Source organism: Pangasianodon hypophthalmus, chromosome 7 (assembly GCF_027358585.1).
Source record: "Pangasianodon hypophthalmus isolate fPanHyp1 chromosome 7, fPanHyp1.pri, whole genome shotgun sequence".
NCBI lineage: Eukaryota > Metazoa > Chordata > Actinopteri > Siluriformes > Pangasiidae > Pangasianodon > Pangasianodon hypophthalmus.
In genome coordinates this window covers 21,370,110-21,511,619 of record NC_069716.1, presented here as the reverse complement: position 1 = coordinate 21,511,619, position 141,510 = coordinate 21,370,110, and the positions used below count along the sequence as shown (strand labels likewise).

The 141,510-nt window shown below is 37.6% G+C and overlaps 1 protein-coding gene across 6 annotated transcripts; it reads left to right on the top strand.

Annotated features, from left to right (window-relative positions):
- The first annotated feature begins 58,375 nt into the window (after positions 1-58,375).
- htr4 (5-hydroxytryptamine receptor 4) lies at positions 58,376-139,292 on the top strand. Of its 6 annotated transcripts, XM_053235519.1 has the most exons (9): positions 58,376-59,107; positions 60,090-60,209; positions 80,798-80,879; positions 85,531-87,162; positions 90,525-90,638; positions 94,742-94,942; positions 105,608-105,761; positions 107,548-108,107; positions 135,488-139,292. In XM_053235519.1, exons 5-9 carry the CDS (start codon positions 90,532-90,534, stop codon positions 135,573-135,575), a joined length of 1,110 nt encoding a protein of 369 aa, XP_053091494.1. In that variant the 5' UTR covers positions 58,376-59,107; positions 60,090-60,209; positions 80,798-80,879; positions 85,531-87,162; positions 90,525-90,531; the 3' UTR covers positions 135,576-139,292. The 6 variants fall into 6 exon arrangements, with proteins under 6 accessions (XP_053091494.1, XP_034161911.1, XP_026773704.1 ...); XM_034306020.2 differs by lacking the exon at positions 85,531-87,162 and having other exon boundaries at positions 135,488-139,290; XM_026917903.3 differs by lacking the exons at positions 60,090-60,209; positions 85,531-87,162 and adding an exon at positions 119,527-119,611 and having other exon boundaries at positions 58,377-59,107; positions 135,488-135,584.
- Positions 139,293-141,510: the final 2,218 nt, after the last annotated feature.

The following is a 141,510-nucleotide window of genomic DNA, read 5'->3' as shown; positions in this document are numbered from 1 at the left end:
AAAATACACTACCCTATTAACAATTTTTTTCTGTCTTCAAAGTACTGAGGTGAGCAAAGTACTGAGAAATTAGATTTAAGGGAAAGTATAGATCATGTTTCAAAATCTTAATCAATTAAAAGTGGATGTATTTGGCCAAAATATTTACTCAAGTGAATGTCAGAAAGTTGATATTTTTAAATGTGCTCATGTATTACAAATTTAAAAATTTTGTGTTTTTAACTGATGTTATATAAAAACATGACTTTAATTTCATTTTATCTCTGCAAGTTTACTGGTCATATGAATGAATGAATCAGAAGTAAAATATTTTTATAAATAATTAATATTTAGCATTAGTTGAAATTTGACTTGCTGTCTAGTCAGTGACATTATCTACTGGAATTGATGCTAGTCTAACCTGGTATTAGAAAACAGGCTAATGGGTAAATATAGCTTGTTAATGTTAGCAAACTAGCGAAACTTACCTCAACATGCTTATTTCAAATTAGATGGAGTTCATGCTTTTTTAGGGAGGCAAAAGAGACTCCAGTGTATTGGAACATTTTCCTGAGGTAGGGTCAGGGGCGCTCATCCTCAAGGTCAACACTTCAGTCTGATGGCTTATCCATATTCAGATGCACACGGATAGCTATAGCACTAACTTTCACTGTGTAGCATGAGAAGATCTTCAACTTTTGTAAAGGAGTACTTTGATGGTATAAATAAAAAATGTAAGTATTTTTTTCCCTTGAAAATGTAATTGAGTAAGAGTACAAGCATTCAATTTCAATAATACTCAGATCAAATAAATATGCCAAAATAATAGTCCAATTACCCAAATATTGTACACTCTTTTTTTCCCAATGCATTTTTTAGTTCTGGAGTCTTTACTCCTTAAATTTGAGATCCTTCCCACCTTTCCAATGCAAATGAAACAAAAGAAAACAATTTAGTTGTTTGAAAATTAAAATTCTTTGAATTGAAATTCTTCCCCTGTGCTGTATATATATATATATATATATATATATATATATATATATATATATATATATATATATATATATATATATATATATATAGTAATTAAATGTTAATGAAGCGGCCCTATATTACAGTGTAACTCAGCTCAGTGCCTGAATGAAGGTACATCACCCTGACATCACCACCAGAGTGCAGCATTGTCATAATTAGAACAAACATTCTTGCACGGCAACCAGATGTTTCCTCACTAATGGAACTAATAATATTTGTGGTAAAAATTGGTATGAGAACTGTCAAAACATCCTGCCGTTTTATGACCTTGCTGACAGGTAATTCCCTGTGGAAGCTCTGATGGAAAAAGTGTCTGTCATCTTGAAGTTTGGCTGCAGTTGAGCTGGTACTTTGGCTGGGCTTCATAATGCCATTAAACTGTCAGACCAAATTGTCTCCTGTCAGTGAACAGAAAAATGTATTCTGCCTCATTTGCAAGGCTGAGACACTGGATGTGTCCAAAGAGTTCATTGTCTAGATGACATTAGCAGGAGTTTGCTGATGTAAGCAGGCTCTTCTTGCGTCCTTCTTTCAACCCTTAAATTGAGTATGCAATTAATTCATTCAGTTTTTCTATCAAGGTGTCAGGATCATGCAGAAATGTTCCTGTTTAACTTGATCTATAGATAGTCAGGGACTAAACTACAGAATGTATTATCACTTTTCCTTTTATTATTTTATCTGAATGATTTTCTGATGACCAAGCTTCCAACCAGTCAAATCTGAAAACACTTGCAGTGATTAACAGAAACTCTGGTGTTAAATGTGTGTTACTCCCAGATAATGTGCAATGTGGCTAAATCAGGGGTTCTCAAACTTTTTTTAAATTTTATTTTATTTTATTTTATTTTATTTCATTTTATTTACTTATTTTGCAGCCAGAGATCCCTTTAATTCTAAAACTCTAAAATAAATTCCACAGTCTATCAGTACATATTTCTTTTACATAAACACATAATATTTAAATATTATGATCATTAGTAAATAATATTATTTTAATATTATATACTATTTAAATATTAGGATCATTAATAAAATGTGCACAGTAATATCCTGGTGTTTTAATGAAAGAATGAAAAAAAAAGAGCAATATGTTAGTGAGCTTTTTTTTTTTAATTATTATTATTCCTGGACTTTCCACCAACAGTTCACATTAGGCTCAAGTTGACATTATTTACAGGGCTACTTTATGTTGCATTATTGAGGTTTGGATTAAACCCATTCAATTCAAGTGACCGGTCAAGCAGGCTAATATAAGAACTCAATAATAAACATAAGAAGTTTGATAATGGTGGATTGCGATTTTCTGTAAAACAATATTTTAAAAATCATTCGTCCCAAATCCCACAGGCCTAAATAAATGAAAAATGAAATAGATAATATTGAATACACTGGAGCATAAACAATTTCCCAATAACATATTCTAAAGTACTCTATCTATCTATCTATCTATCCACAAGTGAGTGCTCGGGCAGCAGGTGAGACTACAACTTTAAGCATTTTTAACTGCTGAAGCACATTTTTTTCCATATAAAACAGAACAAATCACAGAGACAGCCTGACTGCAGAGACAGAAAAAGGCAATTTGCAAGAGGCCTCATCAACCCCCCTTGTTGACTGTAGCTTTTTAATTGTAATTGGATAATTTTATAATTAACTATATAATGGGTTAGCTAATTACCGGTCATCAGTTGTTAGCATCCATAAAAACCCACTCTCCTTTGTGAGTGAGAGCACTCATGACTTTATTCTCTTCTGCAGCACAATTCATTCTTATGTAAACTCCTCATTGCTTCCAATCAGTGTTCTGAAGAGAAGAGGAGACAAGAAACAGCCTATTTTCTGAGCGGTTCTAAGTCACAGTATGTGGCTGGCCTGAAAATAATGTTGTCTCACTGTTCCATGCACATTGGCTTTGCTTTACATTCAGGTCGGGTGTTTTGGTTGCATGAATATTGTCATGCTTTAGCTTTGTTTTGCGGGTTGAGCTGCAAAAGCAGGCTGTTGAGATAAGGGCAAGTTGCTGGCATCTCAATTTATCTTCTGCCACCGAGTTATACTGCACCTGCAAATGTAGGCAAATGTAGTGTCTGCCAAAGTTTCTCACTTTTATCCAAGGTCCTTTAAGCCATTTTATTTATGTACCCACAGTAATGTTTTATCTTACTTTTCCTCCACCATCTTCTAATTAGATCAAATCCCAAATGGCTTCCTATTCACTTTGCTACAAGTGCCCGACTCGACTGGTACATCCAGTATATAACATAATGGAGCTGAGCACCCTACCTTGCCCTAGAGTGGGTATTACCACTGGGAAGTGCTTGCTCATTGTGCTTGACTCATCTCTAAAGAAACACAAGCGTGGGTTTGTGCTGTGAACTGAGATCAAAGCAGAGAAACTATATGAGGACGAAACACATGCATTCGACGTACATCATATTCTTGCGTCTCTTGGCAGAAGTAAACGTGACTCAGGAAGCAGGATTTCAGCAAACGTTCCTTGTGCTTACTGTTTGGTAGTTCTGTTATATATAGGAAAGTTCATGTTGGCAGATGCCTTACCCTGTAGCTATGAGTACTGTCACGTTTATGCCATTTAGCTCATTGGCTAATGCCAGCTGGTTTGCCTGGCTAATGCAAGGACATTTCCTCTCCCTCTCTAGGGCAGGAATGCCACACTTAGTCTTAAATGGGCCAAGCAGTTACCCAGGCTCCTAAATTACTAGATTTAGAAGCTGTGTTAGAGCAAGAAAACCAGTCCAAGACCACAGGAGAACCACTGCAGCATCCTTGAGGAACCTGCAGTTGCTTAGCCCCCTTTGGATAAAAGCAAAATGAAAAATCACCAAACTATGCTGAACTCCCATTGGCACCTAAGAATTAATACTTGAACAAGGTGAAGTCATTGAAACTGATGAAAAATGAACCATTCTAGAGTAATTCTACAAAATATTTTTTGTATTAAGTGGTATCTTCTGAGTACTTCCATGTTTTGTTCCTGCTGAGATTTATGTGTGCTGCATGCAACCTGAATCCCATGCTACAAGTGTACAAGAGCCTGTGAAATATATATAAAAAATCTTAACCTACTTACTGTGGAAAATGTTAGAGTATGAGGATACCAAGGAGGTCAATTAGTGTCCTAGAGCCCTATCAGTTTGAACATTAATATACAGTCAATTGCAGTTAATTGAAAGAGAGCCAAAAGAGAGAGTGAGTCAGTGGGTGCAGAAACAGAACAGTCCAGGTACATAGAAATTGGTGTCCACTGAAACTGTATATCTCTGCTGCCATGGTTGACAAGTTACAATGCCACTTATTCGATGGCTCAATGTTTCTTGGTTGACAAGACGGTGACTGCACTATGTTCCACTGAGGAAAAAGACATTGGAGTCTTGGAAAGTCTTGAGTCTAATTTAGGCTTGATTTTTCCATTAGACTAGAATTAATTGGAAAGTCATGACCATGACCTGAAAGACCTCATGGCCAGATGTCAACAGAGTAAGCAAACTAATTGTTGATCATTTCTTTTTCCAGTGTTCAATATGCTGCATGTCTGATTTGATTGCTTGATGAGTGATTTAATTTGATTCCTTGTTAGTCTATAGGTCAACACCCTACCCCATGACCAATCACTAAGCGTACTCTGTAGCATAGTGTATGTTGTGTTATGTACAGTACAGTATGCGATTCACTGACACGATTCATTTATTTTCACATGAAGTTTTTACATGATTCACTTATTTTCACTGGTGTCTTTTTCACATGATTCTTCACATGCGATTCTTTGACATGATTCATTTATTTAACATACAACTTTTACACATGATTCATTTATTTTCACAGACAATTTTAACATTATTCACTATCCACTTGTTCTTACACATGATTTGTTTTCACATGACTCATTTATTTTCAGAGACATTTTTTCACATGATTTGTTTATTTTCATATGTGATTCTTTGACATGATTCTTTGATTTTCACTTGCATTTTTTCCCACATGAGCTGTATTTCACATTTTATTTCAAGATTCATTTTTTACAATATTCATTTAATTTCATGTTATTTTCCCCAAGATTCCTTTATTTCACATGTAGGTTTTTCCACGATTCATTTTTCACATTAGTTTTTCACATGATTCATTTATTTTTTACATTGCAGAGTATGCACTTGATGTGGCGTTTATTTGAGTGCACATGTGCAATTTCAGGACATAATATGCACTTTCACATTATTCCCTTATTAATCTCATGAGAAAAACATATGATCACATGTGAAATGTATGATTTTTCCTTAACGGGAAGCCACATGGCCCTGCACAATTTCAGGTTTTGCATTGTTTTAAGGACACCTGATCCAGCTGATGAGCTAATATGAAATACATCATACTGTGGACAGATGTGTTGGGAGAAAAAAAACACCTGAATCCTGAAGGAAAGTGAATGCTTAGAAATTAGGTTTTCATAAATTAATAGAATTCCCTTTAACCTTGATCTGTCTCTGTGTGCTCAGCTGAAGCCCAAGCCATCTCTCTTTCTCTCTCTCTCTCTCTCTCTCTCTCTCTCTCTCTGTGCCTCTTTTCTGTCCCTGAGTTCAGAAGCAACAGGCCAAATCCCTCAGGTCTCACAGGGCCAGTGGTTCTCGAAGCCAGCATGTAGAGCAGACTGAAACAGCTGTAGAGGAGTGAGTGATGGGGACAAACTGTAGAAATTTTAACCTGCTTCATTGGAGATGGAAAAGAAAAATTATGTGGAAAGGAAGTGCTTTTGCTGCATTTTACTAATGACATTATAAAATAGCCCTGCCTACAGATAAAACGTGTGAAAAAGAGTTGAATGGAACCATGCCAATTTGAGAGAATCATTCCTCATTCCATATTGGTGTTAGAATTACTTTACATTTGTAAGACGGCAAGAGATTACAAACAAAAAAAGACTTTGTTTTCTTTCTGATGTGAGAAAAGTGCATATCAGTTTCCTCTTGCATCAGATATTATATGATCTCATTGATTTTTATTCTTTTCAAATTCACTACCCAAAAGCAGCATTGTGTTTGTCTGATTCTCAGTGGCATTTATGGTTGTGTTTCTGTATGCTGTTGGTAAATTAGAGACAGATTTATGATAGTGGTGATGATGCAGCTGTTCAGCACATCACATATGTTCCAGGAAAAACCATCCATGCTTGATATGGCCAGTGAGTAAGAGGGTCTCAATGTTTTAGCTATCATCAGCTGTGGGAATTTGTTATTGTGCCTCACGCTTCACAGCAGTTATCAAGCAGTTTGTTCTAATCATGCTACTGAGCTTTTATGTGTACTTGTGGAATATAAGAAACACCAATGAACTATATATATATATATATATATATATATATATATATATATATATATATATATATATATATACACATAGAGAGAGAGAGAGAGAGAGAGAGATAGCAGTGCAGTCCACATTTTTTTGTGCATCAAACATCTTGTTTACTGTTCATCTGTGTACTTTCTATTTTCAAGAATTTCAGGATAATTTCAGCACTTTGTTTAATGACAGGTCTGTAAAGATCAGCTATATTTTTTATAAGAAATGACTATGTGCACTTTTATGGACCTATAGACAGGAAAATCAAGAGGTGATGTATTTAGTGCATGAGTCACAGATATTACTCTTCCCATAAACAAAATCTTCACCATGCATTGATTAAAATACTGGGCGAGTCATTGCATACTGCTTCTGGATTCCTGGTATTCAATAGGCTGATGGTGCTCTGGTGCAGAGTGGCGTTATTTAGACTTATGCAGTGACTCGCTGGTTCATCAATGTCACTTCCTTGGAGATGAATCAGTCACCTCAACAGGTGGGCTGTTGGAGTGAAATCAAGCCTCTAAAGGAGCCAAAAAAAAAGCAGGCAACCATCTCTGGCTTTGATCCACAAATAACTGTGAAGCGTGCTCTCTGCCTTACAGCTCCAAGGGGAAGAGAAAATAATAGGATGACAAATTTCACATTTCATTCCCACCAATAATTGTGTTTTGATCCAGAGAGGTGAAGCGTGATCTATCAAAGTGCCCTCAGTGCAACACTGTGATTTGTTGTGTACAATATATCTGGGTATGGTCATCCTTTTCCTAGGAAGTACTTTGCCCAGACATTTTTACTGTGATGACTCACTGGGAAACCTGCATCAATTAACTGTAAGGCATGAACATTTTAATAGTCTCACAACTAATAGATTAAATGATTTATTTATAGTAGTGTAGCAGTAGCTATTAGTAGTATGGCAGAGTTATTTTCAAAATAATGTAGCTTTTAATGTAGCTTAGTAACTAGCTACTTTTTTTTTCAGGTGACAGTATAGTGTGACATTTATTGTGATATAGTGTGAGATTTTTTTTACATTTTTAAAATTATATTTAATTATTTTTTCATCTTTTATTTTTAATCAAACAAACTGCAATGTGGAAATAGGTCCATGAGGAAACAGTATCCACCCAGGACTAAGTTCAATTCTTCTACAGTCTTTAGTATGTTCTCTTGCATGGAAGAGCATCTTTCTTTGCTATCAAACATAGTCTTGATAGCAAAATTATCAAACATTCAGAGCCATATTTATCAATGTTTATAATCGTAAAAGATTAGCACAATATCAAATTCACATTTGTCTGTAACCTCTGTGAGTCAGAAATGAATATACTGTCCACATGCAAACTTTTAATCACCAATTCAGGGACACACGAAGGTGGATAGCTTGTTAACTTTTTATGTTATGGTTGTTGATTACCTAACTCATTAAGTTTAGAGGGAAATCAGGCATGACCCCATTAGCTAGTGAGTATTTTCTGTTAACTAACTAATGGTTTTGAGGGAGCATGACAACTGACATTAGATATTTACTTGAAAAAACAAAAACTGATGTGTTTTCTGGTAAAGTGTATCCAATTGAGTCTTTAATTAATTGTAATTCTTCTTGTGTAGTTTATAAGTTGGAATGTGAATGTGGACATTTTTATATAGGTAAAACAAAAAGGAAGTTGAGATTGAGAGTGGCCGAACATAAATATGCTATTCGCACTAAAAATGTGGTGTTTCCAATGGCAATGCATTATAATGAGGTGGGTCATGGTAGTGATAGCTCCCTTAAAGTGATTGGAATTGAATCTATTCCATGTACTACACGAGGTGGGAATAGATTACAACGTCTTTTACAACGTGAGACTTTTTGGATTTATACACTTAAGGGTATGAAGTTACATTGTGTTAATGAGGAAATTGATTTTTTATCATTATTGTAGTAATTATCATTGTGTCTTTTTGTTACAGTGTTTCATTTGTGTGTGAGTTGGTTAGTTATAGCCACTCCCACTTGTTAACCAGCTGTGTAGATGTTCTACTGACTGCAAACAGTTGAAAGAGTGCTTTAGTGGACAATGAATGTGTATCCTGAAGAAGGCTGTGTTAAGCCGAAACGTGTTGATCAATGATTTTTTAATGGTTTTCGCCCAATTTCATAAAGGCCTTTTACACTTAACCACACGAGTGCTGTGGAATATTTTGTTTTTTCATCTGATATTTACCTCTCACATATCCAATGAGCACCAGTGGCCACACAGTTGTTTGCGACCCTATAGCACACCCAGTTGTCTTGTTTTAGATAGTTAGTTATTTAGTTAGAAATAACAAGCAATGATGACAAACACTGTTATTCATACTACAGCAAACACCCAAACACAGCACTGTTAGTATGGACTGCTGTATGCACATTAACTTTAGCTAGCTCGAAACAAACCAAACCAAGAGTGAAGTAAGCCCTGTCTGTATCTGTTGCTTTTTTTATAATGTTGTTTTACAGTTAACTTTAACTGCTTCTTACTAATAGTTTGCCAAATTAAAGCTGCAGAATAAAATGAAAATGTCACTGTTGATTTTCCAAAGAAGGTTCAGTGTGGTTAGTTCCTTTCTCTTAGTAGCTTGTAGTGTAGCTAGCTACTTTATCAAAATTGTAGTTTTTCCATAGCTTAGCTATTTTAAATCATGAGTAGCTTCACAAGATACAACTGCAAAGTTCCTGTCAAACTGCCTTTTTTGCTAGCTATACTAGCTATACTAGCTGCTAGCTATACTACAAGCTACTTTTTCTTAGTAGCTTGTAGCATATCTAGGTACTTTATTAACAGGATAGTGTGGCTGTAGCATAGCTATTTTTAATCATGAGTAGTTTGTAGCTTGACAAGTTACAACTGCAACAGTGTCCCCAAAACTGGCCATATCCTTTGGACAAGGCCTTAAACGTCACGCTAACTGTATCACTCTGCGGTTCTTTCAGAGAATGATGTTGTATGGACTCGATCATTTTACACTAATGACCTAGACTGGGCTGTTACAAGCATAGTGCAAGGCTTATCCTTTCATGTTATAAGGTCTTGCACTGGTACCAGATCATAATGTAGTCATCTCTAGGGGTCTTCAGCTAAATTGGTGTCAGACGGACTCCTTCTCCACAGGAATGAAAAAATTATTTCAAGAGCACTAAAGCAAGCTATTACCTGACCAGCAGCAGAGGGGAGGCAGGTTGTCGAAGATGGTGTATTGACAGAATTCTTTAGTGAACACTCATTTATTATAAATATAAACCTTAAAGACGTTCTTATTTTACAGCGTTTTAAAGTATGTTGGATGTTTGGGGACAAACTCAATTCCACTGCAATTTCTCCCCAGTGAAATGCCATATAGCATACAGTAATTGCCAATTATTTAGACATTAACTATAGCTGAATGAGTCTGATTATGTAGAAGTTGTTAATGTGACTTTGCACAGGCCAATTAAGGAAATTACACATGTATTTTATTTCAGTATGCCTTTTAAATCTGCTGGCCATGTGTGAAATTTCACTTTATTAACAGAAGCACTCTGTGTGTCTGCCTTGTGTTGGTGAGTAATAATAAAGTATTAACAAAAGCGTCATAGCCTGTAACTCTTCCAGAACAGGAGTCACACAGAATTTTGCATGGGGCCATTGATAAATATTACATTTTGCCTTTCATATTAGTAATATGACTAAGGTTACACACTACTGCAAACTACATACTTCCAATAACTATCATGATCTGCACTGTAAATAATTAAGAAAATGACAAGATTAGATATATATTAAATGGTATATTAAATCAACTCATGGTTCAGAGTTTTCTTGTAATAGTCGAATGTGGATTCTGATGGCCTTGGTACTTCTTGCAAAGACATCATTTGTGTGGCTTCAGTAAACAAAATGACGTAATTGTAGAGAATAAGTACAAAGGCCTCAGCATACATCTTGCGGAGACAGTATTTGGCTGGCTTCTACAAACAAAATGGAGAAATTGTGGAGCAAACAGACATTGTGCCAAGGCTTTGCTTGCTGTGATGTGCACATAGCAGCTAGGTGAATTCCACAGATGAATACGCTAAATGACAAAGCCTGTATTTCGAGTATTCATGTGAAATGAATGCATGTGAAATGAATCTGCAGAAAATATGCGAGCTTGTAAGCTTAAGAAGGGCTTCTCGTAACCCTCGCATATGTCACTTACCAGTATACCAAGGCTGTTTACAGTATGTGTTGACTTGCAAGTTCAAGAAATCTGGCTCGCTGTGTGGCTGGAAAAGTTCAGCAAAGAGCGAAAGCCACGCTGTGTTTAGTCATTCAAGTGATTGTTTCAAATAGAGAAGGCATCCAATTCACTGTAACCAAAACCATGCAAACATCAAACAAACGGTTGCAACAAAATGTCCAAGTGCATGCATCATATCGGGTCAGTGACTGACAACCTAATAGTTCTATCAGCTCTCCGCTTCAGTAGTGGTGCACCTGTGCTGGCCAACAAAATTCCCCAGACACGCCCCTGTCCATGGCAGCACTGTCAATCTTTTTTTGTTTCTAATGTATTCTCTATGTGAGTTACATGAAGGCAGAAAGCCTGAAAAGCACAAGTAATGAGCTTAGAAATCCAGATATTCACATTAAATTAGAAGCTAACCATGCATGTAGTCTGGGCTTCACTGCAGCTGAAAGTACAGCATGAATTAGAAAATTAGGCTGAGAGCTATAGTAGGTATCATTCAAAAGAAAGAGAGTATGGGAGAGGCTGTTATGACTTATGAGTTATCACTATTATATGGATCTATACATCATCTGCAGCCATGGTTGAGTGCTTGAGAACTTGACATGTGTTAGGCATGAGAATGAGCAAGAAGCAAGAAAAAAAAACTTGTTTTTGGTCTGCATTCAGCCTGCTCTGCACTTTGTACCATTCCTTCAGCAAGAGTATTCTGTAATTCTTGCACACTTTACTAAATTTAATACACAAAATTATTGTGCCTCTGCTCTTATTGGCCATTGTGGAAAGTTTTTCTTTCTTTCCATGCTGTTCTATTTATTTCTATTCTTTACCTGTGTAATAGCATGCCAAAAATGAAATGATAACCATAAGACATTTTTCTCTTACAGTTTTTCACCAAGACATTTGCCTATTCAATTCAATTCGATTTTATTTGTATAGTGCTTTTAACAATAGTGCAAATGTGCCACCAGTAAATTCATCACAGTTTTCACAAGAAATCCGGTTGGTTAAAATCTACTGTTCACTGATGGAGTCCTGAATATAAAGGTGCTTGTGGCAACTCCAGCCCCAAAGCCACTACAGAAATCGCATTCCCAAGCCATCACAGTACAGCTCCCCATATGTGATCCCCAAGCCATCTCCACAGCTCCCAGGTGGCATCATCCCCAGCAACCCAAACGGTTCTTCAGGCCATCCATATGGGGCCACCCCCAGCAGCAGCAGCAAGCGAACTCACCCGATGAGAACTCCAACCAGAAGTAGGGCATTAGGATGGGTCAGGCAGGTCAGGAGAGCAGAAGGGGTCAGGATCACTGGCATCTCAGGAGTAGCAAGTGTAGCTCGACAGAGAGAGGGAGAGATTGTTAGGTATGCTTTTGTCCACTAATGGTTAAGGACAATGCACTTTGCGTGCAGAGTGCAAGCAGAGACTCCGGCAAGTCTAGCTATGACAGCATAACTAAAAGGGAGAGTCAGAAGCTAACACAGACATGAGGGCACCCTGGGACATAAGGCAGCCAGCCACTCAACCGTCGACAAACCTAAATGAACGCGTGAGAGTGGGGGGGCGACAGCCTATATTGGCCTGAATATATATCTACTATGAAATAAAAAGTCAGGGTTTGTAAAAAAAAAAAAAAACTGGCAAGTCATTTGACTGTATGTGAGTAAACTGTGTCTTCTAACTTCTGCTAACTACTTTCTCTTGATCATCTCATGGATTTGCTAAAAGACTGCCTAGACTCTTGCCATCACTTTGCAGACCTAAACTTTTGGCACTCTGTGTAAATTGGCTGCTTTTGGCCATTAGTGTCTAGATAAAGCTGAAATGAAAAGTAAGGACTAATTAACGAATTGCTTTATGCAGACTCATTAGGACAGGTCAGCGGACACTCAAGGGAGAAGTGACTCTCCATTAGCGCTATCTCTCTTCTCCTCTTCTTCTGCTGTTCCAACAGGAAGTAAATGAACTTCGGTATGTCTCAGCATCATGACCATAGGATGTACTGTACCTTTGTGAGACCAAATCTACAATATCTACAAACATCCACTCTACCATGGTGGAACTATTTAAAAGGGTCTGTCTGCAGTTTGTAGACCACAGAACTTGTGTCTTTCAGTCCATATATGGAATTGAGAGCAATTCAGAGTGGGCATGTTGGCATGTCTTTGAGCAAATACTGTATGTGGAAATCCTCAAGTAGGAATCTTCAAGAAAGATGTCTTTTGGCTCCATCTATGCTCCTGTATTTTCATGGATTTTTATTAGCCATCTAGCTAATCTGAGCTAACCTGATAGGATTTCTGAGAGGAATTTTAAGTCATGTCCAAAAATGTCTGAAATTGTCACTGCTAAATCTATGCCACTAGCTAACATAAACTAATAAGAAATGACAGCAATTCTGACAGGATTTTTTTTTATCATAGATTTTAATCATTTCCACAGCTAATGTTAGCCAGCTAGTTAATTTGAGCCAACCTGACAGGATTTCTGTGAGGACTTTTAAGTTATAGCTGTTATAAATTAAAAGTTATAGATGTTTATAAATATTAAGTCACTGCCAGTGTTGGCCAGTAAGCTAACATAAACTAACTAGTCTCATAATGGAAAACAAAGTAGATAGAAACTATCCTTTGGGAACAGTTATAAAAACTATGCTTACACAAAACCTCAGAAGCATCTGTGCCACATGCAGCACTTGAGTCTCTATTACTGCCATGTTGTCTTTTATTGCCTGGGTACCTAGCAATCAATCTTGGATACACATGGGAAGGCAACTCTTCCTGAAAGGTTGCTAGATTGGTTGATCTCTGAAAGTGATCTACACCAAATTGCTTTATCCTCTGTAGTCAGCATCTCTGAAAGGCAACAAGGTTCAAAAGGAAATTTATATTTTTTCCTCAGGAAATTCCTCAGGAAATACCCACCATATACACTTGTTGTAATGTATTGCACTGACCTTTGATTCCTACAGCTCCTCTCTAACCTGAGCAGTAAACCTCCAATGGATTGTAGTTGGTTTAGGTAAAACTAAATCTAGTTACGGATAGCTGAAAGGATGTACAGTACATCCAGTGGAAATAAAAATCTATACACACCTGTTAAATTTGTAGGTTTTTCATGAAACCAGGATAAATCATGTGAGATCATTTTCCACTTTTAATGGGATATAGCAACCAGTAAAATTCAGGTAAAAAACAAACAGAAATGTTTTAGGAAAAAGAAGGAAAACGAAAAAATAACCTGTTTGCCTAAGCATGCACACCCTTTTGTTAATAATATACAATGGGGCATGTGATTGTGCTCAGAATTAACCAATCACATTCAAATTCATGTACAAAAGTAATTATCATATACCTTCCATTAATGGAGTGATTGTGATTAATCCCAAATAAAGAGCAGCTGTTTCTGTAGGATTTTCTTGACATCTTCTTGGTTTCATCCAACTGCTGAAGCCATGATCTGCAAAAAAGTTTACAAAGCATATACTGGATCTCATTTTTTGAAAAGTATCGAGCAGGAGAGGGGTACAAAAGAATTTCCAAAACATTAGATGTACCATGGAGCACTGTGAAGACCATCATCAACAAGTGGAAAAAATGGGGCATGACACTGATATTATGAAGAACAGGACATCCCTCCAAAATTAACGAAAGGACAAGACGAAAACTTATCTGGAAGGCTGCAGTATAATTAATATTAAATGAGCTGCAGGAATAACTGGCAAGTACTGGTCACTCCTGCATGTGACAATAATCTCCCATATTCTTCCCATGTCTGGGCTGTGGGGTAGGGCCCAAATAATTACCCCAAACCATGTTGCAAAATGTATTATGGTCTGATGAGACCAAGGTAGAACATGTTGTGCATAATTCTAAAAGATATGTCTGACACAAATTCAACACAGCTTATCACCCAAAGAACACCATACCCACAGCAAAGCATGGTGGTGGCAGCATCATGCTATGGGGCTGCTTCTCTTCACCTGGGACTGGGACTCTAGTCAAGATAGAGGGGATCCTGGATAGCTCCAAGTACCAATTTGGTACAAAACCTGTAGACTGACTGACAACTCCAGCAGAATAATGACCCAAAGCACAAATCCAAGTCAAAGGAGTGGCTTCAGAAGAAGATTAACATTTAGGAATGGCCCAGTCAGAGTCCAGACCTAATCTTTTCAAAAACCTGTGGAATGACTTGAAGAGGGCTGTGCACAGGAAAGCTCATTGCAGTTTGATAGATCTGGACCATTTTTACAAGAAAGAGTGAAATAAAATTGCACTGAAATGAATTTAAAAACATCAAGATATTCTAAGTCAGTAGACTCTTATCCAAAGGTGATATCCAAGAGTGAGATATTACAAGCAAAGATGCTTTAACAAAGCATTAGCTAAGGGGTCTGTATACTTATCCAACCAAGTTATTGTAATTTCTTTTTCTTTTATTTCTCCCTGAAATGATTCTGTTTTTCATTTGAATTTTGTTGTTTGCTATATCACATTAAAGGTGTAAAGTGATCTGACATGGTTTATTTTAGTTTCTTTTTTTTCATCACTAAAACCTTCAATTTTAACATGAGTGTGTAGACCTTTTATATCCACTGTATCATATTCCAGTGGACCATCTTGCTGCTTGTTGGACAGTGGTGGCAGGGATATGTGAAGAAAAGAATTTCACTGTGCTCTAATGTACACTATATTACCAAAAGTATTCGGTCACCCATCCAAATGATCAGAATCAGGTGTCCTAATCACTTGGCCTGGCCACAGGTGTATAAAATCAAGCACTTAGGCATGCAGACTGTTTTTACAAACATTTGTGAAAGAATGGGCCGCTCTCAGGAGCTCAGTGAATTCCAGCGTGGAACTGTCATAGGATGCCACCTGTGCAACAAATCCAGTCGTGAAATTTCCTCGCTCCTAAATATTCCACAGTCAACTGTCAGCTTTATCATAACAAAATGGAAGAGTTTGGGAACAACAGCAACTCAGCCACGAAGTGGTAGGCCACGTAAACTGACGGAGAGGGCTCAGCGGATGCTGAAGCGCATTGTGCAAAGAGGTCGTCGACTTTCTTCACAGTCAATTGCTACAGAGCTCCAAACTTCATGTGACCTTCAGATTAGCCCAAGTACAGTACGCAGAGAGCTTCATGGAATGGGTTTCCATGGCCGAGCAGCTGCATCCAAGCCACACATCACCAAGTGCAATGCAAAGCGGTGCAGTGGTGTAAAGCACGCTGCCACTGGACTCTAGAGCAGTGGAGACGTGTTCTCTGGAGTGATGAATCACGCTTTTCCATCTGGCAATCTGATGGACGAGTCTGGGTTTGGTGGTTGCCAGGAGAACGGTACATTTCGGACTGCATTGTGCCGAGTGTGAAATTTGGTGGAGGAGGAATTATGGTGTGGGGTTGTTTTTCAGGAGTTGGGCTTGGCCCCTTAGTTCCAGTGAAAGGAACTTTGAATGCTTCAGGATACCAAAACATTTTGGACAATTCCATGCTCCCAACCTTGTGGGAACAGTTTGGAGCGGGCCCCTTCCTCTTCCAACATGACTGTGCACCAGTGCACAAAGCAAGGTCCATAAAGACATGGATGACAGAGTCTGGTGTGGATGAACTTGACTGGCCTGCACAGAGTCCTGACCTGAACCCAATAGAACACCTTTGGGATGAATTAGAGCGGAGACTGAGAGCCACGCCTTCTCGACCAACATCAGTGTGTGACCTCACCAATGCGCTTTTGGAAGAATGGTCAAAAATTCCTATAAACACACTCCTCAACCTTGTGGACAGCCTTCCCAGAAGAGTTGAAGCTGTAATAGCTGCAAAAGGTGGACCGACATCATATTGAACCCTATGGGTTAGGAATGGGATGGCACTTAAGTTCATATGTGAGTCAAGGCAGGTGACCGAATACTTTTGGTAATATAGTGTATATGTGACAAATAAAGGCTTCTTCTGTCATCCATTCATGTCTGATCATCTCCTTTTTACCATCCTCTTGAGTGTTTCTGTTAAGAGCCATCACTATAGCAATAACAAGGCTCTTTGCAACCTGTTCCTCACTTAGCATAAGGACTCTAGCATAATTTAAGAACAGGGAAAGGTTGTTTTATCTCTATCCACTTATAAGAGGAAGGAACCACATTCAGAACAATCAGTGGAATGCGTTTGTGAGCATGTTGTATTCTAAAGTGATGACGGTTTTAATTTGTCTGAAGGATGCACAACACCAGGTATTACTGCTTGTCAGCCTGCCCTTGAAAATGTTCCTCATATGCAATAATAATGACAGCTTGGAGATCCTGGGAGGCACAGCTTTCCCTTGAATCTATCCCAGTGACAACTTGCAATGAATGCACTAAGCAGGTATTACACTGTTTTGTAGTCCTTGTGTGTACTTTCAAACTTAACATCCAAATCCACCCGTAATTCCTTACCATTTATGTCCTGTTCTTGATCTTCACTATTGTCAACTTCTGCATCATCCTGCACTTCTGTCACTTTGAATGTAAGCGTCTGTCATTAAAAGATATGTGCTGCTGCTGTCACGGCTCATTTTTTATCATTTCTTGACTTCATTAAGAAGCACAGGATTATAGTGTTCAGTTATTGCTCTTGGCAAGGCATTATAATGGATATATATAACTTTTAAAATGTGTCTAAACTCAGCTTTTAACAGTGATGGGGGAGACAGCAACCTACTGTCAAACAGGAAATGATTGCGCTGTTGATAAATTTCAGTGTCTTTCATGGACTCTAATGAACTTTAGATTGTGGCTTCACCTATTATTTAAGGATACAGAGATATGAGAGGAAACAGTGATTTTACCAGATTAATATTAAAAGATGCAAAAAGAAGTTTAAAGTTGGCTAAAACAAATTTTCAGTGGTTTTATTATAGTTTCAAAAATAAAGCTTCAGCTTTGCAATATGTTTATATTTAATTGTTTAGCTAATACATAGAAAAAAGAAATAGTGTTTTACTTTAATGGGAATAAGGTGGAAAAAAATGATTTAGGATGAGACTCAGGTGGTTGCTGTATAGACACTTGACTCTGACTTAGTCTTTGCAGGTGGTTTGGCTGTAAAGCGAGTGACTCATGCATCACTAACACACACACACAGATGATGGCACTTATTCACCAAGTTAGATAGAAATGTGAGATAAAAATGGCATACAAGGTGGGCACAAAATGAAAACTTGAAATCAACTGTTGATTTCAGCTAAACAAAAGATGGTCTAATAGGGTTGTCTTTTGCAATGCTGACTGCAATTCATATAAGCGTATATAGGATATATTATGCATTCAGGATCCTCATACATACAGTACATATAGGTAATTTAGTATCTTCATCAGCTCATTAGTCCTTCTGTACAAGACAGATGATCCACATGTCCAGGCTATTCAAAGGCACTTGCTTCATTGCAGGTGATGTGATTTTATTTTATATAACTCTAAAAGACACCAGAGGAAATTTTATTCATTTTTTGTCCATTTGATCAATTTTTTCAGTGTTTTGTTTATGTGAAATTTGTTTAGCTGTTTAGGATGGAAATGTAACTCTTCTGTATTTAAAAATACAGCTTTAGTGAAATACGACAAAAGCATCTCTAACACAACTTCGATAATTTTTTTCCCCCTTCCATATACTTCTTTCCTTGGATCTTTCTCAATATCTTAATGGCCAGCTGAATGCTTTTCTTTTATTGGCTCACTATTGTGACATGGCTATTCTGCAGGAAATAGGGCATGGTTTGTGTAAATTTGTAGGTAAGGGTAAAATGAGATGTGTTGTATGTATATAATATGCGTATACGGGACGAGTAGCTGGGAGCTTGAGTCCATGCAACTGAAGCTAATTTATTAACCGTATTCAAATCACAGCTTGGTTTGCTTTCTGATGACAGTTTCATCAATCAGATGCATATTTGTTCATACATAATACTGTGCATTCTATTACTGTGCCAATTTAATGAATAAGAAAGCCTTTAGATGCTGGATTTTTGATTGCTTAGCCATAGAATAGACATATTTATGTTTTTTACTTAGAATAATTAGAAAATTATTGATGGTTTACAAATCCAAATCATATAATACAGGCATACAGGCACTGAATTATCAGAGGGCAGGAACGAGCAGGAAAGCTGACTTCCAAAATCTCTGTCTTTTTTTTTTCAGAATTGTATTGCTAATAATAATGTCATGAGATGATATTAAACCTTAGTGTCCACGCTAATGGATAGTCAATTTAAAGTGGTTTTTAGGGAAAAAATAAGACATAAATCACCTCCAAATCACTTGAGACCACTACTGTAATTTAATATAAAACATTAACCTGATCTCTGATGCTCTCCAGACCACTCACGATTCTCAATGCAGCATGTCTCTGGTATATAAATTTTGTACTAAATTTCTACGCAAAAGCCCACATGAAAATAATATTTTGTGCCAGGCTCCAGTGAAAGCCATAGCTTTTTAACAATGATTTGTTTGTTTTACCTCCAAAATCAGCTGCATCATGCAACAGTCATAAACTGCATAACATTTTGTACATATCAAGAAATTGATATATGTTTTCTATAATTTTGGTCATCACCATTGAATAATTTAGACCTGAATGTTAACAGTTTTTGAACACATTAGATTTTTGTAAAATGCTTTTCCCTTTTTAACTCTTGGAATTCCTACTTAATATTTATTTATTTACTTTATAATATATCTGATATTTAGTAAAGGTCAAAATTCATATGACACACAATTTTAATAAAGAAATTTCTAAAGAATCTGGATGTGTTTCTAAATAAGTTATGCATGAAAAGGTTAAAATATACAATTGTATAGTACCATTTTGAATTAGATAAATATGAATTTAATTTAATAATTTAATATTATTTATGGTCAAGACCAAAATATGATCGAGATATAATGGGTCTAGTCTGGACCAAGATCAGGTGACAGTAATCCTGGGAAAAAGACTAGTTTTGAGAACTAGAGAACTCAGGCTTATAATGCCACGCGGTCGAGACTATGCATGTGTAATTTCCTGCCACTCCAGCATGGTGTCAGTTACTGTGTTCAGCTAGCTAGGTATGCATGCTGTTACACATTTGTACTTGAACAGAATTTTTTGTGAGACTGACAAGCTACAACTCTCACATACTGAATTATGAATTATATGTGAGCCTGCATAAAATGTCATTCTTAAGGAAAAAAGGAAGAGCAGATCATCAATCCACTGACATGCCTTTACTTAAACATTCTCATCTGCAGCAGCCTGAGATTTTATGTGTGCTGGCCTACAATTTACGAGTGCATCACTCTTTGTTTCAAGCAGTTGTGAGCTATCACTTCAGTGTGTCACTTTGTCATTGGCAAAGAAGAATTGGCTCTGCGTCATGCCACTTTGGGCAATGATAGGTTGGCATGGTTTCCGTGACAACCAGGACTTCAGACAGTATAATAGGAACAAAAAAGCCTTTCTGGGAGAGAAGTGGTGGTAAAGGAAGAGATAAGATCGGTTCACAGGTGCTCAGCAGGCATGATCAAGCATTCTTCTTCCTGATGGCCTTTAATGTATCTGGGCTTATCAGAATTCCCCACCACTCAATCACAGATCCCCAGCCATGCATGGCTGAAGGTATTATCCTGATATGAGTACGGCAACTACGTACTTCACCTGTGGTGATTAGTTTTGGCATTTAATTAGATGAATCATAGCCAAGGCTAATAACTGTTGATATTTGGCTCCTCTAGAAATGTGGTACAGATATGCAATCAGAACCCTATTGTGGTGTGTGAAGAGCAAAGCATTCAGGCCAGAAAATACACTAATTCAGTTTTAAAAAAAAGCCCACTGGGTCTGTGGCTCGAGAACACCAAGCATGCATCCTGACTCCTACACACTGATAGAGGGGCTGAATAGCAGCTAAATTTATCAGTGCTCTCTAAATTAATCAGTGCTTTCAGCTAAGAACATCAGCAGGTTTTAGTACTTACAGCACAAAGGAAATGACAGCTATGTTAAATAAATTGTTGTTGGCATTTTATTAAAAGCCAATAAGCAGTAGATAATTTGTGCCAGAAGAGGATTCTGTACCTCTGCATCTTTTTTTCCTTTTAATAATAATAATAATAATAATATTTTAATGAATGATCATTCAGGAACATAATCAGCTCGTTTCCATGGTGACCAATTGGCATCTGGGAAACATACCATACTCACGTGTGCTCAGGCATCATGAATATGGTCCAAAGAGGTAGCTGATGTTGTTTTCAAAGAAAGCAGCAAAAGTGACGGGGCAGAACAAGATGCTAAAAAAATCAAAGGAGGCATCATTTCTGTTTCTGAAACTTGTTGGCCTATCACACAAAATTCAACAATGCGTTTTTGGATTTTGAACGCCCACAGATGAGCAGAGCAAATCACGAGTTTGGGAGGAGGGTGTGATTTAGGATGACTGTGTTGTGGAGTATTTTGTATAATTAGGAAGCTAAGAAAGTCTTTTTTGTATTCATATATTCGTGTTATGTAATTCAAAGGTCATAATGTATATACTTTTCTAAGACTCATGGTTTATTTTTTGTTAGTCCTGCAGTTGTTTGCCGTACCTCAGAGATGGCCAGCAAATATGCTCCAAGCTGTTGAATTTATTTATTCATGAAGTTTGGCTCAGCATGAAACCAGGCAATCACCATCAAGTCCTTCTCCAGTTCTGGCAGATCTAATCCCTGTTCTTAGTTTTTCTCATTTCAAAAAAAATATGCAGATCAGACACCATGCATTGTACATAGTAAGAAAAACAACCCCAAACACTCATACTGTATATCACTGTCAAGAGTAAGAAAAAGGCCATTTTCATTCATATGCAGTAAATACACATCAATGAGAATGCCTCCCAACTTTCACTGCTTTCACATCCAGTGTTTTCCTGTTGTCAAACTTTTCAATATTTCTAAAACTTCTAGTATAAAAAGATTTATGCCATTACATAATTATCTACCTTGTCACGGTCTGCTGAATTAAGCTAACTACCCTATGGGCTTTTGGTCAGTAGAGAGGATTATTGCCGTGAGACAGATCATTCAAATGTATCAATACACACTCACACTTGTGACCATTTGTTCCATACAAGACAAGAAGGAATATATAATATATCATTAGGTACAGCTGTGTGTCAGGGGATGCTAATGAGAAATGCAATTTTGTGGTGACAGAGAACATCTGGGAAAAGGCACCTTCCCTTTGTCCTGTCATGCAGACAAGGTTAAGCAGAAGCCTGTTGGCTGAGTCCTCTTTCAGAGGACTGTGAGAGAACTTGTACATGGCTTTAAGCAGACTCTATTTACACTGAATCTAAAAATGGTTGTCAAGTTAAAGAAAAAAATGGTGGCTCTGGTAGGCTGTGGATGGTATGGTTTGGGTCCACTTGTTCCCTTGAAAGGGAAGCATCACTGCAATCAATGAAAGGTTATTCTGACTGATCATCTTCATCTTATTATGAAACATCTCTATCCTGATGGAAGTGGTTTCTTCCAGAGCGACCCCACCCCCATCCACAGGGCATGAGGGCTGACGGAATGGTTTGATGAGTATCAGAATGATGTAAATCAAATGCTATGGCCTTCACAGTTACCAGCTCTCATCCAATTGAACATCCATGGAAGATTTTAGACTGATATATTATACAGCATTCTCCATCGTCCTCCTCAAACCACCAGCTGAAGGAATATCTTTTGGAAGCGTTCATCTCCAAGATACTTGTAGAATTTCGCAAGGCACATTGAAGCTCTTGTGGTGGCTCAGCACCTACATTTTATGGTGTTTTTTTCCCTTTAATTTGTCACCTTTGAGCAATAGAAGTATGTTAGACATATTGCACTATTAGAGAAGAAGAGCTTTGATATATGAAGTATAGGATCTATGTGCCTGCTCTTTTATAACCAGTACATACATAGTGTCAATTTTATTGTCAATCTGCCTAGAGTAGCCATTTTATAGCATGTAGTTGTATGAATCCCATGTTTCATCAGAGACATGTCCTTGGTAACTGTTTCTACCCTGCTGCAAGTCAGCACATACTGGCCCTTATTTATCAAAGTTGCATAGAAGCAAGCACAGATTTGAGTGTACAGTATGCTGTATGAAATACTCTGCATCTGATTAATGAAAGTGTTGATTTTAGCACAAACCTATAAGTCATATATATATATATATATGGTACACCTCAAAATTACCCTCAAATTTACATGCAACAAATCCTAATTTATGCACTTGTCATGATAGTGATTCAATAAAAGAATAGCATTCAGCAAGCTATTGAGATCAGAGGAAGATCCAAGGAACGAAGTAAATGGGGTGAAAAATAAATTCCTTTTGTCTGTTTAAAACCATTACCATGCAGAAATTTGAACAATTTTCCAAACTCACCTGCAGGAATTAAGGTGAACTCTTTATATATTTATAGCTTATATGTCCAAGGGTCTTTGAACAGCCAGAGCATGTGATTCATCTGTCCAAGACTCCACATGCACGTCAGTGTTAGTGGTTCCTCTTTTACGCAAATGCACCTAAAGTAAAAGATTAATGAGGTAATGAAGATTCACATCTGTGTCTCTGATTCATATTTAGAAATGACGTTTTCACCTTAAACTCCATTACATATATTTTAATGTGAGGTTCCTGCATGTACAATTCTCATTATTAACATTATTTGCTCATTTTATTGTTATTACTTTTATTGTTATTCTGTGAATAAGGAAACTGGTGGTGAAATTTGCATACGCTTGTTTTATGATCACATTTGACAACTTTAATGACTAAAGGCCAAAGGTTTTGTTGACATGACTGTAAATTTTCTGCTCTTAACGCTTGATACTAAAGCCTATTAAAAGTGTTGCTCGGTTCATTCACAGTGATTCACCAGAATAAAAGGCTGATTAATATTATCAATTTGTCTGGTCAGCTTTGAAGATATACAGCTACAAACATGCCCCTTGTTCATTATACATATACTACTTTGTTGTACAGCTTCTTTTTTGCATTATTGCAGAAAAGGTCACATATAACCCAAAGCCCATAATCAGTGAAGGGCTTCCTAATCAATCTTCTAATCAATACTCAATTTCCCTTGCACTATTTCATTGCATATGGCTTTCTTGCTGTTACACCATGACCATATGGCCATTTAATCCTATCACCTACATGTGAATGACAACTGGAAATGGACATTAATCTCTCTGCTCACAACCTATTGATTCAATTTGGCATCTCCGGGAACTGTGAAAGGAGAAATAAGCATATTCTGTCTTTTACACTGATAATAACTATACCATAGTTCAAATTCAAGCACTTTGTTTCGCTTTAATATTTCATTCAGTGACACACATCTCACATTCTTGTATTCTATATGGCACTACAAACTGACTTATCTTAATTAACTAATGAGTATGTCGCATAAACCATCCCCCAGAAACCACATATCCTCTAACTAACCTTAACTAATTACCCATATAAGTAACAGGCTAAAGTATTGATTCCCTCTAAAGCACGTACTGGATTCACTCCACTGGTAAAAAAGCCCCAGAGTCACGAGAGCCAGAAATAGAATGATATTACATCGACCTAGTCGTCAGTCCCTTGAAGTGAAAGGCATTCATCTGAGATATTAGGAGGACTGTGTACCATGGCAAACAGGCGTTTAATAAAGCTGATGAAAATGTAATCAGAAATGTTCCCAAAAGAAAATGCTCATGCCCTATTTAGAGGGAGAAAAAAAAAATCAAATTATTATTATTATTTTTTGGCGGCATTTTACATTAAGGTTCCCTTAACGGATATTTAACACATTAATTAACCATGTACTTTGACAACACATTAACTAAAATTAATTTATGTTTGCATAAAGTCAAATAATCAACACCTGCATTAAACAATGTTCATATCTATATAAACCAAAACTACTTAACATGTTTGAGGTTGTTAGCTGACAAAATTCTGAACTTAGGCTGTTATTTAACCTGGACACTTGAGTTCAATTATCCACATTGAGAGACATTCTGCACTCAAAATAATAACTCCGTACCTGTATGTAAATGAATTGTGGTAAAGGATTTCCACACAATTAAATTCATTCTTTTAGCATTTTGCAATATTGACTGATCATAATTTCCATTGATAATATTAACCTAATTTAAATGGGTATACAAGATACACTTAATCTATTGGGTTTGTTTAACTTAAATAGACTTAATTTAACTCAATTTAGTGCCACTACACAATGATGAAAATAACTTGTTATCCGAACATACATTAATTGTGCAAAGGATTTCCATGCAATTAAATTGCTGATTCAGTTTTGTTAATCGATCATAATTTAGTAATATTGACTGAACTTAATTTCCATTGACAGCATTAACCTAATTTAAATAGATGGGCTGAACAAGATATGCTAGTGTTGGTATATTTCACTCATCATAGCAGAACTTCATTTATTCGAGTTTGTTTAACTTAAGTATATAGACATCATTTAACTTACTTTTGAATGGCACTACATGAATCCACACTTGTTCATGTAATGATTCATTTAAAAAATGATTTACAGTGGAATTTAAAAAAATCTATTTTTAACTGGATATAAAAATATTTATAAAACCATGAACATAAACTAAACTTCAGTCTATGTGTTTGGTGTGAAAAGGATTTGTTGCAAAAAAAGAGTGAACTTTTATTAAAATAGACAAGACCTTTAAGACTTTTAAATTTTAAATTTTAAAACTGCAAGGATTGCATACTGAGAAATTAAAAAAAGCAATCCTGTCTGAAGCCAATAACATAAAAAGCATAACATAAATCAAACAAAATAAACATAATTTTATATATATATATATATATATATATATATAAAATATGTATATGTGTGTGTGTGTGTGTGCATGTGTATTTAAAACAAGTACTTCAATGCCAAAGGACATCAGCGGGGATGCCTGCGCCACAAGTCTCCTCTTCTTGTTACTAATTTGTATGCCAGCAATACCCATAAATATAGGGTATCAAACAGATACACAGACTTCAGTCAAATCTACTGAGGACAGTCTATTTCAGAAACTTGACCTTGCTGTGACTGTGAGCCTGTTTGGTGCAATTCCAAAATCTAATCAGTTTATCTGCTGGTTAAAACGATAATTCCATATAAATCCTACAAACATTTAACCACTCGTTCAGATATAGTGCCAACGTGAATCTCGGCCAGCTGCATGGATGAACAGACAGTGAGACAACCTGAAAATGCTGAATTTTCTATAGTTTCTTTCCATCTAGCTCCATGATAATCTTCTGAAGAGCTTCAGAGCAGTTAAGTTCTAGCGGGTAGCTAAGGTTGAGCCATATATCAATCCCAGTAGTATTCACACTGCAAATGCCACACTACGGAGCACTCTCATCACTCCAACCCCCTCCAGGATGATTCCAGTGTCCTCCGGGTCATCTGTGGCCAGTGAATCTTCATGTTTTCAATCGTCATCTCTTCATGGAACATTTCTGTTTCCCGTGACAAAACAACACTGTGTAACTACTACATCTCAACACCTATTATCTCAGTGTTGAATATATAACAAATGAAGTCCAACAATTAATTATTAAACCATTCAGAAGAAAAACTAGAAATGCATTTCAAGTGCTTGTAAGGTGAGAAAGTGATTGCTTTAAAAGTTTTATGCAAAAAAAATGGATTGCAATTAACTGTGAAAGGTTAAAAGCCACAAAGGAAGAGAGAAAGAAAATCATGACAGCTGCATGGATGGAAGAATGATTGCACAGAGAGATCTTTATTTAGTTAGAGGGAAAGATGGACATGGGGGATTGGAAGGGTGGGTGGAAGGAAGGAAGGAAAGAAGGAAGGAAGGAAGGAAGGAAGGAAAGGTGGTACAGACAGGGATATAGAAGGGAAGGGAGGAGATAACAAATGAAACAATAGGTAGATAGGTAGATAGATAGATAGATAGATAGAGGAGAGGCAGAGGGTGAATGAGTATGTGTGCATGAGTGTGTTTGCGAAAACAAAAGAAAAAGCATCTGAATAGTATTTGGGTATACAGACCGCGTACTCCTTCACCAGTTTCCTGAATCTTCTTTCAGGTACACACAGAGAGCTTGGAAGCTCTTTCTCATGATATCAATACTGTCATTCTAGTGAAGAGCATATCAGACAGAATATAGATTTATCTCATTCTAACTACGCACAATTTGAAATCTTTCAGGGTGTGAGGGGTGTGTTTACTGCTCCTGTGAGTGCTGAATGTACAATATATATTTGTCTGAACTACAGAACTACAGCTCTCAAACATGCAATCTACAGTTTCATTACTTTTAAGGTGATTGCTAATGTGACTGAAATAATCCTTCTCTGTAGGCAAGTTGCTGCTAGGGCACAAATAACAGCAGAAGGCTGACAATTCCAGCAGCTCCTGAGAGCTTTGCTTAGCATGGACTCTACTTAAATGAATATGTAAGGCATTCCATGGCTTAAAAGTACATGGGCAGCTGAGCTATGTGCATGGATAGCGCTGATTGTGCCAATAATTATGGTGCTGCAGTCTGAAGTGCTTCAGCAGTTCGTGCCTACTAGACACTAGTATATCACGCTCCTTTCACTTCCACATCTACTACGGACACACTAATACGTTATTGTTTCTATAGTAACAGCTCAGACACAGGGAGTTGTACGGCGATGCTCCTAACGCAGACTAATAAAGAGATATTTAAAAATGTGTAAAATAAAAACAAAGTAAAATGTATAATCCTTGATGTCTTGATGTTTTTTAAGGAGACATTTATTTAACATTTATGGAAGGAGTCTTGGTTGCAAGTGCTTTGTAATAGTCAAAGTCTCCCATCTCAGGAAATCTTCAGGACAGAGGAGTTTGCAGTTTCTTGGTAAAATGACAGGCTGCTTTTGGTTGTTGTTGTTTTTTTTTTTTTTGTTTTTTTTGAGAGAGAGAGAACGAGAGAGAGAGAGGCAGCTATAATGTAGGTGAGAACAGGAACTAACTTGTCTCTCAGATGTTCCACAAAATTAAATCTAACTGTAAGTGGTTAAATGTGTGATGTATCATTCATTAATAAATTAAACATTATAATCTTTGGCAAATTGCTGTGGCATAAGTGGAATAACACACTCCAGACATGCTGCTATATGAAAATAATGCCCTCTGGGAGGGGTAGTGGCACTTGGCTGTGCATCTTGCTGCCTCACACCCCCCATGGTGTGCAGGGTATATATATGCATTATTTCCATATAACAGCATGGTCTGTTGTGTGTTGTTCCTTACATAACCTCCACTCACTACTGCTAGGCAACAAAGGTAGGCTAGCTTAAGTAAGGCAGATAGTGTTAATGCTTGCACTAGCACAGCAGTATGCACAAGGCTTATCATATTTGAACATTTCTGACATGCAGCACTATGCATCCAAGGAATGCCTTTGACACAGTTATTACCTAAATAACTGTTAGGGTTTGGTAGCTTAGCTTACTCCTATTAGCCCAGTTGTAAAACCTAGCTTACTAAGGCAACACACACACACAAACACACATGTATTTCATTAACGTTTAAACACTCACAATTGACGCTTAGTCCACAGTAACACAGGTAAATTTAAAAACGCTCCTTTTCATCCGTGCTAAAATGGCGTTTTCATATCTACTCGTGTTAGCGAGAGCTAGGTCACAGGAACGGTCTTATTTGTAGCCTACAAATAAATAAATAATTTCAACACCTGAAAAAGTAAGATACTCATCAACTGGGAGTTGTCACATTATGACAGATTTCTTACTATGACATTCATTCAAACGAACAAGCAAATCTTTTTTTAAAACATCTGTCAAGGCCATCTGGAGTGTGACATTCCTCTGCGACATTAACACAATCCAGCCATGTTCATTTTGCTTAAGTGGTATTGGTTGATTTAATGATTGGTATGTTTATGTTCTCTCGACAAAAATATTTTGCGTCACATGTAAAATTGTATGAATTCAGTTGTTGTGAGCTTTATGATTTTTCTTAACATGTACAGGGGATAATATTTCATTTTTTGAGTGTGTAATGTAATTTTTGCTCATTTATATAGGGGTGCAGCAGGTAGTGTTGCTGCCTCACAGCACCAGAGTCCCTGGTTTGATTCTGATTTCTGTGCATGTTGTTCCCATGTCTGCGTTCCTCTTACATCCCAAGACCATGCTGGTAGGTGGATTGGATTGCTAAATTGCCTCTAGGTGTGAATATGTGTGTGCATGATGTTGTGTGATGGACTGGTGTTCCATCCAGGGTCTATACCTCACACCCAGTGTTCCTGGAATAGAATCTGGATTCACTGTGACCCTGACCAGAATAAAGCAATCACCGAAGATGAATGAATGAATAATTTATGTGAACTTTATTCATGGATTAAATAAACATTATTCACTGCATATGTATTTCATTAACATTTAAACAATGTAACTTATTTAAACACGCAACCTGTGTGTTACTTTGTTAACATCAGTTTTGGTTTATTGATGCTGAAGTTCATGGTTTGTTAATGTACACAGTTGTATTAAATAACGTTGGTTAAGGGAATCTTAACGTAAAGTGTTACTTTTTTCATGGAGTTGTTATTCATTTTAGCTTTAAATCACTTCTTTTCATAATTCACAAACTAGTTCACCAGTTATTGTGAGTATGAGGGCAGTCCACAGAGATCGATTACTCGTATGCAATGTTCTGTCTGGAATCCATGTGATGATTTCTGGGAAAGTGTGCAATATCTCTTCCCCTCATAAAAATGATCCCAAAAGGGATATACACATGGATGGATTCACTTGATGAATGCAGATTTGGAAAGTAAGCCTATTGTTGAGTGTTGACATCTGTCAACACTTGATATGAGAACTTGTTTGCCTGGTGTCTTCTTCCAGGTTTGCCAACTGAAGAAAAATCGTAGGCTATTCTCAAGACAGAATGTTCACCAGTGAGGAATGCTTAAAATACATGCTTAGTGTAGTTTGGTCAAATGTCTTGGACTGATGAGGCCCACTTGAGGGGCACTAAAATAGCAGGGTCAGTGTTCTCAAGCATGGATAATGCATTCATCAACCCTGCCCATGGAACAACTCAGTAGGAAAAAAGCATATCCTTTTAAAGAGAGGTCATGGAATCACTGCATTCTCATTTCATTGCACTCCCTGGCGGGGTATCATGTGCCATTGTGGAAAACGGAGTGCGAAAGTTTAATCATGCAAAGCAGAGCAGAGAAAGATCAGAAAAACTTAGGGTCACAGGCCTCATAATGGCATGATCCCACAAGCATCAAGGAGCCTAATCTGCATTATGATATGAGCCTCTGTGGTGTAAATCAAGGCCCACAGGCAGGTCAGCGTGACCTTCCTCGTCCCTGTGGAGCTTGGAGACCTTTTAATAGGACACTGATCACTGTTAGGGCAACAGCAGGCATCTTGCCCACAGTACAGTCTCATGTCTTTCTAATCTTAAGTAGTTAAGTTTCTGTGATTTAAAAAATAACATTCTCTCTCAACCCTGGGTGAGATTCTGGTTGGCTGGTATAAATAGACCATCAGGGCCAAGTCCACTCTAGCTATCAGATTGTTTGCTGTTAACATATGTTGTTTAGATTTTTGTGGAACTAAGCACAACAGCACCACCAATGGCCACAAGAAAAATACACAGAATGGTACAAAGATGCAGCCTAGGGCTGATTTCTTTCTAGCCAAGACTGTAGATTCATGCAGCTGATCAGTGACAGTCATACCTAGATTTAATCTCCATTTAGGCTGATACATTTCAGCCCATGTGACTGACACATTTGTTACACGTCATCAGCAGTGATTGAGAAGGCATATGGACAAATACAGTTGCGGTTATAATGAATGTAAACAAGGTGGATTATTTACTCTATCATTCTTTTTTCCCCAAAAATGCCTTTGGAGGATAAACTAAAAGTAGATAAACACACATTGTCCAATCAAAGTAGAAATTAAACAAAAGGACAGACCACAGAACTATAAAGTGCAAGTACTTGCACTTTACTGCATCTGTCTTTATCACTATTAGTTATATTCAGACTGTTATTTGCACATTATTGCTATTTGCACATCTGCATTTTTTTAATCCACTGTATGTATCCACTGCATCATATTACATGCATCATGCTGCTTACCACTACCTGTATACTGTTTATCTCAACTAACTGCACCATAATTCTTATTTATTCCATCTAACTTAATTGCCATTTGCATTACTGGTATGCATCATACTGTTTACCACTGTACACTGTTAACTTATTGCACCATAACCTTGTTACCTCATTTTAACTTATTTGCTATTTGCACTACTGATTCAATTCAAATCGCATTTCGTTGTCTTTGTACTCATACTCTGACAATGACAATAAAGTTGAACCTATCTGTCTATAACTTTGTCACTTTGTCAGGTGTCATTGTCAGGTCTCATTGACTCATTGTCACTCTATTAATAGATATAAGATTTTAACCCTCCCATTTGATATTGCGCCTAGCCGTCACTATTGTTTACCCACACTTCTCCTTGTCCTTGCCATACTCATCTGTACACCTTGTCTATATCCTTTCCCTGCACGCTTGCACCGCCATGATGCCTTTGAGCCTCATTCATTATACCATGCAGCTTATCTCTCACTGCATTAAACTCTGTCATTTGCATCTCATTATAATGCTCATCTTTGTGCTTCCGTTACTAATGTCTCATTTCTTATTTCCTCCTAGCCTAACCCAGATGCCTGCCCCTGATGTCCAGATACACAGGAGTGAAACATAAACTGCTGTACCAAACCTTCACTTTATGATAACCTTTTGGCCCCTGAATTGAGCACGTATGCTGCCTGTCTGCCACCTGCCCATGTCTGACACTTGAGCCTCCTGACCTCACATCTTCAATTAACCAAACTTACACTGCTTAAATGAAATGTAATTAGTTGTTTCAAGTACAGCTCTATTAACATTTGAACTTCCACTCTGTTGTCTCATCAGCTCCATTTACTCTATTAGCAGCAATCATTATTAGCCTTTAATGGACCTTTAAAGGACCATTATTAGTCCTATGGACACTGAAACTCACTGAGTTTGTGCCACTGGAAGCCTTTTAAAGCCTTTTTAGAGGTTTAGCTTCTTTCAGGTTTTAAAAATCTACCTCAGGGAGTCTTTCATCCCACTGCAAGGGGAAAGCTGTGATTAGCTACAGTACAATGTTGCATGCCATTTGGACACAGGAACCAAAATCTCCAGTTGCGTGAGTTTACTTTAGCTAATCACAACATTTCTGATTTGAAGTTCATAAGCATTGAACTACTGAACTAATTTTATTGCAGTGTGAAGCTCGCTGGATTTTCTATATGAAGTTATTACAACCTTGTGGATTGAATGATTCATCTAATTTGGGCTTTTTTTGATGATGAGTGCATCATCATATACCTACATTTTGATGTTGTATTATGCTTAATGTGCAGTGGTGGCTCAGTGGTGGCTCAGTGGTTCAGGGTCTGGGTTACTTCTCAACAGGGCAGGGGTTCAAACCCCATAACTGCCAAGCTGCCACTGTTGGGCCCTTGAGCAAGGTCCTTAACCCTCTCTGCTCCTAACAAGCTGGCATATGCAAAGAAAAGACTTTCACTGTGCTGTAATGTATATGTGACAAATAAAGGCTCATCTGACTGAGTGGGGTAGGGATTGTAATAGAAAAATTGCTCTTATTGGACTAATTGTGACCTGTTGACTAATTATGGAGTGTTTGATGTTAATCAAGCTAAACAGTCATGATGATGCCTGTACACTTTTTTTTTTTTTTTTTTCATGCACTGACTTTTTGGTTGGACATCCTGTTCTTGGTAATTTCACTGTGGTGTGCCATTTTCTCCAATTATTGACTGTGGCCTGCACAGTGGTCCATGGTATATCTAATTTTTTGGAAATTCCTTTGTACCCCTCTCCTGATCAATACCTTTCAACAACAAGATCCAGTACATGCTTTGTAAGCTCAAACCATGGCTTCAGTGGTGATGGTCAAGGGCCCAGCTGTGGCAACTTAGCAGCTTAGCATTGTCGAGTTCTCAACATTCAGATCAGCCCAATCCTTAACCACTGAACCTTCCACTACCAAAAGTGTGATGCCAGCCATAAATCCTTTGAAACAGTTCATAGGCAAAGTACACACCCTTATTGAATATCACAGGTTATTAGGATTAGCTGTCATTGAAAAAGACTTGAGTTTTCTCATTTATTTATTTCATCATTGGCTATCCTGCATTAGAAATAAAAAGCTATTCTTTTTACTCGGTAATATTCTCTGAGCACTGTTTGCTGAACTATGTTGTTAGGTCATGTATAGCCTGAGAGGAAACTCTAAGAACTGTGAGACTTGCAGTTGACAACAATTGACAAACAGGTATGACTGTCTGAGTGCTTTTTGTTTGCATCCCCCTAAACCCTAAAATCATAACCAAGTATGTTAGGTGATGTAGCATGTAAGCTGTGTACACTGCCTCAGAAGCCTGCAATAGTGCCTTCAGGAACATCATGGGAATTTATTCTACTAAAAGAGTCTGTTTTACAGTGATAAAACATAACACTTTGTACAAACTTTCTTTATATTCCCACATTAAGTAACCTCCTAACTAACAAAGTCTCTAAATGGAGCTACCCAGGATGGTCCACTCCCAGGGCCCAACCTTATGGGTGGTTTCTTGTGACTCTCCTGTGTGTCTTCCTCCAACACTATGATGGCTGTCAGGTCAGTCCATGTAATGTAATGGTTAGAGGCATGCTGCTGGCTGATGGTGAATGGTGGATGTGAGAGCTCACACATTGCTCTCTCTAATAACAGCCATTGTAGGAGACTCTTATCATATCCAATCAACAAAGATGGGACTTGTCATGACTCCTGTCATCAGCAGCCATCAGCAGCTCAGCAATAATAATGCAATCAGAGATTGTCACTAGCTTGGCACAGTAGGAAGAATTCAAGAGTCAGCTGACAGACATTTGCATAGTGACAAGTGACTGTGTAAGTTGATTATTTCGCTTTACATACTACTGCTAGTGGTTTGTGTGTAGCTCAGCATAAGCATAATAAGGCTTATTTCTCTGCTAGCTGAAGTCACAGTACCATGTGTCCTCTCTATCTAATATCAGATTTAGCTCCCCAGAAACCATGCTCTTTCTCTGTGTTTTAAAGATAACATAGTGAATAAGCTTGGATTTGCAGCATGGGTAAAAGTCTATGGGACCTTAAAATTTGGAGACATTCTTGATTGCACTAATCCTTGTATTGAATTTGGAAAAAGTGGCTCATCTGAACGGCTCAGAGAGTTGTAAAAGGTGGTTATGTTCATGGAGGCAGACAAGATACTGTGTGCTGCCACGTTGTTAAGAAAGGGTATAAAGAGAGCTGCCAGTAATCCACCAGTTTATTTGGTTATGACAGAGTTTGGCTAGCACCCAAACAGCTGCGTAAATTCCCACTGAATAGAACTTGTGAAACAATGTTGGATAGTATGACAAAATTAAATGACATAACAGTAAACCCCATAAATTTATCCCACAATTCTTTCCAACGTTTTCCTGTAGACTAGTATGTAGCCGTCATTCAGAGATTGGGGTTGGAGCAGAGGTGCATCACGTTTCAAAAAATTCATCTCCAATATACATGGGAAATATAGTCAGACTTAATGACCTGTGAAGCGTGACCACATTATGTCCCTATGCACCATCCTGTCCTGTCCACCAGTGTTTCTCACCAGCGTTCATGCAGTCCCCTGTGATGCCTATGTATAACCTTTCCCACCCAGCTGCTTATTTTAATCTTGATGGCTTTTGGTTCAAGGCCTGACTTTTCCTTGCTTTGCTGAAGTGAAAAATGTTCGGGTGCAGAAAACACTACAAGGTTAGTTAAATATCAAGTGTAATGCAAAAGAGCTTTGCGATCTACAGTTCTACGGTTCAGTAAAATGCTCGAACAAATAGCCGTGTTTGCAAAAATAAATAGAAGGTCAGGATCAAGAAGCTTGCATAAAATAGGGCTGGCATTACTGGAAGAACGTGATGTGATGCATGAACTTGTTTGCTTCCTGATTTCCTCAGATTCGAGTCATTAACTTCCAAATATGCAGTGAAGCATCACTGAGTGGACCCGAAAAGTCTTTTGGTACTACAGCAGCCACGATTAGATTTTAAAGCCCAGTTGGTGTATATCTATTACACAGCAATGCACTGCGCCTAGAGTGTCAAATCTCAGTCCTAATGCATGGAATTTGGCACTGTGAATCCCCCTGTAATTATCCGAGGATTATCTGGGCTAATTATCTTGAACCCAGTATGTTAAATGAAATGACTGAATGCATGTTAAACTCAGCAGTATTCCTGTTCTCTAACACCCCCATACTTCACTGTACTGTTTAGCAGGTGTAGGAAGTGTACAAATTCCTCATTGTAAATGTAATAATGGTACAATAAATCATAGCTTTCCCATCCTGTTCAAAAGTATCCTGTGTTTACTGACTAACATACTGTCAGGCTCCTACACTGTTGCCCCTATTAAGAAATTAAGAAATCATTGTACACACAATATCAATAACGAGATAATGGCAAAACAAAGACATACTGTATGTCATGTGCAATCATAAACAATTTATGATGCCTAGATCTAATGTGAGACATTGCAGTAATGGAGAGTGAGTTTGTTATTGCCCCATGTTGGCTACAGTGAGTGCAAGCTTTATAGTTCACTCATATAAAGCTTGTGCCTGAATAATTGAGACGAATGCCTTGCTTTCAACAGATGAGTGAACCAGCACACAATCAAGTTGTCTAACTAAAATACCTGTACAACTATGGATAAATGACCTACTTAGATTTTTCTTTTTGGTTCAGTGTTATTGTCTTCTATATAATATTAAGCAAACCAGAACAATGGTAGTCTATTTACAGAAATGTTCATGCTCACAAGATGATGCTTCCTGGGTTAATAAAACGACTCTCTGGAAGTTGGACTCAGTTTTGTGGTGTGATTCATCTGCTGTTGTTCATCTTAAAAATCGAAGATAATTTGCATTTAGATTTGTTATAAAGTTGTGTTCGTTCCAGCAGAGTTTTCTGTTATCTAAGCAATGCTATTACTATTGTAAGCTGCAGTAGGGATGTAACTGAATACAAATACATTATTCGAACTGAACAACTGATGTGTTCTTAACCAATACAAATATAGATATGAATAGCTATTTTAATTTTTTGTTCGTTGTTTTGTTTGTTTGTTTTTTTTTGGTTCACAGAGCATCTGGTTGAAACTAGAAATGTGCATGAGTTTGTGCTCACTTGGGGGGGATGGTTACTTCCATGTGAGCATGAACAAGCATACAGAGCAAAGAAAGTCCATATTCATGAAACTGTATCTTTAGAAACTGCCTGGTTAGGGTCAAGATGGTTTAAATTAAGCTACTTGTTTGTTTATATTTTGGGAAATAGAACTATCTAAATTCATTAGAAAATATTGCAGGCAGGTACAAACAAAAATAATACACAAACATGGTTCAAAAAAATATTCATGTCTTGCACGCATCTCTAGTTGAGACCAATTATGAACTGGCATGATGTAGCTGAGGTTGAGGAACTGGCAGAGCCAGAATTCACAGACCGTTGCGACAGTGCAACCATTTGTACCTCTGGCTTTTTAGAGTTTTAGAGTGTTTCCAGGAGCAGAATGGTAGATTTAATATTTAATTTTTAAAAAAAAACTTTCAGATTTAGGCCACGCCTACTTCAGGTTTAACTCTGAACATAGATACAGATACTCTTAACCTCAGGGTCATGGGTTTGAGCCCCATGTCAGGCACCAAACCCAGCCACTGGGGTCGCACAAGCTAGTGCACTCTCAGTGACGGTCCCAAGCTCAGATAAAATAGAAGGGTTGCATCAGGAAGGGCATCAGGCCAAATCAATATGCGGACCATAACAACCAGATTTCCATAATGGAGACGGAGGATCCACTGTGGCGACCCCTAACAAGCAGCCGACCCCTAACAAGCAGCCGAAAGGAGAAGAACAACAGATACTGTATATGGAGAACTAAACAGATACAGATGGTGTCATTGCAGTACCAGAAGTGCTACATGGAAGACGGAACTCATCTTTGCTCATCCTGTCTTCAAGCAAGCTCAGACTCCAAGCTCAGCTTCAGTTCTACTACTAAGCCAATTAATCTTCATAACTACACTGTAGCTGTAAGTGAAAAAAAAAACCCTTCATGTGCACATCCTGCAAAGAATTCCCCTGAGATAAGGCTAATTTACCTCACTCCCTCCACACCAGTTCGAAATTAAAATTTATTCACATTTAGTTTTAGATTTGCTGGTATAATATACATTCAGGACGGTTCCTTAAAGTAATGCATTTAATGGTAGTATTAAAATGAGTTGATATGATTAATTGTTTAATTAATGTCTCCCTGGGTGAGAATTAGCTAATAACCCCTGTCCTTGATATGCTTCTTTTTTCCCACTTAGCTTTTTTTCCACTGTAAGGGATTTCATTGCCTCAGCTCACTTTTGGTGCTCATAAAACTTATGGAAAAATCATACACGTTTCTCTTGTATCATAATTTTTGTGAAACTGAATTTCATCGTGTTATGCCCTCAAAATTACACATGGGAATTCAAGTGAATACACGTGTCAATAATATGGGATTACATGTGGAATCAAGAATCAAGCATGGGAGAAAATCACAAATAAAAATGAAACCACATGCCCTGCATACAAAAATAAATGAATCACATGAGGGAAAAATCGCATGTCAAAATAAATGGATTATGTGAAAATAATCACATCAAAATAAATTAATCATGTGGAATGAAATCAAATGTGAAAATAAATAAATCTTGTAAAAATCACGTGAAAATAAAACAACATCAGCAGAAGCCGCATGTGTAAATTTCACATCCTGCGATTATTCACATGTGAAGGTCTCGTGACATTTCTGTAAGGGAATCAATGCTGTGCAATTGATTGGTAGTGCCAAAAGTAGTTTCTCTGGTACATCAGGCCCAGTTAAAAGCTGCTTTTTACTAATCAGAAGCTTCAAACTGAGTTTTTGTGAGATGGTGGAATCCTCACCTTTAGTCCTTTTTAGAGGTCACCCATTAACTTGACTTCACTCTGTTGCTGTATGCCTCATCCCACGTCAATTCACATTAATGCAGTCAGTGGCTTTGTAGGCAATTCTGGTTCAGCAGGAAACTTCAAAGAGCTCATTTGCACTGTCAGAGAGACCCAATGATCCCTGAGCTCCTTCTGGATTTGTTATCTGTTTTGAAGTCTGGTCATAGAGTTCCAGCAAATCAGTCATGTCATGCAAATGAAAGAACAGTGGAAAACACACTCACACACACACCCACACACTCAAACACACACAGACAAACTGACCATGGGATAATTGAGAAGTTATTCATTCTTTATCCTTATGCAGCAGCACCATATTTGTGCAACTGTTAACTGCTCAGTCTGTGCTCAATAAGGAAAGCTCAGCACTGTTTACATACAACATTTGTCTTTTCAAAATTTAGCATCTGAGTTACTCAAACAGACTCTTAGGCTTAGTGCTCTAATGTGCAAAAAATAAATTGAAATTATGAAAAATGAAAAATGAGAATTCATATAATGTAACAAATTAAATGATCAAATATTTAATGCTCTATTTTGTTCTGGTTCAGGCTTGCTGTCATATCTATATTGTCACCTGCCTCTACATTTCCCATCATCCCCAGCCAGTCAACAAACTACAAATATCACACGACCAATCACAAGCAACATATTCTTATTTACAGTGTCATGCTTTTTAATCAAGCACATCTGTTCCCAGGCAAGTCATTGCCTTTAGTCATTCCCCCAGACTGTGGTCAGTCCATTGCAAAGTCTTGCTCCTGTGTTGTTACAAAGCATTATATGTCTGTGTTCTGCCAGTCTGGGTTTTGATTTTGGGTTTGCCCATATGTAGTTATTGCCTCTTGCAATAGCTTAGCTTGTTGTAGGTCTCCTACTATTGCATGTTTTGCTACTATATTTGTAACTATCGCATGTTCTGACTACTGCCTCGCTTTTTCAATTTGTTTGCCTGATTTTGTTTTTAAAAAAACTCTGCCTTTGCATCCAAACCTGTGCAACTTCTGATACCTGCATCACACTGTTTTTGTGACCTTAGCAGATGTTGTCAGTTTTGTCAGCTATGCCTTGTACTCCATGGCATGACTGAAATAATTGCATCTAATGTATGCAAATCCCCCAATCCCCAACCTGCAAACTAAAAAAAATTAGCCAGCTACAACAAGAACACATAAAAAGAAAATTATTTTTCTTATAGTACAAATTAGAATAGATGGAAATTATAGGTTCCTATGTTGTCTTTCCCTTTAAAGCTATAACAAAAATGTACCCAGTGAATGTCTACAGTGGATGTCTACAACAGAAAAATGATTGTGCAGACCTTTAAAAAAAAAGAAAGCTGTAAACTTCATTGTATTGTGGTAAAGATGTGCTTCCCTGATCTTCACCCTAAAACGATCCAGACTACTAAAGTGGACAAATAAACCTTGTCTCGATACGCCTTAGGCATGCCTTTAACATACCAACATGCTGCACGTGGCTGTGCCAGGTGATTAGTGTGTAACTGTCCCTAACACAGTGTGTGGCAAAGCTAAATTTAGAAACCACATTAGCTATTCTGTTCCAATTACAATCCACTAAACATTCTTTGACAGGCCGACAAAAAAAAAAAAAAACAGTTGTAAGAACAGCTGCATGTAAATGATCAGTTGCTTGTTTTTAAACACTAGTTTATGTGACACTCCAGCCTACTACTACCACTAGCACCATCACATTTTTGACATGGGAAATGCTTTAAGAGCAATCATATGTTTGGCCATGAATGTGCTGTTTATTTGATGGAGGTTGGCTCTGTGAGGCGTGTGCGTGTCGGCAGATGGACATGTTAAAGACAACATTTATAACATTAAGAAACATTTATAGCATTTAGAAACATTTGCTTTACTAATGGTTTTCTCTTACCTTCATTTCTTACATTCATAGTAGTACTGCTACCATGGCCATGCATCCTCAAAGAGGTACAGCAATATTTCTTTCTTAGATGCATCTCGCCCTCTATGTTTTCTCTGTTTTTTTCCAAATAATGCAGGGTGGTCAGATCTCGTTTATAAGGATAGATGAGAGTGTGTGTGCCAGGGATGGAAAATAATGAACTACTTTCTTTACAGTATTGAGTACATGCTTCTCTGTAATGGTATTTTCTTAATGTAATTAAATCACAGTACTTTTACTTGTTTTTTTTTAATAAAATATTTTTATTATATTTAAATAATATTTTATTTTTTATAAAGTATTTTTATAATACAGAAGACTGTAAGCCAATTAAAAGACAAAATGTGCAAATTTTATCTTATTTTATTTCCATTTTGAGAGCCAGTAAAAATGAAGTTTTTTGTTGTCGTTCTTGTTTTTGCTGTAAATCTACAATTGTTTTTGCCAAATGCTTCAGTCAGCAGTGTAAATGTCTGTGACAGTGGAGATAGATGAGGTCTCTTCAGTTTTAAATGCTTGAAAGGAAACAATGTGATAATGATCTGCAAATTATCTGCAAATTATGTGAGCCAAAATCCGTGGAGATGTTAACAGCTCAACATCCAACATACAAAAATATGTACAGGTAAGCCATTAGCTCACTCAGTGAGCTAGACTAGCTAGCCAGATTTTATTTTATATATATTTTTTATTTAGAGTATGAAAATCTGTATTATACTTAAGACATCTGTATTAGACTTAAGATGTCACTCCGATGTTTGGTAGTGATTGCCTGTTGTGTTAAATAAATAACGTAGCTAGCTAGCAAATGAACGTAGCAAGCTACTGAAACCCCAACAGCAGTTATCTTGCTAGCTAAATATATATATATAGTACTGTGCAATAGATTTTTATTTTATGACTTCTACACTATTGATTCAGTTCAGAAACATTTTAGTTCTGCAAGATGCTCAGGAAAACTTTCAGCTCATTTCCGTATAAAACCACACAAATTGTACCTGAGACTACTATTTTTTTTATATTTTATTTTTTTTATGATACTATTTTTTTAAATATGACTTTGTTTCATTTAGTACTGTTTACTGCTCTTTATAGTATTTTTTTAAAAAGTAGAAATATTTAATTTCATTATTTTTGAAGGCATTTTTGCTCTGCAGCATTTCTTTGCATGTGCCTAAGACTTTTGCACAGTACTGTATATATATATATATATTTTTTTTTTTTTTTTTTTTTTTTTTTTCAGATAGCCTTTAAGAATGCCTTTGGCAAAAGAAGAACATATTGAAATCATTCTCATGGCTGGATCGGGAAGCTGTCACAAGGTTGTGATGGACTTTAACAGGAAACTGGCAAGCACATCACAAACAACACTGTTGCCAAACTTATTAACAAATTCAAAAAGACTGGAAGTGTTGCAGACCAACCAAGAAGTGGACGTCCACGAACATCCACTGACACCCTGGGTATAAGGCTGGAACTTAGGACCATCTGTCCAATTCTTCTTCAACCTAAATAATGCAAATTGTATATAAGGCCAGTCATGTTGGGCTGCAGGAGAAGCTTTTACTAGAGACCCTTGACATTTAGGCTTTCCTGGTAGTACCTGCACAACATGTAATTGACTGAGGAGAATGGCTCCAGCATTTCTCAGAAATATCTGAAATGTCAAGGCATAGTGATGCATCTAAGGGTGTTTCTCCTGTGGCTCTTGCAAGTGGCAGAGATCACATTAAAGTCAAGCAGGTGCACATACTTCCTACTGTGCAGGATTCTCCCATTATCATGTCACATGCTAGCCGACTAGAGTGGTTAGGGCCGATGGCTCTTAAGCTCACTCTAGCCTCCTGTAACAGTCTCTTTGAGAGCCTGCTTTTTACAAACACAATCCAATTTGCTCTTTTCACATTAGCAACAATAAAGGAGCTTGACGTTTGCAGATGCACATAACCCAACATCAGTGACATTTGGCTGAATGGACTAAGAATAGAGATCCTTCCAGGGCCTGCATTACATTAGATGAGCTCTTTTTTGACTGGGAGCTGTAGATGCTTGCTGCTTTTGTCAGGAAATGGCCCTAGCATTGGAGGCTCATACATTTTTAAACATCCCCTTCGTACCATTAACTGGGTAAAAGCTTGGTCTTTTACTTTCTGGCACATCTAAATAAAGGCACTTTGTTGGAGTGAATGGTTTATAAGAAATTCACTCATTCATTCATTCATTCATTCATCTTCAGTAAGCTCTTTATTCTGGTCAGGGTCATGGTGGATCCGGAGCCTATCCCAAGAACACTGGGCACAAGGCAGGAATACACCACTCTATCACAGGGTGCCACACACTTTCAGACACTCATTCACATCTACATATAAATTACTATAGCCAGTCCACATCCATGTATGTTTTTGTGAGGAGGAAACCGGAGAAACCCGAGGAAACCCACAAGGAGAACATGCACAGAAACACCACCAAGCCCAAGCACTAACAGGAGCCTTGAGCCATTTTTCTTTTCCAAGACAATGTTGTATGGAAGAGGCCAAATTTGCCTTGTCAGCCCACTTGAAACCAACCAAATGGCGAGTAGGAGAGATGGATCAAGAGCAGTGTGAGAAAAGTGTGAATAATGAATGTGTCCACCCCTGTGCAGCTGGCTTCATCATTCTGTAAAGCACTATTTTTTTTTTTTGAAAAAATCTGTCAAATTAAAGAGAATTATAAGTTATGGCATTTAATTTGTCGGTATCCACCTACACCACACAGATGGTATTTCAATAACAGTCCAATGTGAGAGGTTCTGGGACTATAGTGATCTATAGGGTTAATCATTGCTCTCCAGGCTCTAACAACAGCCTAGTTAATCAAATCCAAAATGAGGAGCTGGTGTTTTGCTAAATTGTCATCCTTGTCAAGAAAGGATATCCTGCAATTCCTACAAAAATAATCGCCCTTAGGTATAATAATATTAGTCCAACTGGAGGAGAAGTGTGAGACAAAGTAGGAAATATAAGAGAAGCTTTGTAACAGTAGGGTGAGTGGTTAAAACTGTAAAGAAAGTAAAGATATGCACATACCAAAAAAATCCACAGGGCGTGAAAAAGAAGCTTTTGTAAATTTGCACTAATGGAAAATTTGTTTGACCCATTATAAAACATAATTTGCGTTCCCATCAGGGTTAACTGGCGACTGCTTCTCCCATTATGGTCTGGTGCATTAGGGCTAAGTGTTGGTGAGGATAATGCATTAAATGGAAATCACTGGTAATACACCCTTGGGGTTCCTACCAGCAATGTAGTCCATCATGTGGAATGAATGCCAGTGTACATTACCAGCTGAGACACTGTGCAGTTTACAGACCCCCGACTCGCTCACATGCGCTAAGATCAATTATTCAATGGTGGATTTTTTTCCCAACTGGAATTTAATTCCTTTCCTGCCATTTGCACTTGGCCAGTTCAAACAAATAAGCTTCTGCTTGTCTTTAGTCATCACTGCAGTTTGCTCCCATTTTCCACATGGCTGCTGTCAGATGACCTGCAGGAGGTCTGAGTTTTCAGGGAGCTCTTTGTAACTCCCCTACCATTTGAGTCAAGGAGGCCTGATCATTCCTGTCAGCCAGTTTACTCTGACAAAAGACAAATTCTATTTCCCACTTCTGCTTGGGAACAACAGCACCAATGACCTTAGAGATTCTCACAGTGATGGCTGCTTGTGATACTATGTGGGAGGGCTAAAGTCTATTGTCTATCAATAGCTTGTTAATGAAACTATTTGGGTTGAGCAATGCAGTACATCACAAGGTCTTATCAACAGCATAATAAGAATAACATGGAGCAAACTAGCACACACACATTAATTTTTCAAGTGTATAATACTCTACTGGATTCACGCCATGTTTCCTCCGACTGCCAACAAGTTCAACAGAGAAGTCGTAACACTTTCATTCTAACCAAAAACACTTGGATTTTGTAAATAAAAGGATGAGAGAGTAAATAATCCAGCTTATACATGTTCATTACACACATGGCTATATTTCACTTTCACTTTCTCAATCATGTGTCAGTGACATGGGCTGAAAAATATCACTCCAAATGGAGATCAAAGCTACAGGGCATTTCACACTGCATGAATCTACAGTCTGGGCTAGAAAGAAATCAGCCGCAGCCTCACATCTTCAGACGAATTCTGTGTATTTTTCTTATGACCATTACGCTTTAAGACATTTCTTAACAGCAAATAATCTGAAACATTATATTCAAGTCTTTTTTTATTTTTGAAAGACAGAGGAGCTTAGCTTGCTAGCCCCCCACTGTCACTTTATTTCAACCTCCACTGCCATATATTGTACTCTGTGAAGGAATTGAAAATATGTACTCTTAATTATGTTGCTGTAAACATTAGCCTGTAAAGTAGGCTTTGGGTTAAACCATTAAATGTATGTGGTAGGGGTGTAATGCAATCTGTATCTGCTAGGTTCTCAAAATATTAATATCTACAGTATATCTCTATTCAGATTCAGACTGGAAGTGGACTTGGTCTACTCGCACTTAGTGAGTATGGAGTATGAAAATATTAAAGTAAAAATCTCTCATCTTTTTTACCAACATTTTTTAATTGCATCCTATGGGATTCCAAGCCCAATGCACACTTCTTATCTCGACCAACTGTTCTCTGAAGCTTTCTAGCGGGCTTTCATTTTAAAAAAAAGGAATAGTGCACTTCCTAATTAGTATCTGAATTTGTATTTTATTTAGAATGCATTATCTGTTCAATGAGAATAAAGTATTTGTATTCAGTTAAATCCATACTATGTGGTGTGCTTTGGAATGGAGAGACATCAAAATTAAAATGTCCTATTGCTGTTTCTCAGTAGTATAAACACTATTTGAATTCAAATGTGAATTGCAAAGATAAAAATGCTCTTGCACATGCTCTTGTGACAGGAATCTGGTTCTCGACTCCTTTATCGGTGTCACTAGTGTTTCTAATCTAGAAGGATGACTCTCTGGCAAGCTTCAACAGAAAACAAAGCATAAATAAGGAACTGAAGCTTGTGGGATTAGAACAGGTTCACCAAAATATGTCAGCAGGATGTGTGGTCTAAAGTCAGTTCGCAGGTTTTTCAACCTAAAACAATGATGGGGAAAAAAAAAAGCTTATCTAAGCTTAGGCTCACAGGATGCCAGACATTTATTTGTTTGTACGTTTGTTAGTGTGTTGTTAAGAATACATGAAATACCTCAGTGCAATTTTAATGAGGTCAGTATGACAGATATGCTAACAGTATAACAAAAATGCTAACAGATACCTGCAAGTAAGAGTTTACAATGGTGTATTGGCTCATGCGTTGTTGGATTCACGTAAATTAGACAATAATGAATAACGTATTATTCAGATGGCAAAGGATTTCTGGACATATAGTATGTAACACTGCCAGACAATGTCAGTGTATGCATGGTTGTAACACTAAAAATTCCACGCATACTTCATACACTTAATTTTATTACAAACTTATTATTTTTACATTTATTATGAACACATCTTGTGGCTGTGCATATCTGTATATGTTCATAGGCTTTACCTGTGCAAGCAACTCAATAGCTTATGTAACACTATCAGCAGCTTTGCTTCTCTGACAACACATTTAACGTTGTCTGTAATTTATTCCTCTGTGTTTTTACTTGATTCTGGTTTGGTTTCGGCAGGTGTGAGCACTTCCTAGTGTCTTTATACTGAAAAAATACATAAAACTTCTTTTTCTACAGAATGTAATGGAATGTTTATCAAAATGTCAACTCAGATGGGATATATTATATTACCTGGGGTTAATTCTACTAGTCATTTTACAGAAGGTAAAATACAGTGTAATCTTTCTAGATGTGATGGATTTGGATGAGACTAAAATCCCAGAGACACTCCAGTAATAATTCAGTGGTGGAAAGAGTACAAAATATAGTCTCTTGAGTAAAAATACTGATACTGTAGCAATAAATCACTTGAGTAAAAGTAAAAATCGTGATCCTATGTATATTATATCTATATCTATATATATCTATATCTATCTATCTATCTATCTATATATATATATATATATATATATATATATATATATATATATATATATATATGTAATATTTTGAATATTCAGTCATGGTTTGATTAGTGGCTAGTAGTTTGAGCATGTTCCATGTTCATTACATACTTGTCAGACTGCTTCGTCTTTAATTATGACTAGAGGGGCACTATTTATGGGGCATACTGTATATTGTCCCCTGCTTCAGTTCCAGGTCAGATGGTGTCATGAGTTTTTAATTTAGTTTGATTTATTTTCTAAAGCATCTGTCATTTTGTCTTAGGTGATAAGTGGGTGAAGCAAAGCATTGAGTAACCTATTTAACTATGCTTAGACGAGTAGTAGGTTGGGTTTTTTTTTTGTTAGTCATACTCCTGAGTCTTCCTGTAATTCAAGTCCTTAAACACAAACTTAACTGTTTTAATTGCTGTTCAGAGAGGGTAATTGTTCTTTGACACCTTTTAAAGGGTTTATTCTTTCCAGTCGTGCCTAGTCATTTCCACAAGCCACAAAAGCATTACTGTACTGATAAACCAGATCATTTTATGGTCCACTGCTGTACTTTGAACGTCTATCCTTTGATATCAAGCTGCCACCTCTAAATAAGGAACTGGTTGATTTAATATAATTTAATATAGTGTTCTGTCCAGTGCTCTGCTATGTTAGCAAGTATTTATAAGATACACAGCTATACCAAAATAATTTACTCAGATTTGTTGGTCTATTTTAATCAGACTGTCTTTTGAACCATTGTGGTGTTTTATTGCTTGGTCACAGGAATCCACTGTGACCGTGAGACGTTTTCCTGTAAATCCCCCAGCCAGACTGTGCTCACTGTTGTTTATCAGTCCTCATTACAGATGAATGACAATCAATTAACTCAGCAGGGCAAAGCACTTTGTCCCCCAGATCAGCCCACAGATAAACATTTGTGACGGCTTTTCTGACCAAACCTCTTACACTGACAAGAACACATTGCTGTGTTTCAGGCTCTGGAACCTTAAAACTTTTGTTCTTTTGAAGTAAGATAATGTAGACAAATGCTATGAGGGATTTTCAGCCTGAAATTCACAACAGATATTTTAAAGGCCAAGCATGGTATAGTCTTCTACTAGAAGCAGTTGTTATTTATTGAAGTCAGTACAAATATTGCATTTGCTATGTTAATTAAATAACAGATAATTGAAAAAATATGACAGCCCAGGCCATATAAAATAATATGCACATCCACATTATCCAAAATGTCTTTGCTAATAAAATTAGCATACTGGAGTACAGTCTTCATGAACAGCTGGTGTTTTTACAGATCCATGTCTTTCCTGTGATTCAAAATTTAATTAAGTTTCAGTGTCATTGCCAATTAAGCTAGGGAATACAATAATCTTTCTTTTAGACATTTAGCTGACATCAAAATCATAAAAAAATGTAATGGCAGGCCTTTATGATTGCTGGGGGAAAAAGCTCACTGTGGGAATATAATGATCTCTCTTTTAGGCATTTAGCTGACATCTGACACGTAAAAAACCTGTAATGGCAGGTCATTGTGATCGCTAAAAAATGGTCATTGTTGGATCTTCAACAAGAATAATAACCTATCAGCATTAATTATAATGAGTATCACTAGTAGACAGCTCTTCTTCTCTCGGTGAACCACATTTTTCTGTACAATTTTCTTTTCTTTTAATAGAGTACTTTTTTGAAGAATATCACAGAGAAACTAGGAGCAAGCTGCACTGCATGAATTCTCTGAAAAGTCAGCTTTAATGGGCTCAGATCACTTCTGATGCATTTATTAAAACATTTTTTTTTAAAAATACTTACCTCATAATGCACTGCCTTGTTTACACATAACACAGTACACGGCTGCAGGGAGTGTGGAGAGCAGTGGGTAATATTTTTTGCTTTTTTAAATTAAAAAAGTTCAGAACTGTCTTTCTGGCACCTGTTGTAACTGAACAGTTACAGCCTTACCAAAGACAGTCTCTCTGAGAGAGATCAATCGTCAGTGCTTTCAAAAGATTGTTAGAGCCCGTGGCCTTGTGACCCTGGCCACCTGCCAGCTGACTCACCATGTCTACATTTGCTTCAAGAGACCAACATCAAGAAAAATTGGATTTTAACTGCTGATGTTGCTGATGATAGGGATATGTAAATTAATATACTGTATCTTGCATGGCATACACCACATTGTAGGTGTTTCTTTTAATGTTTAGTCCCTTATACTCTGGTGTTAATTCTGATATTTTATACCAAATACAGTATAGGATAAAAAATAATTCATTCCAGTGCAGGAATGCAAAACGTTCTTTACATAGAATTGGTCACTTAAATTCAAAGGCTACATCAAGGGATTTAACTTAATATTTAATATTCAATCTATATTATTATTACTTATGTTCTCTTTATTCAGAGTCAGGTTACAGAGATGTTTAAGTTTCTTATTAAAATCACCAGCATGTAGTTCATGCCTCTGAGATTTTTCATTAACAGAGGTGTCTGAGGCGAGGTTTTTCATTACTGTCTATAAAACCACCTTTAAAGACAATCGCTTGCCTTTAAATCAGGGGATAGAAAATGCAGACCTAATACTGCTTCTCGCTCATGCCAATGTCCCGCTAGAGCTTCAGCTTAAGTTAATCTTAAGGTAGATATGGCTCATAAATGAACCATTAGTGGCTAATGGCTAGTTCTGAGAGTGTAAATAAGATCTTTTTTCCTTACATGTCCCCACTTCATTGCTCCCATAACAACAACTAGCTAAGCTATGCAATCAGAGATGTAATTCATGTTATGTCCATGTCCAAAAAAAACATTGTTTCTATGGCATCAGTAGTTGTCACTTATCTATGTCTATGTATATTTGTGTAACTGCCACTGCTAGTGTGTATAACATCGTAATTATGTCAATTTACACTCACTGAACACTTTATTGTGAACGCTCGAACACCTGCTCATTCATGCAACTTTCTAATCAGCCAATCGTGTGGCAGCAGTGCAATACATAAAATCACGCAGATACAGGCCAGCAGCTTTGGGTAATGTTCACATCAATCATTAGAACATTGAAAATGTGATCTCAGTGATTTTGACAGATTGGTTTGAGTATTTCTATAACTGTGGATCTCCCGGGGTTTTCACGCACAACAGTCTCTGGAGTTTACTCAGAATGGTGCAATAAAGAAAAAACATCCAGTGAGTTGCAGTTCTCTGGACAGAAATCAGAAAGCTGAGGCTGCAGTGGGCACAGGCTGACCAAAACTGGACAGTTGAAGACTGGGAAAACGTAGCCTGGTATAATGAATCTCAGTTTATGCTGAGGCACACAGATGTAGGGTCAGAATTTGGTGCCAACAGCATGAATCCATAGACCCAACCTGCCTTGTGTCAACAGTCCAGGCTGCTGGAGGTGTTAAAAACAGCATGAATCCATAGACCCAACCTGCCTTGTGTCAACAGTCCAGGCTGGTGGAGGTGTTAAAATCACGTTCCAAAATCACTTAAATTAGCTGTTATTAAACCACTAGTGAAGAAACCAGACCTTGACCCTAACGACTTAACTAACTATAGGCCGATTTCAAACCTTCCCTTTCTATCTAAAATATTAGAGAAAGTAGTAGCGCAGCAGCTAATTTCATATCTACAAAGTAATAATATCTATGAACTTTATCAGTCAGGTTTCAGGCCCCACCACAGCACAGAGACAGCATTAGTTAAAGTAGTCAATGACTTGCTATTAGCCTCTGATCGGGGTTGCATTAGTCTATTAATTTTACTCGACCTTAGCGCAGCGTTCGACACTATCGACCATAATATCCTTCTTCACAGACTGGAAAAGGTCGTAGGAATTAAGGGCTCAGCCCTTGACTGGTTTAGATCTTATTTAACCGATCGCTATCAGTTTGTAGATTTAAACGGTGACCACTCAGCACGTTATCGAGTAGAATATGGCGTTCCGCAGGGTTCAGTCTAGGGCCCAAGCCCCAAAATTATGGAATAGTCTCCCAGTTAATGTACGTGAAGCAGACACGGTCTCAGTGTTTAAGTCGAGGTTGAAGACTTATTTATTTAACCTAGCATTTAGCGACTAGTGTTTTTATCAAAGGAGTAGATCTGGGGGACTCGTGGATGTTGAGTTTTATCTCCACACGGTGACTGTGAGTGTACCTAACCACTTTCCTTCTCCTTCTGCCGAGCTACACTCCTGAGCTGCCGGTGATCCAGACCTCCCCCCCTTCACTCTGGACCTGTCCACCGGCAATGCTTCATACTGCCACGAAAACGCTTCAGCTGTTTTCCATGGACTACACCAACACACATTGTGCTCACACACACGCACACTACAGTGTAAACCCATATGAGGATGGGTTCTCTGTTGAGTCTGGTTCCTCTCAAGGTTTCTTCCTGTCACCATCTCAGGGAGTTTTTCCTTGCCACCGTCGCCCTGCTTGCTCATCAGAGACGGCACACACACACACTTCACTTTACTTTTGTTTGTGTAAAGCTGCTTTGAGACAATGACCTTTGTAAAAAGCGCTATACAAATAAAAATGAATTGAATTGAATTGAATTGGAGGTGGTGTAATGGTGTGGGGAATGTCTTCTTGGCACACTTTGGGACCATTAATGTCAATTAATCATTGTTTGAATGCCACAGCCTACATGAGCATTGTTGTTGACCATGTGCATCCCTTCATGGCCACAATTTACGTATCTTTAATGTATACTTCCAGCATGATAACACACCATGTCACAGTGCAAAAGTCATCTCAAACTGGTTTCATGAATATGGCAGTGAGTTCAATGTTCTTCATTGGCCTTCCCAGTCACCGGATCTGAATCCAATAGAACACCTTTGAGATGTGGTAGAACAGGTGATTCGCCACATGAAAGTGCACCTGAAAAATCTGCAAGAATTGCGTGATGCAGTCTTATCAGCATGGACCAGAATCTCAAAGGAGTTTTCCCGTCATCTTGTGGAATCCAGGCCACAAAGAATTGAGGTTGTGTTGAGAGCAAAGGGAGGCCCTACAATGTATTAGTATATAATTTTAAACTTTCAGCATTTTTAAATTGTCATTGTTATATCAGAAAAGGTCTTGATTTTTTTTTAAAAAGGTCTTGAAATCCAATATTTTCCACTCAGTTGTTGTGACTCATCCTGCCTACTTAAAAGAAGTCAAATGCAGTGAAGAGTTAGAAACAGTTGGCCTGGCAGCTGACTGAATTCTCTGGGTAAATTATTTTGAGAACTGCTTTGACAGGGATCTACCATTAATCCCACTGACTTTAATTAATTCCATTGTCAAAGATTTGTGTTCCAATATAAGGATAGGATCCTTACAAACAGTTATTTGTCTACATGTACAGACAACATATTTCATTTAAGGGTACTAAAAACAAGCATTGCTGTTTCCATGGACCGTTGCTATTATGGTAGCATTTATGTAAATCATTATATATTTTACTTTAATTGAAGATAAACTCCTCTGTTGTTATTAAAAGAATGATATGTATGGTATTTCCTCTTCTACATCAGTGGCTGTGCCCAAAAGGACTATGCCAAGCACACCATGGAATAAACCTACTAAATTTGTCAAATGCTGCTACTTTTTTCAGGCTAGCTTCAAGTCTACTGGGAATCCAGGCAAATGTTGTACAAGCAGAGAAATCAATTAGGATCCAGCAGCTGGGAAAAAACTACTGCACGTGGGTGGGCTTGGAGATACATGCATGTTTTGTTTTGTGGACAGGCATCAGTTTTCTGTTTTCCTTTTGATACCGATCAGCTTGATCGAAAAAGAGGCAGGATTCATCTGGGCTTTGTGTAAGTAGGATGCAGCTTAAAGGACAAAATCCTAGACTAAAAAATAGCTATGAAGTTCAAAAAAAAATTATGATTAAAGCCCAACATTGGCAGACAGCAAATATTCATAAACACATGTGATATCACAGTCTTTGAGAGTGACATCTGTGTACTGTGGTGGAAACTGAGCTTTTGCATCTTTTTTAAACAAAAAGTATTGCGTGTATTTCAAACACTTTCATGTCTTTTATGAAAAAGAAATCCAGCTGTATTTGCTTGATATAATTTATATCAACTGTCTTGGGGTATGTGGGGACAGTTGTACCAGATGTAACAATTAATTGCTCCAATCAGCAACAAGCTACAGTGGGGACATTCACTCTGCATGTGCTCGGTAGCATCCGCTATCTGCCTGCAAAAGAATAGTATCTTAATCACAGCTCTGTGGCCAGTTGCACCAGCTGAACATATCATCACATAGTGTGAACGTAAACGAATGTACATTTGAGTTCATCCATCCAACCATCCATTTTCTGCTTATCCTACACAGGGTCGTGTGGGAGCCTGGAGCCTACACCAGGGGACTTGGGGCACAAGGCGGGGGACACCCTGGACGGGGTGCCAACCCATCGCAGGGCAAAATCTCACACACACTCACACACCCATTCACATACTACGGACAATTCGGAAATGCCAGTCAGCCTACAACACATGTCTTTGGACTGGGGGAGGAAACCAGAGTACCCAGAGGAAACCCCAAAGCACAGAGAGAACATGCAAACTCTGCACACACAGAATAAACCACACCTATAAATCCTTTTTTTGCTTTATATTTCGTTAGGGGGATTTCTTCATATGCATAGGTATGGTCTACTACTTTACACCATGACTTACAATTGCTCTTAAATTCAGCTAGTACAACTGACTCTAAAAAAATTATCAGACCCAGGTTTTTTCATTTTTTTCATCAGGTTACATCATCAAAAGTCAGATTCTTAGGTATGAAAGTATGAAAGACAGCATGATTGATAGTAGACAATGATAGTAGACAATGCTAAGCTGGTTTGCTAGCATATTAGATTTCAAGACAGCGAGGGTTAAAAGCTACAGGTCAGATGTAACAGTGTTTATTTAATAGTGTTTAGTTTATCTAACAAAACACAAAAGACATTCCACTTTCTTGAAAAATGCTTTTTGGAAATCTTTGTGGCACAATGATGAAGCTCAAAGACGTATATACACTCACCATCCACTTTCATAGGAACACCTGTACACCTGCTCATTTATGGGGTTATCCAATCAACCAATCACGTGGCAGCAGCACAATGCATAAAATCATGTAGATACAGGTCAAGAGCTTCAGTTGAGCTTCACATCAAACATCAGAATGGGGGGAAAGTGTAATCTCTGTGACTTTAACTGTGACATGATTGTTGGTGCCAGATGGTGCCGGTTTAAGTATTAGAGATACTGCTGATCTCCTAGGATTTTTTTTCACACACAACAGTCGCTAGAGGTGTGAAAAACAAAAAACATCCTCTGTGTGGATGGTCTACAGGTTGAAACACCTTGTTGATGAGACAGATCAGAGGAGAATGACCAGACTGGTCTGAGCCGATGGTATATACAGTACTGTGCAAAAATCTTAGGCACATGCAGAGAAATGCTGTAGAGCAAAGATGCCTTCAAAAATAATGAAATTAAATGTTTCTACATTAAAAAAATACTATAAAGAGCAGTAAACAGTAATAAATGAAACAAAGTCAATATTTGGTGTGATGACGCTTGCTTTGAATAGTAAGTGTGTGCGGTTTTATAAGGAAATGAGCTGTAAGTTTTACTGAGCATCTTGCAGAAGCAGCCACAGTTCTTCTGGAGACTTTGACTGTCACACTTGCTTCTTATTTTTGCAGCAAAACCCAGCAGCCTTCATTATGGTTTTTTGTCTGAAAAGAGAAGGTGTTGTCTGGATAGAGAGTTGGACTTGCAACCCGAAGGTGAGCCTGAAGGTTGTGGGTTCGAGTCTCGGGTCCGGCAGGGATTGTAGGTGGGGGGAGTGAATGACCAGCGCTCTCTCCCACCCTCAATACCATGACTGAGGTGAGACCCTTGAGCAAGGCACCGTACCCCCAATTGCTCCCTGTGTGCCGCAGCAAAAAAAGGCTGCCCACTGCTCCGGGTGTGTGTTCATGGTGTGTGTGTGTGTGTGTGTGTGTGTTCACTACTGTGTGTGTGCACTTGGATGGGTTAAATGCAGAGCACAAATTCCGAGTATGGGTCACCATACTTGGCCACAAGTCACTTCACTTATGTAATATGCTGCTTTCTTTACTGACATACAACTATTTTTCTGTAGCATTTAATTTTGTGCTGGAAAAAAATTTGGTGGAAATCTAAAAAAATTTTTCAATAATGTAGAAGTCCTAAAATAAAAATCTAGAACAAAGTTTGTAGTAAAACATATAGGGTGCCTAAGACTTTTGCACTGTACTGTATATATATTAACATGAAAATAGTATTTATTTATTTATTATGCATCATTAGCAGGCAAATGTACCAATCATATATCAGGGGCGTTAGACTACAGTATTTTACTCATAAGATACAGAAAAAGGTGATTAAAAAAGTGAAAACTGATCCTTCTCTCCCCTATCTGTCTAACAAGATGTTTTCAGTGTACACAGATGCAGAGTTTTTGGTTTGTCTTTTGATACCAACCTCAAAGTAGTATAAAAATGTGCATGTTATGATTTATTATAATCATGTTTTATATTAAATGGGTTAAGAGGTATAGATGATGTTGTAGGTATAACTGCCATAAATACAAATCCCAAAAGCTGTGTTATAGACAACATGATTTAAAACTGTCCGCACTCTGGGTTTAACTCAATTCAATTCAATTGAATTTTATTTGTATAGTGCTTTTAACAATGGACATTTTCACAAAGCACCTTTACAGAAATATATAAATTCTGAATACATAAATTTATTTTACATTTATTAATTTAACCCTAGTCTACTATAACTAATCAATAGTCTACTCAGTTCAAGGATTTATGTACCACATGTATGTTTTAAATTGGGATTCAGAAGGTGCATGTAGTGGTAGTGATACTGATCAGTTTATGTGTTATACAGAGTTTTTTCATCAATATCATGGAAATGTGATTGAAATAGGTTTTCTATATAATTATTTCTGTCCTTAGGGATTAATTTAACTAACCAATTGGCTAGATAATAGGCTTTCAGTATTCCTTTTCTGTTTATTCTGCTTTGCTTTCCTCAGCCCTGATATTTTCTGGCAAACAATGTACAGCAAAACTCAACTCTTAACTATGTTAAACTGAGAATCTGAGTATCAAAATTAATTTCATCTCACTAGGTAAATAACTAGGTTAAGTGCATTTAGAGTGCATTGAGCAACAACAAAACAGTAGCCTAACCATCATAAAATAATTTGCATATTAAGCTTAATAAAATCACACTGTGTGAAAGTTTTTTGTTTATCTAGCAAGCTCAGTGGTGCCAGTTTCACCTGCCTAAGCAAAGCAGGCTAACTAGCGTCTGGCCTTTTACTGGACTAACTAGCTCTTTAGCTATTTCATAATATATTTATGAAACAAGAGAAAGGAGTGTAGCCAGATGGAACATACTAGCTAGCGTGTGTTTATTTAGAGATTGTTAGCATGGTTTATCCCATCAAATGCTTAATAGTTAATTTCACAAAAATTCAAAATTATTTGCAAAGAAATCTATTGTATTTATCCATCAAATTCTAGGAAAGGCACTCAGCTAGGTTCACCATTCACACAAACCAAAGGTGATGGAGCTGCTTCCATGTAATTCTGGCCAGTTTAATTCTTGAATGCATGTACTGAAAAACTGTAACAACAAATGAAGGTTTTGTGTACAGAGAAATTTGAAGCTTGTAAAACTGCAGACTAAAGCATACAGATTTAATTTCACTGGATCTAAGATCAACCACTGTGCATGCTGGCAGCTATATAATAATAGGTGTGAATAATAAAGATAGAAAACAAAGAGTGAAACATCATCCTACAGCAGCAGCATTCCTCCCAGCCTGCTTTCTGCACTCCAACTACTTTCCCAATCCCGTGACCTCTCCTTCTCTCCCCAGGGGTTCACTAACTCTACTCAGCCCTGATAAATCACAGGCCTCTCTGATTGTATTTATCAGGTGATTTGAGCTCCCTGACCTCCCATACAAGCCCTGACCAAGGTTAGCTTCATTATCCAAGGCAGCATAGAGCAGGTTCCACTCAGTATTGATGTCTTTAAGTCAGAGCTTCAACAGATAATTTGTTCCAACGAATTAATATTGTACAGGGAGCAAATGGATGCAGATGATTGCAATATGGCAGTCACTACAGTTAAGATAAATGTGTTGGAGGAATGTCTGTACACATACGATGCACAGTAACTGGATGGACACAGGTTCTGAATCGAAACCAATTTAGGCCACTTCTTAAGGCAATATGATACAACCAGATAAAATAAGCTTGTCAAGGAAAATGCATTAGGTTTTCCTGATGGAATGTCTAACCTACAGTCCATTTGTCCATAAGAGCATTTCCAACACATAGCACATTGCATGAGCAAAACTGTGTTTTTCTCACTGAGATTTCAGAAAAGACCTAAAGAGGTCAGTGAGGACATTAATTAAACACATGGCTTTCCAACATAGAAGCATGTCTAATCATGAAAGATGCATGACAAACCTTAGTTGACATCTCACCCACCCACAAGCCATAAGCACATACACAAGGATGGCTATTTTCCAAAACAAGGCAATATTCTCTGTGGAATGTCAGGAGAGTGTCTTGAGGGTGATTATTTTCAAGTCTGCTGTCATGTCATTGGGCAGAGTGGGAGGGAGATTTCACAGGGACAGCGAAGGTGGCCTTACGAATATGAATCAGGCTACATCAGTTCAACGGTCCAGACTGTCAGAAGAAGGACAGGTAGGTGGAGACTGAGGCACTGTTTCAGTGAGGAGCAGCTAACAGGCTTCTTCAGATGTGGCACCTAATCAAAAAATTTATCACTCAGAACGACAGCTTAACTGTCCTGCATCCAAAGGATTGCAATGTTCCTGGAGATCCTCCACCTCTCCTGTTTTTTAGGGTTTTCTAGCTGTTGTTGCAGAAAACACCTTACAATTAACACATGGCCAGAAACAGGGTAATGGAGAGCATGTTAAATTCCACAAACTGCAACCTGACTGCTGATAGACATTTTCACTATAACCAGCACCACACTTCGGCACACAGGACTAGAGCAACATGTGGTATGATATGCCAAAAAAGAGGACATGATGCTACTTTAGAAGATCTTCAGAGCAACAGTATGCATATGTATACACATCCTTGTTTTCAGAAATCACAATGTTGAAGTGAAAGCACTATTTCCAATTTCGTGATGGCTAGAGACAGGGTGGTGGAAGCCAGAGCCACCATCATGTCACGTTCTGCCAAGCTGCCAACAGATTTACCAAAGACTTACCTGGTAGATATCAGAGACAGGTCTCAGTGTCAGAGAGCAGTCAGTGTGCATGAGAGAAGAGCAATACACAAAATGATACGCAGAAATGCAGAATGTGAAGTTGTCTGCAACAGTGCTCGGCTGAAGAGCACAGAGTTTTTGGACTGATGGTATTCTTAGTTTGTGACCAAGCGAACCAGTGTCAGAATGCATTTATTGATAGAGACTTCAAAGCACTTCTGAATGTTGCTCTGGATAAAGGCGTCTGCCAAATGCCATAAATGTAAATGAAGAGCATACCGTTGTCCTGAAGAAGGAAAATATTTAAGTGAAAGCACTGGTGTTTCAAGGGCTTAATGGACCATTTAGTCTATAACTGCTACTGCTACATCAGCTCTAGAGCATACTTATGCCTCCCTTAATGAAGAATCTGCTTCTCTCAAACGAATGGAAATAGTCTAGTTGGGCAGGAGGTGCACTCTGGAGCCTTTAGTTCTATTGCTTTTTGTCTGGTGACTACCGAAAGTTTACTGCCATAAACCTGGGCGTGGATGATCAAGATTTCAAAAGTAATATCAGTTTTGTTTACAGTTGCAAATTACAGTTAGCGTATGACCATAAAAACCTTACAGATAATGTCTTCCTGTTTTTGTCATTGGTTGCGTATGTCATAAGCATTAGAGAACAAAACAACTTTTTGGCATGTGCCATTCTGGTGACAAATTTAAGAGACAGGAAATGAAAGTATTTCACCACTTAAAGCAGTTTGACTACTTCTCTTCTTATTCACCCTAGTTACACACCATAGGTCCACACCACTACCAAGATGAAATATATTTGAACTGAAAGGCCTTGGCAGACAGGGAACTGTTAGGACTTCCTCTGAGAAACATTACCTGGTTTGTAAGTAAATGAGGATATATAAAAAAAATCACACATGATTTACAAAGGTCTAATGTCAAATGAAGAAGAAAACAGTAAAGCTGAAAAACAGTATAAGATCTCTGAATATGAAATGTGTTTTCATCTGAAATGTGTGTTGTAAACCTGTGAAATCTCTCAAGATCTAGCGTCAACTTATGAAGAATATAGTAAGGCTGACTGACAGTAGAAGATCTGTGAATATGATGTGTGTTCTCATCTGATCTGTGTGTTTTAAACCTGTAAAATCTCTCAGGATCTAATGTCAGGTTAAGAAGAATACAGTAAGGCTGAGCGACAGTAGAAGATCTGTGAAGATCATAAGGAGTGTGAATAAGGAGTACATAGAATACACAGTGTTGTCTTATACCGAATATAATAAATGTTTGGAGACAGGAGTGTAGTCTGTTTCAGTCTGATTGCATTTACTGTTGCTCTGTATTAGTGTACTTTTCCCAAACTGACATCTTGTTGCCTTGCAGGCATCAAAACAAAACTTGTAAGTGGAGTTAAAGCAGTGGGAAGCGGATGTGCATTGAAAAGCCCATAGTTTGCTTCGATTGAAACGCGTAAGATGAAGTGTCACATGCATACAAAGCAACGCGGTGTCTGCGGTTCTGCGGGATACAGTGGCACGGCGTGTGGCCAGTGCAGATCACGGAGAGGAGGAGACTCGACTCCACACAGCAGTTTACTTTCTCACCGTGGAAACGGGGCGAGCGCGCGCCTCCACAGTTCAGCCCCTGTGCAGCGCGCGGGCTCTCGCGCACGCCAAGAGCCGCTCACTTCTCTCAGTTTCACCGTGTAAACGCCGTCGCCTGACTGGAAAGCGCTTTCTGGAAAATTATTCTTTTTTATTTTGGTTTTTATGTTCATTTCTCGCTTGTTGTCGTGGGCTGATACTGCGCGAGTTATCGGTAAACCGAGAACTTGGCCATTTCCGTGTGTACTAACGTATTCAGATGCGAGGATGTGCTTTCCCACATGAGGGTTTAGAACCGTGCCATGGTTTTGACCCGAGGTCTCCTCATGAAAATGGTAAGTCATTTCTTTCCCTAATTCGTACAACTATTTGTTAGTTTCCTGTCAGAATTACTGTGTAAACTATAGTTTTAGAATAAGGCAAACAGCTTGTGTTTTTTTCTTCGGTATCCTGCGCGCGCTGAAATCCCTCCACATCACCACACCGGCATGTTTTTACTCTGTTAACATATAATATAAAACCTACAACACCAAACGTGTGATATTTTTATTTTTTATTTGTTAATAGATAGTTGTTAACAGAATTTCTTGAGCCTAGGAACTAATTCAATAAGTCAAGAACTTATTATAAATAAGACACACTGAGTATTGTGTATGTTTTAACGTCACGTTAAATTTTATTCAGTTAAATCCACAAAGAATATCGCGATACACTTCGTGATTTGATTGGAATAGTTCAAAATCATCCCTGAGGCGTCTACATAAAGGTCAGCAGGCTCTTTCCTCAGATAAAATACTTACAGACATCCCAGAAATAAAAAAAAGAGAGAAACTTCTTTTTAAAAGGTTAGACCTGAGAGATAAAGAGTTAAATGATTATACAGAAATGGTGTGTCTCAAAATCAAAATCAATTTTTTGTCCCAACATGAGGTTAGTGTGCTTTTTTATTATGTATTTTTTTGGGAGGAATATATATTCATTTTGAACATAATACTGATGGTATGAGATGTTTGACACTGCATTATGTAATCCACAGTAGTTAAATGGAAAGTACAGTCTATCTCAGGGTAATTGACCTTGTTCAAAGGTTCAAGAGCCATTGAAACTGTCTTAGATAAAATCACCTGCATGAGCATGCGCTTTGAGCGTATCCACTGGTGAGGAGCGAAACTAGAATTTAATATAAATGCATTTGCTGAATGTTTCCACTTTCAATTCCCCTTGCTCATTATTTTGTCATGTATAAGGGAACCACACATCCAAGGCATTTTATTGGTGCGTTTCAAGCCTATGTTTATTTTATGTTTGGGTCTCAAGTGCAGTGCCAACAGAGGTTCTCATGCGGAAGCTGTCCTCACACAGTCACATGGATGTGCTGATATAGCACACGAGAGCTCAGAGCAGAAGAACTTTATCACAGACACACAGGATTGCCAGGTCAGTTTGTGCTTACGCAATAGAGAGTGCATTATTTGATAGAGTGTCAGGCGTGAAAAGGATGTTTGCTGATGGATGGCACTGCACAGACTGCCCATCAGTGGATCAATGTATACCCACTCTCACGTCACATTATGGCCTTGCGTCAGTCTCACCCAAAAGACAAAGGTGAAACCTGAGAGCCAGCAGGAAGCAAGTGTGTGCTTCTGCTACGAGTAGCAGTGTCTTAGCTGTCCATAAACATCTGTTTTCTGTGGTCTGTTTGCCATCAGTGCATGTGTTGCTTAAATGTGCAATAAGAGATTCCTGTGCATTTTGCTTGGCACTCACACATGGCTGGCTTGCTGCTGGTCACATACTCACTTGGCTTATTTATTACATGTTCGATCAAACCAACGCAGAACAGAATTGACATTTACCCAGCTTATAGTTTGATAACACCCACACAACATCATTTGGCATTATTAATTGCACATAATAGATTTGACTGATTCTTCAGTCCTTTAAACTCCTTACTTGGAAATCTGTGTCTGTATTCACAGATACCTTATCTTTCAACTAAGAGCAGAATGCCACTTCAGAGATCCTTTCTACTTACCTAATCACAATACTACTGAGAATTTCAAGAATTCTTCGTAAGAGGAAATGCATGCTTAAGCCAGTTTCTACAAATGCTAAAATGTTTCTTAAAAGGATTTTGGATTTTAGCAGTGATTGCCTGATACAGTAGCAATCTGCATGTAAATCTCGTAAATGACATCCAAATGTCTGTTTCTCTAATTAAAAATAATAAATAAATTACACAATAAAAATGCAAGTTATTTCATAGATGCAAACAAAAGTATAAATGCTTCTCAAATATGTGAAAATGTAGTATTAACTTACTTTTACTAGAGTATTGATTTAAACAGCCTTCAGAAAAAGTGTCAAACTCAAGGCCCGCAGGCCGAATACGGCCCACTGCCTCCTTTCATTCGGTGTGCACATAGTTGAAAAACATAATGTTGAAATGGCCCATAGTACCTGCTACTCAATATTTTCATGCTATCTAGAATTCACAGCAAAAAAAAAGAGAGAGAGAGAGAGAGGCGTTGATGGAGCGTGAAGATGAGAGATGGGAAACTAGGCAGAACATAAATGAACGTACTTGACATACAGTTAGGTCCATAAATATTTGGATATTGACAAAGTCATTGTTATTTTAGCTGTCTACCACAGTAAATCTAAATGTGAGGTTATTTACATCCAAATTATTTTAAGCCCTTTTTTTAAAGGACCAAAAGTAATTCGGCTGCTCACCTTTTTCATGGCCATGTGTGTTTTATTTCCTCATTATTTCACTTACAAGATAAAATGGTCTAGAATTGATTTCAAGTGTGGCATTTGCATTTGGAATCTGTTGCTGTTAACTTTTAATATGAGGTCTAAGGAGCTGTCACTGCCATTGAAGCAAGCCATCATTAAGCTGAAAAATCAAAACCAGCCCACAATAGAGATGGGTTTAGGTGTGGCCAGTTCAACTATTTACTGGTAACTCAGGAACACCAAAAGGCCTGGAAGACCACAAAAAACTACTATGTTGTATAACAGAAAAAAGTATAACTTTCCCTGATGAAAAAAAAAATGTTAAAATATTATAATTGCATCACCTTTCGTCGAGGATCCTGTGGAGCTTGCTGCTCCTAACTAAAAGGATCTTTATGGCGCACTAGAATCTTCAGGAATAGACAAAATCTGTTAGGGTTTTCCACTTCTTATATGGTTTATATACATTTTTATATATTTTTTTAATTGATTAGCAGGTAACTGACTTACAGAATATTGGTCATTAATCTGTTATATGCTTTTATAATGTGTCTGTAGCCTATTAGGATTTCCCAGAGTAATCACTGCTTTAGACTGCACACACATCACTATTAGAGCATCTCTGTGGTGCATGAATTTATATTAAAAGGAAGTCAGTGCATAACCTCAAGAATTTACACACTTTCTAAAATATGTAGTAGTAACAAAGTGGGCTTTAACAGAACATGAATATAGAACCCCTTAAGATCTTTTATCCCCAGTTTACATGACTGTGATCAGTCCTTGACTACTAGCAAGGCAAACTGGCCAGGGTCAGTTCATAACTCATTTTCTCGGGGAGTGTACACTTTTTCAGTGTGACTGCCTTACTGTATAGTTACACTTTAAAAATATTTTCTTAAAATGTTCCTGTCCATTCTGTATTGTAGATCAGTTTAATGGGGTGCTTGGAGAAAGAGGGTACACCTGCATGAAGTACCTGATGACTCCATATCCAGAGCCACTGCCTTAACCTCAGAGTCCATTTAAGCAGCTCATGCAACAAACTAGAGTCAGGATAGAAATGGCCTCTGTCAAGTCAAACTTCAATTGTTTAAGACTGTCAAGTGTAGACCTAGCCAAAGCATGTGACTTAACAGTTCTGCACAGCATAGCCATGATTAGGGAGAAGAGACTCCCTGATCTGGTGCATCCTATCACCATGGAGCAGTCAGAGGCCAGGGAGTGAGACTGGCCATTGCAGAACAGTTCTTTGTTACTGATTGAATTTATGTTACCATTCAAACAACGCACAATGAACAGTGGACACACTCTTTATAGGACCAATATTTTTTCGTTTAGTGATTTGTCTTTTCTGCAAAGAAGAAGAGAAGAGGCTACATTATGACGTTAAGTTTATGTGAGAAGTACATTACAGCATATTTCAATTCTATACCATTTTTCAGTAAGCCTATTTAATTTGATAGATGCCCACAACCAGTTTATTTACTCCTTAGTTGTAAGAAATATAAGACCTGGACAGCAGTGACAGTATTGCTGTTATAATTATAGGCCTATATTTGAATTCTTCAGAGGGATTCATTATTATTGTTTGTTCTTAGGCTGTAAAATATGGAGCCTTAATCCACTCCATCTCCAGCTTTTCCAACAAGTATTTTAACAAATGTGAGATCTGCCCTTTTTAAAGTGAATGCCAACAGGCTTCGATGAGCAAAGACTGGTTTAGCTTAACGAATTGTTACCTCACCTTGCGATACCAGTTAAGTCAGTGTGTGACTGTTTGGTTAAGTGAAGCCAGCTATCATACTGAAACCCTATGTTTTTGAACTTACTGTGTGGTACAGCACTCAGATCAAGAACACCCTCCAGGAGGCATGTATTTGTCAAAGTCAGGGTAGCCACATATGTGTCAAAGTCAGCAATCAAGAGAAGACTTAAATTATGGCTTAAGGGCTCCCAAAAATGCCGATATGGCCAAGGCATAATTTGAGTTTGACACTGCTGCCCTAAAATAGAGGTATCCACAGGACTATTCTTTCTTTCTTTCTTTCTTTCTTTCTTTCCTTCTTCCTGTCTGTCTGTCTATCTAATTAATTAATCCTTGTCCTGCCCTCTTGCTTGTACCCACCCATATTGGTACAATATATAAAGAAGTAAGTAATTAAATTACAGAAGCTCTAACCAGGAGATATACTATATAGGAATGAAAGAGTGATTAAAGTCCAACTTACGCCAGAATCAATAAACACGTAGCACAGCATGACACTTCACCTTATACACTCCCATGTTATAATTCGCCTTGTTTTTGTCCATTGATCTCAGTTAATCTGTATTGCATAACTGCATTTTTGCTTTGATGGCAAGGTAGTGAAGAGTTGACAAAACTTTATTCTCTGGTGATACTGTATTGCTTAACGTTCTAGGTGAGGTAACTGCATACCTGACTAATTCCACCATCATTGCTAAACCTTCATATCTGGTGCAATATCTTTTTTAAAGCGCAATGTCATTTTTCCAACACGTAACTCTGATGTGAATTGCTGGCAGCAGGCATTTTAGGATTATCTGTAATTCCTTCTTAGGAGGTGTTGTAGGTTTAGGAGCCGGTTTGAGTGCTAAAATGCTTTGGGGATTATTTTTAGACTGAATAATACACCAATTTTCAAGGTTTTATCCTAAACCAGCCAGTTGCAGCTATGTATAGCCTAGTTTTATGAATTCATCACCTGGATTTTATCAGCCTTGCTCTCACAATTGACTTCTGGTACAGGCTTCTAAAGTAAATACTGGCCTTGGTAAGATCATTCATAGCTATAGCATTCCATCTTCCTGGAATAAATTACAGTGAAAGCCTAATGCAGTAGTGAGTCTGGGCAGTTACTGATAACTCATTAATGATGTGGCTAGTTTTATTTGTTAGAGACTTTAGTGATGGCAGTTGATCAATATTTTATTTCCTTTTGACAGAACTGGTGTCTAATAATTTTTTTAATCACATTTGTTACACACATAATGTTCTTAAGGTAATTTGTTTTTTTATTTTATGTTTAAACTAGACACACATGGCGCTGTTCTTCAATTTGTGTTCCCATGTGTAAATAAAGATTAATCATGGTGCTTCTTTCCATTTTAAAAATAGTTGTTTAAACAATGCTGAAGCAATAGGATTAAAGGCTAATGGATTTGACTCAACTTTAAAGATTTAAAAGGATCTTTAGTGTGTGTGTGTGTGTGTGTGTGTGTGTGTGTGTGTTGGTGTGTGTATGACCTAAAGTTTTGATTCAAACGGAGCTGCCATGAATGCAACAGTTGTGGGAGGGAACTGGGCTCTTGTTCAGCCTCACTTTTCTAAAAATGGCCACTGAACCCAGACATCAACATCATGATGAATACAGTTTGTACCCCTCCCTCCTCATTTGAGCTAGGAAATTACATTTTAGGGAGCAAATCCATTTGTCTTTTTGTCTGTGCTTATGGACTGATAACATGCAGTACAACAAGCTGGTGGCTGTTATTGTAATTAGAATAAGGAGGGTATTAAGGTCAGGATAATGCCACGTTAAATCATATTAGTTTTAGGTCATTTCTCCAATAGCTTTGTAAATCTACGATTCATCTTCTGTCATCACAGTTACAGTAAAAATGATCAAAAAAAAATTAGGATATGGTGGCATGGAGGTGCAGCGGGTAGCATTGCTGCCTCACAGCTCCAGGGTCCTGCACTAAAAAAAAAGGAATATGTGGTCAGTCAGATTTAAGAGAACATGATTTCACTGCTTATCCAAACTTAATTTAAACAGGTTTCTACTTTCTTACTCTATGTTTTTATTTATTTATTTATGTAGATTATGTAGAGTGAGAGTGATGAATTCACGTAGCATTAACGTAAATCTCATGAGAACACTGGCACTGACGGGGGACCTATAACTATAGTATTAAATTAATGCAGCTCAAACATATACAGTAGAATAGCACAGTTTAATGTGGCTGCTGCCAAACGCCAGCGCTTTAGGTTTGAGGCACAGCTCAGGTGATAGTGTGGAGTTTGATTTTATTCAGGGCTTCAAAAATACATGATCAGATCATGTTAGATGTACAAAAACAAATTGTGTTAGTATAACTCAATTCAATCACGTGGAATAGATGTACACATTTGAATTAAGTAAATTCGATGAGCTTTTTTTTCAGTGTGGATTCAATCCTGACCCTTTTGCATGTTTTCTGTATGTCCATGTGGGTTTCCTCAGGATTCTCTGCTTTCCTCCCACCTACCAAAAACATGCCAGTAGGTGGATTGACTAGTCTAACGTGCCCCTAGGTATGATTTGCATCCCCTCCGGGGTCTATTCCCGCCTCATGCCCAGTGTTCCTGGGATCCACCGTGGCCCTGATCAGGATATAGTGCTGACTGAAGCTGAATAAATGATTATTATCAACTATATAAAAATGACTTAACATATAATTGCATGACCTTTTTTAACATGACGTGAGGCATCAAAAATATAAATTTAAATATTTTTGTTTAGCATTACTGTGAATAGGATCTTTTATTTACCTAGGACATGCTTAAACATAAAGTATACACACACACACACACACACAGGCAAACTCTATTAATTTTACTGTCAATTTAAGAAACAAAAAACACACCCATTTACTCTGGTAACTTGCAGCATTTGTATAATGTTAGACAAGAGTTTATTGATTCCAAGTTAAATAACTTGTGTCTCTTACCAATTTAAAGTGTGTTTAAATGACAAATCTGTCTGAATTCACAGGAAAGTTAGTGGAGATTACAACTTTCTTACAGCTTTCTTATAATAATGAATAAGACTAGCAGAATGTTGTGCCCAGTTAAGCATTAGTGAACGTGAACACTGCCACCCATATTTGAAATATTCTTTTAATTTTGAGGGGTTGAACAATATAAGATAAATAGAAGAATATTTAAAAAAAAATCCCTAAAATGTTTTTGGGACATAAAAGCATCAGAGAGGGTTACACTGGAGGTGTGAAGCTCAGATATCACAGCCTATTCCCCACTCATTAGTGTTGCCGTGGCCCAGCAGTATTACAGTGCATCTGGGAGAAGATCAGAGCAATGTGTGTGTCTGTGGAGCAGAGAAAGTACTGCTATTAGGCCTGTGCTACTGTTCATTTAGTCCGGCACATTGACTCTAGGTGGTCTTTGCAGAGAAAGTGTTCTGTTATAGTGGAACACACAGAAAGCAGCATCTGAGCAGTCTGGTCGGCATTTTGTCTTGACACAAAGAGAACAAACCTAATGTACTGGGGTTGCAAAATGTATTGGGTTTGCAAAATGTATTTATTTTTATTATTGTAAACAGTCACATCACGAAAGAAAAGAAAGAATTAATTGAAATTGTCATTGCAGATCTTAGCGTAAGTGCTATAGAAATTTCTACATCAAAAGGTGTGTGTGTGAGTGAGTGTAAAAGAAAGAAAACTGCTTCAGTATGAGCAAAGCAGCTTCATAGTGACAAAAAAGGCAGAATTTATAGCAGACTTTAAAAACTAGCCTCAGTAACTGTATGAAGTTCATTATAGTAGCAAGCTACCACATTACTGTGTGTAGAAGGGTAAGGTTGTGTTTGTTTGCACGTATGTGTGTGTTGGTGTAAAAGGCACCTGTTAACCATTTAAAGTTAAAGAACATATAGAACATGAGCTGGGGCATCTGCTTCAGTACTGTTACACTCATCATTGTGGTACTGGCTCTCCTAATAACTGTTTCAGCCTTCACACTTTTCACTGTAATAAACTCCAACTCCATAGTTCTTTTGAATAATTTAATGAAGCTGGTATTGATTATTTTTTTCAAACGTTATAGTGTATTTGTCTTACATTTTGCATGTCCACCCATGAAGGAAGTAACAGTACTCAATAGGCCATATTTGAATGGCATAATTTATGATTTGTGACATAGATGTTGGAGCTCGGATTCTCAAAACACTTAGATAAATTATTATTGATTACATTTTTACTGACCTCATCATTCCAGCTCTTATTTAATGATCTCAGGATAATGGGTTGCACTTGATGTCGACTGTTAGGCATATTTTACAGACTTGCCTTTAGACTTGTACTTGTTTGGAAACAAGCAGGGTGAAGTTATTAAATGCATTCAGTTAACAGTCGAACGTATTTATGTCCAGAAAATTGGATCATATGTATGGCTTTTATTAAATGCAAATGTTGGATTAAATCTACATATAATGGAAAAATCAATGGAAACAAACATGCTAAATCAACAGATTGGGATTGTGATTTGAGTTGTCATTTTGAGTTGTTTGATTTAAGCTAAGCTCAGGAAAATTTATGCATGTGCTTGGTAAAACACTCCATTATTTCTCCCTCTCAAAAACAAGCGCTTCAGTTTAAAACCCCTCCCACCAAAAATCCACTTAGTTTTTTTTACAGCAGAAATAAAAAACAGTATCACAGAGTGAGCTGTCCAGTCCTGTCCCGCAGCGAGACAACAGGACCTTGCTGTACTGCCTCATGATATGAGTGCCTACGAGGTGAAAAAACACACTCCTGGTGCTGTCAGCTCTCAGCTCTCAGTGTGGACAGAAACCAAACCCAGGAACAGAGTACTTATGCTCTCCAGGTCCTGCATGAAACGTGGGGGACCTCGCCACTGATTTATACCTCTCTCCTCTGCAAAGCTGGCCTGGGGAAATCTAAAGTTTATAAGTGTGTCCTGGAATGTTAAAATGTTCCTTATGTTACAGTCCAGATTGATTGGTGCTGGCCAATGTAAATGTAAATTTCATTTCAGTTTGGTGGTGGGAGAGGGAGGCTTTTGAGATGACTGGGTGACAGGTCTGTGTGTTTTGGTGATACAGAGTAGGATATCTGGCTTCTGTCTGATAATTCGTCTGATTTGTTTTTTCTATATATTAAGTTGGATTGATGAATTCATCATCATACATTTAGTCTTCAGCTGTGCAAGCGCAGTGTGTTTCTTAGTCTTTTGCTTTTCAAACTGATAGTCCTCAATAGATGACAAGTCAAACCTCACTGTGGTTTGTTATACCACAAATATTAATACTAGAATTTTTCAAATATGAGCCAGTATGTCCTCATACTCAAAAACACTACACTCAGTCATCCTGCAACTTGAACATCTATTTTTTTCTCTCCCCAGTATTGTCACCTGCCAATTCCCAACCACCAGCCAGATTTCCCCTATCATATGATAGCTACCAACCAAGGAGGGTGAAGGCTAACACGTGCTTCCTTTAACATGTGAAGCCAGCCAGCCACATCTTTTCAAATTGCTGCTTATGCTGCATCGCATGGCGGCGTAACACACTCAGAGGAAAACACTATCTGCCATCTTTGGCATTACATGAGCTCACAGAGCCCCACAATTGGCTAGTGTTGCTGTGATTGACAGGGGAAATGGAGTATGCCATCCCACTCATCCAGAGAGCACACTCAATTTTGCTCATGAGTTTGAATCCCAACGAGGCCATAGACGACAATATCTGTTACACATATCTGTTGCTGCACTTGGGAGTCTAATTTAAACATCTTTGAACAGATATCTCTACAGGACCTGCATATAAAGACCTAATATAAAGATCTAATATAAAGTAGGTACATCTTTCATATTTTCAGACCATTAAAATAAAAAACAATGACGCCTCAATAATAATAATACATGGCCTTCACCCAAATACCTTCCTATAGACCAGTATGACTTTTAAACACCCCATATACTCATATTCTTACAGAAATTCTTACAGAAATCCACAGTTGGTGCAGTTAGTCAACTTCTAGTACAAATGCAGTTGCTGAAAAATAAGCAGACACAACAAATCTATGACAAACATCTGTTTATTTTTATACTTCTTACATAATCCATTCCAATGAATGACCATGTTTTTCTGATGTACCCCAGGCTAATGTTCTCACCACTTACCACTGGCATGTCTTATGCCAGGCCTCAAATGCCCATACCTATAAACTTTCTAATGCTTTAAAAACCCAGCCACTTCTTCAGTTCCCCTTCTTCTCTTCCAGATTATTAACCATAGTTGCAGCTACATTCGCAAAGTATTTGCCACTAAATAAGTTGTGATATAAAAAGCTTCCCATTTAATACATTTTCCATTAGTCTAATCAAAAACTGGGTCATGCTTGCATAGCCAGAGATATAGCAGATCTAGAGGGGAATTGGGAGCCTCTACAACACAAAGTCGGCATATTTACACATGAAAAAAAACGTATTAGAATTCACAGAGGTTGACGTACTTGATCTTTCCTGAGCCAATAGGATGACCATCTAAGGCATAAATCTTCAAATGTTTGTGATTCACTGCAAGCAGGATGCCCAGGCGTTTGAGAACCATCATGTCTATCAGGTTCTTCTCTGCTAATGGGTCTATCAGAGCGGACAACAGTGCAGGGCTTTCGTTGCAGGTGTCCCAGAAAAGCACAACATCCACCTTTGTACGAGTAGGGGAAATTCAGCAATTTAATAGTGCCACACTGGCTAGTGAGTGTAGATGTTTCGAAAGGCCTTCACCAATTGGTCCACAACAGTTCTAAGTTGTAACTGCTCCTGTTCCGAATGTTTGACTAAGGCAACCTGCAATTCTGTGTTGCTGCTGAGCTGGTAAATTAACTGCGCTCGACCCTAAGCATACTAACAGGTTTCATGTTTCTAAGTCAGTTAATTTTTTATTCATCTCTAAACTCCTTGCATTTTCAAGCTACAGATTTCCAGCATGGTTTAATGACTCAACTGCCGAGAGCCAGAAGACATAACTGCAATTCATAATTATCACCTAACCCTGCCAACTTGTCTTTCATCCATGTTACCCCGTTAAAGCCCAAGGATTTACAGACATAAAACTTACATTTACAGTGGATGTCCCTTTCCCATCCCTTGCACTTCATTAAAAAAAATTAATTAACTTTTATGGTCCATGTTCATTGTGTCTATTTGTTTTTATTCCCATGTATTCCTGCCTCACACCCAGTGTTCCTTTATAGGCTGAAGTATCTGCAGGATTTCCCTGGATTTCCTTGCCCTTTCATCTGGATTTTCCTGGATATTTGAATCCCCCAAAACGTATTTCTGATATGCGAATACTATTTTAATAATCTCTTTTATGAAAACATAATAAGGTTCCAATAGCCTGTAGAATAGCCTACTTGTATTTCCAAGGCAACTCTGTTCACATGTACTGTACTGCTGTTCTGAAATGTACTGCAGTGGACATTTTTTCGTATTTTAATTCATGAATATTTGATTTATAGACTTCGTGTGGAGAAAAAAGTAGGAACAATTAAAAAAAATGAGTCAATCCTGTATATTGTGTTTTAAAAATATTTTTATGAAAAACTGAATTAATTTCCTATTTTACTGGGTGCCAGGAAAACCTTTTATTTATTTATTTATTTTTATATTCTTGCTTTTTCTTTTATCAAAACAAAAATTTTATGAATGCAGTATTCACATACCTTTTATCCTTAATAATTATTTTTGGATTTTTTTTCCCTTAAATTTGAGCACAATATAAATAAGGTGCTTGCCGTGTGTTTTTCTTTGTTCATGCATGGGGGCAGAAATTACAAAAAGCATGGGGGGGCACAAATTATAAAAAATGTCACCACTGTGGCAGTATAATAGTGCAATCAATTAAATGTTTTTTTTTTTATCTCTTTTGTATCTCAGTGGTTGCTATTTGTTGTAATTGCAATCTGTGAAGCACTTTGTAAACTAGTATTTTATGAAGTGCAACATAAATAAAATTATTGTTATATTATCATGTCCCATAGAAACCCATTAATTTAAAACCCATGGCTTGAATTTTCAAATTACAACCACCAAATCTGATTTGAGACTCAACAGCTACATACTTGCATTTCATAATGAGAGCACTGAACTATCCATCCGCACTATTGTTTCCCTCGTCTTTCTGTCATTAAACAGAAACCCACTGATTCTGTTACACTAAGCTTTTGAGCTAGAGCCATCAGACTCACCCCAAGAACTGCATACCAATGGTACCCGTCTGTCAAACCCATTTCTTTGTTCCGTTTCTGCCTCCTTTGATCAGTTCATCTTTCCTCCCATAGAAGCCCACTGATTTCATTACAGCTTGAGCTACATCCAGCAGGCTTCTTGTATTCACCTTGTGAATAGTTTCACCCAGAGCACATGACTGGATTTTGTACTGATACCACACTGATTTTTTTAAACTATACCTTATTTGTAATGAGCTTTGGAAGACCAGCTTTGGGTTTGTTCACAGAAACTGGACAGTTCCAAATTCTATTTCAGTAAGCCTGTGCACACTATAGCCTCAGATTCCTGTTCTTGGCTGACAGGCGTGGAATCTGATGTGGTATTTTGCTGTTGTAGTCCATCCGCCTCCAGGTCTGATGTGTTGATGCTTTTCTGCTCACCACAGTTGTAAAGAGTGGTTATTTGAGTTACTGTAGTTTTCCTGTCAGCTTGAACCATTCTGGCCATTCTCCCCTCACTTCTCTCATCAGCAAGGTGATTCTGCCTGTACTGGATTTTCTTCCGTAAACTGGATGTTCTTCTGTGTAAACTCAAGGGACTGTTGAGCATGAAAATCCCTGGAAATCAGCCGTTTGTGAAATATTCAACCCAGCCCATCTGCCACTAACCACCATGTCATGGTCAAAGTCACCAAAATCACAATTTTTTTTCCCATTCTGATGTTTGATGTGAATATTAACTGAAGATGAGAGAGCAGAAGAAGGCAGACTGTATATACTAGACCACAGATGAGTTACAGGTACAGTGAGCCCTCAGGCTTTAACACTAACAAAGGCTAAACTGTGCTCCAACAGCGATCCATCTAAATCACTAAAGGCCTCTCCTTGTCTCCCTACACAACTTTGCTCACAGACTGAATTCCTCTGGCTGGCAAAATCCAAAAGCTCCCCAACTGACACTTAGTCTAAGAGTGCATGAAACCCAGACAGCAAACTGTGAACTATTTACTCTGTGGAAAGGCCAGTAAGAAATCAACATAATTTATCCTGGCATGGTGGTATGAGCGTTTTATTGCTCTATTAAATGCCAGTTTGTCCTCTTCACTAGCATACCACAGCAGGTTAAAAAAAAAAAAAAAACATTCTGGCATACCTGCGCTATATACACAGATTTCTATAAAAGACACAGACTTTTATTTCCCCTCCTGAGAGATCTCCATTTAGTCCAGCAGGACACTCATACTCCTTTAAAGAAGGAAGTTATCTTTAACACTGATTTAATTTGGCTAACAAACTGTTCAGATTAATTATGTTAAAAGCTTTTGTTTTCCTGATCACTATTTCCTGATCCACACAATAATGCTAATTTCTGCTAATAGCCATATGGAATTTTTTTATTTTATTTTGTCTGTCAAGATAATGTTTTTCAGGCCAATCTTTTCTAGTAAAGCAATATTTGCAAAACAGAGCTACAAAGTTTAAAAAAAATAATAATAATTTTAAGTGCACTTTTTTATTTTTTTCCCAACTTCTAACTTTGGTGCTGGACAATATCATAATAAAATATGACACAATACACTTTAGTGAGATATCATGGGTATTATGATATGTTTTTTCTTTCTTTTTTCTTTTAATCTTCATTTTACTGAACCTTTAAAATTGATTTTTTTTTTACAGATTTCCCCGCTCTGTATTCATTTATTTAAATTGTTGCTAACAAACCTAAATATTGTGAATCATAGAAATGTCAAGTATCATGATGTGATGGTATTGAATGATATAGAGTAATGTGATGAAGTAATATAGGGAAATAAATCTCCCTTTATGGTTATCAGAATGTGAAAATATTATACCCGGGACAATTACGGTATAGAAATTTTTTTTGCACTGCTGAGTTCATACTGTAATTTTTGAATTTGCGTTTTAGGACCAGGCACGTCAATCTCACGTATTCCCCAGTTTACAGTACACAGAGAGCCTCTGGGTCACATCAGATGAGGGATAAGGGGAGCAATGGAAATGTTGGTATCAACTTGTGCTGAGGCAAGCTTTTGAAAATTGACACCAAAACAACCTTAATTGAATATACCAAGGCTAACTGTGCTGTGAACCACTGCTCTGGTGTCTTAAATTGAGTTTGTTCTGGGATCAGTGTGAGGGATCAATGCTTTTTCTCACTTCCCACACACTGAACTGCTCAGATATCAAGGACCGTAATGGTAATGCTCAGCGTGATGGCTAATATTTAATTATATAAGATGGGTTTTTGTGCATTAGAGAAAGAAAAGCCACTTGTCAATTGGGTAACTGCATAACAGTATATACTGCTGTATCATTGTCCAGTAAGCATGTTGTTCAGTGACATTCATCCCATGTGCAAAATGCTTCATTTATTGAGAGTGGGGCTGCAGCTAGCGATTGTTTTGGTAATCGATTAATATTTTTGATCAACTAATACTACTACAGGTGATATCAGGTAATCTGTCACAGAATAAGAATATTATCAAGTGCTTATGTTGACTCCAAAGCTTTGTTTTTACTGCCTGAAATCAGTGAATTTGGGATCGACTTCAATGTGAACTGAAAGCAAGATGACTGCTTAGTGACTTGACACCCAGCATTTATTACAATTATCTATTGTGTATGCGAAGATAATGAACACTGTAGCATTTATCAACTATAGAAAAAAAGTAGTATAACTACTTACAAGCTAACTGATTCAAATAGTGTCACTGCTTCACCACTGCCCAAAGCTGTATAATGAACATGTTTCCTGCCATGAGTGTTATGAAATGAGAAAATGTCCATCTCTTAGACTAATCATTCATCTGAGACCATGTTCAGCTATTTTCAATTCATCAAGTACTCATACAAACTACCAATATTTTGGCCAAAGTAGCTCAAGATAATGTTTTCTGATAGGGCAGGAAAGATTGATAAATTTGCCTATAAATGTATGTTACAGCCAGAAAAAGGCTTAAGGCAGTGTATAATGTACTGGATAAGGCAGTGCATAATATGCAGCGGTTAATAAGCATGATTCAGCCAGGGACATTGCTTTTCCACTGTTTCACACATTCCCACAAACAAATGATTACAAATTGAAATATTACTCACATCAAAACACACGTTAGGTCATGAGGCCTACAGTGTAGTTTAATGTAAAGAGTTCCCATACTTTAGAGTACTGTTTTCTCTGTTGTAAAGTGCTCCACCATTTACATCATACTGTATGTGTTTTTAGGCTAAGTGAAGTGATGTAGTGATGAAGCTACCATGTGCTTCATAACACAGTCCAACTAATCGATAAAGAAATTCTTTGCCAACTTTTTTTTTTATTGTAGAATTCAATCAATTTTGTCTATTAGGTGTTGTAGCCCTAATTGAGCACACTAGTTACTTGTTATGGACTGTGCCTCATGAAGCTTAATAATTGGGCTGAAGGAAAATTATGATTGAAAAGACTCATTTTTTATTTATGTATCATAAACAGTGCAAAACAATGTGCATATTTGTATCTGTGTAAAGCTAAATAAATATTGTAAACAGGTTCACCATATCTTAAAAATAATAAATATAAACTTATAAATTCTTGTCCAAAATTTGATAGAATAAGCAAAGTCTCTGACTTGAAAATGATCAATTGAAACATAATGAGCTCCTCTTTTTAAGTGTTATAACATGGTTGTGTAACCATAAAACCTATAATGCATGTAATCCGTTGTGTTGTGGAGCTATCGGTCAAACGTGTTTCATGATTCATACTGTTAAAAGAGTAGTAAATTAGTGTGAAGCACTCAGCTGTCCTCATCTTTGTTTTTGTGCCTAGAGAAGGAAATGCCATTCATCATCTGGAACAATTAATTGTTTAATAGATCGTATTTATTAAGTAGTCTAATTTAGCCTAACTTATTAACATGACATTATCAGTATTCCCTAATGTTTTTGTTTTATTATTCATGCTTGTTATTCAGACACTCGTATCCTCAAGTACACTGTTTTTACTTCATTAACTTTGAAACATTTGAATTCCTCAGAAATATGGATATTTATTAACAGTACTTTAGGGCATATTTTACATTTCAATAAGCTAGTTATGATCAGTTAACAACAGAATTTAGTTTAACTAAATAGCAAAGCAAAATATAAAATAAAGCTAAAGTTTTGGCGTAACTGAGTGACTCTGCTCGTCCAGGGGCAGGTGTGCCAGCTTTCAGGTGACTGAGCTAATAGAGAGTGCAATGACCAAAAAACAAGTAATACTTTTTTCTATTTCAGGATGCTTCTCAGTAGGCTTCTGACAGCAGAGACAGAGTCCTTTTCATTTGAAACACGTTGAAGTGCCGAGCATTCAAGATAACACGCCTTCGTCAAAGATTAATAATTCATCAGGCCAAGTGGGCCCAAGAGAACTCCCTGTTGTGTTGTTTATTTCTCTCCAGGTTGTTATGTGCATACGATTGTGGCTCTGTGCAGTCAGAGAGCACGTGTTTGATTAGTCTGTTGGCTGAAGTGGAGTGAGTGATATAAACAGGTTACCCATAGAGAGTAATGCAGGAGGAAACACGTTGGAGTGTGTGAGTCCTTGGACTCTACTCCAAACAGTACATACCATGATAGGCTGTAAAATCACAGGGCACGTTAAGGTAGAAATATGGCATTTTTTTTATTGCATTAGATATGCTAACAGGAAGTGAGGAAGCGAGTAAACTTTGGCACATGGAAGGGTGTGTAGAAGCCAACTGGCCTTGAGAGAATTACAGATGCATGTTTTAAGTCACAAGTGTGGTTGCTGTTAATTTGTTGACCCACCTCAGTTTGTCTGATTATTTTGTTGGTGGGGATTTACACCTCACACAGCTCGCCACAGATGATCACAGGCAGATCAGGGAGAGTGAAATCTGAGTGCCAGGGGAGCTCAGTGTGAGCTACGTATGTGTCTATAGGGAACAGTTTGCATTTCCTTTTGCATCAGGGTGCTAGTTTTTGCTCATGAGAGGCAGACTTATGTATAATGTTTCCCTTGTCTGTTTTACTTGCAAACCTTACCAGATATGTGCAAAATTTCCATTACAAATTCCCATTTTCTGCTTCAGATTACTGTAGTGGGGTTTGTTGTTTCTTTTCTATTTTCGATTAAACTAAGCTAAAGGGTCGAGCATCACCCTAATTTATCACAAAAGGTTTTCCCTAGAACAATTTATTTTCTTATTCATGTGCAAGATATCTTATGGTTTATAATGTGCTATTCCAAAAAATAAAAAAGAGGGATTATTGCACTGGAGCTTTTAAGAATACTTTTTATTGTTTATCTGGGCATTTGGCCATAAAACTACTTCTTTCATGTGCTTTACAATCAGAAGAATCATTATGTTTTCTTCTTTTCCAGAGAGAGGGCACAGTACTTCAGTGTACTTCAAGTGCATTATTATTATTATTTTTTTTAGCTTAATGCTACTTTGTTTATTTGCTTGTACTTTACTTTCTGCCACTGGCAAAGGTCAGTGATGTATTATATAACCATATACCGAAGCAAAATATAGCAGTTTTCATGAAGCCTTTTATATTAAAATCTGTACAGTGCATTATGTTTCAGCGCAGTAACCAAACAATATTTTATTTAAATGTGTTTTGGTTAACGCATAGCATTCTTTTATTGTCCATTAGGCATATGCAACATTAATTCCATAAGCCAAGTGCTTTGCTAATTGAGTATATTAGTGCCTTGTTATGGTTTGTGCCTCAGAACTTATGAGCTTGCCTATAGCAGTGTAATCCTTGATGCCTTCTTGAGTGAAACATGTTTCATGATCTGCAATATTAATGGAGTGGTAAATTAGTGTGGTGCACTCAGAAGCCCTCATCTTCATAGCAGATGGAGTGGAGCAGAGAGCGCCATTCACAAGCACAGGCTCTCTCTAAATACCACCCAGCAAACAGTAAGCAGGCACTGGCTTCCCTGAGATCATTATTAAAGCCAACATTTGCATTTAAATGAAACATAAAGTGCACTGGGGTAATGGGAGATTTTGCATGGTATATGGCATAATGAAGTTTATTTTAAATGAACGACTTTCTGGGTTGCGTTCCACACCACTCTCAGAGCACAGCAAACGATTGAGCTCATTCTTACCTCATGCATGTCGACCGACTGTACATTAACAAGCAGTCTGCACTCTTAATTCAATCTGTCTCCAGGAAAATACTGACTCAACAAGTCTTGTTTTATTGAGATGGATGGGTTTTTTTTGTGTTGATCTCAGGTTTCAGTGTTTGGCTGGTGACCTTTTGCCTTAAGGACCATGAAGAGTAACATAGGTAATGGAGGGTTTTGAGACATTTCAGAAATTAAACAGAATTTCTCTTTCTCTCATCTCATTCATAAAGTAGATCAGTTACCTGTGTGTTATAAATAAAACATAAAGACAATTGAGCACATGCCACACACACACAGGATGCCTCTCAGAATGGGTGTTTGCAGTCAATAAATCATGTTGCTGCTTGGTTTGTTCGCTTTTAAGTGCATGATAAAAGTGAATGATTTAAGCCTTAAATGCAGAAGGAATACATTTAGATCGTGTAGCACCTACTACACTTAAGAACTATGGTTTTGCACCTAGTCGTTAGAAAGGCTTTGAAAGGTTTTTAAACAGATCATTCACATCTTTTGCTTTCTTCGACACCAAGGCAGAAAGTCAGCTATAAAACAAACACTAAGTGAACCTTCTGATGTCATAAAAGTCATGTATATTAAATTCAGTTTGTACAGTGAGCTGTTGCAGTCACTCAGAAAGCAGAACATCACAAACGAGTTGACTGGAATGCAGCAAACGTATAACGACTGTATGTTTCATGATAGTATTTTGAGTAAATTGAAAGTAGTTGGTGTTTTGGTGTATTTTAATCTCTTAGGATTTCCTGAATCCAGCTGCATCAGCAGCAATCATTAGTTAAATTGAGAATAATTGTTGTTTTGGTGTTTTGTAATCTCTTAGGATCTCCTTGCTCTTGTTACATACTTTCATACTTTCAGTACTCGTAAAAGGTCATTCCAGATACCTTACTGATTCTGAACAAGGAATGTCTAGGTCAGTGTTTCCTAGTCCTGCTTGCTCCTTTAGGACACACATTGCACATTGCACAAATGCACATTTATATGTTTTCCCTGCTCAACTCACTTAAAAGTTCTACCGCATGAAAGACTTGTTAATGATCTGATGAGTAGACTCAGGTGTCTTTTGAGCAAAGAAAATACTCACGGTGAGGCTAGTGCAATATAACAATTTTATCATTCCTACATGATATCACATTGCCGTGATATCCAGTGATGCTTATGCTGATTGCATCAACCTTAAGCACTTTGCATAGAGGCTTCTCAGTTTAACATTAGAGTATGCTAGTATGGGTTATCACACAAAAATACACAAAAAAGCAGTCTTTTTGCACCAATCAAACGGGAGATGAGCCAGTAGACATATGATTTGCGCAGGTGTTTTGAACTCTGCAATATTAAATGGCACCTCCTGCAAGCCCCGCCTCTCCTCATCTCACATGCTTTCTGCAAACGTAAATGGAAAATAGTTTATTAATGTGCAAAAAAATCTATTAATGTATGTTCAACTTAGCCCGCATTAGGCAAGTATATATTTAACATTAGTTGACAATATTTAGGGATTAGGAAAAGATTTCATAGGGAAATGGTAAGAGATTTACTCAAAAAGACGGCCTACAATAAAGTGTCAAATGTAACATTTTGCAAATAATCGTAAAAGATTTTTTTTTTTTTTTTTTTTTTTTTTACCGGTGCCCTCCTGCTCAACAAAACAGATGTCGGCCATGTGGGCATTAGACAACCGATTTGCCGCCATTCCTAACTGCACAGCTAATAATATTATTACTTCCTCCCCTTCCCTCCTTAAACCTGAAAGGGTGGAAATGTTTTCCTGTCTTGTGTTCTGCACGATTAAATAGTTTATCACAATATTTTTAAAATGGAAAATCTCAAGAAGGGAAAATTCACTATCACACAAGCCTACTCATTCAGGACCGGGATTGGGAAACATTTTTATATGTCATGTAGTATTAATGTGGATGTTGCAGGCATCTGATGTTATTTTGTCTGTATACAATACATTTAAAAGTGTCTGGAGGCCATCTGGAGACGTCAGCCATTTCTGAGGCTCCCTACTGGTGGGCTCTTGCAGAAATTCTCTCCTCCGAATGATGAGCATCCCGCTGGGGTAGCCATGCAGGAAACTCTCTCCCTCTCTCTCTCTCTCTTTCTCTCTCTGTTCCTCTCTCTCTGTATCTCTCTTTTGTGCTCTCTCTCTTTTGCTCTCTCTCTCTCTCTCTCTCTCTCTCTCTCCCTCTCTCTCTCTATCACTGTCTGTTATGTGAGGGGGTGGTAGGGAGGAGAGGAGGAAGGGGGTAATTGAGCTTTTGCCATGTGGATCTCCGTGTTTCAGTGATGACCAAGACATTTATTGCACTTGCAAATCTGCTGGCTGCAAATGTAAAAAGAAAACCTTGAGGCACTTGGTATGAGAAGTTATACTGTTTTTCTGCTAATGTGAATCATGCAGGACCCCTACTAAGTGCATACCTCTGGGCCTGGGTAAGAAAACTGGATATGCATTTTTAAAATAGCAGAGTGCCAGTTGATTTCAGTTCATTGATTAGATCACTCAATTTAAACGATCAGTTTCAACATGTTACATAATGAATCTTGGTTGATGGAAGTTTCTTTCCCATTCTTCTTAGTACTGTTGTTAAGCTCATGCATATGTTTTGAATTAGCTGCTGGCATTCTTTGTAGAGCAATTTGTAATGAACTTGATCCTGCAAATAATTTCAACCCTACACCCCATACATCTCCTCTGCTAAATGAATATTTTGTTTGTCCTAACCTCATATACAAATAGCTCTTTTCTTTTGAGTGACTTCTTCTGTGTTGCTGTTTAATAATAGCCTTTTTCAAGTATTAGTCATCATTTTTTTTCTTTTTAATGGGACATTCATTTTGCACAGGCAGGGAATCTTTTTCTTTTGTATATCCACCGATCAGTTAATTTAATACGTACACCATTTACAGAATATAATTATTTCCTCTATTCGGAGGTGATAATGCAGATACAGTATGCATGAATTTATGTGACGATTAGGATTAATGAAACAGCAAATCACAGATTATAGTTTCTAAGAAGCAGTCTCATTGATTCATTATGTCTTTAGTCTATATCAGTATTAGATTATCTCCTTACCATCTCCTTACTTTACAGAGACGCTGTTCTTCTATGGGTACATGAATCTGAGTTCCAGCGGCCAGATGCCTGTGATGGAGGAAGTCGATACCAGTGAGAGGTTAGAAAACTATTACTTACTGTATGTCTTAATATGTATGCTCTACTTCTGAGTCAAGTAGAAATGATCCTCATTCATATGTTTTAAATTTGCTTTAATCGTGTTTATTATTATTGGTGCATGATTGTGCATTATTGATGCTTGACTCTCACTTCGGTGACCTGCTTTTTTTGAAGGAGAAGAAGAATCAATCCGCTTCCTCTATTATGGCTGTAAGAGAATGATTTTGAGCATTGGCTCATTTTTCTGTAAAGGAAACATGGCCTTCCTCTCCTCATATCAACTTTCCCACCTGCTCTATCTGATTACTGCTCACCCAAATTAACCTTAAGGATATTGTGACAATTTTCATGCATCATTGAATTAGAAGAAGTTATAAATAGAAGCAAACAGGCACAGAAGTGACCTTTAATGCTTATTAAACTTGGACTGACTTTTAGGCATTTCCATGATGTTACGCTGCAGCTGGCGGTGTGATTGTCTGTGGCCTTGGAACATTGTTGCAGGTGTTGTAGTTAATTTGTGCGAAATAATCCCATGGATTCCAATAACTGATGCAAAACAGGGCGTTCATTCAGGTCTTGTGGTGTGCGAGTTCCTACTCGGCTGTACAGTGAGCTTGAATAGTTCAGGCAGCTGTCTGGTTCCGTGTGAATGGCTATTCTAGTGTATCTAACAAAGCTGTCAAAACCGCCATTGATAAAATGCAGGAAGCCTGGGCTCTGCTCCTCCAAGTGCTGCGCTCACTCTTGAGTTGTGCTTTTTTTCCCTCTCCTTACATTTCCATTTACATCTTTGAGCGTGGCCTATAGTGTCACCACTTGATATCATTCCAAACCACATGTTCTCCTGCTCGTTATAGTCCATGTTTATCAGGAGAGATTTGTTTTGCTGTCTCTCAAGAATATAATTTAGAATGGGATTCATTGGGTTGTAGAGAAAAAAACAAACAACTTAGGCATAGTTTGGGCCAATGCTGGTAAGTTTTAACACTTTAATCAACAGCATAGTACTTTAATTAAATATTCAGTATATTTTAGGTCCTTTAATCCATGTTATGGGAATACCAGCATAATGTAATTCTCTCCATCCAGATCCATATCTCATATATACTGAACTGAATCATGTAGAATAGCTTGGTCTCAAGGCTGGTGGTGAATTCCAGTGCAGTGGATGACATCTGAACTGCTGAGAATAAGTGAAATGAGAATAAAGGAGAGTGGCTGAAGAAGTGGCTGCTGTCTCTTAGTGTTTGTCAGCTGGAATATGTGCTATTTTTGATATTTCAAGTTTTAAGGATTGTACTGTTACTGTGGTTTTGAATTCTTTGTCCTTAATATTGTTCTAAGTAATAATTTAAATTAAACTAAATAAATGGTTGTGTATGGGGTGGGGACATGTTTTTATATCTTGAGTGCAATCAAATGTCCCAACAAACTTAGGAATATCTGACTTTATGGGAACAGTTACAAAAACTGCAGCATTTATTTAATAATCCTTTTGGGTTACTGAAGTCAAGGTTAGGGTTAAATTTAAGTGTGGCATAGCATTAATAAGATGCGTTAATAATTATGTCAGTGGAAGGTCCTCAGGAGGATGGTTAGACAAACATGTACATGTGTGTGACGCACAACACACTACAAAACACTACAGCTCTCCGTACATCCTGGCTCAGGACAGGGTGTAGAACTCGGGGAACTGGGGAATCATCACAGGCAGCTCCATCTGCTTAAAAATATGTTCTAAAATTAATGCTTGATGGGACGTGCTGTTATAGGAAAATAATCCACACTGGCATGGTGTTATGTGGCCTAATGAATGACACGTTGTGCTATTTATAAATGTTTAACGTCCATTCAATGTTTGTGAAACAAAGTTACTTCCTATTATCTCTTATCTTATAGCAGCTGTAAACAGTCACTTCCTCACTAGCCTCTCTTCTTTCTCTCTTTTGAAATTAATAAGACAAAGAAATTTCTTTGTTCTGAAGACTTCGCTGTGGCAGAAAAATAAATTACTGTTACAAAGTGCTGACACCTGAGACTCCATCCATAAACATTGCATAAACAGAAAACTCTCCTAACAGAAAACCTTTTAACCTTTTAACCTTTTAATAACATTGATTATCTCATTACAGTGGCAACTGTTAAGGGGTGGGATATATTAGGCTGCAAATGAATAGTCAGTTCTCAAAGTTGATGTATTGAAAGCAGGAAAATGGGCAAACATAAGGATCAGAACGACTTTGACAAAGGCCAGATTGTGACGGCTAGATGACTGAGTCAGAGCAAAAAAACCACAGGTCTTGTGGGGTGTTCCCAGTGTGCAGTGGTTAGTACCAGTACCTACCAAAAGTGGTCCAAGGAAGGACTAGTGGTGAACCGGTTGGCAGGGTCATGGGTGCCCAAGGCTCATTGATGCATGGGGGAGCGAAGGCCCAAGTTATGAGTAGAGGTCATCTTTTGTAATGAGAGTTCATTAATAGGAAATACCTGTTGAGACTTCCTGATAGCTCATTTGTGGAAGGGTTGGTGAATCAGTATCTAAAGACAGCTTTAAGTCACTTGATGTTTCCAGGCAGTCTTGGCCTTTCTCTCTGTCAGCAGCACATACAGCAATGTTATCTTACTTAAATGCTAAGACTAACTGATAAAGTTGAATCTATTTTAATAAATTAATGCATTATCATATTGAAGTGCAGTTTCTGTTCTATCATATGCTGCTGTGCCACACTTGTGGAAGTAAACATGATAAGTGTAATGTATAGGGAAGATTTATGGTATGGAAGCGACGTATGGTAGAGAAGATAAAGGTAATTGAGCGCTGTATACACACACACAGAAACACACACAATATCCGTGGTTTAATAACATACCACGTGCCCATACATACACACACACTCCTTTACACTTATTTACCTGAATAATTTTAACACAGACGTGTAAACATTTTCAAACTTCTCATCAAGGCCAAAATTTTCAGGAAGTCGAGCATATTTAACGTAGGCAGCATGCTAATGATATACTCTAATCCTGCAAAACAGTCAGCCATTTTGAATCTTTTAAATACACAGTCATCCACTGAATCCCTGCAGAGATTTTAGCATAAAAGACCTGTTTATTTCCTGGGACAGAAACATGCCTGTGAATTCAGCATTTGAAGACAACCTGATCCATCCCCAGGTGCAAGTTATTATCATATTTCCAAATTAATTGCCATCAATCTGTATACTGTGATGAGGCGAAAGCATGAATGATAATTGTCAGGAAATGGATTTATGATTTATAAGACTGGAAAAATGCAAGTCAGTGGACATACTTTGTTTCCTCACGGCTGCTGAGTGTTCATATTCAAATGAAACTGGAGATTATGGAGCGTCTCGGATGTGTGGGAACGAGTTGAAGTATTTCCTTGCTTTTCAGAATGTGAACTCCACTTCCTGTCTATTGTTTCTTCTGCCTGACTTATTTTCCTGATTTATGCTCTATAAATGTGGCATGTTTAGTAAATAGCTACACTGCTGTATGGAAGAAACTAATGTCTCTCTGATGTACACACAGACTGGTTTAGACGTGTAGTCATCAGAGCTGAACATCACACATGTTAACAGAGTGGAAAACTATACAGATGGGTGACAAATTAAAGGAAAAATGGTAGCTCTTACGCTCTGGAGGCATTTTCTTGCATGTTTGGGTCCACATGTGCTCTTAGAGGGAAACGTCACCAAATCAATGCAAAATTCTTCTGACTGATCATCATTATCCTGTGATGAAACATTTCTATCCTGATGTGCGTGGTCTCTGTCAGAATGACCCCGTCCCCATCCACAGGGCATGACGGCTGAGTAAATGTTTTGATGAGGATGAAACTAATGTAAATCATATGCTATGGCTTTCACACTCACTAGACCTCAGCCAGACCTCAGTAATTTAGTTTCACCTGAGCTTTCAAGTGGGTTTTATCAGTAAGCCTATTCCTTTTGCAGAATATCTGAATCCTTTAGGGCAGGGATTCTCAAACGTTTTGTAGCCAGGGTCCCCTTTAATGGTGAAATAAATTACATGGACTGCCTCAGCACAGAGTATACATAATTTAAATGTGTATAAAATCCCTTAACTTTCTACTCACAGAACACATTAGGTCTAAGTTGACATTATTTAAAGTCCTACTTGTTTTTAAACTATTTATGTTTAAATTGCACCTATTCAATTAAATTGCAAATCAAACAAGTTAATAACTATAAGAACTTAATATTAAATATAATAACTTTGATAATGATGGGTTGTAACTAAAATAGAAAATCAGGGACTCTTTGGTTATTCTTCATGGACCCCTGTAGGTTCCCGTCTCTTGCTTTAGGGTGCAGTTGTCAAACATGGCCCATTGTCTTATTTCATTCAGCCCATGCTAGCTTCCAAAAACTGAAACAGCCCATAGTATCTGTTGCTCAATATTTTCACACAAATCACTACTGGCAGGTCTGCCAGGTCCCCGCACTATACCATACACTTCATCTACTGTTTTTTTTTTTTTTTGTAGCTGCCAGAATCAGATTTAAAACACCGATGCTTGCCTTAAAACAAAAATAGACTTGCATCTATTTACATTAAAGCACTTATTACACCCTATTCTGCTCCCTCTGAACATCTAGCACTGCTCAGCTAGACCCACCATCTCTCAAGGTACAAGGAAGACATGCATCAAGGCTCTTCTCTGTACAGGCACCCAGGTGATGGAATGAACTTCAACTGGCTGTCCAAACAGATGAGTCACTGGCTGTCTTCAGATGAAAACTAAACACCTACCTCTTCAGCAAGCACTTGAATTAGCACTTGTACTGTGTTTTCTTTTCATACTCTATACTCCACCATGCTTTTTAGATTGATGGTATTCTTATTCCCTGACCTAGTGAGCTAGCATGGATAAGGTGGTCTGTTAAATGCTCAGAATGTAAATGTAAATGTTGAAAAAAAGAAAGAAACGTTGATGGGGAGTGTAACTTAATTTTTAAAATAAATGTTATCACCTAGGCCTATCACTATACAGTTGAATAATATCTGTTAGCCCTGCTTTTTCCTTGAAATGGCGTATTCTAATTTCAGAGCCAAGGTTAATGCTGTTAATTGATAAAAAAAAATTTTATTTGTTAAAAAAAAATAGCTTTACATTATGGCCCTTGAAAAATGCTGATGTGGCCCAGGGAGGATTTGTATTTGATACCCCTGCTTTAAGGAGTCATTTTAAAGGCATTATACATTTGATGTTTGAATAATAAGTGGAGTGAATAAAACCTTGGAATACATATTTTATGGACATCTCCACATGACCACGTCAGTGACATGGTTGATCAAAATACTATAGAATTTGTTCTACACTTAAGCACACTTATCATCAAGGACATTATCAAGAAAACGGACACAAGTATAAGGATAAATTATTCGCTGATCATTTGTAAATGCAAATAATGCCCTTTGCTCCCTAATCAACGCATTTGTTCTTCTTGGGTAGGCAGTTAAATTAGGCAGTTTGGATGCAAACATTAACAAGAGAAGAACTGATGATAAATGACCTCATTTTATGCCGAGATTGTCAACAGACAGACAGTACGATGATTTCTGTGTAATTAAGGTCAAGTTTTTGTTCACCTTTAAGAGTGCAGTGTCAGGTTATTAATCTCTAGTTTCTGTATGAAGCTCTGAAACACAATGGTGGGGATGAATTATTACTAATTTTTCATTTTATTGATCTGTCTATTTCTCATCATTTTATAATTTTATCTACAGCATGCAGTCTAGTCAATATTAACCCAAACTCGATCTATTCATTAATTTCTTATTTTGCTTGATTTTCACCATTTTCATGCTAAACCAGTCAGGTTAATACCTCACATTTCAAATTTAATTTAAGAATGTACGATTTTTAATTTAATCAGTATGTATAAGGCTGATCATCAGGCTGATCAAGCTTCAGTAATTATAAGCATGTCACTCAGCCAAGCCTGAACTGCACATGCTGTATTTGCCATAGAGGCCAATCTAAACAGTGAAAACTTTCAGGCTGCTCATGTGCTGGGAAAGAAAACAAAACAAGTCTATAATATCATGCTCAGATTATTCTCAGTTAGACAGAACTTTCACCACAGTCCTAATTATCTGACATCATGTTACAGGTAGACTCAATGACCCTAAATAAAGGATCAAGTGAAAAACCGGCATCTGCAGCTATAAGACTTGGTTTTGCCAATAACAGAGTACTATATATTACAGAGTACTATATATACAGAGTAAGTATATTTATTTTTATATGATTATTCAATACGCTGTCCATCCTGAGTAACTGTGAAGATTAGCACACACTGTTCCAAAAAAAATATGTAGAACAAAAGCTAAGTCAGTGTCTAAAAATATGTTTGGCACACGTATTGTGTGTTAGATAAATTGATCAGTTACCCTTTAAAAACACCTCAATGTTTAAGTATGTATAAACATGAAATTTTGACAATTATTTATCAAATCAAACATTTGGTCTGTTTAACCTGGCCTCAGAATTTTCCATATTTATACATGATAACAAATTTGGCTTCTCCAGTTGTTTAAGACGTAACATGATATTGTTGGACTGGCAATTCTAAATTGCCCCTGGATGTGAATAAGTGAGTGAATGTGTGTGTGGTGCCTTGTGATGGATTGGTGCCTCAAAGGCAGGTAAATCAATAAATCAATAAATTATCAGGTAAATACACTATATATATATATATATATATATATATATATATATATATATATATATATATATATATATATATATATATATATATATGTATATATATATATATATATATATATATGTGTGTGTGTGTGTGTGTGTGTGTATAAATAAATATATATATATATATATATATATATATATATATATATATGTACGCAAAAGTTTGTGGACTCCTGACCATCACACCCATATGTCCCTTTGCTGTTATAATAACCTCCACTCTTCTGGGAAGGCATTCCACTAGATTTTGGATGGTAGCTGTGGGGATTTGTTCATTCAGCCACAGTGAGGTCCGGCACTGATGTTGGGCGAGGAGGTGTGGTGTGAAGTCTGCGTTCCAGTTCATCCAAATGGTGTTCAGTGGGGTTGAGGTCAGGGCTCTGTGCAGGCTTGAGTTCTTCCACACCAACCTTGGCAGATCATGTCTTCATGCAGCTCGTGTTGTGTACAGTGGCATTGTCATGCTGGAACAGGTTTGGGCCTCTTAGTTCCAGTGAAGGGAAATTGTAATGCTACAGCATACAAAGACATTCAGTTGTATGTTTCCAACTTTGTGGCAACAGTTTGGGGAAGGCCCAAATATGGGTGTGATGGTCAGGTGTCCACAAATTTTTGGCCCTACAGTGTAGCTGGACCTGGGAGGAAAGTGTTAGTTGTTCTCTGGGACAGAACTCCTGAGCTACATGGGAAGTTAGATTTTCATTTTCAGACAAACTTGGAATTATATCAGTGGACTGTTGGATCTGCAGCAAACTTCTGTTCTCAGTGATTCCCCTCCTTAGAACCAAAAAAAAATAATAAAATAAATAAATAAATAAACATACAAACGGAGCCTTTTTAAAGAATAAATAAAACATCAATGAAATTGCATTGATCTTTATATTGTCCCAATTTTAGGTTTCATTTTAATCAAAAGTGCTCAAATGTTTTTTCGTTCTATATTGTATTTCTATTTGTACTTCCATATTTACTTCCGTCATTAAATTTAGAGCAAACATCACTTGTACACTTTCAGTATCTAGTTGATGCTGTTGCAGTGACTCTGATGTGATTGGCACAAAGGCCACTAAATGATTAAAATGAGAAATTTGTTTTCAGCCTACTGCACAGAGCTGAGCTGCTCCATTCCCCATTCAACAATGGAGCTGGTGTAGTAGCTGACCTGAGGGCAGCTCGCTTAAAGCTTTGATTATGCTGCAGTGTGCTGATTACACCATCAGTTCCAGAGCATACGAGGGGTCAAAGGTTTTAGCTGTCATCATACATCATACATGACTGTGACTGCCACGCAAGAAGAGTGTTGTTCCCATCACAGCCTCATTTATTTTTATAATATGATGTTCCTGAGCTGCAGTCAGTTGCCCTGATAATCCTGTAGTAGTGGTTCACATTCAATGCAGTGTCGGGGGTTGAGTAAAATCAGAGCTGTCAGCAATTTGCACTTATACATCATACACCAAGTCAGATACATCAAACATCACATCACAGCCTAACTTCAGGCATGGAAAAAGTCCAACTGCACAGTGACAGGCAGGAGCTGCAACCATTCAGGAGAGAGTAAGTGTAAGAGTGAAAGAGTGTAAAGAGTCTGTGAGTGAATGAGGCATAATCATTTAGTTAAAACGAAGATGGATTCAGGCGTGGTGGAGTTTTATTTTTTTTCTTGCTGAACAGGTAAGGCATTTATTTGTTGTCTGATTTGGTGGGAATGAAAGATGATAGTCAGCTAGTTTATCTTTGTTATAGAGCTTGTACCATTACACAGCTGTAAAGTTATTTAGCTAGGAAACTCATAACAGCCATCTAGTGACTACCAGAAGGTGTTTGTGTGATTCTTTGTATTATAGCATTTTAACTTGGTTATACCACATGAGAGTGAATCATCTGGGCTGTTTCTCACCCCCATGTGTATATTTATTGCTTTGCATATTAGCCGGCATGCTAACACTATCTGTTTTGATGTGTTTGACAGGCTGGAAAACAAAATACAGCGATTAGATTAAAAATGACTCATCTGATTGGCCACCTCTTGATGATATTCACTTTATGCAACTTCCTTTTGCACCACTCTCAGGCTATGTCCCAAATACTTGGGCTACGTCCCAAACAGCATAATAGCACGCTAAATGCTTTATCAGTACAAGGTCGCCATCATTACTACTTACTATAAGTGTGATCTAAACACAGCTTTGAAATCTCTCTAAATGTGTTGATTTGGCAATTGTAAGATTAATCTTTGCAGTGGAGAACATCACAGGACAGCCCATGATACAAATTGTTCTTCAGGTTTTAATTGAGCTTTTCACCTTGAAGCTCAGCATAATCGGAGAATAGTTAGTTACTGTAGCAGGTTCAAATTATGGTGAATTGCTGTATATTTTCCCAAGATTTTTTTCAGAGTGTGAGTGCAGGATGGTGTTGAGGAGCGGGCAGAGACTTGGCTTCCTGTTTTCTTTCTTCGAGGTCAGATTTTTCCTTATTTGTCAGTTGTGTGTCAGCAGACGTAGACTGCATCCTCATTATCTCTGAAAGACGGCTTCTCTACTCTGATGCATTCACACACACGCTGCTTCTCATGCTTATATTTCTGTCCAGTGCTTACGTCAAGGTCGCTACTTGTGGCAGAATTCTTTTTTCAGGTCAATTATTGTCAAATCCAACCATTTATATGGTCTCTCTTACATGTGCAATTTGCTGACAAGCTGAGCAATTTGCCCGCAATTTATATAGGAATAATAGAACATAGTGGTCTGCCGTTTCATCGTTGGACCATGAAATATCAATCAGCTCATTAAAACTGTTTCTAATCAGACATTAGTGAGTGCCATGCTATTGACTGCTGTCAAATAAGTCCTTATCATCTCTATGTTGCCACAGCAACGGCATGGCGAAGAGAGTTGCTCTCATCAGCTTCCTGTCGCTGGTCATGCTTATGAGCGTCCTGGGAAACCTACTGGTCATGGTGGCAGTCTGCAAGGACCGGCAACTCAGGTCAGAGTTCCTCCTCTTATAGCTTCACTTTCTCCTTCTTATACTTTTTGTCACCCATCTATTAACCTCACAGAAAAGCTTCACCTGTTTATTTATATGCCTTTTTTGCTCAACCAAATCACTGCATATGAATAAAAAAATATTCATATGAATAGAATTAAATTAGGTCCAGAATAGAATTCAGATTCTAAAAGAGTTAAAAGAGTCCTAATGATTTCAAAAAGTGAGTTGGCAAAAACACCCATGCTTTTAGTAGTTGATGAGAGTAGTTGAAAATATCTCCATCCAAATGAAAACGTCAAAACAATTTGAAAATGCTCACATGAGCACGCCAGTCCAGTGATAGCATGTCATAATCATTTTTGTCAAACCTGATGAGCATGCGTATTGAGCATTAGACAAGGTGAACTACTGCTTAAGGTTACCCTTGAATACAAAGTCAACAAGATTCTTACCCAAAATCCCCGCTTGCAGTACGATTTGTACCACCAGAGCAGTGAATTCAGGATCAGTACAGTGTGCATCATATTCATGAAGGTGTAATAATAAAACAAAATGGAATTAAATTGCAAACATTAAAAACCTTGCAAAAATTAGATGTTATCAAATAAGAAATTATAGACCACAAACTAACAATCTGGTCAGCAGTAACGGACATTCATAACTTCATTCTCTTGTTTCTATATAAATGATGGATGAAACAACAACGACATAAAATTACTCAAGCTCGATTTTGTCAAAGTCACATGATAAGCAGTTCATTCATTTATTAGTGTTAGATGGATTTTTGGATCAGGAGCTGTTTGTCAAGAATGCCTCCAAATGAAAGATTCATGTTATGTATGAGCCACATCTACCCTTGGCTACACTTGACTTTACGGTGGCAGGTGTGTCAGAGATGCAGACTGAAAGCAGTACATGTCATGTAGTGTGAGCAGGACAGTGCTTCTGGGATTTTTGTCATGGAGTGTCCACTAGACCCTAGAGGGCTATTTTTGCAATGGCAATTTTTGCTTGAATGAAGACACTGGACACATACGAGGTTAAACATATTTCGAGCACATAATCAACAGCAAAAACCTTTGCTAATCATACAGTACAATGATTATTTAACACCACGTTTACAGAGAAGGCCCTATGACCCTCACATATAACATCACGTAATGACATTACGTCTGAAGTATCAACACTGTGTTTGTTTGGAGAAGGCCATCATGTGAATGATTTTCAGTCACCATCACAGTCCACACATATAATGTAATGCCACCTCCTGGTTTCCTAGCCAGAGGAACCTGAAATCTTAGCCAGAGGGTAACACTTAGGGACTTCGCATTCTCAGTAGTCAGTTCTTTGAAGTAAATTTTAGTGGCTTTTCAAAGAGCTCTTCCAGTCAAAAATCAGCCTTGCATGTCGTGTCTTTTGAAACCAAATCAAAATGATAACACATTCCACTCTCCTTTTCAAACACTTCCCCATTATATCAGATTATATGCTGTGATTCTCTGCTTTAAAGAGGCTTTCATTGACCTTTCAGCATCTTAACCATGCTAAACATAATAAGTATATAAATAAATCAATAAGTAAAACGTTTCTATGAATCAACTATTTATAAAATAAAAGATTTAAAAGACGGGCTAAGAGGTGTCACCAAGAAGTATTTTAAATGAAGAAATCAGTATATTAATTCCAAGAAGCATAAAACTCTTCCTTTTACAACAAGCCTGTAGCAGGAAGTGATTTCATGTCATTTTTAGATCAAACATCACTTGAAAATCTTTTGTTAGCTTTTGAATTGGGTCATTATCAGCCTAATGAACCAGCTGAAGTACCCGTCTTCAGTCCTGAAGAGCCACCGCAGTGTTAAATATGGTGCTTGCATTGCTATAACACACCTGATTCAATTGAGGTAATTATGTCATTATTAGCTTTTGACAAAATCAACTAGTCACAGTGGTGCAGTGGGTAGCTTTGCCGCCTCACAGCTCCATGGTCCCCAGTTAAAACCTGAGCTCTATCTATCTATCTATCTATCTATCTATCCATCCATCCATCCATCCAGATTTTTGGCAACCAAAGAACCTAGAGGATATCCATACGGACACAGCAAGCAAAGCTGAGTGTTGTTATTTTAATATATTCCACTTAGCAAGTAAAACTATTTTGTTTGCAGGTTTTATGATGTAAAAAAAAATGAAGCCAAGATAAATCATGTCAGATCTTTTCTCACATTTAATGGGATATAGCACCCAACAAAATTTAAGTAAAAAAAAGTAGAAACATTGTAGGGAAAAAAGAAAAAACTTGCAACAACCTGGTTGCACAAGTGTGCACACCCTTTTATAATGGGGTATGTGACTAAGCTCCAAATTAACCAATCATAGTTCAAACCCATGTGCAAAAGTAATTATCATGCACCTGTCATCAGTGAAGTGATTCTGATTAATAAAAAAAAAAACAGATTAGTTGTTTCTGTAGGATTTGGTTTGATTTGGTATCTTGGTTTCATATTTTGCATCACAAAAATGTGTAGACTTTTTATATTCACTGTAGTAGGCTTGAAGGGGAAAAAGTACATCATGTGACAGTGGGCCAAACAGTAGGTATATCACAGAGAGAGTAGTCAGGCTCTGAAAATTGTTTGATCCAGCTGCATTGCTGTTAGTGCTGTATAAACCATCTGGCATCATTATGCTTTAACAATGGGCTTTTAATAATAGGGCTCTGTAAACACTGACATATAATCTGATGGTATAATTATCTGATGTCAAATAGACATCAGATGTGCAGTGGAAAATGAAAACTGTCAGTACTCTTCATGTCTTCATTCTTGCACAGATGTATATTGTTAGCAGGCAGCTGGTAGTGCATTTTATTGCCATCCATTTGAACACATGATAAAGTGATTTGAATCTGTTTAGAGGTTCTCAGTAGTCTATATATAGCGCAGCGTTTTCGGCGGCTCTCACAGCCCACTCCCTCAGCCGGAGTTTTAATAGTTATTAATGGAGTGCCAGAGGGTCTGGTCTTTCTCAAGCACTATGGAAGAAGCTATAATATTCTATGCAGAGATTACCACACACACACACACACACACACACACACACACACACATACACACACCTAATGCAGCCATACCTCATTTATATACATATAAAGTGGCTTGAAAGAGGATATGAATTCCCTTTTACAAAAGAAGCACCTTTTAACTCATCTTTCACTCTTTTAAATTACTTCCAGTTGAGTAACTTTTGTCTAGTATTACTTAATATCATTGCTGTTTTTATATTTTATATCCATTATTAGATGCCTTTTTACTGTTGCTTGAAGAATACTTGCTGAGGAATTACTTTCAGCAAGTTTTTATTGGTGCTGTATTCTTTATTGAAAGGGAAATTAGCTGAATATTATATTCTGCAGTTCCACCCCTCTTCTCTCTTAGATTTTGCACTATATCACTTTGCATTCATGATGTTACATGAGGTCAGAGGTGACTAAGTTAGTTTGTGAAGTAGCATCAAGACTGCTACATTTTAGATATGTATGTTTGTCCCATATAATCTCATATCAGCATGCTCAAATAATATTGTCACAATTTCTCCCCAATTTGGTTACCACTTCCTACCCTCCAGCCACCTCAGCTGTCATACATAGCTACCAATTTGTGAGGGTGAAGGCTAATGTGCTTCCTACGAGCTATTTGATAAGCAGTTTAACATATCTGAACTTTAAATTTGGCATGTATGTCTTCTCTTTCCTGTTTATCAATTCCATTAGAGGTTACGTAATTAAATGCATGTAATAGCCAGCAACCATTTTTCATTCTTATTACACTGTTGATAAAAATAAAACAATATGCACAAGAAAAGGCAGGTTTAAATGAACCCTAATAGTAATGTGCAGCTCAGTGTTCCCCCAGTATTTAGCCACTGGTGTTCGTGGAAAGGAACATTGGTAGAGTATTCATGTGTACATATTTGATTTTTTAGTTTGTCTCCAACTCCCTAAAGTATGCAAGTTCAGTACAGAATAGAGCTGTCTTTGTTTTCAGCAAAAGATTCTAATCTAATCTAAAAGGCTAATATTGAATCTCTGTTTCTTTTTAGGAAAATTAAGACCAATTACTTCATAGTGTCGCTGGCCTTTGCTGACCTGCTGGTATCAGTGCTAGTGATGCCGTTTGGGGCCATCGAGCTAATCCATCAGAACTGGATCTATGGCGAGACGTTCTGCCTGGTGCGCACCTCACTGGACGTGCTACTCACAACTGCCTCCATCCTGCACCTGTGCTGCATATCTCTGGACAGGTGGGACACACTCACACATGCATACACGTCTCCATGGCCTCCAACTGCCCTTCGCATTTTACCAGGCAAACACAGAGAGACATGTTTAAAGATGCATAATAAGTCTCTCAGGTACTTCCAACTGTTTCTCACAGGACATGAGGAGAATTCCATAATAAGCTGTTGTCATGGCAGTCGTGCAGTGTTTAGTCATAAAAGCATTGGCAAATCAGAGTTAAATTTTGTGAAGATATGCGTAGTGCGTGATGTTGCTGTTTCCATGGTGACTTAGTGTGACTCAAGCTGACTTTGGTATATTCAGCTGCTAAATCAGACCCAACACTGTCATTACGAAGCCAATTACAGTCCAAATAATACTTTTAGGGGAATCCAAAGGCATATCGTTATTGCAGCTCTGAATCTCTTTATAATGTAGCAGAATTAAATCTAGACTTAATTCTATCTGGAGACTGTATTTTCTCTTAACATCAAGACATGTAAATGGCAGTAAAGTAGAGTATAATTAGACAAAAAAAGGAAGGCCCTATTTTTCTGATAATGGCCCAAATATAGGTAAGGTATATGATTATAGCATTATATTTTTGTATTTTTATGATAATGTGGTGTAACACTGTGTAATAGTAAAAAAAAAAAAAAAGATGTTGGTAGTATATGTTGGTCCCCCTTTTGCTGCCAAAACAGCCCTGACCCATCGAGGCATGGACTCCACTAGATCCCTGATGGTGAGCCGTGGTGTCTGGCACAAAGACGTTAACAGCAGATCCTTTGAGTCCTGTAAGTTGCGAGGTGGGGCCTCCATGGATCGGACTTGATGGCCAGCACACCCCACAGATGTTCGACTGGATTGAGATCTGGGGAATTTGGAGGCCAAGTCAACACCTTGAACTCTTTGTCATGTTCCTCGAACCATTCCTGAACAATTTTTACAGTGTGGCAGGGCGCATTATCCTCCCGAAAGAGGTCACTTCCATTAGGGAATACCGTTGCCATGAAGGGGTGTACCTGGTCTGCAACAATGTTTAAGTAGGTGGTATGTGTCAAAATAGCATCCACATGAATGCCAGAACCCAAAGTTTCCCAGCAGAACATTGCCCAGAGCATCACACTGCCTCTGCCAGCTTGCGTTCTTCCCATAGTGCATGCTGGTGCCATCTCTTCCCCAGGTAAACGATGCACACGCACCCGGCCTTCCACATGATGTAAAAGAAAATGTGATTTATATTACCAGGCCACCTTCTTCCATTGCTCCATGGTCCAGTTCTGATGCTCACCTGTCCATTGTAGGCACTTTTGGCAGTGGACAGAGGTCAACATGGACACTCTGACAGGTCTGTGGCTACACAGCCCCATACACAGCAAGCTGCAATGCACTATGTGTTCTGACAGGTTTCTATCATAGCCAGCTTTAACTTTTCAGCAATTTGTGCTACAGTAGCTCTTCTGTGGGATCAGACCAGACGGACTAGCCTTCACTCCTGTCGCTAGTTCACCGGTTGTCCTTCCTTGGGCCACTTTTGGTAGGTACTAACCACTGCATACCGGGAACACCCCACAAGGCCTGCTGTTTTAAAGATGCTCTGACCCAGTCATCTAGCCATCACAATTTGGCCCTTGTCAAAGTCTCTCTAATCCTTACGCTTGCCCATTTGTCCTGTTTCCCACACATCAACTTCGAGAATCGACTGGTCACTTGCTGCCTAATATATCTCAAACCTTGATAAGTGCTATTGTAACAAGATTAATTCATCAATATTATTCACTTCACCTGTCAGTGGTCATAATGTTATGGCTGATCGGTGTATAAATGTATTACTAAGAAATGTAAATAGGGTTTAAATGTACCACTATAAGGCTCATACAGAGATCCAAAGGCCTAAATAATAAACAAGAGAAATAAAATGACTAATATAAAGAACAATACATTGAACCAGATGTGTGTATTAGTCACAGAGAGTAGTTGTTTTTGCTTGGCATGCCAGTGAGGCATAACATGATTAAAATATTCATTCGGTATTGTGCACTGTACATTTTTAATAAAATATTATATACATAAATTTAATAAAAATTAGTGATGAACAACATTTTAAAATTTTCAAAGTTATAGCATTCCCAATGATCAGGAACCCTGTACACTTGCTGATTAATGCAACCAAAATTGGCCAGTTGAAATAGGAAAAAGACCAGGTGACATTTTTCTAATCTTCAGCTGTTTAGTTTTGGTGAGCCTGTGCCCACTGTAGCATCAGATTCCTGTCTTTGGCTGACAGGAATGGAACTCTGTTGATCTTCTGCTATTGAGACTCATCCACCTCGAGGTTTGACGTGTTGTGCATTCTAAGATGCTTTTCTGCTCACCACTGTTGTTAGGAGTGGTTATTCAAGTTACTGTAGACTTGTCAGCTCAAACCAGTCTGGCAATTCTCCTCTGACCTCTCTCATCAACAAGACGGCAGAGCTGCCACTCAATCGATGTCGCACCATTCTGTGTAATGTCTAGAGACTGTCTTGTGCATGAAAATACCGGGAGATCAGCAAACATCAGATGCCTCAAATATCTTGTACCAGTCTTAAAGTCTCTGACATCACATTTTTCCCCATTCTGATGTTTGATGTGAACATTCCCTGAAGCTCTTGGCTTGTATCTGCAAGCGTTAATAGATTGTGCTGCTGCCACATGATTGGCTGATTGGATAATTGCATGATTGAGCAGGTGTACCTAATACAGTGTAAGAATTTTGGCTGACTGCATTCCTAGCAAACAAATGTCGTTTGATGTGTTTGAAGATTTCTTGAAGTTTTCTTGTTGGATTTGTTCCCTGACCTAACCATGTACACTGAAAAAAAAATGAATTAATTAAATTTTCTTTATTCAAATGTGCACATTGGTTCCACGTGAATGAATTGAGTAGTGTTAATACAGTTGATTTGATGTATTTATGTATTCTCAAAAACCTAGAATAAAATCTAAGTCATTCACTTGTTTGTTCATTTAATACTTATTTAAATGAAATTTAGTATAAGCAATGAAATCATGTTTTGATGAGAAACTAAATATTTTTATGTAAACTACACATAATATTTTCTCTTAAATCTGACTGACCACATATTCCCTTTTTTCAGTACATAGTTATCCTTTACTTAATATACAGCAATTAATATAAATATAAAGCAGGACTGGTTGCCTTTTTATGTGTTAGTTGCTCCTGTAATTTATACTGAAGTGGGGTGACATAAATGGTGAACATCCACAAACTGGGTTGTAAGAAAGACAAAAAATTTTGGACCAAATTGAGTTTCATATCCCATTGCATCATCGGATGTTGAAGGTTCCAGCCTCTGTTGTGTTGCTCCTCCAACATTAGTGCAGGAGTGTTCATTTATTATCCTGAAAACAGAGCACAGGTACCAAACAAAGTTAGCGATTCACTGGTGTTAACCAGCAAATTACATATTGGCTGGCAGCAAAATTAGAGCCCTATGTCACAGTCTAAGTTTAAGCCTAAAATTAAAAATTATGTAACAAGGCTATATAGTTTTATAGTTAAATAGAACTGCTCATGGTTGAAAGCATTCCACCACATGAGGATAATATTTTGCATGTACAGTTCTCTGTAGAAGTGGTCTTTCCTGAGGATACTTCACTTCAATTGTAGTAAATTTCATTAATCATCATCACTGCTTCATCTAACACTGTAACTTACAGATGACATGTCTGGACATCTTACAGCAGTACAAAGTCATTGTTTCATCTCACATCTAGTGCGCTGCAGTGCCAAATCAGTACAACATGAACTTTTGTACAAGTTCCGGGTAGTTCTTATTGATGATGCACAAGCATCACACACATCCACAAACAGACACACACTTCTCACAAACAGGCGAAACATTGTGTGTTACTCATTAAGTTTAAGAAGTTCAGACGAGTGAAGTACAAGAGGTACATTCCTCATGTCAAATTCCTAATGGCTTTGAAAACCAGCATACAAACTAAATTATTATAGATTTATTTCCTCACTATCTATAAGGCATTTTTCTTATTTCTTCCAAGTAAGTAGACTGTATAATGGACTAGTAAGTAATTACAGTGAATGAATAGATGATGCTTTTAAAGAATTAAATGAAATAGAAAAAATGAACACCAGCAGGACAGGAGCTATCTTTGTCCAAATGTGCACCACTCTTTAGTGCGTTCCCATAAGAGTGTTTTTTTTTACCAATCAACCAATTTGTCCAAGCTTACTAAGTGTGCGTTCACGTGTTATCCATTATACATTAGAACATTTAATCTAGCCTTTTTTCTGTAGAAATAAACAGTCTGGCATGAATGATAGAGGATGAAGGATTAAGTGTTAATACACATCTGGAATGTAAGCTTCTTATCTTACCCAGGTATGCTGTAAAGCACCACTACAGTCGAGCGACACTGCTCTTTTTTATTCCAGTTTTACCAGTTTCTCTTTGACTGGTGTTTGAGGGAGAGCTCTAGGGACCCTTTGAGCGCATAGCTCGTCTGGATTGCATCTTTCATAGCCTGCAGTTACAGAGATCTTTTAAAAATCTGGCTTGTTACTCGGGTCACAAGGGCAGAAAAAGAAAAAAAAAAAAATAGGTTTGATGTTAATAATATACCAAGTGCCTGACCCCATTCTGATGTTCTTTGTCCCCATTTCTTTTTTTCTCTCCATTTCATTTTTGTCTCTCTCAACCACACAGAATGTTTGTAAGTTGAGCCTAAAGATGAGTCTTGAATGAAAGTGACAGATCAGCAAATGGTTTATTAAAGTCCTCCGGTCAGAGTGACAATTTTAGGAGGAAAAAATCTCTCTCTAAATTAAGGATCTGTGACAGTTCATGTTCTTTACTTTGTGTGTATGACTGTGCCCAACTTTGTTCATTTATACCAACATACATTCTTGCGGTTTTTGTAATGGGATTTATGTTTGCCGGAATCAGAAGGTTCGGGAGAATTTCCTGAAAGCTCAGCAGCGACTTTCTGGTTATTGGTGTCATGAATCTTGCACCAGGCATTTTTGGCCATTTTGCAAGTCATTTGCTAAAGTGACAGTAGGCACTAAGGGATTGGAACAAGAGTGTCTTCTGTTTCTCTCACTGGACACATATTGTATCAGGTATTTTTGGCCATTTTGCAAGTCGTTCACTAAAGTGAGTGTACACACTAAGGGTTTGGAACAATATGTGTCCTGATTGTGCTTCAGGCAGTCACTTAACACACTTTCTTATTAAGCATATCATTTCATTTTAGTGTGTGTGAAACACGTGTGAAATTCTTAGCAGCAGCTTATTCTCTAATTTACCCGTGGAGCTCAGGTTGTTATCTACCTCCTTGCATGTCTCACACGAGACATGCACACAATACAAAATGTGCTTTAACGTGTCTTCTGGTCTTCTCTCACTCTAGCTGCCTATCCAAAGACAAAGACTATTTTTAGTATTAGCTAACTATTGGCACTTGACTGAAAATGACTAGGCTGATTCAGAATATTCAGTGTTATTCAGTGTAACAATATTCGGGCCTGCAGTGCTGTCAGTTATGGAATCTCCAACACGGCAAAAGACATTAATATGCATTCTGAAAAAAAAATGATCAGATAGTGAGTTAAAAATGCTTTTGATCATTTCCTAAAGTCTCAAACAGTGTTTATGTTTATTTACCAGTTTAGTCTTTTCTACCAGTTTAGTCATTTATTTATATTGCCTGTTTTACTCCCGCAACATTTCCTAATCTCCTCTCCGCTTATATGATAATAAGTAAATTAGAAAATAAATAAATGACTAAATTAGTAGAAAAGTGAGAAGTTCAAAATTTGATAAATAGAGGAGTATAAAGTCATTGTTATTTATTTATTTTTAACTTATAATCATTAAAAACGTATGGTAATAATTAAAACGACTTATGTAACTAACTCTAGAATCAACATTTGTACTTGGTTAATTTTTTTGACATATCAGTCTCTTTGGGAACTCCATATTCAGCTATTTTTTTATTATAATGTATATTAGTGCACCGTAAGGTTTATTTTCAATCTCAGCATTGTATATCACAAGTATACATCACAATTGAATCTTAGTTAATGGAATATCTGTGAAAATTAATTAATGGTTTTTATGGATTTTAATCGTTTAGCATAGTTCATCTGGTATATTACATTATAGTTCAACTAGATGTCATTAGATATTACAAACTGTTTGCAGGTGTTATGTAGAGCTTTTTGTAAGTTTGACGAAGAGTCATTGTGTTTGCAAAGCCCATGGTTGAAGCACCAGTGACTGCTAGGCATGAGTATATTTTATTTATTTGGGTCCACTAACACATTGGCTGCTGCTGGGCAAAGCATACAGACACAATAGAATTTTTTACCCAAAAAAAAAAAAAACAGTTAATTAAAGAAATGTTTTACTTATTTACAGGAGATGTCACTGCTGGAAGCAAAAATATCTCAAACAGGCCATGTTTCAGATTTAAAGTCATTAATATACTTCGGTGACAGACTTCCCTAATTACTGTTCCTTTCTTTCTTCTTTCAATCTGTTATTTTGTTTTCCCAGTATTGATTAAAATTTTCTGCCAACCACAGGGTTTAAATTACTGTAAATATTTAATAGTAATGCCACACTAAGTCCATTAAAGCTTCATTAGGCAGTATAAACCACTGATGGCCTTGCTATTGATTTTCAGACTAATCTTGCACACACTGGAATAGGTTTTCTAGCAGGTTTCTAGCAGTTGTGTTAGTGCAGATGTAGGATGTTAAGTACGTGACTGTAACGGTAGGTGACGAAGAAGACAAATTAGTCAATATTTTGTAATTGTTTTTATTGTACTACTGAAAATCCACATCTACAAAATGGTATGCTACAGCATATAAATTATGTGTTCAATCATCATGCATTTATATGATGTGCATTTATATGTCATAAGGAAATGCATTCACCCAGGCGTGTATATTAGAGACCACAACTTCCTTCCTGGGACATATGTTGTCCCCCCCAGCATTCTGCAATCATCCCCATAGAGTTCATAGAAAGCCTATAATTGAGGTACCTTGGTATTTCTAATTTAGTGAGGTGTGGAAGCATCTGTATGAACGTTAGCACTTTGGAAAGCTGGTGCACTTAAAGAATAAAAATTCACTTGAAATAGCTGCACTTATAACGTAAAAATGGCAGCAATCAGTGTCTAATGTAGTTGTCTCCTGATTCTGCTGCTTCACAGCAAAAGGCACAGCTAAAGGCAGGTGAACAGGTGAGCAGAGACGTTCTTAAAAGTTTTATTTTTAGAAGTAGCATAAAGGCATCAGACATGCATTAGAGCCCTCTGCTTATGTTCTCTCCACAACTGTACAGCTCAATGGAATAGTCATTATTGCTCACTTCACTCCCACGGCTCAGACGTATGCTTTTCATTTGACTGCAGGACTTCTCTCCACAGTGAGCTCTTGTTCTGTGCCAAGCAAGCTTAGTGCTGATTTGTCTATGCAACCATTTATGATAGCATTTCCAGGTTTTACTGAGGTAACCACAGGAAAGCTCAAATGCACAACCAGTTGCTCCTACATGAAAACTGACCAGGCTAGTTCAGTGTAAAAACTAATCACAAATCTGTCGCATATAATTATTTACATATGTTGCTCTCTCAGGTAATGATTCACAGATACTGCAATTGTTGCTGTTTTTAATCAGCCATGGAACCTAAGAGCATTCGGAAACTTCATCTATTACCAGTACTTTAATTTGACTGATGTGTTTACACTTAGTCTGATATCTGCTACTTGTACCACAATTATGATAAAATAAGCCAAGCGGCCCTCTGACAGCCGTCCTCTAGCAGTCCTGCTTTTGCCATGAGATGTTCAGCAGGCTCCAAGTGACACAGTGCAGTCCACGGTGTGCTGGTACATGCAGAGAGACTAATGTGTGGGTCGTGTTTCTGATGGCCTGCTGTTAAACACTTGCCCCTGTTGCACTCTCTCAAACTGCCAACCATACACATTTATCACAACAGAGTGATGCATGATTTTAGGTCTTTTATTTATTTATTTTTTGAAGAAGAAGAAGAAAAAACAAGAGTCTAAAAACAAAACCTGCCACCATTTTGATTTTAACATCAGAGTATGCTGCTACGACGAAGAGCAGTCATTAAGCCCCCTCCCCCCAAAAAAACGGCAGGTAAGCCAACTGACTTGTGCATTTAAAATTACTGACAGCTTCGCAGGTGTTTTGAACTCTCCAATAATAACTGATACCCTGGACGCCCTGCCCCCTCTTGACTCCTCTCAGCTTTAATGCCCTCACTTTGTGTCATGGTAAATGGAGAATGTTTTAAGTTCATTAATGTGATATAAACTCTATGACCGTATGTTTGAATTAGCTAACATTAGATAAGTATATAGTTAACATCAGTTAAATATTTATTAAAGAAGCTACCAAAAAAGATTAATGCACCCAGTTATTACTGTACATACCTTATGCGAGTGATTTGTTAAAGGACTAACATCTATATGGCAGTGTTCTGCTTCAGGGTGTTAGCAGCAGTGGATTATTCCACTGAGCAAGGAATTCTCTCAGTTGGTTAAAGAACTTAAAAAGGTGAATCATCTGGCCATTACAGAGATTTGAGAGGATAACGAAAGCCTGCTTCACCATGAGGCACAGTGGCACAGTGATGACATATGGTTTACAGTAGAGCATAGGCCTCTTTGCCCATGTTAAATGTGTTGTAATGAGTGTGTGTCAGAGGAAGATAAACAGGAACCCCGACACACACATGGGCAACAGTGCTGACAGAATTGGGTCAGAGAGAGGAAAGAGAGCAGGTTAGAGATGGATGGATGATCATCATTTCTTACTGAAGGACCACTGGGAACACTGTCCATCACAACACCAGGCTGTCACTTATTCGTTTCCTCTCTTAATTGTAAGCCAGGCTGACCAGTGATACAGTCTTAACAACCTCAACCTGCTCATCATTCTGTAGCCTCAGAGCAGCTAGGAGCAGAATGTAGGTAACTGAAGATCTAGATTGTACAGCAGTGGACAGATCATCAGTTCATTAGCTAGCCCACTGGGTGTGTGAAAGCTCCCATGTGCTGCCCAGTTCTTTGCATATATGCATGCCATTTAAACTAGGCTAAAAATCACAAATAGTATAATTTAGCTTAAAAAAAACTGCTGTGCAAATTATGTGCATTTATACAGATAATGGATAATAAGTGAGTACTTGAATCCATGGTAGGCTTTATGCAGCTACACTATATATCCTCTCCTGATAACTCTTCTGGTAATGAGGCATTTTTTGTGTGCCCTCGGCAAAACGGCAAAACCTCTTTGGCTAACATTTCAGCTATGAGCTGTGGTCTCTCGTGGCACGTAAAGATGTGTGTGTTTGGCGTGCTAATTTTTGCTCAAGGAAGAGCAGCTGACTGTGTTGTGCTAACTTTAGAGCTATATGACATTACTGTCCTTTCTTATTTGTGATTATGGACAGATTGTCTAGCATCCATGCAAGCTAATTATATGGCGAGTAAAATTAGTTCCTACCAACAGCTGGACCATTTCCTTGGTTCTTGTACACAGTGCAGCAGGTATACAAAAATTAATATTTAGTTTGTCAGAACTGGAGAACTTTATGCTAATACCCACACACAAATATTTTAGGTCAAACACTTGATTTAAAGTTTTCTGTGTGCACCGGTCCAGTAGTTTCCCCCATTTGCATATGAATTTCTCTGAAAAGATGTTATACTGGCCGTAATAAGAAAAAAGAAGCAGACACTTTTTTGTGCTGTGTGCTGTCTCTGATGCAGATTTATTTATCTGAGTTATTTTTACTGTCGGTCGTATGGATAGTATGACCCATCATACCAAGACAGCTGTGCTATTATATCAGCAGCATTTCTTCACTCACACACAGTCATCTCCCTTTGTTCCTGCAAAATAGGAGTGCTATACATTCATCAGCAACTTCCTCCACACCAGATTTATTTTTCTCACATTCATGTGGACATTTTTTCAGTTTGTGTTGGAGAAAGGATCGCATCAAAACTTGCCTAGAGCCTGTCATTTTTCTTTCCTGTGGTATTCACCATTTCGGAAATTTGACAGCTTTGAGATCATGAGCTGTGATGTAATATCGACATCTCTCAAAGGGTACATCAATTCCAAATTAGATTTTTTGAACTCTAAACTCATTAGTACACAGGATGCATGTATTCTGTTATAGAAATACTTGAAATTATTTCCCTTACATGCTCTTTATGGCATGCTGAATGTCACACTTTTTTGCTGCCTGTGCTAAAGGGTCATTTAAAGGTGGCTATTGGAGATCTAGCTTAACTTCATGATAGTGTAGAATAGCAAGCGCGTTGCTACAGAGCCTGGTTGAAATTGTTTGCTTTTTTCACTCTGGACACTTTGCCACTTTCCTATTTATTTAAAATAATACATATAATAATTATATCTTAATACACTATATAACATAATCATGGTAATGCTTTACAATAAGATTCCAATAACTAACATTATTTACTGCATTAATTAACAGTAACAAATCATGAACTTCAGCATTAGAGAAAATATTTATTTAAAAAAAGAAAGAAAGAAAGAAAGAATAATAATAAAAGAAATGCTTTTAAACCTTTGTTACAGGTACTATGCCATCTGTTGTCAGCCTCTGGTCTACAGGAACAAGATGACACCACTGAGAGTTGCTCTTATGATAGGAGGATGCTGGATTATCCCAACTGTTATATCCTTCTTACCAATTATGCAAGGCTGGAACAGTATTGGAATAAATGATTTGGTGAGTCACATCCTTCAGCTGTCACAGCTAGTCCAGTGTTTAAAAATGTATTTGGTTGTGGAATGTTTAAAGATATTTTTTTCTCTTTCGGCTCATCACGGCGAGTGTAAACAAACTTGCTTCGGTGAAAATGATTAGGCATTCAATGAAATAATCAGCTCAGTATACACGTAACTGAGGTGTTTTTTGTTAGAGCAGATTTCAGATATTTTACATGGTTCTTTATAGGTTTTTACTAGATTTTGTGCCCCCACTTTGTATTCTGGATGAATACTATGTACTGCAGATGCCTAAAGAAGCTACAGCAAGCTTCTCCTCCTGTAGTCCCACTATTCCGAAAATGCAATGAGGAAGAGCTTAATGAATAACTCCCACTCAGAAGTATGATGTAATAGAAATAAATGTCACATCACCCTATTAGAGCATATAATCCATCTATAAACAAACATTAACTGGTCTTGGATGAAGATTGATTTGCTGTAATGAAAGTCAGCCAGACAGAGGAAATGCTGTTTAAGTGGCATCCTGAGTATGTTTTTCCTCACACAATCAATGGTTCTGCTTAGAGGAGTTTCATAACATGGCAGTTTCATAACTGTGGCAGTATTTATTCTGCGTAAAAATTAATAGTTAATTGAATACACAATAGCCTGCACAGTACACAGTTCTTTGCATTTCACACTCTACAAATAATGATCATAAGAATCATTCCCTGGTGAGTGAAAGATGAGAGTGTGTTTAGTGTTTGGCTGCCTTACATAGTTCGCCTCTGAATTATTCACAATACATGAGTATTATCCTAATGACTTTATTTCGGACAGTAAATTAGCTGCATGCTTTAAAGTCGGAACATCAGAAACTCTGCCAGATCTACTGACTGTGCTTCTCAAAGGAGCTGATTAGTGTTGGTAGCTCATGTATCACTGAAGGCTTGGGTCAGATTCCAACTTAGTCAGAAAAAAAATTTTTTAGAGAAAATTAATAGTGTACAGTTCATAAGAGAAAAATATACTCTGAACATCTAGTGATTATGAACAGGCATCCCTCCAGGGCTCCAGATTCACTGCAGTTCCTGGAGATGAATGAATGAATGAATATATAGTGATCCCTGTGGTGAAGGTATTGCTAATGACTCAACATTTAATGACCTTTCTCCAACTGATGGTATTAATAAACAGCACATCACAAGCTTATAAATATACATATTTATAGTTATGTTTACTGACTGTTTTGACCTGGGATCCAGACCACTTGAGAACACTTCACAGATGATTTCATTTGGGTTGCGTCCAATTAAAGTGCATTTCAACAAAGTGAAGTGAAGCAAAATTTATTTCTCTTATTCTTTTTACCCTGGTGATTTTTAAAGTGTTCTTCAGCAAAGTATAATTCATGGAAACCAATACTTCATAAATTTTGAGCCAGCCTTATCAAAGCCTTGTGTCAAGTAGGAGGAGTTAGTGGTGATTTTATTCTTATTTAAGAATAGTCAGGGTCAGGGTCTTTTCTAAAGGACTGTCTTTGAAAACACCTGTTTTTAAAATTAATGCTGTTCAGGTTAAGGTCTCACTGGTTTTAAATTTTAATGGTAAGAAAGATTTCCTCTACTGACTGCTGACAAATTGACAGTTCACCTAGGCCAAGGACCTACAGATTGGAATAGCAATGAACTGACAGAAAAAAAGAAACCTCAGCACAGAGAGTAAAATAAAGTGTGACATTTTCTTTTTGTGTGCTGAATGTGCAGTTTGTGTGCATGTGTAAATATTCCCCCTCCCCTCAACAGATAGAGGCGCGGAAGTTCACTGGCAACTCCACGGTGTGCGTGTTCATGGTGAACAAGCCATATGCACTCACCTGCTCTGTGGTGGCCTTCTACATCCCACTGGGTCTGATGGTGCTTGCCTACCAACGCATCTATGTAACGGCACGTGAACATGCCCGTCAGATCAGCATGCTGCAGAGGGCAGGTGGCGCAGTCTCCGGCCCTGAGAGTGCTGAACACCAGCGCAACCACCGCATGCGCACTGAGACCAAGGCGGCAAAGACTCTGTGCATCATTATGGGCTGCTTTTGCCTGTGCTGGGCTCCATTCTTCATCACTAACGTGGTGGACCCTTTCATAGACTACACAGTGCCCGAGCAGCTGTGGGCAGCATGCCTGTGGCTGGGCTACATCAACTCCATGCTAAACCCCATCCTCTATGCCTTCCTCAACAAGTCCTTCCGCCGTGCCTTCCTCATCATCCTCTGCTGCGGCCACCAGCGATACCGACGGCCCTCCATCCTTGCACCTAGAACACCCTGCACAGCTACACAGATCAACGGCTCCACACACGTGCTCAAGTAAGTGAAATCATTCTAAACCTTCTGTGTCTGTCAAGATAATTCTTGTATTACATTTGCTTATTAGCATTTGGGTTGGCAATGTCTCGGTCTGTGTAGCACTGAGAAATGAGTAGGTCTTCTTTTTTCTGGTTCTAATTAAACACAGGGGATATATTTCCAAACTGTGTATTATTATCTTAATCCCGAAGTAATACTGGGATAATTCTAAATGTCATCTGTGTTGTGGCACTTTGTTTACATATGAAAGCAAAAAGAAATCCCATTTTGTTCTTGATACAGCCATATACACTCACTGGCCAGTTAATGTTCACATCAGCCATCAGAATGGGGAAAAATGTGATCTCAGTAACTTGCCATGGCATGTTTGTTGGTGCCAGACAAGCTGGTATTTCAGAAACTACTGATCTCCTGGGATTTTCATGCACAACAGTCTCTATAAAGAGTTTACAAGCTGTGCAAAAAGCAGGTTGAAACACCTTGTTGATGAGAGAGGTCAGAGGAGAATGGCCAGACTGATTTGAGATGACAAGAAGGCTTCAGTAACTCATAGTGTTTTTGCTAACCACTGTTTACAACAGTGGTGAGCAGGAAAGTATCTCAGAATACACACCATTTCGAACCTTGAGGCGGATGGGCTACAACAGCAAGACCAATAACAGCCAAGAACAGGAATTTGCGACTCACCAAAACTGGACAGTAAAAAAGACCGGGCAATATCACAACCACACCATGGTCAAAGTCACTGAGATCACTTTTCCATCCCCATTCTGATGTTTGATGTGAAAATTAATTGAAATTCTTTACCTGTATCTGTGTGATTTTATGCACTGTGCTGCTGCCACATGATTGTCTGATTGGATAATTGCATGAATGTGCATTGAAATGGGTGGTAAGCGTATTACATTCACGTTCAGGTTTAATATATTCTCTTCTCATGAATTTTACTGAACAGAGGTTGTTTTTTTTTCTTTTTGTGTGCCTTACATGGTTAACATTCCATATAGCAAGGGCAGTTGAGTTGTTAACTTACAGTATGCTTATTCTCTTAGGCCATACATTAAAGCAAAACTTGGCTTTAGTATATAGTGAGTCCTTATTTCTTATCACTTCACACTTTGTTTGCTTTGTAGTTACTAAATAATAGTATATTCCAGTATATTTTATTACTAGCAATCCTACAATTGTGTGGTTATTGTTGAGCTGTGTTTTACACTGAACACTGCATAGCATGGTCTTTCCCATGAGAATTTGAAAAAATGAGAACATCCCCAAACCGTCAAGTTACTCTCCCACACTTGTCTCTTTGTCGCTTTTTTCTGTCTCTCTCTGTCCTTTTCTGTCTTAGAGGACCTCTTTAACTTCTCATAACATTAGAGATGCACTCTCACTTCAGTCCAATAACACCACTGTATCACTGATCTAAAACTTCTTCTAAACAGTAACTGCTGTGAACTTGCAAAGAAACAAACTGCTGTACACTGCAATAAGTAGGACTGGTGAAGGCAGAAATGGAAGACCCTTTCTGTTTTTTTTTTTTTTTTTTTTTTTTACTCCAAGCTTAGGTCTAAGGTCTAAGCTCCCTCAGGCTTTAACCAAAGACTAGCATAATGTTTTAAATATCAAGTTTAGCCAGCTGGTCTTTTTGAACTTAATTCCCCAGGGAAATCATAAATATATCTATACATTTGTTATCACTTCTGTGTGAAAACATGAGGGCATCTTTAAAATATGTTTCTTATGTTGCAGTGCATTAATGCGTTCATCACTGCAATCAATGCAATATTTATTGAATTTCTGTTATTTAATGCTGGAGGACCCTCATCAGTCAATCTAGTTGAAAGATAAATCTATTTTGATTGATGAATGCTGATGGATTTATTGTTGGGCTAAAATATGATGGTGTTGGTTTTTCAATAACAGTTTCTTTATACAGGGTTTATTGATGATCTTTTGTGACATGCAGTCACTAGTCAGGAGAGGAAGGAAGCTTTCAAAGATACAAATAATGTGGTGCTGTTACCCTGCTGTCACATTCTTTCTGATGTATTTCATCTATTTTGCCTGGTGTCTGGATTTAGGCACTGGATTTAGGCACTGGATTTAGGATACTTATGATAGTTAATTTACTTCTCTTCCTCTTCCTAACCATTTTCAGGTCACAGAATCAGAGGCGTCAAAATATCTGAATACTCTAGGTACTCTGGACCAAAGACTTTCTCTCATTTCCTTTTTACAAAAAAAAAAAAAAAAAAAGTTTTTCAGAGTTGAGAGTCTAATACTTGAGAGAGAGTTATTTACGTAGTATACTGTATAATGCCTAGGGTAAGAATAACCCAAGTTAACAAATTTGTATAAATGTTCTAATGTATGTCATATGTTAGAGGGCTTATCAACTTTCCTCCTCAGAGGGCAGCAACCATGAATGTAGTGCATTAGCACCAGTGTGGCATTTTTTTTTTTAACATCTCATTTGTAGCCATGGGAACACAGCATGAGATTAACACTAGGGTCATTGTACTTGGACATTGTCTTGCACTATAGGGCTATTTCAGACTGCAGAACAAGCATCGTAAACTGATTTGTTAGAACATGAATTGGTGTTATACAATAAGGGCTGAATGCTTTTGAAATGATGATAACTTTGCCCAAATCAAGAGGGTCAGTATGTTAACAATCAGTAATCAAATGTGTTATTCTGACATGCTGTGATTGTGTCATCAGTGCCAGGCTCAGCTTCTGCTTTGTGCTTTGTGACAATTTAAATAAAAAAACTCAGAGTATTAAGGATGCAGTGCAGCTTACAGATGTAATGGTAGGAGCTGAAGAAGAACAGAAGGGAATAGATAGGACAGGACTTTATACAGTTACTTACACCTGCCTCCAGCAAAGGCCACCAGAAATTGTTGTGGGCCAGGGGCAAGGTGTTTATTATGTAAAGATGTCTCAAGCTATGTTGAGTGGATCCACTGTGTAAGTGGTTCAATACTGCACTGGGGACATAGTTCTTAGTGTTTGATATATGAAACTGGCAGTATGGCTCCAATTTCCTGGGAGCAAATGGGCCGTCATGCTGCTTGGAGAGTGTGCTATGATTATAACCACAATTCCAATCCAAGCAAGTCTAACCACTACATCCCTACTCCCCCCAAACCACCATCAATAAATAACATACTCATACCCACATATAGCAATAGCCTATCCATGCATTTCCATACTCACACACAGATAATCATGTGCAGTATTACTTAAAATCATAGGACACAAAAGTTTATGAGAGGATACATATGAATTCTGTTTCCAGTAAGTTTATGGATTCATGATTGATTGCGTAAGGTTCCTTTTTACTTTTTGGAAAAAAAATATATTATAAATAATTATATGTAAAATTATATGATAATTGTATATATATATATATATATATATATATATATATATATATATATATATATATATATATATATATATATATATATACAGTTTTTTAAATCAGTAGGAAGCTAATTCTACTGATGTATAGCTTTAAATGAGAATTCAGATTTGTGGAAATGTGGTATGTGGTACCTCAATACTACACTGCTTTATAGATGAAGGTTACCTTTATAGCCGGGAGCTTACATAGGTTGCAGGAATAAAATATAGCATTATGATAAGGCACCCCAATGCTGACCGAGCTCTACCAGATCACAAAGAGGCATCTGGGTGTTTAAGGACAGTGGTGTTTGTGAATCATTCTTTTAGCTCATTAACCATATGCAGACTCGTCTCCAGCCTTGTTCCATTAAATATACTTTCAGTTTTCAACAAATTGAGTGTGCAGCTGAAACTGAAACCCAAGGAATCTTTGTAAATCCTTGATTTCCTGGGGTTGTGACTTCGTGGAAATTGCATACTGAGAATGTAGCCCAGGAAAGTGATGGCATTTGCACGTAAGTTTGCACTTGACATTAAATTATTGTCCAGGAGATGCTTGAGTACCAGACTCTACGGGGCTACATGTTCCACTTCTGATGAGCAATAAATCAAACCTCATTAACAGAAGTGGAGGGGAGATTTACAAGACCTCACCAAGTATTCAAAGTGAGGAAATGTGATAAATGCTATTTTCCACTTGTCCCCTATGTTGATGTGTTTTAAGTTAAGTATGTTGTTGTGACCTATCTTGGTGAAAATTTTGGCCCTAAGAACCTCTAAGCAATATGCAAGGTTAAAGTCCACTAGACAGAAAGGCGAGCGTAACACTGATTTAGGGCATGCTATGTGTACTCCTCTGTGGCCTTGCTGCACAGTGGTGAGGTGCCTGGTTTTCCCATGAGCACTGGAAGACTGCAAGAGAGCACTATCACTACTTCCTGCTCCACAGTGAAGCTATAGCCTTGTGGTAAATCATTCCCCTAAAACCCTATAGTATATTGGCACAACTTGGCTAAGGGTGAATTAATGGCATGGACCCCTGAATGTCATACTACATCCCCACCCTTCCCTGTCATTGGAAACTCACTCCAAGACCACAATTATCATTCCCACATATCAGGTCCTGGTAGAGGTCAAGATTAAAAAAAGACTACAGCAGCAGAACCACCCTCTGTTGCTCTGATGTCTATATTAAATGTTATTCTGTTGTTGGATGTTCCCTCAGGCCAGGAACAAACTTGCTTTCAGAAATTAAGTTGTATTTATTTCCAAAACATAAAGCACAGCAAAACACTTGGATTGCTGCAGTGAATGGATGCCCACTAACAATTCCAGGTTTGGAGCACACATTTTATTATATAACTTATATGAAACATGATATATTTAAAAGCGGCATTGTAGCACCAACATCAACAAACCGTATCAGGGTCTAACAGACATTTCAAATTAGAGGTCTGTATTAACAGCATGTCGTATCCTTTAATGGGTGAATACTCAGCTGTGTAATGCATTCATTTGCCAAATATGAAAGCTAATCGGTTAGCTAGCTAATTCACTTAGTCTTATATATACAGTGCCCACTCACAACTTCCCCTGCATTCTTAGCAATGAACCAAGATTAGTACATTTTAGACAACCATACACAATACAGATGCCATCTGCATTAGAAGAACAAATATTTCCCACCTTACAAGCAGTTTACGACAAGCTGTGTACACTCGGTGTAAACTCACTACATATTTACATATTTCATAATACATATTTCAGATCAAAGGATCTGGTAATGACAATCAACCATTAATTGTTAAATTTTGTACGTATCTTGTTTGTTCTCTTGAACACTCAAATACGAGCTAGTAATTTGTTTTGATGGCTTTTCATTTATAAATAGTACATATATATATAAACTATATATATATATATATATATATATATATATATATATATATATATATATATATATATATATATATATATAAACAGAAAACTTTCCTCAGGTGTATAACTGTAACACTGTAGCACAGATAGATTAAGACTCAGACTAAAAATGTAATAGGTTGGACTTCACAAGGAGCACCAAGCATCTATAAAGTCACATTCACATAATTAATTTCCATGGAAACTAAATAAAAACTGACTGTGACTGAGACATCTGGAGTTTGAGTCATTATTGGAATGAATAGACATTAAATCAGATAATAGACATTAATAACTGCTGTTTTGTGTCTCAATAATTGTGCTTGAAAAATCAGAAGAACAAAGGAAAATCCACTTTACGTATTTACCCCAGGATTCTAACCTTTTACACGAACAAGACAGGCACATTTGTTGCAAAAGTGGTTTAGATTAGCCTGAAATAGAATGGTGTAATGAGCCATAAAATTAATAGTGAACAGTGGAGCAAGAATGCCTCAATCCCTGGCCTTGAAGTGTACTAACTGGTTTGACATCTAACACAGATTGTGTTAGTGTCAATTCGTATTGTGTGTCACTCAGGATACTAGCCTTCTGAGAACTGCTAATAATCCGTTGTCTTAAGAGAGAAGGACATTTCTACCCCTTTAAGTTCTCTCTAACCATGATTGTTGCAAAAACAAAGCCCAGGAAAAATCACGTCAATATCAGGCCACCCAGCCTCCTGTGAATGTCCTGCCACTCTTTGTTTTCTGCAGCACTTGGAAATGTGCTGTGGACATAAATCATGGAACTGTTTCCAAATGGCGAGGCAGTCAGCATGTAAATCTGGCTGATAAACAGAACTGTGACGTATGCAGGGATCTCTGAACAGCTGCCTTCGGAAGTCTCAGCTCTGTTGAGATCATATCAAATATGTAACCCAGAGACAACCAAACATTTTTGGAGAGCTCTAACCCCATTAGTGGTGACACAGACTATAACACGGTCCTGCTGCTGTCCATCTTAATTATTTAGTTATTTTCCCTTGCTTCAACACTACCATGTTGCAGTCCTCTACTTCTAGGAGAAGGAGAAGTTGATTCACCTATGGGAACTGGAGCATGCTATAACAAGCAACATTATGTTTGTTCCAATTGATACCGTCATACTGCTTGTAAGAATTAGCTTCTTACTGTAATGATGCCTTCTCTAAGATTAGCTTTTTACTGTAATAATACCTAAGGCTAGGTTAGATTATTTTTAATTTAAGAACTGTTTAATGATTTAATCTGCTTTTTGCATGTGTAGTTTCTGGCAGTAGTTTAACTGGTACTTTATAGGCCTTGGCTTTCTAGCTTAATGACATCTAGGTGCTCCAAGCATAAAAAGTTCCATCTGGCTTAGTGTATTAGTTGCTCCTTTGAGAACAGCTCTAACCGTTTTTAAATAATGATTGCTTTTAATTACCAAATGCAGGTATAATGCATGATGAATGTTTGTCATTAACCACATTGCACCTGCGATTTAATCTGAGCACAGACGAGGCTGCACAACAGCGCTTTGTCAAAATCATTTCCACAGTCTTGTGTGTTCTATGATCTGCAATTTGGTATAAGTACACTTACCAGGAGTCATTCTCCATCTGATACTACATCTGGTCTTTTCCCCAACAGCTACTTTATCTCCACTCTTTCTTAGGGCCATCAATAAGATTGCTTTAAGGCTGTCTGAGTTTACGAACCACAGCCCTTATAATTTAATGAACACTCTTAACAGATGTGTCTTTCGATGTCTGGATGATCTCATGGCCTCTTACGGTAAATGTCCATTCAGGATTGCTTTTCATTCTTTTCTTTGACATCTGTAATTATACACTCTTCCCCCAAAGCATCCGATAATCATCTTATGACAATACGTGAGCCTTTTTTGTGAGCTTGACATCCTTTGTTATAAATAACAGTGAGTGACAATGAGTCACAAAATACTTAGGATTAACAGAGCAAATCTTTCATAGCTAGGCTTATGATGAAAATACTGAAAAAGACGGACACATAATCACTAGCATATTATGGAATTTATCATTTTATAACATTCAGTAGTTAATAACAGTGTTGCAGGCCCCACTTAATGTTAAGTGTCCTCAAGTACTCCTCAGGTATTTGATTAATAAATAATCTAAAGCAGAGATGTCAAACTCATTGGAGGTATCAAGCCACAAAAGAACTGGGTGGGATAAAAAAAAAATCAGTTCAGTAGATTAATAACACATCAACAACTCCTCTTCAGTGTATTCATTTATCAGCATTTATCTAGTTACAAATAAAAAAAAACTGTATAAGTTGTGATTGCGTATGAATTTACCCCTGTTGCTATAAATCCCGCCAACTTGTTCTTTTGGAAAGAGACATGTTTGTAGCTTTAAATTTTCAGTTTACTAACGAAGAATTATTTGTCTGAAATAACAGAGGCTGGCTCGTTTTAGTAACCTGTTAATTGCAGTGTAAATGATATGTAGGTCAAATTTTTTGCAAGTTAATTTCATGTCAGGAAAATTGTTATAGCTTTTTTATTCTATTCTAGGTTGTGTAATTAATAAGTTATAAAGCAGATAGAAAGCTAGTACAATTCTAAACTCAGTTTACTGTAGCTCATTGATGACACGGAGTTTCACACTGTGCATACACTTTCACACAATTTGGGCTAGTAGTTACAAATATATTTGCACATCTGTCCCATACTTCCTTAATCATACATCATTCAGAATTGCTATTACAAATTCTTTCTCACAGATAGTTAATTATGTAATCATTATGTCTATGTAAAAACATAAAGGTATTTTCAAATGGCTAATACAGGTCATTAGCTTGGAAAGATTTTTACATACATAATTACACTGCACTGAACCCTTAGATAATGAATTAAGTACAAAGTATTTAAGAACACTCAATATAAAGTGGGATCCTGCACTCTGTTTGATTTATTAACCTTTTAATTTTTTTCCTAAGCAAGACACCCATCAGTGCTCTCACAGGCTTATTATTGGGCTCCATTTCAGCACATCGTATTCCCTTAGAATTACATATAGACAACTCTACACACTCTAGAATTACATATAGACAAGCCAGACATCTGCAACCCTGGAAAACACTGTGTTGGACTCCAGTTTCTCTGGCTCTTACGTCACTCCATAAATGACATCCATTAAGATTTATACATTAATGTTAGCGTTTTGTTTAATGAAGAAACTTAATCATTTCAATCTTATGACTATAAGCAAACTGTAGTTCACATAAGCTCTTTGGGAGATTAGAATCTGTGTGATTATATAAACACTTTAGACATTTATCACAGAACCCCTAGCCCATTTGAAAACTAAAACCCTTGGAGGTATAACACACTGACACTGCACAGGACTCTGAGACTTTGTTGCTGCAGATGATATATTCCACTGACATCTCATACTCATAAATGTCTCGTACTATAGCAGGAAAATGAGACCAACACATGTGAACTGTAGCGATCAGATAATATTAGCGATTCCTCAACCACGCTAGCAGGAGTTCTCTCTTAAAGACATGTCTTGGAGTTATAAGATACAGGCTTGTCCTGGCACTAATTATGTAAGGAAAATGGAATTTGTGAAAGACTAATATCTCTCTCTCTCTCTCTCTCTCTCTCTCTCTCTCTCTCTCTCTGTGGAAGTGTCAGTGTAGGAGATCTATGTCAAGTGTAGGTTAGCTACATAACACCAGGGTGGCACCCTTGAAAGCAACAGTACATTTACACATTAGATTTATGGTTGCTTGTGTATGACCGTGTGTAACAGTTAAATGTTTTACACCACACGCACACATACAGCGATGACAGCATGCCATCTATAGTGCAACAGTAGCCTGTGTAAATTTGTAAACCCGTCTAACTAATAGAGTGTGCCTCTTTTACTCCTTGGCTTCAGAGGTCAGGGATATAACACTTGCTTTTTGCTTTGTAGAAATCCTCCAGCTTGCAAATGGACAGCCTGTAAAAATCCTGAGAATAAATACTGAGATACTGCATGTATTTTATTAGGAAGAAATTCCACACAACTTTCATCTGCTAATTGTACATTTTACAGAGAGTCAGAAGGGAGCAGCTTATTTTCAGGGCAAAGCAACTAGTTCTGCATTGATGAAGTGTTTTTTGCTCTGTAAACTTTATAAACTCTGTAAACTCTATAAACTGGCAGAATTAGTTAATATGTACATGTAATGTGAAAAAGGCATCAAGAGTCTCATCGCTCCCTCGAACACCCATTGTCAGATGTTTGCTTGATGCAGCCCTGGCGTGAAAGGACGCACATGTCAGATCTTACCAGTGAATGGAGCGAAGCTGTGTCCTAGTTGTTTTGATCTTTGATAAACCTTCCACATATGAATCACATTAGGCATTTATTTTGGGTAGATTTATCGCACATGATCAAACACAGCATTACTCATGCATGTCAGGGATGTGGTTGATGGATATCATGACACTAGACTGTACTTTACAAAGATCATGTGCAGATGTCATAATAATTCAGTTTTACTGTACACAAGTTGAACAAGTCAAGCCACTTGAGCACTGCATACAGCATTTGCATGCAGTGTATACTGAGCATTGTGTATTTTTTGTCTATCAGAGGAAGTCTATGCAAAAAGGAAGCTGTTTAGAGTTTAGATGCACAGAAGTATAAATACGTCCCCTTGGCTGTGGGCTCTTTTGGGACGGGCCTCATGGATATTGCAGTAAATGGCAAACAATACCCTCCGTCTGGAGAGAAGTGAGTCATTGCTTTGTGTTTGGCGAGTATTTCTGAACCATTTCAGCACCACTATTAGCTGACCTTTACAAGCAATTTGCGTGCTGAGTCTATTATGAAATCAACAAATGAGGTGCCTTAGACAAAGTGTATTGTGAGTGACTCCCCTCATTGCCTGGAAGAGACCTGTATTTGCTCAGCAAATAAAAGCTACAGCAATTTGTTATCATAAAGGCATCAAAATATCATCAATGATGTAGAGCTATCAACAAAGCATTCCCAGGGTAATATATATTTCTGAAGCAGAGTTGTCATAGATACTGAATAGGTGCTGCAGTGTCCAGGGTTTGTTTAGAAAAATATAATACACTGCTATATGTTAGGCACTGGTGCCTAGTTAGTACTACAATATTTTTGCCTCCTGACTGAATAATTACTTGACTGATTGATTGCTGTAATAATGAAAATGAAGCATCAGCTTTTAAGAAAGGAATAAAACACGGCTGGGCATGCTGAAGTGTGTTATTCGTCTTATCCCACAGCAGTTTGCCAACAAATACAGTTTTTAATTTATTAACGAATGATACATCCTGCTTTTTATCCATTTATAGTTACATATAATGTTATGGAACATCCATGAAAGTAAGTTAGTTGCTTTGTTATAGCAGCTGCAAACAGTCGTTCCCTCACCAGCCTTCCTTTTCTTGAAGTTATTAAGGCAAAAAAATGCAGCTTGTCATGTTATCAAGGAACCAGAAAGCACCTCTGTTCTGAAGACTCTCCCATGGCGGAAAGCTTACTGACAGTTACAACAAACTGATACTCAAGACTCCTTCCATAAAAGTTGAATAAATGTCTGATTACAGGAAACTATTATATGTTTTTTCTTTGTTAAATAACAACACATTTTTTAATCAGTCTGTTTTTAGTGTTAGATCATGTAGAGCATCTGCCATATAAGTCCTAGTAAATGAGTGAATAGAAACTATAACATCTAAGATCACACACATTAATATAAACCCGTGATTTGAATTGCAGTGAGAGCTAATGTCAGAGCCGTGCTGTTACAGAAAATGAGTCCTCACCTTCTGAATTTAACAGCACTGTGGTATAAGGCATATAGCATCACCAGTAACAAAATTCTAATGAACTTCTTAATAAGGCACCCACACACAACAACATTAAGACTGTGTAGAATTAGACATGGGTGTATTAACTTGCTTTTCCTCTTCTCTTTTCTCTTTTCCTCTTCTGTATTGCTGTTTTTCCTTTTTTTCTTCTCCATATGCGTGCCTCTCTGCTGCCCTCTGTCCCGCCTGCTCTCTACTCCAGCGGCTGCTCCTCTGCTTCTAAACTCCTACTCTGGTTCTGCAACACTAAGCCTGTTCCTGTCTAGTGCTGTGTGAGCAGCTCGCAAGTGAGTCTTTCACTCACACATACACACCACTCACGCACACACTTTCCATCCTGTTCTGTCGCTGTCCTGACACTGTTGGAGTCAGGGTCAGTAAGGCATCTGATTATATCTCTGTATGCAGTACAGTGCATTACTTTTACACTGTGTGTGCTGGCGTGTTGTGTGTGGGTGGCATTTTTTAATACAGCTGTTATTTCTTTTGCATGTTGTGGATAAGTTTAGGTTTAGGTATAGCATTATTGTGCTCGAGTAATGCACATGTTAAGGGAAATACCCCACACAGAAAGATTTTGTGTGTCTGTACATTCCCTATATATATATATATATATATATATATATGTGTGTGTGTGTGTGTGTGTGTGTGTGCCAGTACATGGGGCTTAGATTTCAACTCTCAGAATCCAGCTGGTCCTTCTGTTGGCTCATTATGGACAATTTCACACTCAGATGAGCTTGAAAAAATAGGAATACTGGTTGCTTAGTCTGGTTGTATATGGTGCATTAACGATAACTACCAAAACAAAACAGTACAACACCAGCAGTCATTGTGCAGGCTTTGATTAGCTGTGAGTGCCTCTCGTAGGAGCTCAACACCATGGTACAACTCTGGCCACACAGAGCATTTCAAGGTAAAAATGATAAACCTATTTAGCCTCTGAAAACGCAGTTGTCGGAGTTTATCACATCCCTACTGAAGGATCTGTTGGTGATTGGCAGGAAGAGGGTCATTATCTGCGAACACTGTAATTAAGGGCATCCCACTGGTGCTTTCTAGAGTTTAAGGTCATTGGATAGTGACCACATTTTGGACGGTTGTCTGTTCTGCCAATCTGTTGAAACCTAATCTGCAGTCAGAACACAGCAAAGCTTCTGGCAATGATGGACAAAACACCCCTGCCTGCAGCCAGTGACCCCACCCGTCTGCCTGTGCAATTCAAGGTATGAGAGAATTCACAAGAAATTGACTAAGTATGGCTTTAGCAGTGGTTAAGAGTTTTAAAGGTGATTATATTTGATATTGTAATACCTGAAACCCAGTGACATTTTGGGTGAGTGACTGGTTGCAATATCTCACTGCACAAGCTCTATTACTGCACCTAGGGCTTAAAACACAACTAGTTTCTCATTTCAAAAAGTGTTACAGGTTTTTCTCCATCTGTTTTTTTTTTTATATTTGTCACAGTAGCTCTTAAGTCCATGCTGTACTTACTTTTAAATAAATTGGAATGCTAACGTGTGGATTTTTGGTATTACTGCCTCACTTCACACACTTACAGTAACTCTGAATAAGGCTGAAGGTTTCAACTAGCTCTAGAGAACAAAACTCAAAGCTTAATTTTACTGAAAAGTGTAGACAGGAACATATTTATGGATATATGTTTAGATATTGTGGGATGCCATCTTAGCTTCCAGACATGTATGCTCAATCAAGTATCTTTGGAAGCATAGATTATGCACTTGATTATCAGGAACACAAACATGTATTCATAAAGCCTTATGAAGGGCCATGCTAATCACAGTAAACCTAAGTTTGTGTATTACTTCTATTTGTTTACATCTCAGAAATCCCACAGAGTTCATGCCCTTTTTTTTTTAGAGTGTTGTAAACAAGCAAAAACAAAATAAACAAAACCAGATCATTAAAGATTAAGACATGTTATGCTATTCCAGCTGTTTTTCTATTCTGTTAAGGATTTTAAGAATTATACAGGATTTGTACAACATTATCTTTATTAGCTTTTTACATTTTACAGTGCTGTCTCTGACATTTGCATTTAAAATACTAAGTTCTCACTTCATATTAGTAATTAATAAATCGAAAAAAATGGTGCGAAAAGCAAAATAATCAGTTCTGTGGATGGATATGCCTTGTTTATGAGAGAGTTTAGAGGAGAATAGCCAGACTGGTTTAAGCTGACAGGAAGGCTACAGTAACTCAATTAACCACTCTTTACAACTGTGGTAAGCAGAATTGCATCTCGGAACACACAACATGTAAAATGGGCTACAACAGCAGAAGACCACATCTGGTTCCAGTCCTGCCAATGAAGAAAAAGAATCTGAAGCTACAGTGGGCACAGGCTTACCAAAACTGAACAGTTAATAATTAGTACAAAAATCGCCTAGTCTGATGAACCTTCTGCTGTGACATGCAGATCTAGGTTCAGAATTTGTCATCAACAGCATGAATCCATGCACCCAACCTGCCTTGTGTCAACAGATCAGGTTGATGGTGGTGGTGTAATGGTGTGGGGAATCTAGCACACATTGGGCCGCTATAAATACCAATGGTGCACCATTTGAATGCCACAGCCTATAAGAGTATTGTTGCTGACCATGTGCACAGTTTACCCATGGCCACAATTTACCCATCTTATAATGGCTACTTCCAGCGTGACGAGGCACCATGTCACAAAGCACAATCATCTTAAACTATCAAACATGACAATGAGTTCAGTGTATTTCAGTGGCCTCCCCAGTCAGCAGATCGGATCAGGTTCTGAGGATAAATTAATAATATACTGAATGAAAATGAACTTTTAATTATGTTTAGTGCCAGATGCACATTCAGTATTGACTGAATGTGCTACATCTCTTATTGTGTGAGTGTTTTCTGATGGGATAATGACTCAAAGCAGAAGCTCTTCTCCCTCCATTTTTGTTTTGGATGGATATTAGATTGCCCTTTGAGCTTGAAGAAAAAGTCTGACATGATTAAATTATTATGATTTCAAGCAAGGATAAGTGACCTTTCATAAATGATTATTCCATTAGGTATTTCAAAAATTAGTTCTACTGGATTTACCAGAAAGGTTGACTGGAACTGAGGCTGTCAACTCAGGACAAGCCAATTAAGTGTAGGTTTATTTTAGCACACACACCCAATGAGCACACACATATTCACTGATGGAGGGTCATGATATTAGATGGGAGGGCTAAAATCTAATATCTATCAATAGCTTGACAGTGAAACTATTAGGTTTGGCATAATACGAAAGGCATGGAGCAAACTATTACCCAAGACAGATAGCCAGATGCATTCATGATTTCTATTTTTTTAAAGTCTGTAATGCTTTACTGGCTTCATGCCATGTTTCCTCTGAATACCAAACATGGTAAACAGAAAAGCTGTAATCGTTCAAACCAAAAGAGACTAAACTTTTTATGTAATTTGTACTTTGAGTGGACAATATGTGCTTAGTCTGTCTACTTTTAGTTTCTCCTCCAAAGGCACATTCATTACACTCGTGACTGTATTTCACATGCGCCTTCTCAATCACTGCTGATCATGTCTTACGGATGTGTCAGTTAAGTGGCCTGAAAAACATGGAAATCTCGGGGGTATTTAACTCTGCGTAATCACCTGACATGACTGTCACTGAAAAAGGCTGCATAAAACTACAGTCTGGGCTAGAAACGAATCAGAAGCAGCCTGCTACTTAATGCCATTCTGTGTGTGTTTCTTAAGACCATTAGTAGTGGGGTTAGTTCCACAAAGGTCCATAATAATCTGCCTTAATACATTTATTAACAGCAAATAATCTGATATGGATGCCAAAAATGAAACCTAATACTGATGTCTTTTTATCTTTAAAAGACAGTAGACCTAGCATGCTGGTCTGTTTATACCAGTCGCCCCTGCACATACTATGGATACCTACAGCTGTATATGCCCCCATGTATAGATGTAGAAACCCAGCCAGTCATCCTGTTGTCTTCACCAATGTATCAAAAAAAAAATCATAAACTGCTCCAGGATACAAGGTCCTGTTCCTTTGCGTCATTGTGTAATCACAGTCACTTTTCACTTTGGCCATGATAGGAATAACGAGGGGACTAAAATTGCCTAAAGCACCCTGGATTGCTGTCTGGGTTAAATTTAGCAGTGCAGATGACATGTTGGAGTCGTTGCTTTTGTGGACGCTGATGCTGACATTACTGGAGACAGATGTGTGTTTTTTCAAGGGGAGCCACATTATCGATTCCAATCAGTTCCACAAATGCAGGAAGGGTTGATGTCATGATCTAAGCTATGACACTATGACTTGCCTCTCCCAATTCTCTTAATGGCAATGTGATGGTAGACCTGGTGTGCCATTTTTTTTTTAAACTTTGAAATGTTCAGTGAATTGCAAAATCTAATGAAAAGCCTTCTCAAAAGAGTGGAGGTTATTATCACAGCAAAGGGGGACTAAATCTGAAATGGGATGTTCAACAAGCACATATGGGTGTGATGGTCAGGTGTCCACATACTTTTGGCCGTATAGTGTACATGCATTCAGCCTTTGACCATGGCGATTTTTAGAAGTGGGAGAATTTAATTTGTATATTACAAAGCACATTCCCCTGTATACCCTTTAGCAATGCTTAAAATATGGATAAACACAATTACGTGAAAAAGGTATTGGTATGTGTATGTGTATGACACTTGGGCTATTGGGCTATTTGTTTATGTCAGATTGAGTTGATTTGTCATAAGGTTTGAAACTTTCAGAGATTATGAGCAAGCCCAAGTAGTATGAAGATGTATAACCTCCCTGAGGTGAAAATTACTTTAAAATAATATCAGGCTCTTCTATTCTAGCTTATTCTTTTCAGTCACCCTTTTTTCATTCAGTAAGAACTCAAGGACTGTGCTTCTTAAAACGAGTCTGTGTCTAATAGGCCTGTATGTTTAATATGTTCAGCTCAGTTAGACCCCTATTAGAACCTTATTTGAATTGGGTGTTAACAAGATTCTCTTATAGTTGCTACTTGCATTTTCCTTATGTAAATATGCAAAAAAAGACAAATGAATATTGTAATTGATCATTTAATTCATGTCCATGCAATTTCATTAAGCCACATGTGATATATACAGAAATAAAATCAAGTGTTGGATTAGATTTGGACTCTATATATTCGTAACTATGGCTGGTTCTTTGTATGTTTCATTGTAACATCTGGGGCATGAACAGCTTTTACATGTTATTTCCATTCTATTTAAAGAGAGACTGTTGTTGCATTTATAATATGTCTTTTTCCCCTTGACTGCTCACAGCTCATCGCATGCCCACAAGGCGGGAGAACCCAGCAAAGATCCCCGAAGGACTCGATATGTGTGGTGCAGATAGCAGCGCCATTTACAGAGCTATAAGCATAATGGTTGTCATAGCTCTTTGAATGGTACTGCCATATGTACTGAACTACCACCCCATGATCCTATTGCATGACATTCATTTCTTTACTTACTATTCAAATGTGTGCAAATTGATTTGTTTGTCTTTGCTTTTTGGTTGTACGTACACTGCTCAGTATGCCAAGTAAGTATGTAACAAGGGGAGGTTTTATGGCACAGGATTTTCTTTGCTCCTTGCTAAAATTTACTTTTTCTCCTCATCGCAAATAAATGAGGGGTTAAGAAAAATGGATCAGTGTTGGGAATGTTGCAGCAAGTGGCCTAGAGAGGCCTGAAGAGGTTAAGGAAACGTGAACATTGCAAAAAGACATCAAGTTCAGCAGACTGCAGTGAAATTGGATAGGCTGAGTTGAGAAGCATGGCCTTAAAATTTATTGGCAGATGTATAAGTGTTATTACTTCTTTACCTCCCTGCAAAGAGACACTGGGGAATTGGGGCTATTATTACCTACATGGCTTCATGGCGTAATCACAGCATAAGATAAATTGAACACTTGCAACAATCTGCCCCCAACAATCTTAGGGTTTCTTTAACTTTGTTTCTAGTACAATGTTTAGGACTAGGTTTTTCAAAAGCATTGCCACTCTGAGATAATTGTTAAATGGTTTAACATTTAAACCTCTAGCAGTTAAGATGAAATTAACATTGCAATGCTTTTATGAGAACTGTAGTAGTTTGGTAAATTTACTTAAAAACTACATCATATGACTGACATATCCATGTCATAAAGATATAATATTCTGTCCTGCAGTGTGCATATGTACATCACATGCTAATTTTATGTACTCTGGTTAGCAATTACTTTATGACAAGTACCTGTAACAACTGTTAAAGCCCTTAATGATAAGTTCCACATGTTACCAATCACTTGTCATGCAGCATATGACATGACCTGGTAATAACATGCCATGAACGTGCTATGAGATCTAGTAGATGATAAAAATCTGTGTCAGATTGTTTAGCAAAAGCTACGATGTGATGTAGCCTGCCATGTCATCAGTAGTGGTAAAATGGCACGGTTACTGTCATTGAACATAAACTGTTAACAGCATTTGATGTCTGCCATTATTTGTTTGTGTTTATGACATTATTGTCTCAGGTTTACGGCATGGAGTTCTAGTAAAGTGCTACCCGCAATTCAGTGGGTGACTCTAGGACTTTTCTCCAGAAAAAAGTTTACTTTTCTTTCCTCAGTGCTCCTAAGATACACCATGACCCTGGCTGGGATAAAGCTACTGAACTGGAATGAATGAATCAATCAATCATCAGTGAATGAAATTTATCCTTATATGATTTTTATATGAAGACAAAAGACCTAATGAGTTGCTGAAATATATGGGCTTCCCAAGGACATGGTATTTTAATTTTGTAGATCCTTGCGCTCCTTCTAAATAAGCTTTAGTGCACAGATGTGTTTTATCCAGTTTCAAACTCAAAAGTGTTTACACTGAGAGAAACATGTGGTCTCTTCGTGTTGTAATGTGTGGTCGTGTGGTTGCTCAGTGGTATGTGCTCTTTCCACACTGCTCTCATTCATGCCATACAGGAAAGCTGCAGCCACTGCTGTGCTAGAGGAACAGTCTTAATAGGACTTGTATTCAGAAAGATTGTACAAGATGTAAAGCAAAAAAGAAGCCAACTGACTGATCTTTTCATTATTTTTAAGATTAACAGTTTCAAAGCATACTTCCTCCTACAGCATTCAAGATACAATCTTATACAAACCTAGCTTACATGTTGACTGAGGCAGTATGTGCTGATATTTCTTATAGTTTTCTGACAACTTTGTTTCTTATAGTAAACTGACAGGTGTTACAAATTGCATATTTATATACTGATCCTAGAGTATACACAACACACAATACATAATGAAAAATACAAACATACTTAGTGTACTAAAAATACCCAAATAATGTAACATATTTGCCTATAATTGTCTAATGTTGAATCAGCATAGTGTCACACTAGTAAATTTATGGTAACAATCTGACTCAAATTGTATGTAAAGTAACAAAGGTCAAAATCAGAGGCAGGGTAAATGTTTGTTTATATAAAATTAAATGAAATCTAACCACGTAGGCCTCACTTGTTCATCATCGCATGAATGTCTCCTGAAATTAGATTTGTTAATACACCATTGGAACATGAATTTGAGCATTTTTATGTGTTTGATTTATTAATATGCATCTCTTTGTATATGTGCAGTATGATAATACAGGGTGTCCCGAAGGTCTCCATAAACAGGGGACTGTGTATGCAGCACCATGTCGTGCCATCGTCAGAGGGTGTTTATGGAAGTCCACTTCTTGGGTTGGTCCACAAAACTTCCAGTCTTTTTGAAATTGTTAATAAGTTTGGCAACAGTGTTATGTTTGATGTGCTTGCCATGTTTCCTGTTGCAACCTTGTGAAAGCTTCCCGATCCAGCCATTAGAATGATTTCAATACGTTCTTCTTTTGTCAAAGGCATTCTTAAAGGCTATCAGAAAAATATATGTAAACTATGAAAAATTTTGGAAGCTGTTTTGCTAAAAAGTGTTCATTTCCCCTATGTGTGGAGATTTTTGGAACACCCTGTAGTGAAGTGCCTGTGGTACATGTGTTTATCTCCTCTAATTAAAGGTGTGTGTTGCCAGTAAATTTATCTGGCTTCAAGGGTAGTGTGTTTGGATGATGCTTGTTTAAATGGTTGTGTGTGGTCTATGAGGTGGCATAATGGAAAATACACTTTATCACAGTGCATCACATATGTTTATGCATGGATGCATGGTATCATCACAGATGTTTATTAGCCCAGCAAATGCCACTGATAGGTTGTGAAATAAATTTGAAACCTGACATAAGGACAGGCATAATCTGTCATTATATAAAGATCATATAAAAATAACAGAAAAGATCAAATCCTTTCAACCAGATGGAAATTGTTTGAATATATTCTGTTGCAATCTTTCAGTTGTATTTTTTAAAAAAATGAAGTAGAAAATAAATACCTCGGTTTTATTGGAGATGACAGCGACTATAAAATAAGTCCAAATCAGTGTGTTTTGAGTAAAAAGAAAGTCTGTGTCAGATATTGGAGTCTGTCTGTTCCCGCTTATGCCTTGTAAAAAAAAACACAGCAATGCGGCATGAAAATGAGCCTGTATCCCAGTGGTCCAAGAAAAGCAGCGGGTCGAAGTAAAGAAACAGTGGCACCCTGATGGTTAAGTGTGTGTCTGCCTTTTATGGAAGTAATCTCACACTCTCAAATGTGTGGAGATTCTCAAATAAAAATATATTTATTTTATTTAGTCAGAAATTTGTTTTTCTACTACCTGGGGTTTGTGTGCTACATGTATCTCTTTCAGTGACAGAAGAATTTGCCAAAGTAAGTGCAAAATAACATGCTGCCAGCTTTTGTATTAGGTATTAAAACGATAGCTAGTTGACTGATTTTTGTATACATTGGAAGTTTGTTGCATTAATATTGTTAGAAAATATATTACACTCACTGGCCACTTTATTAGCTTATTCATGCATTTATCTGCCAGTCAGTCTTCATTTAATGTTCAAGTTAAACATCAGAATGGGGAGATGTGATCTTAGAATGTGATCTCAGTGACTTTGACCATGGCTTGGTTTAAGTATTTCAGAAACTGCTGATCCCCTGGGATTTTCACACACAGTAGTCTCTAGAGTTTACACAGAATGGTGTGGAAAAACAAAAAACATCTTGTGAGAGGAGGCTCTGTGGGTGCCTTGCTTGATCAGGTCAAAGGAGAAAGACCAAAATGGTTGACAGAAAGGCTACAGTAACTCAAAAAAGCACTCTATACAACCGTGGTGAATAGAAAAGCATCTCGAAAAGAGCAACACGTTGAATCTTGAGGCAGATGCACCAAAACAGCCACAACAAGTTCCACTCCTGTTAGCCAAGAACAGGAATCTGAGGCTACAGTGGACACAAGTTCACTGAAAAAGTCCAAGCAATGTTTTTCCACTCTTTGATAACATTTTTTTCTTATTTTGATGTTTGATGTAAACATTAGCTGAAGCTCTTAACCTCTAGCTGCATGATTATGCTGGTGCCACATGATTGGCTGATTGGATAATTGCATGAATGAGCAGGTGTAGAGGTGTTCCTATTAAAGTGGCAAGTGAATGTAGCATTGCATTTGCAATATGTTTTTTTTTTTTTTTTTTTTTATCTCAACTGTTTTTCATGTCCAGGCAGCCGGAAAACTCAACAAACTGGCGAGGGACTCAGTATGTGGTGACAATATCTGCAGATACAGATCTATAAGCAGACTGTCTCCTTTCAGGAGCCGAGATTGATTTCCAAAAGTGACATTAAAGTTCATATTCTGCCTCCTGCAGTATTCATTTCTGTGAAAGGTTTTTGCTGCTCTGATGCTAAAAGGCAAAAACAAGAGGTGCTGGCAGCCTTAATCATGTAGCAGTGCCCTCTCTACCTGCTGGAGTTTGTTGTCATGGTAAACACATCTGTTTATCTGAGGGTATTCATCAGATTTCTGCTATGTATTGGGCTATTTTTGGCAAGTTAAGGAAGGGAATTAGAGCTTCTCACTGCTGTCCATGTATAAAGTCTGGCCTTGGCTATTCCACAAGGCAGGCTTGTAAACATTTATTACAATATTAGGCCTGGTTTATGCACTGGAAAAATGAATCAAACATGAGTTACGCGGACCACTTGTCCTGCTCTCAGACTCTCGTGCTGAATTAAGAGTATACCCCTTAGGTAAACACTAGCACTCTTCTTTCCTCTGTGGGTCTCCCTGTACTCTTTCACTTCTGTTTTACACTCTCCTGAGATTTCCTTCTTCCACTCCAACTCTACTCTTCATTTCAGATAAGGAACACTTTGTTTGTTCTGCAACTCACCTCTTAAATAGTCAATCCTTTTATCTTTGCACGTGTGTGCATGGAGTTAACATCCAAAGCTGGTAAAGAAATTGGTAGATCGCAGATTTCTCACTGCCGAGTCTTTGCGGTAAAGATCAGCAACATGTCACTTTATGGAAGTTGGTTTATTTGCAGCGCTACGCCGGCCATCAGAGAGACAGAGAACAGAGTGTTAGGCTCACGTCTGGTATATCTCTGCCAACTGGTCTGATGGAAAGAGGTTATATTAGGTACAGGACAAAGCAGTTTGGTATGAAGTACAGGCTGGGAAATGTGGCGTTAGATGTTGATTCCTCTCAGACAGTGTGGAAATGCCTCCACCAAAAAAAGCTGAACTATAGCTATCAACAGCTGTGAGACTACACTAGTCCTAGTTATTAAATGTGCTGTTTGAAAATAACACCAGGATCAAATCAGAATCTAACAAAATACACAAACAGATCCATGGGGCAGAGCTGACAGAGTCCAGAGTACAAACTCTTGTATATGAGTGTATGACTGCTTGCTTTGGAAAAGTGTCTTACTGTTGAAAGTGATTATATCTCTGTCTGAACCGTGACATCATTGCATATGCTAAGCTCTGTATTGCCATAAGCACAAAACATTCAGCTTTATAAACATACAATAATCGAAATTTAGTAACGACACAGTATTAGTGTAATCCATTCAGACTCTTAAAAGCATATAACAAAACAAAACCTGTGCATTAGAATGTAACAAAATTAAACATGGTTAATTAAACATTAGCTCTCTGGCCAAGCTTTCGCTGGTGTGACTCTCAAGGGGGCATGTCTGAAGCATGGGGCTGTTTATTTCCCATTCTGCTGTTAGCTAGTTGTGCTGTCAGTCATGTTGGCCTTTTTTTTTTTTTGATTCTGCGTACTCCACAGTCAAGTCACAACTCTGCCGCTATGAACTTTCCAATCGCCACAGTGATTTCTGCTGTATTAAATCAGCAAGGAAATGCTGCATGTGTATGTGTGTTGCTTCTTGCTTTCTTCTAATTTTAGAGACCAACACAGAAGGGTGATGTCCAACATTTTTGGTATTAACACCAGTGTATTGTACTTATATTTGGCAGATTTGGCACACTGTAAGCATTTCAGTCCACCACTCACCACTCGTCAGTTTTGTAACTTACTGTGAAACCAAAGTGTTCCCATATACAAGACCTTAAATTTGTGGGAATTTTCCAGTTCCTGCATGTTGCTGACCGTAGCCATTGCTGTTTTCCCAAGCTAATACACTAGCTGCTTGCTTAACAGCATTCTTAGGAAAAGAATTTTTTTTAAAACCCCTGTAGCCTCTCCTGATTCAAGATAAAGAGGAAGCTCCTTTTTTTTAGAGGTGGGAATGTGGGTTTGATTAAGTTTAAATGTTGCACCTTAAATTGCACCTCATGCAAAGTGAGTTGTATGTTATAACACATAGTGCTTTATTATGCAGTCTGTTGAAGGTATTGTTCTATACACAGACGTATCGAATTGAGAGCCTCTTATCGAATGATATGATATGCCATATATAATATGCCCTAATAAAAAGTATACCCCTAATAAAAATAGTCTATCTATCTCTATGTGAATAGTGTAGGATATTACTTTTATTATATATGAACACCACATTCAGGATTCAGACTCTGCTGAAATGAGTCTGAAGCCCTGATGCCAGCTGTAGTACATCTATCTAGATGAGTTTGAAATAGATTGCCCCTTCCCACTAATAAGCTTGAAATTGCAGATGGTATCATATTATGGAGTAGGTTATCTCAGGCTGCCTTGTCTTGCTTAATCCCAAACCCCTCGGACTTCCACTCTGTTTCTCCAGTTTAGATTGCACGTCTTCTCTCTCACTGCCATAACAAAGCGAGTATCACACGCTGCATCACAAGTCAATCCTCTGGACAGATAAGAAAACCTTATAAATTAGGTTTACAGACCACACAATGCCTTTTGTCCTCATTCCACCTTGTTGTTTTATGTTTTCAGTCTGTAATGTAGCTAACATAAAGCTGTAACTTTAACGATCTTCGAGTTGATTATAGACTTGCGCTTAAATTTGTGGGTTGACTGTAGAGGATTTTAAAAATATTTTTTTAAATATATCGTTATGCAGATGAAATATGGATGCCTGCTTTTACTATCTGTGTGTAAGTCTGGAAGAGCTAACTGATCATCCTTCAGCCTGTTAAGGTCCAGTAGAACTATTTTCATGGTTCTGCTTATTTTCCCTGTGAAAAAGCCAACATTATGCAGATCAAGGAGATGACATTGCTGATTGCTTTCTCCCTCAAGTACAGTCCATTTTAAAATGATTTTCAGTGGGCCTGAGATTACTAAAATGACAAAAGCCTAATAGTAAACACATTTTTATTTCTATTTATTTCTATTTGTGATTATGTAGAGATTTTTATTAGTACTTATTTTACATCTGAGCATCTACGGGCTATTCTGAGGTCTGCAGGTTGTAGTTACTGAATAATATCATCTAAAAAGAATAAGTAAATAATAAGCTGAGGCTTTAAACCTTTAGACCCTTCAATTATTATTCATTAATTCATCTTAAAGCATATTATTCAGTAACTACTTTGTTATTAAATAAATAAATACAGTGGATTTAATAAATACAGTGAAACAAGTCCTGGGTGTTTAAAGGGTTAAGAATGTCTTTGCTGAGAATTCTTTTGCTGCTAAGCCCTGTTATAGATTGCACATGTTGTTGTTGTTTTTCATTTCTTTTGTTTGCGTAGTTTGTATTATTTGCTGTTTATTTGAATTAATCATTAGAATAAACCAACACATTGTCAATATTCCTGCAACTTTTGTCTCTGTAGAGCACTGGTATGCCGTCCCTTACACTGTTCTTGACTAAACTCAGATAGGTCAACTGGCACCAAAAACGTGGTTCAAGAATTAATTTTGGTCAGAAAGAAAATTTTGCATTGTACATGTACTACACATCATGTATAATTCTTTGCCATTAACCAAGTGCTCAGATATCAATACTGAATTTTTCTGTGTTTAAACTTTAGCTTTCATTTACACATTTTCATGACCCTCTTCTACTCATTGTAGTGTGTATACACAGAGGATCTATAAAAGCTGTCAGTCTGCTGAGGAAAAGTTTTAGGTGAGTGTGCCTGAAATGAATGTGATCTTTCAGACAGACTGAGTGAACAAGAGCAGGGCAAATCCCTAGAAAGCTGTTTCCATAATTCCATAGTAAAAGAAGCTCCCTGGAGAGAGATGAATGTGCTTCCCGCACTTTTGCTACATTGTACATATAGATTGTTGGAAGCCCAACTAGCAGATTTCAAATAACGATGGGGGAAATCTGAGGGACGGAAATGCAAACAAACCGATAGCGCTTTCCCTTTCTTCCTCTTATTTTTCTTTCTTCCTCTCTATATCTTTTCCTTCTGTCTGTTTCCCCCTCTCTCTCATACTAAATCAAATGTGGGATTTGGAGACACACAGCAGCTCACACAATCCACAGAAGGAGAAACAGTCCAATCCTTAACCCTATTTATGTTTCTGCCGCTGAAGCCTCTTAATATTCATTTTTTAAGTAAGACTAATGTGTTTGATTAAAATTTGTGCTGCCGATACTCTCTCCCAGCAAATTTCAAATGATCACACTGTAGGCCAAAGAGAAAAAAATGCGTTATGTTTAGACTGGATAGTCCAGCATGTTTATAACAGTTCTGCATTGTATTGGAAAATTTGACATTTCAGGTAACATTCATTTATAAGGGACTTTAGAACAGCGTTTCCTCAGAGTGAAGCTTGGTTGTGTAGAATAGAGCCACTACAAACAGTGCATTTAGTAAGAGTGCAGCAATGTGGCACCAATTCTGCTTTCTGCTTGCTCCACTGAAAAGCTCTAGCACATTGCCTTTCGGAATCCTGGAACATTAGCGACTTTGGAGTGGATGAAGGGTTTCAAGGCAAACTTCATGTCCAATTTCACGACAGGAATCGTCTCCGGTTTGCTCGTTTATAAACGAAAGCGTTTATAGTGATTTTTGGAATAGAAGTTTAGCACCACAGAGAGACAAAATTTAGTATATAAGTAAAAGAACAAATAGCCATATAATCTTTCATTCTCATATTCTGCCCCAGCGAACACATTGCATCCAGGAAGAGCACTGACTGTGCTACACACAGCCCTTATAACCCCACAGTGTCTATATATATATATATATATATATATATATATATATATATATATATATAAACCCATTATGAATTCTCACCACAGACTTTATTTTCTGGCTAGTGTATTCCAGCTCATAATGAAGAGCATTATTTTGCCAAAGAATTTGGAGTTTTTATTTTTTTAAAAAAAAAGCCCTAACATTGAAGGAGCTACAGTAATATCTATCTTTCTCAATAATTAGTCAATTACTAATGATACAGTATAATAGTATATAATATTCACATAGCATTGAGGAAAAATATTACAAAAATACCTATGAGACTTGTGTGTCTGCAAGGCAGATTTATTGAGTTACCAGTATTCCTCGTCATTTCCCTAGAATGCACATACTGCTACATGTCTGCCTGCACTAAAAGCATATGCGGTTTTATAAATATGTAATATCCATGGAAGCGCTGACGAAAGGCGTGTGTGCCTCTTGGAATTGGCCACAGACTATAAAGAACCCTGAATTATTTAAGACAGTAGTTTTTGAACTACTACTGTCAAAAGTTAGCAGTTGTGTGCTGCACTGACGTAACAGGGGGACATTGCTAGAGCAGTCACAATGGCGTTTAATAGGAGAAAAAATTTCAACAATCTCAACCATAAGTTATAACGGTTGTAATTTGCTGTTAGAGACAAAAAAAACAAAAAAAGCAACAGCTTAATTTCTGAGCAGTTTCAGTGATTAATGTCATACTAATGAGAAATCCAATGTAGAAATAGTGGAGACAACAAACATTGTTATAAGATGACAAACACAAATTCGCTGAAGGTGATATTAGCATAGAAGTTGAAGCTTTGGATCCTTATCTGTTTGAGCAGTGTGTACAGATGAGGAGGTGAGAGAGCTGGACAGACTAAAGGACTAAAGCGCTGTTGCGTCAGTCTCTTCAGCTAGAGATGAATTCCTGCTGAAACCCTTAACCAAGACCAACTTGCTGATGAAAGACATTTAAACCAACAAGACAACTCAGAACTTAGTCATACAAGTCAAGTAAGGAGGGTTTTTCCTTTAAGGAAGCATGTGACGAAATGAATGCCTATGATTATTGACAAACTACAAAAACATGGTTAGGGCTGTAATCATACCACTTTTATACTGTGGGATCAAATGTGCGGCATGCAGATTTAAAGGTGGTTCTAGGCCTGTAGTAATCACAGAATTTCAGTGATACCTTGGCCGTACACTGGATCTCTGATTCTGTTTTAGCTCGCTAGCAAACACAGACCTGCTCAGCTCTGCTCTTTTTCATTAAAAGGCAACCCATGAGGCATGCATATGCTGTGTCTGAAACTATACCCTGTATTTACTTCTATCACAAATTCTGTTCTCTGTCATGTAATAGTCCTTACATGTAGTGCTCCCAATTTTCCAGCAGTGGAAATAGTGATTATAGTGCCATTTTGAACACAGGAGTAGTGGGTCAGCTGTGGGATATGGGAGGCATGTCATTGTTTTCAATGCACTTCCAATTCACCTCATACACTGCTCCATTACAGTGCTATTATTCTCGCTCTCTCTACTCTCAGAGAAGATCTGGTGCAGCCCAAAAACAATCTGATGGTTTTTTTGTTTTGTTTTTTTTAACTTCCAGGTACTCAGTTCTACACAATGGAAACAACAGCGAACAAGAGAAACTGTCAGTGCAGAATGACACAGAGTCGCAGGAATCCTGCTTCTGACCACACTTCATTAGGGCAGAAACTGGAAGGTGCCACCGCTCACCATCAGCCCCCTCCCACCTGCAGTGCAAACTCACATAGAAGAGTCCAGGAGCAAATTACTGAGTGGTGACTGAGCTGAGTTATATGCTCCAAAATCTTGTGAACAATGTTGCCAAAGGTATTTGATTTATATTTAAGGATGTAATTATTTCTAATGTTTAATGACCAGATCCGTTAATAATTTAGGCTTGTTCCCCTGTGACTATTTTTAAGTAACATGCCAAAATATGATTTCACAAGCATTATTTGTGATGAATATTTAAGTAGAATTTACAATCAGGAGAACATTTCTACTGCCCAGAGTTTGCATAACAAACATCACACTGTGTTAAATTTTATTGGTTTTAATCTGAGTCTCACATTGCTGATGCATTCATACTTGTTTTTTTGTTTGTTTGTTTTTGTTTTTGTTTGTTTTTACAGTTGGCATAAAAAATGTTAACAAACATAGGGACATAATATTCTGCAAGTAGTTTGTACAACAGAACATTTTGATCCAGTTTTTGATCACACTGACAGGCAGGTGACAACAGATATAACAGAAAACGTGCCTTTGGGTGAAATTAAGAGTAGGAAAATGAATTCATGTACCTGTGATCTTTACAGCATTTTTAAAAGATTTCCACTTCATAGACGTAGTCCTTAAGAGGCTCATAATGGATCCATAACTGAGGTCATTGTTTGGTACAGGAATGATGGTACTTCTGAGTTTCCTTTCATTTGCATTCAGTTATAGTTCAGCCAGTCCCTGTTTAAATCAGTGTTGGTTTTTTGGTTTCACATGTGAAAGAGTCCCACTCAAAAATGTCAGTTTCTTTCTCCAAGCATGATCATCCACGTATGAGCGTAAAATAAGATGGCTATGTTCATTTGGACCAAGGTTCTGCTTTGCATACCTCACCGAACAGTCATTTGTACAGTAATTTCTATCCAGTACATTGTCTGGTTTAATCCAGGATGCCTCTGATATGAGTGCATCCTGCATATCCAATCTTTATGTTTCTGCAGAACAACACCATATTCATGTGCTTGAAACATTCAAGTTGTCTTCATAAAATTAATTCTAATCACAAATCTGGCCAAACCCTTACTTCCATATGTGCCTCTTACTAAACAGTAAGATTAAGGATTATAAATACCATGTAAAAAACAGCAAACTTTTCAGTGTCAGCTATTCTTAGAAGAGAAAGTATTTTCACATGAAAGAATTGAGACAGGTCCTTACTGGTTTCATCCAGAAGCTCAGAATACAAATGGAAAACCCTTATAACTAAGCATTCCCCTGATGTTTTGGTTTTATTTCTACATAATAACCTCTCCTGCATTGAAAGCACTTATAGCACTTTTAAAAAATACTGATTACAGTTTTCATAAATAATACAGTATTCTGGTTGCTAATATTTGATCAAAGACCAAATTTATAACAGAAGAAAATTCTTTAAATGTGACGGATTGTTAAAGTGTTAAGTGTGGTACTGTGTTGTTTTACAGAAAAAGAGAGGGAAGCTTGTGAACAAACAGCTCCATGTGCTCTGCATATGCTCTGTACAGCTAAATGTTTTCTGATGGGGGGGAAACCCTCGCAGTGTGTCTTCTCCTCTTGCCAACAAAGCTAAAACCATTCACAGGTGGATAGCAAATGGTATAATTTTATGTTTTTAGCAGGTGGTCTTTATATGCTGAAGGTCAGGGCTTGGCATGTAAGTTTGTTTTGATTTTGCTGTAAATAGGAACGTTTTTATGCAAGGAATCTGCTAGTGGTCTGTGTGAACCCTCGCTGCAGTCTGAGGCATTATTCTTGCAGATAACTGTATTGTTGCAGATTAGTGTAACAGTTAACGTCAGTGCTGGATTGCACAGTGTCATACGAGCAACATCCAGCAGAGATATTCATAAGATCACGTACATGGTCACAACCAACTTGAACTCATACAGATTATTTTTGAAACACTTCAGAAAATGCTGCCAGAACATCAGACAGAAATTCATATTGAGCTTTTCATAAGCTTGGAACTAAACTGAAAAATAACTTGGTTTCTATGTTGTTTAATGGGAATGTAGTAAACCATTTAATTTGATTTTTTTTTCAGGGCATTTGGGTACAGAATACAAAATTTCCCAAGATGTCATAGGAATCAGCTTAGTTTTAAAGTACGCTCTTCAGTTCGTGGTACTCAGGATGAGTAGGTGCAACATCAATCTCAGAATTACCCAGGCAGGCATGACAGCTGTATATTAAAAAATGATTTTGGGGGATGTTAATTAACAACAAGCAGTCTGGAAAATTATTTTAATGCTCCTGTTCCACTCTGATACTTCAGGCTTTTTAATGATGTAGCACCCGTTGACCATGAGTCACTGAGCACTCAGCAATTTTAGTAGCAGATGCAGTCATGAAAAAAAATCACTCACATAATTTTACTAGTGTCAGTGTGAAGATTGCTGATGAGGATGCATTTGACTCTCAGCGTGTCAGGCACAGACGTGAAGCGACACATCGCATCGTGTGTGGAAAGCTTTCCCACAATGGCTGCCAAATACCTATTGCAAGTCAGCAATGCAGTTTTACTGAATTGTGCTTCGTAGTTCTCCAGCTCTCTGATCTTGTTAACGGTGATGTATTACAGCGATGTTAGAGTGTGACATAAAAGCTGGAGTAGGCATGAGGAATGAACAAGGATAAATCTCCAATGTATCCTTGCCCTAAAAACCCATTCTCTGTATTGCTATATCAGTCCTCTCTCTTACACACACACACACACATATATACAGAGTAACACACGAACACCACTGTGTATGAAACCCTGAAGGCAGAAGTTCTAAACATGAATGTGTTGTAAATCTCTCCATAAGTTGTACAAGAACTTTTGTAAACTCAGTATTTATTTTGGTGGATATAAAGATTGATATTTTTCATGTAAGGCTTCTCTTTCAGGGAGCTATGTGGATTACTTTTTCTGTTGCTATGTGACAGCTCTAATACATGATGATAATTAAAGATGATGAGATATAATGTAAAATGTGTCTCGGCTGCTTCGTTTTATACTCACCTTCATATTATTTACTGTCATTACACTCAATCATGTAGCTCTCAGCAATGAGAAGACATTTTATATACAGATGTATTCATGGAAAGTTCAGGTCAGCTGATCACTGCAGCAGTGATCTTTCACAGAATTTTGGCAAAAAAAAATTTTAGATTTGGAGGATGCAGGATGGCAGGGTGGTGAGTGCAGGAAGAGCAGAAGACTTCTCCATATGGCTCCATTTTGTGTTTGCAGACACTGACGGACGTGGACACAACTTGCTTCCTAAACATGTGCTTGTCAGACTAAATACAAAGCCACAATCGAGATGGAGTCAAAACAACATGCAGCTGAAAAAGCAGGAAGTTTTATCATTATTCTTTTTTGTTATTTATCCTCATTATTATGGTTTTCCTCACCCATTCCTCTTCCCGATCACTCTCAAGTCACCAGTCTTTCACTCCTTTCTTCACTCCTGATGTAGTCTACTGTTAGGCTGCTAGACTACGCAGATGTGTCACATATAAATTCGTAAGTGACCCTACTTGTGCTTAGCTCAGTCTGTTAAGTTTCAGTCATCAACTTTCTGTGCTTGTGGATACAAGTAGATGAGACCAGTGGGGTCTGTGATTTTCTAATTTAGTTATAATGGTGAAAATTATTTATTCTGAAAGATTTCTTTTGAGACTTACCTCATCAAATGCATGTTTTTAATTCCTTGTGCACTTTTAAAAAAGTATTTGGTATTCTACATAGTGATAGACAACTAAGGATTGTTCAACCTCATTTAATCAGAAGTTACAACAGTTTCTGGAGAGTGATTTATTTAAATAAATAAATAAATACAGCTGGCATGAATAAATGAATGAATGAATGAAAAAGGCAATGTGTGCTTTTTAATATTTTTAGGGAGTCTATAATTTTGACATGTATGCTTTTAGAGAAAATGCTATTATGTAAAAATAGATGTTTTTTGTTTAAGTATTTTTTCCAGTCATTTGTGTTGAAAATTTGAATAATTGTGCCAGTAATTGACTTTATATATATATTCAAATGTGGCTAATATTTGACATTATCTCCAATCATATCTCCATCTCCTTGGTTGGTTACTATATGGGACTGCTCTTTTTTTTAATGGGTGATTATATCACTTATATTTATAGAATGCCTCTTTGCACCATTCCTCCATTTCTATTGTAGTTAGATGTGTTATAAAATTATGCTTTCCATATACTTTATAGATTCACCTCATGGAACCTCAACCAGACATACAGTTGTTGTACAATGATAAATAGTAACAGAACAGACAGCAGACTCAAATCTAAAAGAGAACACGGTGGAGAAATGAAAAGGTGCTTAATTAAAAGATGGACAAAGATGAGTGATGAGTGGCTTGGGTACGCTCTAGATAATTGCACACAATTATGCACACACAGTGCCCTTGTAATCATGAAATGTGTGCTTGTTCCAACACCAAAAAACACTACCAATTAACAAACAAATAAATCGATTCATATGAATTATATAAGTGGAATATAAAATATAAAGTAATAGGATGTTGTATATATTTGAATCCAATGCCAAGCCCCGAGCTGAGCAGATGAGTATTACTTTATCTTATCTTTGCTTATGGATTAACCATGGCTCTCTGGCAGCCCTGGGATTTGAATTTATAACCTTCTAGCAATTAGCACAGAACGTTAACTGCAGCCACTACTAATCACAGATGTGCTACATTTGTTACTGATATACACGTATTGTATATAAGCATGAGTGTATGCTCTTTATCATTATAAGGCATTACCAGATTTTTCTCAAATACAAGCCTCCAGTGTGATAAACATCAGTATTATCTCTGCTAGCTTTATTATGTAAATTCCCAGGTCCTGCCAGTTGACGCCTCAGAGCTTCGGTTCATCCCAGGTTCTGAGTTGCAGAGATGCCGTTATCTGAATGAGCTGAGAAATGTCTTTCCTCCTGATTGCTATTTGGAGTGCCTTGCTGAGTTAAGTGCTTGCTCATCAGCCTTTTTCTGAAAGCCTCTGGCCTTTTCTTTTGCCATGAAAAAGCCAAAAATCTTCACTTCTCACTCTGAAATGTCAAGTGTTATAATAGACTTTGTGTGTAGTGTGATCACTTCTAATTACGACACTGAGCAGACCCCTTTTTAGTCACAAGACAATTCACCATTGCAATTATTAGCACTTTCAGCATCAACTCTGTCCTGCTCATTAAGAACTGCCAGTCTCTCTGGTTGCACTTAAAGCGTCTTTCCCTTACGTGTGGTTTCTATGTTTACTTACAGTTTTTCTCAATCAATATGATACATTTTTCCAAACTAAAATCAATGCTCTCAAAGCAATTAATACAGTCACAGACACACTCGTAATTGTGAGTAATCAAGCAGATAAATCAAAGCTAAAACATTTCCAGACACTCACAGCACTATCATTTAAATTTGTTTCTCTCACTGTGTGTAAAATGGCTTTTCGGGAAAGAAAGTGGTAATATTCTACAATGGCGGGTCATTTTTTGCATTTGAAATGTAAATGTTTGTGTATCTACTTAAGTGATTAAAGAATAAATGACAGAAAATTACAAACAAGAACAAGTTGCATTCATCAAGCTGTTCATTTCTCATTTTAGGCCAAAGAATATCATCTACACCCCATAAAATATTTCGTCTACCTGGGAATAAACACCTTGAGAGCTGACATGCTCTTGCCACAAGAATCCGCCATGGTTTACTCTACTATTATATGGGTTTTGCATACCTTCCATCCAGGAGCGACCTGTGACCATATATTTTGGTGGAGGTGGATGACTTTAATAATGGCATAACCGCAGACAAGAGCCGAGAGGCTGTT

Excerpts from the sequence above, each read along its gene's own strand:
- htr4 (XM_026917902.3), top strand. The coding sequence starts at position 59,032 with ATGCGAGGATGTGCTTTCCCACATGAGGGTTTAGAACCGTGCCATGGT. Across the intron at positions 80,880-90,524 it reads GAAGTCGATACCAGTGAGAG|CAACGGCATGGCGAAGAGAG; the intron begins GTTAGAAAACTA and ends ATGTTGCCACAG. Across the intron at positions 94,943-105,607 it reads TGCTGCATATCTCTGGACAG|GTACTATGCCATCTGTTGTC; the intron begins GTGGGACACACT and ends CCTTTGTTACAG.